This window comes from Gymnoscopelus microlampas, assembly GCF_963454915.1.
Source record: "Gymnoscopelus microlampas genome assembly, chromosome: 16".
Lineage (NCBI taxonomy): Eukaryota > Metazoa > Chordata > Actinopteri > Myctophiformes > Myctophidae > Gymnoscopelus > Gymnoscopelus microlampas.
Window position 1 is genome coordinate 40709008 of NC_139953.1, and position 144179 is coordinate 40853186.

The 144179-nt window shown below is 41.8% G+C and overlaps 1 protein-coding gene across 1 annotated transcript; it reads left to right on the plus strand.

The window, feature by feature from the left end:
* Window positions 1–19482: 19482 nt before the first annotated feature.
* On the plus strand, window positions 19483–121172 carry syndig1l (synapse differentiation inducing 1-like; the record flags this gene model as incomplete). The annotated part of the gene is made up of 3 exons (XM_084083272.1): window positions 19483–19998; window positions 103565–103702; window positions 121014–121172. 3 exons carry the CDS (start codon window positions 19483–19485, stop codon window positions 121170–121172), a joined length of 813 nt encoding a protein of 270 aa, XP_083939398.1.
* Window positions 121173–144179: the final 23007 nt, after the last annotated feature.

Below are 144179 nucleotides of genomic sequence, written 5' to 3' on the forward strand. Positions count from 1 at the left end.
CCTCTCGCCATGACTGGCATGCTCTGGCCTGTGTAGCGTCCCCAACTCGCCACAACTTCCTCCACCGAGGGAGCTAGCTTCTTTGGCGCAGGTGGGTTGTTGGCCGGACTGGTGAGCCGTGGGTCATGGGTTCGACTCCGGCTCAGGGCGTTGCACTTCTCGGCCGTTACACCTGCCTGGACTGGAGGAATGGCCTGCCCCACTGTAAGAGCTGTCTGGAAGCTGCCTCTTGCCATGCTCTGGCCTGCCTGGACTGGAGGAATGTCCAGCACTTGTGAGCTGCCTCTGGCCATGACTGGCCTGCTCTGAACCCATGGCTAGATGAGATGGTCCCTGTAACTAGGGGGAGAAAATAAGATTTATATAAGGCACTGACAGTAGAGTATGAGGCACATGATATAAATCACAATATAGCAATATAGATCCTCAAATGTTGTTCTATCAAATGCAGCATTATAATTAAAAAGTACATGATGTTACACTATTTTGCTCAGCTGCTGATTAGGCTACTTCCCATAAAATACATAAATAAAAAACAGTCTGGTACATCATTAACAGTCTTAAGTAATGTAAAGTATACTTGATGTGAACATGCACGGTACATCATTAACAGACTTAATTTTATCCTTCAACTTCTTGTTTCTGCCCCAAAACGATTAGTTATACAGGTTTTGCAGCAATTTGTAGTAATTGTAGAAATATTAAACCTTAATGTCAAATGTTTAAGCATGTTCTAATCCAGGGGTCTTCAACAGGGGGTCCTCAAAGTAACTACAGGGGGGCCGTCAAATGTTCGTGATTGGATTTATTATCAGTTTTCATTAAGCACTTGAACCCTAGCATCCCTATTCTGAGGAGAACTTTAACCAAATATAGCCAATCTACAGTGAGCTTGTAGATCGGCTATTTTCGGCAGAGAGGTTTGGTGTGAAAAAGGATCAGACCAAGTACAGAGTGAAAGGTCAGGTGTACTAAGTATTGACAGTTTTAAAATACACATTAACATGAATCCAACATGATAGTGCAACATCTATGAAATCTATGAAAAAGTTTAACCTGCAACACAATTTTATGCAATATGTAGTGGGGGTCTCTTACTCCCTTCTTCATCTCTCTCTCTTAACTAGGGGGTCCTTGGCATTGAAAACGTTGAAGACCCCTGTTCTAATCATGTATACTTTAAAAACATTTTCCAAATTTTACACTTTTTTAGATTTTGGACAAAATAGTCCATTTTACATCGAGGTGCCCAGATGTCCCTAGTGCCCACCTATCCTGTTACCTTGCAGACCCTACAGTACAGTTCAGTTTTGAACCTGTCACAAAAAATATATATATATATTAAAATCCGCGGTTTATAAACAAAGACGAGCCCTCATACTGTTTAGGTTTGTCTTCTGTGATTTCAATGACAATAATGAGGTGCGGTGTCACGCTGACACCTGTAACCTGTAGAAATATGCTACCATATGCGTCACTCACAGCCAGGAAACACGCCCTAGTTACATCTTTCTACGGGTCACGTGTTTCAATATAACACCCACCCCACCAGAGGGTTTTTTATATTTCGATAATATAATCCAACTCTTATCTTAATCAACTTACACTTCGCTTGTAAAACAAGTATTTCCCTCATGTGAAGACAAATACCATGAATTTGAGGCTTAAACCCAACGTCGGCATGCCATCATCATCATCATCATCATCATCTGTTACGTGGCTAAGCAGAATGCTTCAACTTATTATAATTCAATAACATTAGATGATTTACAATGAGGGGATAATAACATAAATGTGTTACTTACAGATTCACGTTGTTAACCACTACTTCCAGCAGCATTCTTCATATTGTTTCTCAATCCCTGCCCCAAACTTCTGTCGTGTCCGCCATTACGCCCCCTTTGCTTTCTACTCTGCGCAGCCAGGTGCAGAGAATAGATATATGACTGTTTGATTGCCGGAGAAAATGTAACAGCACTTATGATTGGCTGAAAGGGAACCCGTCTCATTGGCTGATGAACCTGTCAATCAGAATCATGATTTTGATTGACAGATTTATCAGCCAATGACGACGTTTGTCTACGCCCACCGTCAGGTCAGTCTCAAAAAGATTTGTGCGTGCACAGAGGAGATCCACCACAGAGAAGCAGTGTGCAAATGCACACCAACCGATTTGTGTTTGTAAATTGAGTGTTTTGGAGATAAATAGAGAATTATATTTGTGAAGCAGAGCATCTGGAATGTGACTTTAGAATACAAACTGTGAATTTTAAACTGTGGATTTGAAACACAAAATACAAACTGTGAATTTTAAACTGTGGATTTCAAACACAAAACACAAACGTGACTTTAATACACAGACTGTGGATTTAAAGCTGTGGACTTGAAACACAAACACAAACTTGAAACACGAACGCACGAAACACGAAAGCTGTGGACTTGAAACACGAACGTGGACTTGAAACACAAACACAAACACGAAACACATGCAAACCAGAACTTGTTCATTCAAAAATCAAATGTGTGAATACAAACCAAGACTTGTGCATTCACTCATTATGAGACTGTTCTGACTCCATAGGTTTCCCCCCCCCGTCGGAAGTCTACAGGCTACAGGGCACAACAACACAATTTTGTAAACATGGCCGACGGACGACGGATAACACACATTGGTATTCCGTCGCGTGCCGTGACACATATCGCCGAGCCCCCAGTCCCCCCAGTCCCCCCCCCTGCGTACTGTACGATGCCAGCTCTCGGCAGCATGCGAGGTCAAGGGTTCCGCCGGCTGATTGGCAACATGGCTGACACAGGAGAAACGAGAGAGTGTGCTGCTGACTGGAGTCTAATGGGCTTAAGACACACACACACACACACACACACACACACACACACACACACACACACACACACACACACACACACACACACACACACACACACACACACACACACACACACACACTCGCTCGCAGCCCCGTCGTCCCACGGACACATGTCATGTGATGACAACCTCACTCCCACACCTTGGGTTGTTTGCCGATCTGTTCTCCTCGTGTCAGACAGACAGGGGCCTGCGATCTCCGTTACACAACAACAGCCCAGCAGCGATCGAGGTGCACAGGCGTTCACTCACTCACGCTCCCCCCCGCCCCCCCCCCCCTCTCTCTCTCTTTCTCACTCTCTCTCTCTCTCTCTCTTTGACTCTCTCTCTGTGAATTGTTCTGCTGGCCAAAGCATTTCTCTTCTCTTCCTCTCAGCTGCGCCTTCCGGCTTTTTTGTTTGTTTGTTTGTACGGGCTCCATGTCTCCCTGCAAGGCTAGATGCAGAAAAACATTTAAGGATGATGTATCTCTCTCTCTCTCTCTATATACAGTATATATATATATATATATATCGCTCTCTCTATCTATCTATCTCTCTCTCTCTCTCTCTCTCGCCCACATACACATGTTAGCATGTGCCTGCGCAAGCATGCATGCACACACACACACAAAGAGAACCGTGTTTTTCTCCCAGGACACGTGTCGTCCCCAATGACTGTTTAGTGTCCTACATAGCTCATTATGCGTGATATGCTGCAGTTAAGTTATTCACACTGAAACTTTCCCATTTCCCTGCAACAGCGCTGTACAGCCCTATATATTTGTGAGCGTGGCAAACAAAACAAAACAATGGCTTGCGGTGCATCTCTGTGCAACAGGACGGGAACAAATTAGCAGCCGGCGTCCACACAGAGAGAGCGAGGAGAGGTGACTAGTAGCCAATCATTTTTTTTACCTTTTTCTCCCCAATTTAGTCTAAATGTACTAAATGTTTGAAAATAGCAGATCTACAAGCTCTTGTACAGTAGATCTACAATTTTCAAATAGCCTAGGTATAAAATAGGGCTAAAGTGGTTAATTCATGTTTTATAATGTAATCATTTATATCTGCAAAGTAACTTGTTACTAAAGTTTTCAAATAATTGCAGTGGAGTAAAAGTACAATATTTGCCTCTGAGATGTAGTGGAGTAGAAGTAAAAGGATAGACAATTGGAAATACTCCAGTAAAGTAAAAGTACCTGAAAATTGTACTTAAGTACAGTACTTGAGTAAATGTTCTTAGTTACTTTACACCAGTGATTCTCAACCAGTGGTCCGGGGACCACCAGTGGTCCTTGAGGGGGTTCCAGGGGGTCCCCAGGCACATTAATACCAACACATTAATACTAACTCTGAGAGTGTACAAATGGAACCAAATGGACCCGTTAGGGTCCATTTGGTTCCATTTGTACACTCTCAAATGAACACTGATGATGATACAGTGTAGATTGGGACCCCCGAGAAATCAAAATGGTTGAGTCCCTGGCATATCTTTTCAAATGGGGGTCCCTGGGCTAATATGTGTCAATTTGGCGGTCCATGACGCAAAAAAGGTTGAAAACCACTGCTTTACACCACTGTGTTAGTATACAGAACACTGTGGCAGACTAGACGCCACACTGTGCCGTTAACAGGCTGTTAAGACTGTGTCATCGTCGGGCGAAGAATAGCGATGGGTTCATTAGCGTTCATCTATATGTCAAAGCTGATGCTCAGCTCCAAGTGTTGTTTTTGTGCCTTGGGGGATAGAGAGGAAAATTATATTTAATTTGACATTTAGAGGGCAATCTTTCTTTTAGAAAGTGGCTTAATTCTCCAGGACATTGAAAGGTTGTTAAAACCAATTAAGACCGATGTTTTAGAATTTTCAAAACATTTGAAAGGTTTAGATTTTTTATACCCAATTACGGATGCCAAAATTAGGGACAGTGGACATTTGGATGTTTGTGTACACACCCATTTCGGATGCTCTCAATGCACTGAATGGGACACTATCACCTTTAATCAGACTATTTGATTGGTCTAAGTAGGTGAGATACTGGCCTACTGACGGGGCTCAGTAGGTGTTTTGTATAGAGTATAGTTTTGGACCGCGATGGAGGGGCACCGTCTCAACGTTCGCAACGTTCGGCACGTTAACTCGCTCGCTTTAGCTCGCTCGGTGGTGCCTCTTGCAGGGCTCAACGGTGAGCGTTCGCCACAACTTTCATCAACCCACAGAGTAACGACAAAACACCCACTGAGCCGCGTCGGTAGGTCAGTATCTCACCTATACTTAGACCAATCAATAGTCTGATTAAACGTGATCATTTCCCATTCTGTGCATTGACACAATCCAAAGCCGGTGCAAGTCAAATTGTTCCAGGTGTAGGCTAGGCTACACTACAGGCTGTATTAACCTCTTAGTTGTATCTCCATCTCACGAGAAGAGACAGCCTGGGACAAGACCCCCAGATTGATATTTCAATCAGAAACACTCACGTCAAAGTAGATTTAACCATTTATTGCATAGGGATACAATGTCAACATTAAGCAGTACATTGACATATTAGTTTGAATTAGCAGATATACATGATAATCACAAGTATTTGAGCCTATGCCAGACTCTAATCAAAAGGTGGAGGCTGGGGTGGAGGAGGAGCTAGCAGGTCTGCAACCAAGAAAGACCTAGTGAATACAATGCCGTATTTAAAGGAACCCCTTGTAGCGGAGCAGCTAAGTGCTACGATCTTTCAATTTATGATAAAAGCGTGAAAATTGGCGTGAGCAGTCTCCATGGGTCACTTAACAAGAATATTGTCTGAGCCATTTGTAATTTCAAGATGGCGGCCATTTTTCAAGATGGCCGACACCTTAGTGGGCAGTTAAGTGATATGATGGTTTATTTGGTGATACAAGCATGAAAATTGGCATGAGCAGTCTCTGTGGGTCACTTGACAATAGGCCACCCACAGCTATTTGAAATTTCAAGATGGCGGCCATTTTTCAAGATGGCAAACACTTTAGTGGAGCAATTAAGTTATATAATGGTTTATTTGGTGATACAAGCATGAACATTGGCATGAGCAGTCTCTCTGGGTCACTTGACAATAGGCCACCCACAGCTACTTCAAATTTCAAGATGGCGGCCATTTTTCAAGATGGCCAACACTTTAGGGGAGCAATTAAGTTATATAATGGTTTATTTGGTGATACAAGCATTACATTTGGCATGAGCAGTCTCTAAGGGTTGCTTGACGAGAAAACACTCCCAGCCACTTGAAATTTCTATTTTCAAGATGGTCACCCCCTGGATCCTCAAAAGACATTTTCTCATAGAAATGTATGTTTTTTTTTTCATTAAGGACGATTATTATTATTATTATTATGCTAAAACAGTTGTGTTGATTTGTTGATCATAGATAGATTAGATAAGAGTGAATATCTGCACTACCAGGGCACACTGGTGATATATTACTGCTGTTAAACCTCAGAGTGGGGTTCAATGTCAGCTAATTGAAAGTTAGTATCCCAAATGCTGTCTAATTTACCCCAAAACAGTTAGATAGCCGCACCTGAATTGACAGGTTGTGCCAGCGCGGGAGAGCCTAGCCAAGGTTAATGGGGTTTTAATTAACCGGATGGTGTACAGATCGCATGGGATTTAAATGGCATTGGATGAACGATCGGACTAAGTATTGGGTTAAGGCACAAACTTAGTTGTATCCCATACATCAAAGTGCTTGGTAAAAGGTGGTAAAAGGATAAACCCTCTGCCTCTGCCTATGCTGCAGACATGGCAGAAGCCATCATAACAGTTGTGAAAACTAACTGGGACAGATGTTTCATTTGTCAGCAGGTCACCAAGGAAAAACTCATTCAGCCAAGTTTATTCAACAGAGAGCATGATCGTACTGGTCATGATACCATTGCAAGAAATGTTCCATTATTTCATAAGATCAATGCTCTGCCTATCTTACTTAGTCCAACCCGACTAGATGAAGGTGATGGCATAGAAAGCACATTGACAAGAAACAGAGCAACATATCATTCAAGCTGTTCAACAACACAGAGCTGGAAAGGGCCCAAAAGAGAGCATCTACATCTGCTGAAGACACTGAAGATACCATAGATATCCATGTCAAGAGACTAAGAAAATCTATTGTATGACCGGTCCAGTGATGTCACAACTGTGAACGAGGCCAGGCTTGATCTCTTTGCCAGAAAGCAAAGACGATATGACTTGATCCTGCCAACTCAAGCAGCACTCAAAGAGCATGCCAAACGTGCTTCTTATGAGGCTGGATACGTGTGGGGACAGGCATTGAAGCGACCTCCACAAATGCCGAGCCCATCTGACTGGGGATGGGTCGAACATGACGAGAAGTGGAAAGTCTTCTGGACTCCACTTCCACCTATTGCGGAGAGTTGTTGGGAGTTGACCAATTGTGGGTGCACCAAGGCATGTACTGGAAGGTGTAAGTGCTTCAGATATGGACCCAGTTTCACATGCCTATGTAATTGCCCCTGCTAGAACCTATATTTGCATGTTTATTTTGCCAGAGTTATTCCCCGTTGTCCTCTGTGTTTTCAAGGGTAGGCCTATGGCTCGGCTTCCCCTCGCCACATCGGCGCATCATGTTTTACTTTGTATCTAGTCTATTACTGTGTAATTTTCAGTTGTTACTTTGTAACATTGCTTCCACTACCTTCCACTGCCATATCTAACAGTGAAGCACATTTTCAGTTTAGTTCCTTAGTATAGTTTGTCATGGTTCCGTGGCTATTGCCATTCAGTGTTAGCCATTGCTCATAATTTTGGAGCACTGTCCGTTCAGCACCACAACTGTGTTAATTTATTCATCTTATTTTTTGTTTCCCCACCCCTTAGTATCTATTTGACACATGTAATGGCTGTTAGTTTAAAAAAAAAAAGATATATATTATCCTCCCTTGTGACTGTTACCTTGTCGTGGTAAGGGAGCTTGTGTAAGCCTACCTCAGTGAACACTGAGAGCTATGCCGGTGGGAGGCAACTCCTGACAGGTTTTACCAAACTGGACAGCTTGTGGGCGAGGAGTCAGACAAAACACAGTCAAACAACCTCTCTTGACAGAGCTTTTTGAGGAACCCAATACATTTCTATGAGAAAAGGTATCATTTAAGGATCCACATGGCGCACGGCAGACATCTTGAAATTTCAAGTGGCTGTGGGCGGTTTCTTGTCAAATGACCTTTTGAGACGGCTCATGGCAATTTTCATGCTTGTATCACCAACTAAATGATTTCTTAAGCTTAACTGCTCCACTAAGGTGGTGGCCATCTTGAAAAATGGCCGCCATTTTGAAATTTCAAGTAGCTGTGGGTGACTTATTGTCAAATGACCCACAGAGACTGCTCATGCCAATTTTCATACTTGTATCACCAAATGAACCATTATATAACTTAAATGCTCCACTAAAGTGTCGGCCATCTTGAAAAATGGCCACCATCTTGAAATTTCAAGTAGCTGTCGGTGGCTTATTGTCAAGTGACCCACAGAGACTGCTCATGCCAATTTTCATGCTTGTATCACCAAATAAACCATCATATCACTTAACTGCCCACTAAGGTATCGGCCATCTTGAAAAATGGCCGCCATCTTGAAATTACAAATGGCTCAGACAATATTCTTGTCAAGTGACCCATGGAGACTGCTCATGCCAATTTTCACGCTTTTATCATCAACTGAAAGATTCTGCCAGAAAAAAGCATTTAGCCGCTCCACTATTGCTAATGCGTGAGTTGTGATTGGAGTATGAATGTGTGACGTACTGTAACGACCAGCAACGCTGTGAATGGGGAATAGAAAGCTGATGTTCAACATCAGCTGACTGACAGCTTATTACAGCTTTGGCGTGCAAGACATCCGTGTCCTGCATGAACTAACGCTATGCTTCATGTATATGGCCGCGGACCCCCATCTGAAAATGTTTTGTGCCAGGGACCCCAAGAAGAGAAGATTTGTGTTAAATAAAACAGCTAAATGATAAAACAATTTAAAAAATGTTCGAGATTTGTCAACATTTTTGATGATTTGAAATGATTGTGATGTTATTAACTAATTATGCTGGGGACCCCCTGGAACCACCCCAAGGACCCCCCCTGGGGGTCCCCGGACCCCACTTCTCTAACCGTAATGGTACAGGCGTACAAGTTGTCCAGAACTTCCTGTATGCCTGTTCTTCCTATAACCTCCGCTTAGTCACTTTCAGCAGTAGTTCTCCGACTAATTCATGATGCAATATTCATCATCTCAACAAAACAGGCTGTTTTCTTTTCCTTTTTTTCAACCAAAGAGTTTGATAAAGGTGCTTTTAGCTATGCTGCATCATCATTTCAGAATAATCTTCAAAAGCAAATTTTTGGATGATTTCACCACTCTAAGACTGAAAGGAATGTATTGTCCTCGGCAGTGGGGGAAAAAAGTTCTCAAATGTTTTACGTAAGTAAAAGTATCAATACTGCAATGTAGAAATACTCCGTTACCAGTAAAAAGTCCGGAATTCTAAATATACTTGAGTAAAAGTACAAAAGTGTTGGTATCAAAATGTACTTAAAAAGTACTAAAAGCATTATACAGCATGTCCCGTTTCACAAGTTCTCAAATGTATAAACAATCTTTTAAAAATAGCAGATCTACAAGCTCACAATGCATCGCATCGCTACGCATTGTTTAAACACTAATCAATACATTTGGAACTTAGAAACGAGGCCAAATAGATATCAATATATCAACAAATAACTCCAATGCCAAATATCAACAACGTTTTAGAAACAGGGACAAAGCCCAACCATCAGTCTTTACAAGTACCTTCACAGAAAAACAAGGGCAATGTCGCTTATAATTAGAGGACATGGCAACACTGAGAGTGTGGCGAGAGCTCTATAACAAAGAAATCTGTTATTTACTCCTAAATGTATTCAAATATGCTGTATTGGGCCCTAAATACTGTAATTGAGAGGGGGGGGGGGGGGGGGGGGTATTATATCGTTGCTGTCCAGCAGAAACCAGCTAACTCCATTTTGATGCTTTTGCATTTTTTTCCATAAATCAGGGCCATTAAACACCCTTTACGTCTGTGTGTTGCTAAAACAAATATTGAACCAATGAAAAGCATTAAAAAGTGCTTCTGACAAAACCAGCTAACTCCATTGGATCCTCAAACTTTTTGATAAACCAGCTAACTCCACCGGAGTTAGCTGGTTTAGCTGACTCCAGGCTCCACCCCCTTTTGACCTCCAACTTCATTGTGAGCTTGGAGGTCCATTCAGCTGTTCTTATCAATGATGAACAAAACCTCCTAACTACACTTTTTTTCCATTTCATTTCCTTTCCTTTCCTTTCCGTTTCTGCCCCGACAGCAGAGATATGTATTTAGCCCCTCATTTGTAAGGGAAATGTATGCTGTTAGGGACTGTTTTTCCCTATTTTTCTGTGACCCCCCCCTGAGTGACTGGAGGAAAATGCATGACCCCCCCCCCCCTCCCAATAAACCATATGTTGTTATATTCACACCAACAGAAGGAGGCTAACATAAAATTAATGCTGATCATTTCTGACGTTTATTATAGGTGAATTTAGCGCCCTATTTCACGTCGGGGTCCATTTGGTTGATATGTGTCCTCTTGGGGTTACAGAAACAGCATAAACGAAAGAAAGATTGAGCAACTATGTTCTCGTTTACAATCAAGCTGTCAAAAACAGTCGGGCGTGAGTTGTTTTCTCTCTCGCTCTCTTTCTGTCTCTCTTTACCTCCTTCCTCCGATCATAAAGTCAGTTTCCATATGCAACAGAAAACACTGCATACAAAGCTTCATATCTGCATAAAAGCATCAAATAACCAAAGTAGACAAAATAGAGGCTAACTAACCACAGAGTGCAAAGAAAGAGTAGTGTGTCAGACAAACCAACGCACGCTACACGCGCGCACACCCACAACCACACCCACACACACACACACGATAAACAGCTAGGGGAGACATTAATTCACGTGAGGTCAGCAGCGTAGCGCAAAACCCCCGAGCCCCCCTCCACCCCGCGAACTCTCCTCCACTCTCCTAAAAAGTGTGACTGTGCGTGCGTGTCTCGAACACCACTGTGGGCGAGAGAGAGGTCACCAGCAGTCAGCAGACGCATGTGTTATGTGTGTATTGCAGGCATGCATTGATAAGAAAACAACATTGTTTATTAGACATGATTAGTGCTTTGCAATTAGCCTATTATTATTATTAGAGCCGTCATCACGGGTAAAGGTAATCATCATTGTAAGCCCTCTGCCCCACACATCAGCTGTCACATGCTCTCAGAAACCACTGACTGCAGTCGGCGCTGCCGAATGTCCAACCATACATTATATGAAGGCCAAACACAGCATACAGGGCATATATAAATGAACGCTATTTAAGCGCTGCACGTTGTATATTTGACTTACCGATATGATTAGTGCTTTCTTTTAAGCGGAAGTCCTTTTAAGTAAGGGGGGGGGGGGAGTATTTGTTGCGTGTGCTTGCTAGCATGTTGTGGACCCATCTCCAGGAGGATAACAGGAGGATAGATTCTATAGCCTGAAGGGACAGTCATGGGTTTTATTGGTTGTTGTTGGTTGTCAGGGCAATATCACAACCAATCGGTGGACAGCCACCAATGATGACCCGTTCCCGACCCTTTTTTACCAAACTCGCCCCCTTTTTTCCATAGCCACGGCATAATATTTGCCTCTGAGATGTAGTGGAGTAGAAGTAAAAGTACAGACATTTTGAAATACTCCAGTAAAGTAAAAAAAAAAAAACTCAAAATTGTACAATACTTGAGTACATGTACTTAGTTACTTTCCACCACTGGTCCTCGGAATGCACTCGTCTGCCTGCACGTTGCACCTTGCCCAAGAATCCACGTATGAGGATGCTCATGCACATTTTATTACTCATTAGGGAGTCTGTTCCTTTGGCGTTTGCCGAGACGGAGCAGGTTCTTCTGGTAGAACTCGGCTGACCTTTCCGCAAGCCCACGGTGGTCCAGAGTTGAGCCCCGGTGTGTGTTGGAGAGGAGCTGCTGTTTTATGCATGAGGGTGGAGAGAGAGACGATGGATTGAGCAAACAGCGAGACACAGAGCCTAGACCAGAAAAAGCAACAGGGAGGAAAAAAGAACATGTACGGATTGAGGCATCGATGGTGCTGGTTGCTGGTTCTGCCGCAGGCGAGGCAGGCAATGAGATGGAGAGGCACCGAGTGCCGCGCTATGAGCTTGTAGATCTGCTATTTTTTGAAAATCTTGACCATTTTGAATGTATACTTTTTTATATGACTCCAATATTTGCTTCTGGGGGGTTCCTGGAACAACATAGTTTGATATGGGGGTCCGCGACCAAATACATATCGTTTTGGGTGGTCCTTGACACGAAAAAAAGTTTGAAAAGCACGATATTATAGCAACATAAGTTGCTATAATAATACAATTAACTGTTGGCAGATCTACAAGCTCATAGTGCGGCACTCGGTGCCGCGCTATGAGCTTGTATATCTGCAATTTTTTTTTAATAGCCCAGAGACATCTAAAATGACACAGATGCGTTGTTTTGTTTGAGATGATGAATATTGCAAAGAAATATAAAAAATATATGCACGGATTGAGGCTGCCGCAGGCAAGGCAGGCAGAGAGATGGAGAGATGGCCTACTGTATGGAGACTGTAGGACTACAGTACACAGCCTATCAGCATGTAGTGATGTATGCGTGGGAACAAGAGATTAACCCATTGAGACCTGGAACTGTGTCATTTTTCGATTTGAGCTAAAAGCATTATTTTACACTTTGGGCTATTCAAAAATAGCAGATATACAAGCTCATAGCGCGGCACTCGGTGTGCGACGCGTTGTGAGCTTGTAGATCGGGTATTTTCAAATAGCCAAAGTATACGTAGGGCTGAAGTGGTTAATGTAATGTTTTTAATAATCAACAAAGTAAATAGTGGCTTAAGTTTTCAAAATAATTGTAGAGGAGTAAAAAGTACAATATTTGCCTCTCAGATGTACTGGAGTAGAAGTACAAGTAATAAAAAATGGAAATACTCCAGTAATGTAAAAGTACCTCAAAATGGTACTTAAGAACACTATACTTGAGTAAATGTACTCAGTTACTTTCCACCACTGTAAACAAGGAGTGGAGAGAGCAAGGGAGATGATGCTGATCAGGCTGATGATGGTGGTGTTGATGGTGGTGGTGATGGTTATGGTGATTATGGTGATGGTGTTTATGAAACCTTGCAGAAGGGCCGTTGCACGCTCGATCAGTCTCCTCCGCTGAGCACACTCCGCCATGCCCGCCAGGAGATCTTTTTCCAATCTCTCTGTACAGTGGAACGAAATTACATAACCAACAGGCTATGGATCTCAATGAGGTCGATGATGTACGCCACCACCGACATCTGACGGATGAGATTAATATGTGATACCTGCAATATGTACATGACCAGGATACAGAGTAGAAAGAGGTCTCCCCTCTAGTCTTACCCATCCAGCACCGTGAAATGGTAAATGGGTGCATTTATATAGCGCTTTTTATCCAAGGCGATTTACATAGATTGTGCATTACATTCACCCATTCACACACACACAGATGGCGGAGGAAACCATGCAAGGCACCAACCAACCTGCTCATCGGGAGCAATAGGCTCTATGCACAGCAGACATATTGTGAAGACATTCACAGGTGTTACCAATGATACTAATGAAGGCTCTGTTCCATTCTGGTCACACAGAGTCAGGGTGCTGATAGTGTGCATCCTGGAAACACTCTGCTACACCAGTGGGTCTATAATTTGGGCCCAGGGATCCTCATGGTTCCTTAGGGGGTTTCCAAATGTCCCTTTACTGGTGTGTAACTCTCAGAGTTATGGGGGTCGTGGAAATTGAAAAATCTGAGAATCACTGTGCTACACTAAATGGAACAGAGCCTTCATTAGTATCAACATTCGGCTGAAACAGGCAATGATTTGGCAAAAAATATCAGGAAACACTACCCTTCCTCTTTGCCTGGCCTACTTGTTGTTAACTAGTTGTAAGAACTCTTGTTTTATTGTTTTATTGGATCTTGTTTAGTCGATACACTTATTTGTTTTAGCTTGTGCTCATTTGATTTGACTATTTTGTCTCATCTGTTTAAGAAAGTAGGTAGCTGATATTTTGCACTTTTACCTTAGTGCTAGGTATACTCTTGGTTGCTTGTTTTTGCAGGAAATGCACTTAAGACTTCTGGTGATTAGTTTTTTCGTTCCCTACCTATTAGGGGTTCCGCGACTTGCTTATGGATACTTCAACACTAACTCTGGGGGAGCCCGGGATCGAACTGGAAACCTCACGGTTCCCATCCGGCCGCTCTATCGGCCACTCTACCCCTGAGCCACTGCCGCCCGTAACCACATGAACCCGAGCATCCCTTTACTGTGGCATATTATAATAGGCCAACATTAGGCTGAAACAGGCAATGCTTTGGCAAAAAATAGCAGATCTACAAGTTCACCATCTTATGAGCTTGTATATGGGCCATTTATTTTTGGCAAAGAGATTTTATGTTGGGGGGAAAAAAGGATGGGACCCAGTACAGACCCCTGGGGGATACTGGTAAACGACGGATATACTGTTTAAGTGCTTTTACCGTTCCTCAGATCACTGCATTAACCTGGTGACTGTTTTGCTCTTAAAACCCCATCCCCGCTAGATAAAGGCAAAACAAACATTTTTTGTCGTATGATTATGAATCAGCAGCTGACAGAGGTGGAGTTGCAGGGCCGGAAGGGCTTTTTGAAGCAAAAGTTGACAAGTGTCCAACTCTGGTACGGCAAACTTGGCCTCACAAGTTCGTGGCTCCACAAATGAACTCGGCCACCCCATTCAGATGCTATCAATGCATTGAATGGGACATTATCACCCTTTATCGCACCACTGAATGGGCAAAGTAGATGACATACTGACCTACCCGCGATTTATCAGACCATTCATTGGGTGCTATCAGGACATACTGACCTACCGACGGAGATGACTTATATAACGTTGCTGTCCGGCAGAAACCAGCTAATTCCATTTTTCCTCTTTTGCATTTTTTCCCATAAATCAGTGCTATTGAACACCCTTTACGTCTGTGTGTTGTTTAAAAAAATATTGAAGGAATGAAAAGTATTAAAAAGTGCTTCTGACAAAACCAGCTAACTCCATTGGATCCTCAAACTTTCTGCTAAACCAGCCAACTCCACCAAAGGGGGGTGGAGTTAGCTGGTTTTGCTGACTCTAGGCTCCACCCCCTTTTGACCTCCAACCTCATTGTGAGCTTTGAGGTCCATTCAGCTGTTCTTATCAATGCTGAACAAAACCTCCTAACTCCACTTTTTGTTTTGTTTTTGTCATTTCCTGAAAAATGAGATAAGATAAGTTTCGGTTTTGGACCATGACGGAGGCGCATGCAGTCTCAAGCGAACTGGAGCCAGGGTAGGTCAGAATGTCGCCTACTTCGCCCATTCAATGGTGGTCTGATATGGGTGGTCTGAATGGGTTAATGCTCGTTATTGTCCTCCCAGTGAAACGCGTGCGGTGAAAAGAAGCAGCTGGCGGCTCCATGTGTTATCGAAAGGACAAGTGGTTGTCTACACGCTCCCACATGACCAACAGTATAGCCGGCTGGCAGAGACAGGGATTATACACATTCATGTGGGAATTGGCAATGGACTCAATTGGGGAGAAAATGGAAAAATCGACCTAAAAATTGAATTAGATGTTCAGCCTTGAGTTTGTTCGGTTCACGTTGCCAGGAGCTGCTCATCATCTCATCCACATTCGTGGTCACGATGCCAATCTGCGTTATGGATTATACGACAGGTAGTTCCGACCAAGCAATCTGATTGGTTGAAATAGCTATCTAGCCGTGCTTCAAACCAGCATGATAGCACGGGCCTAATCACATTAATAAATCACTCCGCACTGCAGTCCGCACCTGATTAGACCATATACTATGGCACAGCTGTGCTGTGACGTCACGCTGTCCCACGGTAGGAAAACAAACAGACAGTAGCCTGACCCACCGCCGCCACCGGTGAACAAACAGCTATGCAAAATGGACTATGTATGCGAAAATAGCCGATCTACAAGTTCACAACGTGTCGCCATCGCAGCGCGTTGTCAGCTTGTAGATCAGCTATTTTGGCCACGTGACACGGTCGTACAACGGAGCATATAGAATACTGGAATCAGCTGTGTTGATGAGACGGTGCCTCAGAGCGCTGCTACAGGGACTATTTAATGTCTCAGTCAAATAAACTCTTCTCTTTACAGGGAAACGGATAATAGCGAAACATTTTTATTATGAATTGCCCCACAATATGAATACATTTGGATGTGTTTTGTTGGTAACTGTTGTATAAACGCAATATTACACTCGAGGGTGTGCTTTACCTCCGCCTCGTTCCTGACCGAATCACTGGCGTGCCAATAATGACGGTAAAGCACACCCTCTCGTGTAATATTGCTTAATTATCATGTCGCCCTGCCGTCAGCAATAAACTCCCTCTCTCTCCACGCTTCTCAAACTAGAGCCACGCGAGGCACCACCGAGCGAGCTAAAGCGAGCGAGTCGCCGTGCTGAACGTTGCTTGAGCCACGACCGATTGAGCCTACTCAGCGCCGTCTGAGTTTAGTACCACTAGGCACAGAATGGTAAATCATGTTGTGGGGACTGCTCTGCCTCAGGGCAGGTCAGTATCTCCTGATTACGCCCAATGAATGATAAATCGCGGGTAGGTCAGAATGTCGCCTATACTTCGCCCATTCAATGGTCTGATAAAACGTGATAATGTCCCATTCAATGCAGCACCGGCTCTCTCGTGCAGGTAGTTTGTGTAATAGAACACTTAAAGGACACTAATGCACAATGCCATATGGGCCCCCCTTCTGATAGAGAGATACTTCCAGCCAGGGCATTATGCACTCGGTGATCATTTCTCATTGAAATTAGTGGCCAGGGATTCTCTGTGCCCTCTCCAGTTCTTATATAGTTTAATGCTCGTTATTTGTCCTCCCAGTAAAACACGTGCGGTGAAAAGAAGCAGCTGGCGGCTCCATGTGTTATCGAAGGACAAGTGGTTGTCTACACGCTCCCACATGACCAACAGTATAGCCGGCTGGCAGAGACAGGGATTATACACATTCATGTGGGAATTGGCAATGGACTCAATTGGGGAGAAAATGGAAAAATCGACCTAAAAATTGAATTAGATGTTCAGCGTTGAGTTCGTTCGGTTCACATTGCCAGGAGCTCATCATCATCATCCACATCCATGGTCACGCTGCCAATCTGCGTTATGGATTATCATGTCGCCCTGCCGTCAGCAATAAACTCCCTCTCTCTCTCCACGCTTCTCAAACTATTACAGTAAGCCATCCGTAGACAACTGGGTTAGGACCCCCACGAAATAATCTGCTTTAGTTGTTTGTGGCTAATTGCGGGTTTATAAATCTGTTAGTGGGTGGCAACGCATCGCAAGTGGCAGCTGGGGCAACGCAGCGTCGCAATGCAGAGTGGAAAACAGTGCCTGCGTGCGAGTCTCACATGGCCGAGTAGATAAAGTCCCATTGCCGTCATAATGGTAATTGTCACGGTGAAATTGAGTGTAGCCGAGTGAAATTGAGTCGTGTCTTGGGGCCTGTCAGGCAGCGAGAGATACAGCGAGTTCATCTTCCATTATGACACAACAACTTGACATCAACGCCACACCCACCAAACAACAAACACAGCTCTCACTCACCTGCAGGGTTGCCATGTCCGCTTATAATAAGCGACTATACTTTGGGCTTGTTTTTCTGTAAAGTTGCTTATTTTGGGCTTGCCTCCTAATGTTGTTTAAACCAGTGGTTCTCAACCATTTACATGTCAAGAACCCCCCAAATTAACATGTATTTGTCCACGGATCCCCATCTGAAAATATTTTGTGCCAGGGACTCCCGTACCAGATTTGAGTTGTTAAAATGTTTCACAAATGTTCCACATTTTTCACATCTTCTTCAAGATTTTTTGGGGAAAAGCGCAGATCTACAAGCTCAGCTTGTAGATGAGCTATTTTCAAATGGCCGATGTATATAGGTTTAAAGGGCTCATGTAGCCCAGTCGCTTCTTTTGGGCTTATTTGAAAAGACCTGGTCGCTTGTTTCTCTCGCAAAGCCTGGCAACGCTGCTCACCTGTCGCGCACACGAGCACACACGCGCACACACGCACGCACGCACACACACACACACACACACACACACACACACACACACCCACCCACCCACCCCTGTGTGCACATAGTCTTAGCGTAAGTTCAAGGAGAAATACAACTTAGTTCAGTCTCTCTTTACACGTTGGGTATACAGTACGTATAACTTCAGTTTATTGTCCCAACACTCGTTTTTACACCAGGTATAAAGGAAGGAAATACATGAATGTATTTGTCCAAGCTATCAGTTATATGTTAAATAATGAATGAGAGTAAAGTAACAATAAATATCAAATATCAAACAAATATCAAATGTACAGAGCTCCACTTCCCTCAGTCTCTTGTGCAAATACAATCTATGTTATGGATGTTACACTGGATGTTTGACCATGCTGGCTGAAGGTTATCTAGGTCTCTTTTTGTGACACACAACTTTGTCGTCATTTCGGTCGATGCCACTCCAACCTCGCACCTCCCCTTCACCTCCCCTCCACCTCCCCTTCACCTCCCCTTCACCTCCAAGAATCTATGAATATTATAATTTTACCATCTCTTTTGGTGTCTTTCCTGATTGAGCTGCAGAGTTCAGTGTTCAATGGGGCTTTTCAAGTACAAGTATCTGATGTGTCGTGTCACTACCCTGGGTGTGTGTGTGTGTAAGTGTGTGCACACACATGTGTGTGTGTGTGTGTGTGCGTGTGTGTGCGTTGTTGGGCAGAAACCTCTATCTCCATATTTTTAATTTTTATGTTTTGCCCAACTTCAGTGTCCCACAAGAGTGGCAAAAATAGCAGATCTACAAGCTCAAAACGCATGCGACACATTTTGAGCTGGCAGATGTGCAAAATGTTTTGCTGTTTTTGGATTTGAATTCTGATAGGTAACAGTTTTTGGACACATGAGGTTTCCACCCGACAGCCACGATATATTCACGGACAGAATCTGAAGCACCTGCAAAGGTGAATCACTTCATGTGGAACACAGTGAGGAGTTGTTGAAGCTAAACTTGTGATCTGAGATGAGTTTAATTGTTTGGCAAAATGTCAACTCCTGAAGCATCTCAAATCAATGCCCTCTCCCTCTCACCCTCTCTCTCTCTCCCTCTCCCTCTCCCTCTCTCCCTCTCCCTCTCTCTCTCTCCCTCTCTCTCTCTCTCCCTCTCCCTCTCTCTCTCTCTCCCTCTCTCCCTCTCCCTCTCTCTCTCTCTCTGCAGGTGTCGGAGTGACAATCGCCGCTAACACCCCGGCGGAGCTGCCTTTTCATTCCGCGTCACCACCTCGCTCCCTTTCCCTTCATCACCCCCCCACCCCCACCATCCCCCACACCCCCCTCCCCCCCCACCACCACCACTAACCAACCATGGAGAACCTCAGCGAGCTGCAGAACCCCCTGCTGGACAAGAACAGCAAGCACGCGGTCAACGGCTACGGCGGCGACTTCCCCGGCAAGCAGCAGTACCAGCAGAACATCATGAACTACTTCGTGGGGGGCGGCGTAGGGGGCGGGGGCGGCGGCGGGGGAGGAGGAGGGGGCGGAGTCAACGCCAACGCCAACGGCAAGACTAAGTCCCAGCAGGTGCTGGACGCCACCTCGCTGCACCTGGCGGTGGAGGCCTTCTACAAGCCCAACTTCATCCTGTACAAGGAGGACCAGGCCAAGGACGGCGCCAAGGAATACAACAAGAGCGAGTGCTGCGAGACCACCTTCACGGAGAAGGGGAAGGGGGGCGAAAAGGAGGCCACGGAGAAGGAGGAGAGGAGCGCGGAGGAGGGGGCCCCGCCGGCCCCGGACAAGCTGCTGCTGGACGACCTGGATCACGTGAAGATCCAGACGGTCTCCTACGAGGTGGAGGAGGAGGAGTACGTGGAGTATGAGGTAAGATAAGACGGAGGGGAGGGGAGAGAGAGAGAGAGAGAGAGAGAGAGAGAGAGAGAGAGAGAGAGAGAGAGAGAGAGAGAGAGAGAGAGAGAGAGAGAGGGAGCCTGGTTCCAAACCATAGACCCCACCCACTCTCTGAGTGGACTGCCTCTTGGTCTGGTGTTGAAATGTGAGCCTAGGATATCTTCGATACAAAAAGTACCTAACGACAAGCCAATCAGCGAATATCTGCTAAAACAAGCTGTGCGATGACGTCAGATGTAGGCGGATCCGTGGATCTCTTGTGATTGGTTTAGGGAAATTGGAATCCCCTCCCCCTTGCAATCGCCGACACTGCAGCCAATTTCAGACTGAAGCTCCACGCAGCTTCAGGCTGAGAGAGAGAGATTTTTATTTTAAAACCACATCTTTCCCATTCAGCTCATAGCATTAAAAAAATCTACACAAACCAAAAAGACAAAAAATAAATATATCTTTCCATTAGAAGCAAAGAACTAGCTCTCCCCTTCCTGTGGTAAGCACAACACCCTCTCAACAGCTCAGATGGAATTGAACCTTGCAGATCGTTTGTTAACTTAAAGTACGCATGCTGAACTCTTAAGTCGGGCAGCTACCATCCCTATAGCAGATACAAAGAGAGAGAGAGAGAGAGAGAGAGAGAGAGAGAGAGAGAGAGAGAGAGAGAGAGACACACACAGACAGACAGACAGACATATCCGCGTGCGTGCGTGTGTTTCCATGGTCATACTGAGGCATCACACTTCATAATGGGACTGACAGTCCCCCAACTCCAAATCCCATGTAATCGACTGACCTTGACCTGAATCCTGATCTCTGGGTAGGAAACCAGCGGTAGATCAAAGCCAATCAGCCGTGTCTGCATTACCTATGGGGACGCCATCACTCGCTGTGTGACATTTACACTCTCTGTAGAACAGCCAACGGCACAATGAAGCATGTAGGGGGATTGGTGCAAAAGAAGCGTGGCTTGAGCTTGTGCCAACGGCCAGTGTTTTAAAGAAGGACATGTGGACACTCTCTGAGTCCTCTTGAATTAACCTGAACGCCTGTGATATATATATACAGTACTGTTGAAATGGTTCACAGTAAAATATAGCGTTGATTTATCCATTTGTAAGTATGTACAAATTTAACCTGTCCACTTATTTTACAATTTTGATCCCACGATGTTCGTAAGCCATTTTTTGCCAATTGCCTAAGCTGTAATCCTGGGCGCTACTCTCCCTCTGCCAACCTGGGGAGAGCCCCGAACTGAGCTCATGCTTCGTTCAACGCATGAGGAGTGAGCAGGCCGCTTCTTATCACCTGACAGGGGGGGGGGGGTTCCCCGGTAGGACGTAGCGCGTGGAAGGAACACGTTATTCCAACCAGTTCCTTTCCAGGAACCCCCGGCTGGCCATGGGGAGGCAGTATAGAGACCAGGATTACTGCATGTTTTTTTTGTGAGGGTACCTACCCTAGGGGACACGGGGAGAACATGCAAACTCCACACAGAAAGGCCCTTTCGCCAGAATAGGAACACTTCAGTTCGGGTGGTTAAAGACGAGCCAAAATGGTATTTTGAGAGTACCTTTTTTCCGTATTGTGACATTTGTCCTAGTGAAACCGGAGCAGTGCGTGTCTTAGCCATTCACACCTGTGGTTGAGCCAGCTTTGCTATCTCCAGACACAGTGCAGATGCATGTCTTTTACCCGGCTGTGAGCACTTATTCTGGGCATGATAAGTACCGGTGGTGGAAAAAGTACTCAAATGTTCTACTTAAGTAAAAGTATCAATACTGCAATCTAGAAGTACTCTGTTACAAGTAAAAGTCCGGAATTCAAAATTGACTTGAGTAAAAGTACAAAAGTATTGGTATCAAAATGAACTTAAAGTACCAAAAGTCAAAGTACTAACATTTTTGAAAATAGCAGATCTGCAAGCTCACAACGCGTCGCGATGCGACGCGTTGTGAGCTTTTAGATCGGCTATTTTCAAATAGCCTATGTATAAAATAGGGCTGAAGTGGCTAATGTATGTTTTATAATGTAATATATTTATATCTGCAAAGTAAGTAACTAAAGTTTTCAAATAATTGTCGTGGGGTAAAAGTACAGTAGAAGTAAAAGTATAGACAATTGGAAATAAACAAACAAGGCAGTTCTGAATCGAACTGAACGTTTCAACAACGAATGTGTGTGTCTCAGCTTTAAAATAACAAACAATGCTCACAATGTGGCTGCGGTGTTTGTTTACTGCGTACAAAATACAGCACCAGCCTCTAGTGTCTAGCATAATAAATCTTAGCTCTGTGTGGAACATATCATGATTTATTGGTTGTAATTGGATGTTACTGTATACCTGCTTATGGTACCTGAAGATAACTGGAATAATATCTCCAAATATGTCACTTTAAAAACTCATCTTTCTAACTCAAGTGAACGGCAGAGTCCACACCACAACTATAACGATGACACTGACTGCTAGAAACACTGACAGCCAATCAAAATCCATCCGCTTGTACTTCATGCTCAACACGTCACGTTCAACAGGTCACCCACGTTCAGCATGTTTATGGAACGTTATGGTTCATCAGTGTGAACCATAACGTTTTATAGTACAGAATTATAGTACAATATAGTATAAAGATTATAGTACAATCTTTATAGTTAGAACGTTTTTTCGAGGACGGCCCTTAACTCCACTAACTAGGAATAAAAAAATCACACCCAGTGTGAAGTGAGTGGTGCCCTTGATGATGTGTGTGTGCGCTACTTGGCAATCTATACATTTCTGCCACCATAGCGCACAAAGCCAGCGTGTGTCTGTGTGTGTGTGTGTGTGTGTGTGTGTGTGTGTGTGTGTGTGTGTGTGTGTGTGTGTGTGTGTGTGTGTGTGTGTGTGTGTGTGTGTGCATGTCTTTAAGTGGCGCATGTGTTCCACTGTCTCTTGTTGGTGTTGAATTAGTGTAACTGGTTGCATGTTTGTGTTGCAATCAGCTGCAGCTGTTGAGGCCGTGCTCGGACGGACACGCTGTTGAGGCCGTGCTCGGACGGACAAACACACACACGGTCAAATGTAGGAGTGGTTGGCACCACTCAAAAATAATAATTACATCGTTCTCTGGCACAGTGGGCCTGAGACTATATTGCAAGGAAAACAATATTTTACTATTGTACAACCGGCCCTTTAGAATACCAGTGGTGTACAAGTACAAGTACTGTACTTAAGTACCTTTTTTTTAACTTTACTTAAGTATTTCCAATTTTCAGTACTTTTAACTTGTATTCGAAAACTATAGTTACTAGTTGCTTTGTAGATTTTGATACCATTATCAATATTACAAAACATACATTAACACTTCAGCCCTATACACATTTCGGCCCAAGCTCACAACGTATCGCGATGTGTTGTGAGCTTGTAGATCGGCTATTCTTTTGCTTATCCGGCGTATGACGATTCAAGTATATAGGACTTAAGCAGTTAATATAAAGTTAAGAGTTGAACCATGTGCTCTTGCTTTAGAATGTAATACATTTTGGCTGTAAAAGAGCTGTGGCTATGTCTGGCTCTCGTTCAGCTGCTGTGTGAAGCTTGCCAGGGTCGCTTGGAAGCCCTCCACCGCCTGCTGTACGATTGATAAGGCGGCGGCTTGTTCGGAAAAGATGAGATTGTCTGGGCTGTTCATTCAGCTAGAAGCACAGAAGCCCCCTGGAAGCATGGAGACAGGTGCAGGACAGCAATGCCCTGCTGCTTAACCCATTTAGACCGGGAACGCATCTTGTTGATCTGCTATTTTTTTTTTAAACGTGAAAATGTGTGCATTTTTGAATATTTACTTTTTATAGCGAACATTTGTAAATCAAATCTTTGCTTCTGGGTGTCCCTGGAACAAAATATCTTACAAATGTTCGCTTTAGAAAATATATATTCAAAGATTTGCAAAAGTCAAAAAGAGCAGATGTACAAGCTGCCGCGCTATGAGCTTGTAGATCTGCTATTTTTGAATAGCCAAAGAAATCTAAAAAATGACACAGATGCGTTCCCGGTCTAAATGGATTAAATGGAAGGCGACAGATGCAGTCAGTGGGAACGGTCCACTTTCTCTCTCTTCCGATAGGTCGCATGACGGAATTGAAGAGCCCCGCCCCCACGGAGGGGCTGTGTGCAGGACCGTTGCGTCACACAACGTCAGTGGTGGAAAGTAACCAAGTACATTTACTCAAGCACTGAACTTGAGTACAATTTTGAGGTACTTTACTTGAGTAGGCTATTTCCCATTTCCAATACTTTCACTTCTACTACACTACTGTACATCTCGGTTCCAGACATTGTACTTTTACTCCATTACATTTATTTGCAAACTTTAGTAACTAGTTATTTTGCAGATATAAATTATTCTATTGTAAAACATACATTAACCACTTCAGCCCTATTTTATACATAGGCTATTTGAAAATAGCCGAGCTTATTATCAAACATTTTTGTACTTTTACTTTTGATACTTTAAGTTTATCTTGATGCCAATACTTTTGTACTTTTTAGTAACATTTTGAACACACAGGCCTTTTACTTGTAACAGAGTATTTTTATATCGTGGTATTGCTACTTTTACTTAAGTAAAACATCTGAGTACTTCTTCCACCACTGGTCAACGTGCCTGTGGTGTTAGAGCCTATACAGTACTTTATGCAAGGGAGAGCTGACACAGTCTCAAGACTAAAAGTACTTTTTTCCCACGGGCAGTGACTGACGCGTCTAGTAATTCATTTTCAATGAGGAGCGAACGGGCAGGCAGGGAGGCAGGCAGGCAGGCAGGGAGGTGCGGGCTGTCTGACAGGCGTGGCGGCGGCGACCAGCGGGCGCGATCCCTTGAAACTGTTACGTTTTGTGCTCGTCTCACGCACAGGCATCTGCTACCAGAGTTTATTGTGGTGAATTTACAGCGTGGCTCAGCAGGAGTCTGGCCGACTAGAAGATGGTGTGCGTGTGCGTGGGCGTGCGTGTGTGTGTGTGTGTGTGTGTGTGTGTGTGTGTGTGTGTGTGTGTGTGTGTGTGTGTGTGTGTGTGTGTGTGTGTGTGTGTGTGTGTGTGTGTGTGTGTGTGTGTGTGTGTGTGTGTGTGTGTGTGTGTTTGCGTGTGTGCATGTGTGTGCGTGCGTGTGGAGCTAATCTCGCAAACTGCTGGACCGCTAAGTGCCTAACTTTGTATGCATGCTGCCAGCAGGCCACAGAATTACCACCCGGTGTTGATTTTGACAGCAAATTTTGATTTAGTTTTAGTCATAGTCTTTTGAATAAAGTTTTAGTCATATTTTAGTCATCTGAAATGTTTTAGTTTTTGTCTAGTTTTAGTCAACTAAATATCATACAATTATAGTCGACTAAAGGCCTTTACAGACAGGGTGCGATTAGTCAATCAGTTTTTACCGAATGCGGAAAGACACACGAATCGAACTGGGTTCAATTGAAAAAAAAACGCATCGCCGCATCGCATTGACGCACGGCAAATTGGGAGCCGGTGTGCATGAGGTCATAGAGAACCATGTGTTCATTTAAAAACATGATATTGTCCGTTTTTTTCCGTGTGAATAATCGCACCCTGTCTGCAAGGGCCTTAAATCGTATTTTGGCGGTGCCTTGATGGCATCGTAATGGATGATTTTACACTTGGTTGCATGCTGAAAATAGCGATCTACAAGCTCACATCGCGTTGCAGTATGACGGGTTGTGAGCTTGTAAATCTGCTATTTTCAGAACACCTGAGCGCAACCAAACGTAAAATGACTCGTCTTTTAGTTCTACTGGATCTCTTCTCCACTAAACACTCCCTAAAAGTCTAGTTTTTATTTGTTGACAAAATTGTCAAAATATTTAGTCTTAGTCTTAGTCATCATAACTTAGTTTTTATTTCGTTTTTATTTAGTTTTCGTCAGTGAAAAAAGGTACAGTAGTCGACGAACATTTGTTATTACACAGGCATTGTTTCACTCCGTGTCTGAGTCTGAGAACACCTGAACACCTAATGAATGGATGGAGACCCAGACGGATGGTATTCTATACAGAGCTCTATGGGGAAGCTCAAGGAGAATAGATAATGGGGAGAGTTTCAGTTTGCTAACTAGAAAGTTAACCTAAAAAGAAGTTGGAAGCTGGCAGATTGTTACTGAATGTCATTCAGGAAACTGAATCTGTAAGGAATACATTCATTATTCATATGTAAATTGGTAGTAGTGTTGAGCAGTGACGTAAAGTAACCAAGTACTGTACTTAAGTTTAAGAAATTGTTTTTTTTTTTACTTTACTGGAGTATTTCCAATTTTCTGCAGGCTACTTTGACTTCTATTCCACTACATCTCAGAGGCAAATATTATACTTTTACTTAATTATTTGAAAACTTTAGTTACTAGTTACTTTCTAGATTGTATTATTATTATTACAAAACATACATTACCATATACATTTTGGCCTTTTGAAAAAAGACGAAAAAATATTTTTTATACATTTTAGGCCATACATGAACATGGACATTCTGCATAATGATGCTTTCTACTTTTGGTGCATTTTGTAACCAATACTTTGTAATTTTACTCAAGTCAATTTTGAATTCCGGACTTTTACTTGTAACAGAGTATTTCTACATTGCAGTATTGATACTTTTACTTAGTAAAACATGTGTGTTTTGACACGTGTGTTGTGCGTTGGTGTTCCACCTGGTGTTCTGATACGCCACTGTTCAATTCCCAGGCGTTGAAACGTGATTCATGTGTATTCTCAATGGCTGTTCCCCATGCAGCATGCGGCAGCGCCACACTTACAGTTGGTGCTACGGGATGCACTTCACGCGCGTCAATACTATGGACCGCGATGGAAGCAAGCTGTACTGTAGGCTTTATGCGTTATCCTTTTGATTATGCTGGGTCAGATGTATGTTACATGTGACATGTGTTTTATGCACGATCAATAAACATCTCAATCCATTAATCAATCAATCAATCAGTGTCACTGCCCTGGCGGTGTGAAATGGCCTTTGGCATTTATAGAGCTACCAGAGAGAGCTATGAATTCAGCTCTCACTTAAACATAAATCTGTCTGATTCTGTGTTTTCCTTTATAATCAAAGTTTGTTGCATTGAAGACGTGGTGCATTATTGTGAAGACAGTCTACTACTCCTTCAGTCACCTACTTACTAAGAAGGCTAGGCGGTATAGGCTACTATGAATAGCTTTTTTGAACACCTACCCTACATGTAATTACTACCATGTGTCTGGCAATCAGACATTTTACATGATGCATTCATATCCTAAATGTGTCTTTGGCTCAGCCCACTGATTTAGAGCCGACCGTGTCCCCACCCACTGATCATGGTCTAATCTTTTGTACACAATTATAGTATTGTGTATGGAACAGCAAGCAACCGATTGCATTTCACATAACGTTGCGTTTCCAGGCCTCCTTCTGTAAGGCTCCTTGTGCCTAACAGTGGTGGAAAAAGTGTTCCACTTGAGTAAAAGTATCAATACTGCAATGTAGAAATACTCTGCTACAAGTAAAAGCCTGGAATTCAAAATTTACTTGAGTAAAAATACAAAAGTATAGGTATCAAAATGTACTTAAAGTACCAAAAGTAAAAGTACTCATAATGCGGAAATGTCCCATTTCAAGTTTTCAAACTTAATTTGAAAATAGCAGATCTACAAGCACACAACACATCGCGACGTGTTGTGTGCTTGTAGATCTGCTTTGTAGATCGGCTATTTTCAAATCGCCGAAATTAATATAGGGCTGAAGTGGAAAATGTATGTTTTGTAATAACAATCCAAATCAACAAAGTAACTAGTAACTAAAGTTTTCAAATAATTGTAGTGGAGTAAACGTACAATATTTGTCTCTGAGATGTAGTGGAGTAGAAGAAAAAGCATAGAAAATACTCCAGTAAAGTAAAAGTACCAAAATGATTTAAGTACAGTACTTGAGTAAATGTACTTAGTTACTTTCCACCACTGGTGCCTAAAACAACAACACCAACATAGACAGGGAAGGTGTTTACCGCCCCGGCTGATAATAATGGTCATCTCCATCATCCCTATAATCATGTTTATACGTGAGAGAGCTACTGCCTTACCGTCAGAGGATTCCAAAGTGCTTTATGATGCTAGAACTGTGGCTTCAAAACAAGAACCATTATTTGTGTGTGTGTGTGTGTGTGTGTGTGTGTGTGTGTGTGTGTGTAGGCCAATAAGGAGTGGTTGAACACAAACATATTGTATGCATGAATAATATTTCATCTTGTCAGGCATTAGCATACTTTTTCCCACCCAATGTACTCAGTGGTGTACAGTAACGAAGTACATTTACTCAAGTACTGTACTTAGGTGTTGCGGTACTTTTACTTTATTGGAGTATTTCCAATTTTCAATACTTTTACGTCTACTCCACTACATCTCAGAAGCAAATATTGTACTTTTACCCCTCTGCCATTATTTGAAAGCTTTAGTTACTAGTTACTTTGCAGATTATTACGTTATAAAACATACATTAACCACTTCAGCCCTATTTTATTCCTAGGCTATTTGAAAATAGCCGATCTACAAGCATCGCAACCTGTTGTGAGCTTGTAGATCTGCTATTTTCAAACATTTTAGCATTTTTACTTTTGGTACTTTAAGTACATTTTGATACCAATACTTTTGTACTTTTACCCAAGTAAATTTTGAATTACGGACTTTTACTTGTAACAGAATACTTTTACATTGCAGTATTGATACTTTTACGTAAGTAAAACATTTGAGTACTTTTTCTCACCACTGCATTTGCACTGTATGTCGCAACATGCTGTGGCGGGTTTTCTGTCGCTGGTTCACTTATATTCTTACAATGAAAAGTGAACCTTATTTCCAGAGCAATTCATCCCACTTCTTTTGTTGATGCGTCCTCAGAAAACCAGGACAGTAGCATAGCAACAGGTAAACAAACAAACAAACAAACAAGTCCTCTCCTACAGTCCTCGTTCCTCTTTTAGACCCTTTACAGTTTGCTTACCAAGCTGGCAAAGGTGTGGAGGATGCAAAACGTTCTCATTCTCCACAGAGTTATAATAAGCAACTCGAGAGAAAAAGCCAAATCTCATGTCACATTTTTTTATTCGCAGATTAGATGCTGCCTCACACACTATTGATTTATTGTGAGTGGGCTGACTGTGGAAAGGACAAAAATAGCCTAAATGGTATTGTTGAAAGTCTGCTCTAGATAATCAGAGCCCCAGAACCCAGGAGGAGATAATCAGAGCCCAAGAGACTTGTGTTTCTCCTTTGGGAGAAACAGGTGGCCCAGAAAGCATAAAGGATTTATTATTATCCTGCCTGACCATGTTGTGTCCAGTCCATTCCCTGTAACGTTACAACCTGACCATGTTGTGTCCCAACCCGATCTCACACAACACGGTGAAATACGGATTGACATTCCGTACATAGACGACTAGAAAACCCGAAAAGCCATGCATAGGAGCCGCGAACCCCCTCCATTGACTTTGTTACGTTTTGGACCATGTCGGAGGCGCGCAGTCTCAAGCGAACTGGAGCCACAAGAGGGACCACTGAGCGAGCTAAAGCGAGCGAGTTGCCGCGCCGAACGTTGCGACTTTCGCTTGAGCCTACTCAGCGCCGACGAGTTATGCACCGATAGGCACAGAATCGTAAATCATGTTGTGGGGACTGCTCTGCTTCCGGGTTGCAACCCGTGTTATTTCACCGTGGGATTCGCGGCTCCTATGCGCGGCTTTTCAGGTTTTCTAGTCGTCTATTTACGGAATTGTCCATCCGTGCAATTTCACCGTGTTCTGAGATCAGGCTGTGTGTCCAGTCAATTCACTGTAATGTTACAACCTGACCATGTTGTGTCCAGTCAATTCACTGTAATGTCCTCAGGCCAGTGTTATATACTATTCTATGTTATGATGTGTGTAATGTTAGGAAGTATGATTTGACCTGTAATGAGAACAAACCGGTACTAAGTCCTTCATTCCTTTTGCTAATCAGACTCCTCGTCTCTATATGCTTGTTTTCTCATTTCCTCCCACACGCCCTGTTCCCCTGAATTCATCTCAGTTCTCCTGCTGTTTCCAACCGTCACGGTCCAATGGGGGTGTTTGTTTGTCTCTACTGTACCTCGGTCCACGGCCAGGGGGAGACCTCTCCTCGCTGTGTCACAGCCAAAGAAGACAAAGAAAGTATCATCGTTCTACTGCTGCGTTTCCGTTTCTCATTTATTTATTTTATTTCGAATATGAAGTATGTCAAACTAGCTAAGCAGAAACACATTGCAGCAAATGTTTATATCAATGCAGCATCATATGCAATGGATCGCTAACCCTTGCGAGCTATTAATAATCGAGTGCCTGTGCTGATGTAACTACACAGCAGCTTTTCTATACGGGCGGGTTCGGGTGACACACCCACAAGCGTGTAATTAAGTAAGTAAGAAGGTCGGTAGTTGGTATCGGCAGAGAACTAGGATGTCTACCCCCTTTTCAATGCATTAGACTCATGGGAGATGGATTGCTGAGGTGAAGCGCAACACCTACAGTACTGTACCATCAGTTCCCAGTGCTTGCTTAGTCACCCAAGCCGTGCTACTCATAGGTGGCGGTGCCTGGGATCGCATCGCGTTGCAGTATGACGGGTTGTGAGCTTGTAAATCTGCTATTTTCAGAACACCTGAGCGCAACCAAACGTAAAATGACTCGTCTTTTAGTTCTACTGGATCTCTTCTCCACTAAACACTCCCTAAAAGTCTAGTTTTTATTTGTTGACAAAATTGTCAAAATATTTAGTCTTAGTCTTAGTCATCATAACTTAGTTTTTATTTCGTTTTTATTTAGTTTTCGTCAGTGAAAAAAGGTACAGTAGTCGACGAACATTTGTTATTACACAGGCATTGTTTCACTCCGTGTCTGAGTCTGAGAACACCTGAACACCTAATGAATGGATGGAGACCCAGACGGATGGTATTCTATACAGAGCTCTATGGGGAAGCTCAAGGAGAATAGATAATGGGGAGAGTTTCAGTTTGCTAACTAGAAAGTTAACCTAAAAAGAAGTTGGAAGCTGGCAGATTGTTACTGAATGTCATTCAGGAAACTGAATCTGTAAGGAATACATTCATTATTCATATGTAAATTGGTAGTAGTGTTGAGCAGTGACGTAAAGTAACCAAGTACTGTACTTAAGTTTAAGAAATTGTTTTTTTTTTTACTTTACTGGAGTATTTCCAATTTTCTGCAGGCTACTTTGACTTCTATTCCACTACATCTCAGAGGCAAATATTATACTTTTACTTAATTATTTGAAAACTTTAGTTACTAGTTACTTTCTAGATTGTATTATTATTATTACAAAACATACATTACCATATACATTTTGGCCTTTTGAAAAAAGACGAAAAAATATTTTTTATACATTTTAGGCCATACATGAACATGGACATTCTGCATAATGATGCTTTCTACTTTTGGTGCATTTTGTAACCAATACTTTGTAATTTTACTCAAGTCAATTTTGAATTCCGGACTTTTACTTGTAACAGAGTATTTCTACATTGCAGTATTGATACTTTTACTTAGTAAAACATGTGTGTTTTGACACGTGTGTTGTGCGTTGGTGTTCCACCTGGTGTTCTGATACGCCACTGTTCAATTCCCAGGCGTTGAAACGTGATTCATGTGTATTCTCAATGGCTGTTCCCCATGCAGCATGCGGCAGCGCCACACTTACAGTTGGTGCTACGGGATGCACTTCACGCGCGTCAATACTATGGACCGCGATGGAAGCAAGCTGTACTGTAGGCTTTATGCGTTATCCTTTTGATTATGCTGGGTCAGATGTATGTTACATGTGACATGTGTTTTATGCACGATCAATAAACATCTCAATCCATTAATCAATCAATCAATCAGTGTCACTGCCCTGGCGGTGTGAAATGGCCTTTGGCATTTATAGAGCTACCAGAGAGAGCTATGAATTCAGCTCTCACTTAAACATAAATCTGTCTGATTCTGTGTTTTCCTTTATAATCAAAGTTTGTTGCATTGAAGACGTGGTGCATTATTGTGAAGACAGTCTACTACTCCTTCAGTCACCTACTTACTAAGAAGGCTAGGCGGTATAGGCTACTATGAATAGCTTTTTTGAACACCTACCCTACATGTAATTACTACCATGTGTCTGGCAATCAGACATTTTACATGATGCATTCATATCCTAAATGTGTCTTTGGCTCAGCCCACTGATTTAGAGCCGACCGTGTCCCCACCCACTGATCATGGTCTAATCTTTTGTACACAATTATAGTATTGTGTATGGAACAGCAAGCAACCGATTGCATTTCACATAACGTTGCGTTTCCAGGCCTCCTTCTGTAAGGCTCCTTGTGCCTAACAGTGGTGGAAAAAGTGTTCCACTTGAGTAAAAGTATCAATACTGCAATGTAGAAATACTCTGCTACAAGTAAAAGCCTGGAATTCAAAATTTACTTGAGTAAAAATACAAAAGTATAGGTATCAAAATGTACTTAAAGTACCAAAAGTAAAAGTACTCATAATGCGGAAATGTCCCATTTCAAGTTTTCAAACTTAATTTGAAAATAGCAGATCTACAAGCACACAACACATCGCGACGTGTTGTGTGCTTGTAGATCTGCTTTGTAGATCGGCTATTTTCAAATCGCCGAAATTAATATAGGGCTGAAGTGGAAAATGTATGTTTTGTAATAACAATCCAAATCAACAAAGTAACTAGTAACTAAAGTTTTCAAATAATTGTAGTGGAGTAAACGTACAATATTTGTCTCTGAGATGTAGTGGAGTAGAAGAAAAAGCATAGAAAATACTCCAGTAAAGTAAAAGTACCAAAATGATTTAAGTACAGTACTTGAGTAAATGTACTTAGTTACTTTCCACCACTGGTGCCTAAAACAACAACACCAACATAGACAGGGAAGGTGTTTACCGCCCCGGCTGATAATAATGGTCATCTCCATCATCCCTATAATCATGTTTATACGTGAGAGAGCTACTGCCTTACCGTCAGAGGATTCCAAAGTGCTTTATGATGCTAGAACTGTGGCTTCAAAACAAGAACCATTATTTGTGTGTGTGTGTGTGTGTGTGTGTGTGTGTGTGTGTGTGTGTAGGCCAATAAGGAGTGGTTGAACACAAACATATTGTATGCATGAATAATATTTCATCTTGTCAGGCATTAGCATACTTTTTCCCACCCAATGTACTCAGTGGTGTACAGTAACGAAGTACATTTACTCAAGTACTGTACTTAGGTGTTGCGGTACTTTTACTTTATTGGAGTATTTCCAATTTTCAATACTTTTACGTCTACTCCACTACATCTCAGAAGCAAATATTGTACTTTTACCCCTCTGCCATTATTTGAAAGCTTTAGTTACTAGTTACTTTGCAGATTATTACGTTATAAAACATACATTAACCACTTCAGCCCTATTTTATTCCTAGGCTATTTGAAAATAGCCGATCTACAAGCATCGCAACCTGTTGTGAGCTTGTAGATCTGCTATTTTCAAACATTTTAGCATTTTTACTTTTGGTACTTTAAGTACATTTTGATACCAATACTTTTGTACTTTTACCCAAGTAAATTTTGAATTACGGACTTTTACTTGTAACAGAATACTTTTACATTGCAGTATTGATACTTTTACGTAAGTAAAACATTTGAGTACTTTTTCTCACCACTGCATTTGCACTGTATGTCGCAACATGCTGTGGCGGGTTTTCTGTCGCTGGTTCACTTATATTCTTACAATGAAAAGTGAACCTTATTTCCAGAGCAATTCATCCCACTTCTTTTGTTGATGCGTCCTCAGAAAACCAGGACAGTAGCATAGCAACAGGTAAACAAACAAACAAACAAACAAGTCCTCTCCTACAGTCCTCGTTCCTCTTTTAGACCCTTTACAGTTTGCTTACCAAGCTGGCAAAGGTGTGGAGGATGCAAAACGTTCTCATTCTCCACAGAGTTATAATAAGCAACTCGAGAGAAAAAGCCAAATCTCATGTCACATTTTTTTATTCGCAGATTAGATGCTGCCTCACACACTATTGATTTATTGTGAGTGGGCTGACTGTGGAAAGGACAAAAATAGCCTAAATGGTATTGTTGAAAGTCTGCTCTAGATAATCAGAGCCCCAGAACCCAGGAGGAGATAATCAGAGCCCAAGAGACTTGTGTTTCTCCTTTGGGAGAAACAGGTGGCCCAGAAAGCATAAAGGATTTATTATTATCCTGCCTGACCATGTTGTGTCCAGTCCATTCCCTGTAACGTTACAACCTGACCATGTTGTGTCCCAACCCGATCTCACACAACACGGTGAAATACGGATTGACATTCCGTACATAGACGACTAGAAAACCCGAAAAGCCATGCATAGGAGCCGCGAACCCCCTCCATTGACTTTGTTACGTTTTGGACCATGTCGGAGGCGCGCAGTCTCAAGCGAACTGGAGCCACAAGAGGGACCACTGAGCGAGCTAAAGCGAGCGAGTTGCCGCGCCGAACGTTGCGACTTTCGCTTGAGCCTACTCAGCGCCGACGAGTTATGCACCGATAGGCACAGAATCGTAAATCATGTTGTGGGGACTGCTCTGCTTCCGGGTTGCAACCCGTGTTATTTCACCGTGGGATTCGCGGCTCCTATGCGCGGCTTTTCAGGTTTTCTAGTCGTCTATTTACGGAATTGTCCATCCGTGCAATTTCACCGTGTTCTGAGATCAGGCTGTGTGTCCAGTCAATTCACTGTAATGTTACAACCTGACCATGTTGTGTCCAGTCAATTCACTGTAATGTCCTCAGGCCAGTGTTATATACTATTCTATGTTATGATGTGTGTAATGTTAGGAAGTATGATTTGACCTGTAATGAGAACAAACCGGTACTAAGTCCTTCATTCCTTTTGCTAATCAGACTCCTCGTCTCTATATGCTTGTTTTCTCATTTCCTCCCACACGCCCTGTTCCCCTGAATTCATCTCAGTTCTCCTGCTGTTTCCAACCGTCACGGTCCAATGGGGGTGTTTGTTTGTCTCTACTGTACCTCGGTCCACGGCCAGGGGGAGACCTCTCCTCGCTGTGTCACAGCCAAAGAAGACAAAGAAAGTATCATCGTTCTACTGCTGCGTTTCCGTTTCTCATTTATTTATTTTATTTCGAATATGAAGTATGTCAAACTAGCTAAGCAGAAACACATTGCAGCAAATGTTTATATCAATGCAGCATCATATGCAATGGATCGCTAACCCTTGCGAGCTATTAATAATCGAGTGCCTGTGCTGATGTAACTACACAGCAGCTTTTCTATACGGGCGGGTTCGGGTGACACACCCACAAGCGTGTAATTAAGTAAGTAAGAAGGTCGGTAGTTGGTATCGGCAGAGAACTAGGATGTCTACCCCCTTTTCAATGCATTAGACTCATGGGAGATGGATTGCTGAGGTGAAGCGCAACACCTACAGTACTGTACCATCAGTTCCCAGTGCTTGCTTAGTCACCCAAGCCGTGCTACTCATAGGTGGCGGTGCCTGGGATCGAACTCTTGACCTTGCAGTCTAAAGGAGTGCTCTACCGACACAAGTGTGTCACTCAGTGCATTCAGGGGGGGCTGTAGCTTAGTGTGTAAAGAGGCCAGTATTCAGAAGGCCACCGGTTTGACTCCCCCCCCCCCCCCCCCCAGTAATATCTGTCAAAGAAGTGTCCCTGGGCAAGACACTTAACCATTAACTTCTCACCCCCGGGCACTCATCATGTCCATCTGAGCAGCCATCACTTGGCTGAAGCTGAAACTTGATTTCCCTCACGGGATTAATAAGGTCTACAAATCAAATCAAAATGGAATGTGTAGCGCTCTGTCCACGATGACCGAAAGTGCTCCGAAAAGAAGCTTTCTGCGGACACGGTCGGCGTGCTCTGTCCTTGAACCAAGCTCACTGTCCTTCTCTTATAGTATCACACACGTTTTCATTGCCAGTAGCTTTTTTTTCACCACAGTAAAAAAGAAAGGTTGTCTTGCCCTTCATTTGAACAAATAGAGACAGACGCTGTCTCTCAGGTTCCTCTCTGCAGCTTCAAAGGACTCAGCAGTTGAACTTTGATGTCTGGCCACAATAGCCTGGATTAAAACACGTCAAATCACCATGCCTTCATTCCTATAACCTTCTCTGAGCGAACCGCCACTGTCCAAGCCTGTTAAGGCCGATTTATACGTTGTCGTCAGATGGCGTTGCATGCCGAACAAGCACTATAATGCATCGTGGATGCAATGCGTTGTGGGACATGCAGATCAGGCTATGTTTCACTCACAACACCGTTTTACGATGAAGCATAAATTAGGCATTATACTATTAGCTCACTCCCAGAAGATAGACCGTTACAGATTACTGTCTAACCTGGAAGAATGAACAATGAAATGAAAAAAAAAAAAACATATATATAGATAGGGATTTTTTTGTCAAAGAGCTACTATGTCTTACAGTCAAGTTGTGGTCTCCAGTGCAGGTCGACTTAAAAAAAATAAAAATGAATGAATACTGTTTCTGTTCATACATACAGTTGTATATTCTTCATATATTATATCCTATGACATATTGTTCATTATTTCCTTTCCAAACTAGCACAGTGAAAAGCCCTTCTAGCCATTAAGTTGTGAACGTTTAAGTACATTTCCTAGCACATATTGCAGAACTCTTGCTAATGATATCCCACGTGTCCAGCGCTGTGCGAGAAGCTAGCCAGTTGAATCTGAGTAGTATAGTATAAAAACTCTCAACTCTACATAATTTCCCCACACTTCCTTAACATCGGAAGGCAAAATGTAATTACCTTGCAGGATATATAGCCTTTCAACCCCAAACCTCCTCCTAATCACGCACGCACACACACGCACGTGCGCACACACGCACATGTGCGCACACAGACACACACACACACACACACACACACACACACACACACACACACACACACACACACACACACACACGCAACTGCAACTATGTACGAAAGCTTTGAGATTTGCTTAAAAAAACACAACACAGCATCGTAATATATACATAACATAAATCATGATAATGGATGCCTAAGCAGCAATCTTCACGGATACAGACTGAACGCAGCCTTAATGAATATTGATATTTACCTCGCATTGAACTCCCAAAGCAACTGTATATACTCGGGCAAAACAATGCTTCAGAGAAATGAGCAAATCACTGCTGCTTTGTAGAATTGACTTTTTTCCCCACTTTCAACCACCTATTAAACCATTAAGAACTGGAACGCATCTGTGTCATTTTAAAAAAGCATTATTTTACGCTTTGGCTATTCAAAAATAGCAGATATACAAGCTCATAGCGCGGCACCGAGTGCCGCGCTATGAGCTTGTAGATCTGCTATTTTTGAAAAATCGTGAAAATATGTGAAAATCTTTGAATATATATATATTCTTTTAAACATTTGTAACTCAAATCTTTGCTTCTGGGGGGTCCCTGGAACACAATATTTCGGGTTGGGGATGGGGGTCCGTGGCCAAATACATATAATTGTGGGGGTCCTTGACATGAAAATGTTTGAGCACCACTGATATAGAAACATACGTTTTTCAGAATACTGTTGGGATTTAGAACACATTTGTAGAATTGGCTTCAGGTCTTAAAGGATTAAATCAGCAACATTTTCAGCTCCACGCAGGCTCATTATGTTTTGACAATCTGAAGCGCCGCAGGGCCTTTGTGCACATCTCCTCCCCGGATGGAATTACATGTGTGAGAATCTTTGTATGTATGTGTGCAGTACTCAACGTTAATTTATTCGTTTGTAACTCTGAGAGTACCAAACATTTGCACTCACTCTCAGAGTTCAATTAAAAGCTGCACTCACTCTGTAACCTTCATGTCGAAGCTGGGTCTCCTGACATGTTTTTTTTTACCGCTGCGCTACTAGCCTAGTTTTGAGTGAAAGTGGAAGTGATTAAGTCTGTTTGTGGGTTTTTATAAATATTTAACCAGTGAAAAGAACTAACAAGTGCTTGTTGTGACTAGGGATGAGACAATATGAAAATTACATGTCATGATTATTGTGGCAAAAATAGTTGCGATTAACGATATTATCGCGATAATCAAAATATGCTTAAAACTTAAATGCCACTTTTTGTTAAACTACTTGAACCAGTGTCCCTATTCTGGGTGGAACGTTCGCCAAAATTAGCCGATCTACAAGCTCACAACGCGTTGTGAGCTTGTAGATCGGCTATTTTTGGAAGTTGTACTGAATTTGCAGCTCATCAAAAGCGAATTCATCCTGGTCTTTATACTGCCTCCCCCTGGTCAGCCGGGGCGCCTGATGGAGGGGAAAGGAACTGGTTGGAATAACGTGTTCCTTCCACACGCTACAGTACGTCTAACCAGGGAACCTCCCACCTGTCAGGAAGAAGTGGCTTGCTAGCTCTCATGCATTAAAGGAGGCATGAGCTCGGCTCTATAGGCTCTCCCTAGGCTGGCAGAGGGAGTGTAGCGCCCAGCATTACTTAGACAATCGGCACTGGGTGAAAAAATGGGTTACTAAATTGTGTGATAAATTGTTTTAAAAAAAAAAGCTAATTCTTCCTAGTGTATGATAGAGGCAACTTAAAATCTCTGCAATACGGTTATTTTTTATCAATATAAACGATAATAACGATTATCGTCCCATGCCTAGTTGTGACCAAATAATAACTACATTGGATCCATTGGAACACAGATTCTCTTTTTGTACATTTTTTTGTACATTTTTTGTACATAAGGTTCTGCCCGATAGCGACGATAACACTCTACCATACAGATTGGAAAAAACAGCATTTTATTCACCAAAGTGCCATATAGTGCAGCTCTGTAACACCCAGGATTGTTCCGTGCGGTGCCATGCCAGACAGACGTGGTGTTGTGGATGAATCCTGGCTTTTGTTGTGCCATTGGGCTGTGGCTACGGGGCTAGCGGTAATGAGTCCCCCTGTGGAGTTCATCCATTTCTGCCGCTCTCAGACTAGCTGCAGGGGCTTTTTGTCTTCCTTTTCCACGTGTGTGTGTGTGTGTGTGTGTGTGTGTGTGTGTGTGTGTGTGTGTGTGTGTGTGTGTGTGTGTGTGTGTGTGTGTGTGTGTGTGTGTGTGTGTGTGCGTGTGTGAAAAACTAAGAGCTGTATGGTGTATAACCCAGCCACTTAATCTTTTGAACGCCACAACCCTGCATGCGCTTCCGGCAATGATTTGAAAAATACTGGATATCGGCTTACTTTGTCTGTAATAGCAAACAGGTGCTTTGAGGCTGTATGGATTCTAAGAAAGGGCCGTTTGTAGTAAATTATTGTTTTCCTTACGTACGTGTATAGTCTGAGGCCCCAGTGGTGGAAAGAGTATTCAAATGTTTTGCTTACGTAAAAGTATCAATACTGCAATCTAGAAGTACTCTGTTACCCAAATAATGTCCAGAATAAAAAAACGACTCATTATGCAGAATGTCCCATTTCACAACTTTTCAAATGTATAAAAATCTTGTGAAAATAGCAGATGTACAAGCTCACAATGCGTCGCATCGCGACGCATTGTGAGCTTGTAGATCGGCTATTTTCAAATGGCCGAAATGTATGTTGGGCTGAAGTGGGTAATGTATGTTTTGTAATAATAATCAAAATCTACAAAGTAACTAGTAACTAAAGTTTTGAAATAATTGTAGTGGAGTAAAAAGTACAATATTTGCTAAATCTGTTATTTTGTTGGACATGTTTCGAAAACGTAGATTGGTGAAGCAATAGGAAGCGGCGCAGGAATCCAGCGCCTGGGTTTGGATCCGCCCTTCAAGACCATCGATTGTGCTCGCTCTTTCAGTCTAAGTTTTAGAGTGGAGTCAAAAATGGAGGTTCCGTGACATAGCCAGTGGTGGAGAACTAAACCTTGTTGACTTTATAGGCAACCACGAGTGCAGTGACTTCCCCCCTTCCCTCTTCCAGGAAGATGGCAGGATGAGAACAGGTACCAAGGCAAGCCTTGTTAAGGTCCTGAAAGAGGAGACCAAAGTTGCATGCATCCCTGACCTGCCTACAGAAGACATAAAAACAGCAGTAGTTATTGATGCCATGTATGCCATGCGCCATTGGTCGTTCCTGAAAGGTGAAGCATTTGGAACAATCGCTGAACGATACCAACGTCTGCTGTTGAATGATGTGCCTGCTGGCACAGAGATCATTCACTTCTGTTCTGACCGGTACAGTGGACCTAGTCTTAAGACAGCTGAGCAAGAACACAGATATGCTTGACCAAAACCTACCAAAGAATATGAAGTTAGTATGCATTACACAGCTCCAGATCCTCAGGAGTTTTTTGCTGTGTCAGCTAACAAGGCAAACCTATTGAGTTTCCTCTGTGACGAATGGTGTGAAAATGAGAAACTTAAGTCAGCCCTTGGTCCAACACATCTTTACCTGGGTGGGGGGTTTAAAGAAGAGACAAGGAGTGTGGTGATCAAGGAGGGGTCTATTGAATATGTCCCTTCACTAGAATCCACACAACAGGAGGCTGATACAAGAATAATACTCCACACCCTGTACAGTGTCCAGAATGACAAAGTTGACAGAGTTGTCATCCATGCCAATGACACAGACATCATCATCATGTGCCTATGCAGCAACCCATCTCAGATGCCTTCCAGAGCTGTGGGTGAGAACAGAGCAAAATTCATACCTTCCTATCCATCAAATGGTATCAGCACTGGGGCTCGCACAGTTATCCATAGTTTAAGTGGCAGAGATACTGTACCACCAGCTATCCCTTCTTCACTGGGAAGAAGGCATGGTTCAAGGCCATCATGCGTCTGGATCTCTGCACTTGAGGAGTTTGGTGAAAACTCTTATGATTCCCTCTCAGATGACGTCCATCAATAAGGCACGAGACCTCACAATTGCTGTATATACATCCAAAGCGGACCACCAGGAGGATTTTGACCTGAGTAAGCTTAGAGTGTACAAGTTCCTCAATAATAGATCAACCCTCTTAAAGCTGCTGCCCCCGACAGATAATGCCTTTGACCTGCACCTGAGAAGAGCTGTTCTAGCAACCATAATAGATAAATGTGCACATATCGCCAAGCCGGATATTCCTTCTTTCACAGAGTATGGATGGTCTCTCAGTGCTAGCAATGCAGTCCCCCTTGCATCTACCGAGCCAGCCTGACCTGTGTCAATGAACAAGGCAATATCATGCAGCTGTATCAAAGGCTGCCAGAAAAACTGTTCCCGTGCAAAGAAGGCAATTCCATGCTACTTAGGATGCCGTTGCCAGGGACTAGAGACATGATGCATCAAGATCAGTGCAACACATGACAACAGTGACAGTGAATAGCATTGTACCATAGTATCATTGGCTTTAGAAGCAGGCAAGACAGCACCATAGAGGTCAAAATGAACCTTTTGTAGGCAACCTCAACTCCGCCTTTACTCTATTTGTCACTAAGTACTCTATCTTTTGTTATGTTACTTGAATGCATACCACTATGTTAATTTGTATAAGTTGAAGTTTTTGGCAAGTCTTGGAGTGTGCATGTGTCTGTTTATATTGTATTTAGTTTATTAAAATGATACATAAGATACATTGTGGGCCTTTTCTCCGATTTTTCTCTGCAATCATCCCCACAACTATAGATCTATAAATCAATAAATCTGAGGGAAAATGTAATACCATACATTATTTATGACTGCAGCCATATTGACAACATATAAATTAAAGCTCAAACTGACCAAATGTGTTCATATTGCTTAAAAAGCAGACTTTTTGCCATAACAGCCAGCTGTCACTGTAAAAGTCCAGACACACCCAATCATAAAGATAAGTATTCCATTGAGTTTCTCATGCTCTGAAACCATGAAATAAACACCAAGTTTTTATTTCTAGCCCATCTGGTTCAAAAGTTATTGCCAAAGCTATTTTCTGATAATATTGAGGCGGCCATATTGGATTTCCAGCAGCAAGGTGACCTTGTTGTCCATATAGGTTGTGATCCTACTAGGTCATAGATATTATTTCTGGTGGCCAACCTTTTATGGCAGGGCAAATGCAGCATACCCCCCTTTGCCCCCTGGGTATACGTTTTTACTCTACTGGATGTCGGCCATCTTGAATTTTGGAGTCAAAACGAGGTCTTACAATAAAAATTGTGTCAGATTTGGAATCCTCATGGTTGACTTGTATGGAAAAGTGCCTTCATACATGATTCTAGGTTATCCAGATCAAAAGTTAATTTTTAGAGACGTCGCCGGGCGCCATTTTGAATTTGGCTGTCTAGCAAAAAATGCCGGGATTTTTGGGAGGGACCTGGAGGCTAATTTTTTTTTAAAGGGTCCATAGAGGTCAAATCAATCGTCAAACCATCCTTGCCAGAGGATGGTCACGGAACCTCCATTTTTGACTCCACTATAAATATCACAAGATTATATTCGACTAAATCTACTGCAATCTGTGAGCTTGTAGATCTGCTATTTTCAGAGCGCAACACCCGAGCGCAACCAATTAACCAAACATAAAATGACTTGTCTTAGTTCTACTGGAGCTCTTCTTCACTAATTCCTCACTAACATTTTAGTCTAGTTTGTATTTGTTGACAAAATTGTCAATATATTTAGTCTTGGTTTTAGTCATCATAGCTTAGTATTTATTCACTTTTTATTTAGTTTTCGTCAGTGCAAATTTTTCGTCAGCTAAAAGTCATCATACTTTTAGTTGAAGAAATCAACACTGCTTCATTGTACGAAAAAATGCTAAAATAGCCAATTTACAAGCTCACAACGTGTGGCGTGTTGTGAGCTGGTAGATAGGCTATTATGGAAAAATAATTTGCCTATAATGACATGCCCAAAATAGGAACGCCAGGTTGAAGGTGGTTTATGAATGTTAGGTTCCTGATAAATACATAATAATAATGTAATTACTGGCGGGTTTCTGATCCAAAGCAGAGGTCATGACAGCTTTCTATAGGAATACTCTTTCAACATGTTGTAATTCTATACCCAACTGTGTCTCCAAACCAACTCAACACAAAGCACAGAGGGGAGGCGGTGCTCCCTGCATTACCCCTATAATAAACACCATGCATAAAATACATATTAAACTGAACACAACCCAGTGACATTAATGACAACAAATTCCAGAGCAAATAACTTCATAACAGGACATTATTAAAACAGTACACAAAGTGTGTGCCCCCTAAGGCATGCTGGGAAATGCAATGCACACCCCAGGACGCTAGAATAACAATGACTTCATTTACATAGCAGCACTTGTCGAAACCATGGATGAAAAAAATGCTTTACGCAACTGAAATAAAAAGCTTCCTGCATTGCCACGCCGCAATAAAAATACATTGTCAGTACATCAACCATACAGAGAGAACAGTAGGGCAAAACTATAAGACGAAAGAAGAGTTGAAATTTAAAGCAAATTTAAAATAATATGCATTAAAGGGAGCTTGAATTTAAAAAGTTGTCAGAGCTGCAGGAAGCCTTGTCAGAGGATCTGCAACTGGCTTTGTAATGGTTAAAAATCACACCCTGTGTGAAGGTAGCGGCGCCTTTGATACATTTTGTCATCGATATGTGTTTATAATGTGTTTATAGCCATGTGTCACGTGAAGCTTGACCAATCAGAACGTTGACGGGTCTGACCAATCAGAACCTTGGCGGGCCTGACCAATCAGAACGTTGACAGACCTGACCAATCAGAACGTTGACGGAAAAGCCAGGTATAGAGCAGGACCGCTCTATACTATGTATAGAGCGGCGCCAGCGCCGCTAAAAACTATAAAGGTTGTTTCAGACGGGGAGCGGTTAACGCGCCACAGAAATTCATTTTCAACTAGAAAATGTGCTCTTCGGAGCACAGGTCTCCGCCAGGTCAGGAAGTGGGTTTGGGATATATACTTTTTTTTTAAGTGAGCTTCCATCACTGTGATGACCACTGTTGATTTTTTAATTTCATCATGCGTCTCGCTAGCCAATCACAGCACGTCTGCGAAGTTTGAAGTTAATTTCATCATGTGTCTCGCTAGCCAATCACAGGTGTTCACAGACGGACGGACGGACACACGGACTCACACACGGACACACACACACGGACGGACGGAGTGAAAACATACTCTCCACCATGCCTTCGGCCTGGCGGAGACAATGAGAGGCGGCCGATTATTTGGGACGCAGGTTGAAGGGCGGAGAGGCAAACGGGCGCGGTCCCGTGAAATTATCGCGCTCGTGCCCGTGTGTGCACACGCCCGCGGGTAGCAAGAGCTGCATAGTGGTCAGGGTTTTTTTTCTCGCTACGCGCAGGAGGACAAAACAACAATGATCATGGCACGATCCCCGCTGATCAGCTAGGGCTGGGCGATATGACCTCAAATCAATACCACTATCATTTCACATATTAACCTTGATAATGATAATTGTAACACTGCTTCAAAAATACCACCTTTTGTTTTAGTTTTATAATCAATCTTCATTCAATCTCCAATCTCTCCAGCTTTACGTCATCTGATAAAATGTCCCTTTGAAATATTGTATACTAAACTGATACATGACATTTGTCCTAATAAAAGAATATCATTTACATAATTAGTTACTGGAAACAAACAGAATAATGCAATGGATATGAATTGAATATTTTAACCCATTAAGACCTGGAACTGTGTCATTTTTAGATTTGAGCTAAAACACATTATTTTACACTTTGAGCTATTCAAAAATAGCAGATATACAAGCTCATAGGGCGGCACCGAGTGCCGCGCTACGAGCTTGTAGATCTGCTATTTTTGAAAAAACATGAAAATGTGTGCAAATCTTTGAATATATATATATTTTAAAAGCGAACATTTTTAACTCAAATCTTTGCTTCTGGGGGTCCCTGGAACAAAATATTTTGATGGGGGTCCGCGGTCAAATACATATAATTCTGGGGGTTGAGCACCACTGATATAGAAACATACGTTTTTCAGAATGCTGTTGAGATTTAGGAGACATGTAGAATCGGCTTCAGGTCTCAATGGGTTAAAGTATTGCCTGTGGCATTTTGAATTCCGAATTCCGCGTTCCGTTTTCAGACTGTGGTGGAAAATGCAGAGTGAGTCTGCAGTCCTGACTGGCGGGGGGAGGTCGGAGGTCATTCCACAGCTTGGGGAGCCCGGAGGGAGAACAGTGTGGGACGCTTGGAGCGATGTTCAGCTCATGAATACTTATCAGTTGCTTTGTAATATTTTAAAAACTAATAGCAGTATACTGTATGAATTATGGAGCTGGAACGGTGTGTGTGTGTGTGTGCTTTTTTTATCATGGCCAGGGGTTGTAGTGGGCATTCTCTCTAGGTCGCCCGCAGACGAGCCCCTCCATCGTCGCTTCCAGTCATCTCCACACATCTGGTCAGTTCGTTGGTACTTTGCGCTCCTGCATCATTCTTGAGTACATGCACGTGTGTTAGTGTGGGACGTCCTCGTGACCGTTGCCCGTGTGTTGGTTCCCACAGCACCAATTTGCTGTCTGGCAGCTCTTGATGTCTCAATTCTCCTGGCTGCTATTTTCTCGCTCACCCTTGGTATTCCCTCATACAAGATCTTGTTGGTACATGTGCACTCTTGCTGATGTTAACACATTCTTTGCCAGGTATCAATTAATTAATTCATCCCCCACTGCCAGCGGTTTTACCTTATTTTGAGCTTTTTTGACGATCCACCGATCTTTTTTTTCAACCCGGATGTAAACAAACGATGTCTCCGTGGAAGGACGAGTCTCTCTTCTTTCCACCGGAACAAAAACATTGTAACCGCGATTGTTTGTTCTGTTGTTATCGACAGTTGAATATGGCTCGTTTTCACCAAACCTCAGGAGCTCCTGTGCTTGTTCCATGTGGTCGGAGAGCAGGCTGATGTCGTCCGCATATAGTCCAGGTCTGTCAGGACTACTGTGGGGTATCGTCTCGACCTCCTTGGTGTTAGAGTGAAGCCAAGATCCTGCTCTCGTCCACTGATGGCCTTCCTGAGCGCATAATCCAGTACTATGATGAAAAGGAAGCATTACCCCAGCAGGGATGTAAAACTCCTCGCTGTTGCCATCTGGGGTCACCAGCGGAGTAGGTTGGGAGGGACACCGTAGGCCAGGGGTCTTCAATGTTTTCAGGCCAAGGACCACCTAGCTGAGAGGGGTCCTTGGCCTCGCAGCGCGAGGCGTTGTGAGCTTGTAGATCTGCTATTTTTTGGTCAAGTTCTCCTTAGAAAAGGGATGCTAGGGTTCAAGTGGTTAAGGTAAAAAAAAAACTCATATCACACAAAGATTTGGCGGACCCCCTGTAGTAACTCTGAGGAACCCCTAGGGGTCCCGGACCCCCTGTTGAAGACCCCTGCCGTAGGCCTCAAGGATTTTCACCACAATGCCTCTGTGGATCGAGTCAAATGCCTTTTGGAAATCGATGAAGCACAGTACAGCAATCAGGTTATTCGTTTTCACCTACACACATGTCAGGCTGATTCCTCTGTAGTTGTCTGGTTTCCAGCTTTAGGCACCCGGATGATGTTAGAGAGAGAGCCATATTTCAGGCTGCTTGTTGTGCAGTAGAGCAAGGTGGCACAACTCTAGGATGAGGTCATCGAGATCATAGTTCTTTAGAACTATGATCCCCTCTGGGGGTATGCCATCCGGCCCAGCACTTTTCCCCTCTCTCACTGTGGATTTTGCCCTGGCAAAACTCATTGGCTGTCATCGATGTGCACGTTCTGCTCCGTCTGCTGATGTGCCCAGCAGGCTTTGGGAGTGGTTGAATTGGACACTTTTTACAAGCAGTTAAAATGCTGGCGACTGCCCCCGCAAGTGCAGAGTGAGTGTGAATGTGTGTGTGTTCCCTCCTAAGATCACGACCGCATTTCTGTCATTCACTTTACATGTTAATGCTATCTCAGGCCACTGCATGGCTTGAGGCCTTTTATGAAAGATCAATAGCCTAGACCAGAGTCATTGGCCACTGGAGATTGTTGTGGTCAGTCTGTCTGCACTTAATGAGCTTTTTTATTGAATTGCACAGAAGTCATTCCGTGCAGCACTACAGTGTGAAAGGGAATTGAGCCTGTTTCATCAGATTATCACCTTGACCCACACTAAGTAACTGGTCACCTCAAAATCTGACATGTAGATGCAGTAAGTATTGTCTTTTTTCTTTTCTTTCTTTCTTTTTTTTCCAATTAAATTGTCACTTCACTGTCACCTGGATGAGACCCCCCCAAATAATCATGTTGGGACCACTGGAGTAAAGGTTCTTGGTTAGTTTCCACCACTGCATGGGCTAACCCTGTGGGAACTTGGCTGAGATATACCTCAGCTGGGGAGAAGAGAACGAGACCTGCAACCCAAACTCGCAAGGGTATATATATATATATATATATATATATATATATATATATATATATATATATATATATATATATATATATATATATATATATATATATATATATATATATAGGTTTTGAAACCACTGTAGTGATACTGTTGAATAATGATACACATAATACACATACATACATACTGTATATCGTTTGAAAGGTAAATCTGAAATATATTCATCTTGCGTATATGAATTGGAATGCATTTTCTTCATATTTTTTTCATGTTATGAAGACATTTTCGAGCATTTGGCCCAGTTGATGATCCTCTTCACGAACCAAAGTGCCTTTATAGTGGCTGAGAATTCCCTCGCCACAAGGCGACAGTGGCTGAAGCATTCTTTTGTGCTATACACGACTGTAACATTTCTCTCTGCTGTACAGAAAATACACCCGGGAGAGCTCACGGTGACATTTGGTATTTTAGCGGTGGTACTGACAAAATACACTTGTTACAACATGGGGAGAATCTTCCACTTAACCCTCCAGTTTCCCTAGAAATGGCAGCTGAGAGCTGTATGTAAACCCCTGGTGAGGAGTAACACACATTCAGTTGAGTGTTACTCAATAACAAATCTCACAATACGGTATGTCAAATGAACTGCAATTTAGAGTGAACCCTTTCTACATACAGTAGCGTAATTGACCGGGGTCTCCCATTGGTTTGTATTAGGCCCCCTCAGTGGTGTAAAGTAACTAAGTACATTTACTCAAGTACTGTACTTAAGTACTTTTACTTTACTGGAGTATTTCCCATGTTCAATACTCTTACTTCTACTCCACTACATCTCAGATGTTGTACTTTTACTCCACTACAATTATTTGACAACTTTAGTTACTAGTTATTTTATAGATTTTGATTATTGTTACAAAACATACATTACCCACTTCAGCTCTGTGTACATTTATTGAAAATAATTATTGAAAATAGCAGATCTACAAGCTCACAATGCATCGCGATGCGACGCACTGTGAGCTTGTAGATCTGCTATTTTCGAAAGATTTTTTATACATTTTATGCGTTTGAAAACTTGTGAAATGGGACATTCTGCATGATGTGTACTTTCTACTTTTGGTACTTTTAAGTACATTTTGATGCCAATACTTTTGTACTTTTACTCAAGTACATTTTGAATTCCGGACTTTTACTTGTAACAGAGTACTTCTATATCGCAGTATTGATACTTTTACTTAAGTGAAACAATATGAGTACTCTTTCCACCACTGCTAATCATTGAGCTTGCTACACGTTCTCTCCACCACCCAACATCATGCGATTATTTGCACAAGGTTGTTGTGCAGACTGTTTCGTGAATTATGCCTGGTTTTGGGCTATGGTTTCATAATCATATTCATAGAATGATGACATGGTGTTTTTTATTGCGCTCCCCTGTAGAATCTATTACATGCTGCTTGAGTCGAGCATCCTCAGAGCCGAGCCTTCTCTGCTAAGGCTTGTGAACCGTATAACCATTTGTTTCAATAAATGGTCTTAAATCCTTCGACGCGGGCGTCTCGGATTTAATCAAAGGTTAGACAGCGTTACGGGACTTACCTGGCTGTGCAGGGCGCTGGTTTAGACAGAGGATCCACGTTGATGCCGCCTTTTTTGGGGCGGCCATAGCTGAGTGGGTATATGGAGGCCGCCTGGGAAATCTGAAGGTCACCGATTCGCACCCCGGTCTGTCCAGTATAGCAGCCATCAGCTTGGGTGAAGCTGCAACTGAATTTCCCCTGTGGGAATGAATACAGGTCTAAGTTTTACTCCTCTGAGCATGGCCAGTTCAATATTGAGGAAATGACAAGTCAAAACTTCATTTAAGGCTGTGGGTAGTATTGGTATCAAAATGTACTTAAAGTACCAAAATTAAAAGTACTAACATGTTTGAAAATAGCCTAGGTATACAATAAGGCTAAAGTGGTTAATGTATGTTTTATAATGTAATCATTTATGTCCGCGCATAATTGTAGTGGAGTAAAAGTACAATATTTGCCTCTGAGATGTAGTGGAGTAGAAGTAAAAGTATAGACAATTTGAAATATTCCAGTAAAGTAAAAGTACCTCAAAATTGTACTTAAGTACAGTACTTGAGTAAATGTACTTAGTTACTTTACACCACTGGTGCATGGCTATTTTCCAGATATAGTGATGCCCGAAAAATATTTGGACCCATGGGCCATACCCCATTATCCTACTGTAAGAAACACCCCGGTTCTATTAAGAGTTGTTGAAGCCATGGCTTTGAAGCCAGTCATCATTAAATGCCTTCAGATTCACTTTACTCCTCCTGTTGTCCTCCTGTTGTCCTTGCTTACTGTAAATCGCTTTGGATTAAGAGTGTCTGCTAAATGCCTGAATTGTACATTGTAAAGCACATTTTAAACTGAGTGAAATAAAAAATAGAGAACCGTGGACACTATTCACCCAGTATCAGACTCAGCTGAGTTGCTAGTCGGAGCCAAAACATATCAAACTGAATGAAAATGCCATCTGCACATAACCTGACTCCACCAGATGGAAGAAGCTTGCTTCACACTCTTGTTTTACAGCCATCTTTACTTCCATCTGGGACCTCGGTAGCCAAACCACTGCAAGATGGTGGTCCGTTTTTTCAAGCTACTTGGCAGGTGACTGGATGGGACCGTCTGTCTATCACCGTCTGGGCGTGCTAACTAAAACCAATCATAGACACAAAGGGTCTCCTTTGTGTCTCCTACCGGAACCCCTCCCTACCGGTCTGCTGGTCATGAAATTATTGGCTTAGGAATGAGACAAAAACTAACAAATATATCATATTTTGGGTGAACTATCCCTTTAACACTTCACCTGCCAGAGTTATTTCAGATGTTTTGCTGTTGTCTGCCAGAGATTTTCCATTGAAATTTAAAAAGTACTCAGGAGCCGAGATACATAATTAAGTTTTAAGTTACCAAGGAAGTGGATGGGAGTCTTTTCCTTCGAAAAATCATATCTCCTTGGTCTTTGGGTCAAATTGAAAAAAAAAAAAAAAAAAAAAAAATTCAAAATGTTTAAATGTTTTCAATAGAACGCGTTTATGCGTGATTGGCGGCCAAGTTCGCTATTTAATAGATCGCATTTATGCGTGATTGGCAGGAATTGAGTTAATCTGCACACAGATGTGCACAAATGTTTTAGCTTTTGGGATGAAGCATTCTTCAAGGCGTGAACAGGTAGCCAAGTGAATGCAGCAGAATGAAGGCATGAGAGAACATCACTTGATTGGCCTTAACACAGAACACCTGTGTCATGTCAGTTGAAGTTGTGCGGCTAACCCTCAAGGGAATTGTAGTCCTCGATATAATGGACTACGACACAGGTTTTTCAGCGTAGGAGCAACCAGGGGGCGAACACACAGACATGCGCGCGCGTGCGCGCACACACACACACACACACACACACACACACACACACACACACACACACACACACACACACACACACACACACACACACACACACACACACACACACACACACACACACACACACACACACACACACACACACACACACACACACACACAATTAGGAACAGTGGGCGCTATTAATACAGCACTCAGGGCGCAGTTAGGGGTTAAAGTCTTTTGCCATAACCGCTTCATCAAAGTTTTGTGAAATCTAGAACATGCAACTGCTGAGCCAGAAGACTGTGTCTCTGTTCATTTCTACTCTATGGGCCTCATTCACTATGTGTGTATGCAGAAATACGTGCTTAAACCATGCAAGGAGACAATTTATGGCAAAGTTTGGGATTCAATATGTTCTTACTTTAATGTGTTCTTACTATATGAACCAGACCACACAAATGCTAAGATCGCAATCTTGTGTTCAAAATAATTTAGTGTTAGTAGTCTAACACTAGTTAGTAGTTTATTAACAGATTAGTAAAATTATATCAGTGTTACAACATAATTCCTATGTGCATAGAAATTATGTTTTACACTGCACACAGTTGAAACAAGTCATTCACTCAATGTATTTGTGAATGAGTCCCAATATTGGCTGCTTACTATCAGCTAGTTTTCTCCCACACACTACACAGGAATGAGAACTGTTCAAGGTGCTGAAGTCTGCCCAGCAGCCTGCATGAGTCGCTGGTGGTGCTGTCCATGGCAGGCTGTGTGTGGGCGGCTGTCCATGGTGCTGAAGTCTGTTTCAGGCTATAAGGGAGGCCGGTGCTGTCCTTGGTGCTGAAGTCTGTTTCAGGCTGTAAGGGAGGCCGGTGCTGTCCTTGGTGCTGAAGTCTGTTTCAGGCTGTAAGGGAGGCCGGTGCTGTCCTTGGTGCTGAAGTTTGTTTCAGGCTGTAAGGGAGGCCGGTGCTGTCCTTGGTGCTGAAGTCCGTTTCAGGCTGTAAGGGAGGCCGGTGCTGTCCATGGTGCTGAAGTCTGTTTCAGGCTGTAGGGGAGGCCGGTGCTGTCCTTGGTGCTGAAGTCTGTTCATAATAATAATACATACGATTTATATAGCGTTTTTCTGAGTACTCAAAGTCGCTTTACAGAGCAGATAAAAACAACTTTATTAGGACAGACTAGTTAACCCATTAAGACCTGAGACGATTCTTTAAAAAAAAATCTAAATCCTAACAGTTTTTTGAAAAAAATCCAAAACATTTTCTTTAAGATTTTTCAAAAATAGCAGATATACAAGCTCATAGCGCGGCACTCGGTGCCGCGCTATGAGCTTGTATATCTGCTATTTTTGAATAGCCAAAGAAATCTAAAGTGACATAGATGCGTTCCAGGTCTTAATGGGTTAAAAAGGATTAAAACTTTAAAAGAAAGATAAAGGTAAACAAAACAAAAGGGAGGGGGCAGGGGTTGGGGTTTCATGTAGGGAATGCGATTCTGAAAAGGTGGGTTTTGAGTGTGGTTTTAAACATGGTGAGGGTGTGGGGGCAGCCGCCGAGATGGCCCTGTCACCCCCAGGTTTGTTTATTTGTCCAGAGGGTGTCCAGGAGGTTGAATGTAGTGGGGGGGGGGGGCTGGTTGTTGAGGCTGCATGAGTGGATTGTGCTGTGTCCAAGGTGCTGAAGTATAGACCAGGCTGTGTGGGTGGCTGTTGCTGTCCATTGGTGCTGCTGACCTCTATTGCTTCATGTTGAGAGCTTGGGCTTGCCGTTGACATTTATTCTGGCCTTCTTGCGTAGAAGGACGGGTATGTCCTCTTGATCTGTCCTCTATTGCAGCGGTGACATTACCGCCATGGAACATTTAACCCTTTAAGACCGGGAACGCATCTGTGTCATTTTAAGATTTCTTTGGCTATATAAGAAATAGCAGATCTACAAGCTCATAGCGCGGCACCGAGTGCCGCGCTATGAGCTTGTAAATCTGCTATTTCTTTTTTTAAATTGTGAAAATGTGTGCAAATCTTTAGGTTGATTATATATATACTTTTTTAAAGCGAAAGTTTTTAACTCAAATCTTTTTACAAATTCAGGTCATCAGCAGTTCTCGCCCTGATGATCTTAGCCAGTCGAAACATATTGGCATTTTTATTGTATAACATTTGTTTTAACTTTACTTCCTCTCCTCCAAATGTTTTTCCTCTCTTCCTTTTTAAGTCTACATTCCTGCTGATCCTTCAAAACGCTTTTAAGACATGTTTATCTCCTGTGAGCACCCGGTGGGCCTCTGTGTTTTTTACTCTGAATCTTCTCTTCATTGACACTCACATTGTCGGCAAACACAAAGACCGTTTGGACCGTTTGGTAGGACCTGGCTACCGAGGTCCCAGATGGAAGTAAAGATGGCTGTGAAACAGCCCCATAATAGCAATCCTCTGCCATACACTTTTACCTTCCAATATGAGTGTTACATTTTAACCTTGACACAATGTCATTTGACTTAATTGTGCTTTAAGAACATTTGAACCTACTGCTGCGTGTATGTACTGTATGTATTTTCCCTTGGTTCCAGTGGACTAACCATGTCCACTTTAATAGGTTGTCTACAGCAGGAGGCCTTAATGGAATCCATTTAGAACTATGGACTGTTCACGCTTGGTCGAAAAACTTGTATCTCGAAAATTATGTTTTGATTTTTTGTCTCAAGCAAATGTAAAAATGTGACATGCCTGACTGGAAGCCATGAGCAGGACAAACAAAGCTCTACCTGCCAATCAGTCAAAGCAATACACCGAAAATTAGCACTTCATTCTGCCTGCATAAGAAAATCCCACTTGATCCAAAGGACACAGTTTCTGTTTGTCTGCCATCTGTTTCTCCCCCCCAGTGTATACAAATTTGCATTTATCAGTATTTCATATTTAGTTTTTAACCCATCAAGACCTGAGGCCGATTCTACAAATGTCTTTAAATCCGAACAGTTTTCTGAAAAAAAAAACGTATGTTTCTATATCAGTGGTGCTCAAACGTTTTCATGTCAAGGACCCCCAAAATTATGTTTTTGCCCGCCGACCCCCATCTCAAAATACTTTGTTCCAGGGACCCCCCCAGAAGCAAAGAATAGAGTTAAAAAATGTTCGCTTTAAACAATATATATTCAAAGATTTGCACACATTTTCACGATTTTTCAAAAATAGCAGATCTACAAGCTCGTAGCGCGGCACTCGGTGCCGCGCTATGAGCTTGTAGATCTGCTATTTTTGAATAGCCAAAGTGTAAAATAACATATATATTTTTTTGTTTTTGTTTTTTAATAACGCTTTTTAGCTCAAATGAAATAGTGACACAGATATGTTCCAGGTCTGAATGGCTTAATTTGGGCATGTGCTACTTCTGCCAAAGCACAGTGATATTTCAGTGAGCCTGGCCTTCTGGGACCATTCTACTTCCTCTGGAACAGACTGGGTGAAAAATAAAAACCATTGAGGCGAGCGCTGGCCAAATCAATAGAGAGTTCAAGTTTTAACCCATTAAGACCAGGAAAGCATAGCTTTTTAGATGTTAGATTTTTTTTTTTGCTGTAACCATTATTTTATACTTTGGGCTATTCACAAATAGCAGATATACAAGCTCATAGCTACCAGCTTGTAGATCTGCTATTTTTGAGAAATCGTGAACATTTGTGCAAATCTTTGAATATATATATCTATATTTTTTAAAGCGAACATTTTTAACTCAAATATTTTGCTTCTGGAGGTCCCTGGAACAACATGTTTTGAGATGGGGGTCTGTGGGCCAAATACATATCATTTTGGGTGGTCCTTGACATAAATATCTATCATTTTGGGTGGTCCTTGACATAAATATCTATCATTTTGGGTGGTCCTTGACATAAATATCTATCATTTTGGGTGGTCCTTGACATAAATATCTATCATTTTGGGTGGTCCTTGACATAAATATCTATCATTTTGGGTGGTCCTTGACATAAATATCTATCATTTTGGGTGGTCCTTGACATAAATACCTATCATTTTGGGTGGTCCTTGACATAAATATCTATCATTTTGGGTGGTCCTTGACATAAATATCTATCATTTTGGGTGGTCCTTGACATAAATATCTATCATTTTGGGTGGTCCTTGACATAAATATCTATCATTTTGGGTGGTCCTTGACATAAATACCTATCATTTTGGGTGGTCCTTGACATAAATATCTATCATTTTGGGTGGTCCTTGACATAAATATCTATCATTTTGGGTGGTCCTTGACATAAATATCTATCATTTTGGGTGGTCCTTGACATAAATACCTATCATTTTGGGTGGTCCTTGACATGGAAAATTGAGTTTAAAAAAAAAACGGTTAGGATTTAGAAGACATTTGTAGAGAAGCAAAGATTTGAGTAAAAAATGTTCGCTTTAAAATCTATATACAATTTTACACGATTTAAAAAATAAATAGTAGATCTACAAGTTCATAGCGCTGCACTTGCCGCGCTATGAGTTTGTAGATCTACTATTTCTTAATAGCCAAATAAATAAAAACATGACACACAGATGCGTTCCCGGTCTTAAGGGGTTAAAATAAATGTATTGCTAACCTGCCCCCTGCCTCACCTCCGCAGAATGTGTGATCGAAGGTGGTTTGATTGGATGGGTTATCCATTCCCACTAAATCACACCACACGAGCCTTATGCCTTCATTGAAACTAAAAAGGCTCTGCTCCACTGCACACATATTGTACATTCTGCGAGTATGGGTCCTGCAGCAGATATGAGGCCCTGCGCCGTATGGCTGTGAAATCTGTCAGGTGGGGTATTTTTCCCATTTTCTCATTTAGCGGGTAAACGACAAACCAATCTCTCGGATCGTTTCGATTTGGCGTTCGGGGCAAGCACGGCACGCACGTCCCCGGGATTTCAGAAGCATGCTCCGCTCTGTGTTCTCATGGTGGATGTTTATCCCCATTGGTTTGTCTGATCCCTTGGAAGCGAACGCAGCTCAAAAATAACAATAAGAAGAATAGAAAGGAATGAGCAATTGTAGAGAAGTGGGTGGTACAGAAGAAATCTCAAACGGTCCTCAAACTAAGGCGTTTTCAACTTGCCATCCGGCCTGAAATATGCACAAATGACATGGAATTCTTAGATATCCCAATAGATGAACTCGTGTAGATACTTGTAGATGTGTTATTTTTGACTGTAGCTGCTATATTTCTCTCAGAGGAGTGTAATTAGTCACCCAGGGGTAGGCGGATTTCACCCAGACTCTAGCGCACTCTGAGATCTGTCAGCAGCCAATGAGAGCGTGAGTCACATGGGGGCGTGGCTGCACACAGGCAGTGCACACAGACGGACACACAGACACACAACCCGAGCACGGTTTCATAGTAAGCTCCACTTGCGCGGAGGCGCGCCTCCTTCCGCTGCGTTCGCAATCAGTGGTGCTCAAAAAATGTCATGTCAAAGACCACCAACGATATGTATTTTGCCACAGACACCCATCTCAAAAAATATTTTGTTCCTCCCAGACGGCTCTTGGGGCCTGGGGCGCCGCCTTACCCCTTATCCCTAAACTTCTTTGCCATTTTTTACTATTTATAAAAACATTTTCAAATAGTTCAAATAGCCAATCTACAAGCTCACATTGTGTCGATGTAGATCGGCTAGTTGAACTATTTGAAAATGTTTTTAAAAAATAATAAAAAATGGCAAATACGTTTAGGGATAATGGGTAAGGCGGCCCCTAAGATAGGGCCTTAGTCTGTAATGTAATGCCCGGGATCGAACCCATGACCTTGTGGTCCAAAGGCGAGAGCTCTACCGGCTGAGCTACCCGGACAAAAATATTGTAATGGAGTACAAAAGTGCAATATTTAGCTCTGAGATGTGGAGAATAGTGGAGAATAGTGGAGAAGTACAGTACAATATCGAGTAAATGTACAAGTTGCTTTGCACCACTGAGCTCGTCTATCAATATTAGCTCATCATAATGGCCACCATGTAAGTGATGTTCCCCAATTGACTGTGAAAAATCCATGGTATATATAATTACCTACGGTCGTCTGCTCTTTTATCTGAATCTGGAGCACCATCTCAGTCATTTGAGCCAGATTACAGTAATTAGTTGCGGCTTCGTCTAGACAGAACTATTATTTTATCTTCAAAGAATGAAGAAGATGCACAAACTGGTGATGTAAGGCAGACCCAGGGTCAGGTTCTGATTGTCCGATTTGAAGAGGGTCTCGCTAATGGTGCGGCGCTAAAGGGGGATTTATACTAAGCTGCGTGCCCGTATCACACACCAAAAATAGCAGATTTACAAGCTCACAAATTGGAAAATAGCTTTTTCTGGTGTGCCAGATGACCCGCAACTGTGTAAGTGTAAAGTGTAAATCAGGCTTAAGGTCAGCGGTGGAAAAAGTACTCAATTATTTTATGTGAGTAAAAATATAAAAATACTCTGTTACAAGTAGGAAGTCTGGAATTCAAAATGTACTTGAGTAAAAGTACAAAAGTATTGGCATCAAAATGTACTAAAAGTACCAAAAGTAAAAGTAGTCATTATGCAGAATGTCCCATTAACCAGTTTTCAAATGTATAAAAAAAACGTTTGAAAATAACAAATTTACAAGCTACGCATTATGAGTTTGTAGATCGGCTATTTTCAAATGGCCGAAATGTATATAGGGCTGAAGTGGTTAATGTATGTTTTGTAATAATAATCAAAATCTGCAAAGTAACTTGTAACTAAAGTTTTCAAATAATTGTAGTGGAGTAAAACTACGAAATTTGCCTCTGAGATATACTGGAGTAGAAGTAAAATTATTGAAAATTGGAAATGTACTTTACTGGATTTTTTTACTCCAGTAAAGTACAAATACCTAAAAATTGCACTTGTAGCCTACAGTACCTTGAGTAAATATAGTAAATATACTTTACACCACTGTTTACGGTTGGCATGTCTGTTAGGTGTGGAGGCGGGTACGTGGGCAACCGTGTACATTACAATAAATCACCATCCATTTAGGACCGTTCAAACAAAAATAACTCATAAATAATGTAAATTATTTCAATTGTGTCTGTAATCGTTCCTCTGTGCTACACGCTCACAGACTGGTAGTACTTTAACCCATCCAAACCGGGAATGCATCTGTGTAACCACTTTATCCATATTTTATACTGTGGCTATTCAAAAATAGCCGATATACAAGCTCATAGCACGGCACCGAGTGCCGCAATGAGCTTGTAGATCTGCTATTTTTGAAAAATTTGTGCAAGTCTTGAATATGTATTTTTTTTTAAAGCGAACATTTGTAACTCAAATCTTTGTTTCTGGGGGGGTCCTTGATGGGGGTCCGCGGCAAAATGCATATCATTTTGGGGGTCCTTGACATGAAAAAGTTTGGCAACCACTGATATATATAGCAACATAGTTTTTTTTCATTTCAGACACATTTGTAGAATATATATTCATAGATTTGCTAAACATTTCATGATTTTCCAAAACAACAAGCTCACAGCGCGGCACTCGGTGCTGTGAGCTTGTATATCTGCTATTTTTTCGAATAGCCAAAGAAATCTAAAAATTACACAGATGTGTTCCCGGTCTTAACTCTTTGACTGCCAGAGTATTTTCATAAAGTACTCCCCCAGTGCCAGCGATTTTCGTGTTTTCTTTTGTTATTTTGTAATTTAATTTTCAAATAGTTTGTCTTTCTGCGTTTTTAAACACATACAGTACCACAGTTCGACCAGCAGAGAGCAGTAGATTGACACCTCAATCTACTCCTCGCTGACTCGTTCGACCCCCTCCAAACAGGCCAAACAGTGTATACGTCATAAACCGGATGTGACGTTTTCGACAATCGCTGATCGGCCTTAAATACGATGTGATACACGACTACGATGACTATAGAAGACTATAGAAAATAGAAGTGGAGCTCTCCGTTAGTTTTTTATACATACCGTGTGAAAAAACGTGTTTTTCCCTATTCTGGCCGAAAATGACCGGGGAAAAAAAATTAGAACCGGAAACGTAATCTGCGTCATGAACCGGAACCCAGTGAGTCTGAATCAGGAAGTCAAGGAATCAGGAAGCGAAAGTGATGATGAAAAATAAACAGAATAGCGCGATCACAGTAAAAAGTAAAAACTCAGGATTTCTCGTTCTGGCACTGAGGGCATTCAGAAAAAACTCGGGATAACTCGGGGCTTGGCACTGAGAGAGTTAATGGGTTAATTAGTTGTGCCAAGTGTTTATGTTCTCATATGGGACACACGGCGCGTTCTCTACCAAAAGCAATTTAACACAGACGTTGTGCCACGAGCCACGGAACCACCGGTGAGATCAATGCACCGGCCGTTAGTCGTCCGTCTTTCTGGAGACGTTACCCGCTGCCTTGCGGGTTCCTATTCGTCTCTCCATCAGTTACAATCTTAGAGTGAAGTTGTGCTACAAACTGATGCACTTGGTGTGTCCAAGGCTCGTATTGTAATGTTATACAATGTATTAACGTTGCTGCAGTGTACTGTATTACTTCAGTAAAAGTATCAATACTGCAATGTAGAAGTATACTCATTATGAAAAATGTCCCGTTTCACAAGTTTTCAAATGTCCAAACACCTTTCAAATGTATAAAAACGTGTTTTTGTTGCATTCCCAAGCCAATATTTGATGACCGGTGGAGTCTCCGGTAGGGGAGACAAAGGGTCAACTTTGAGTCTCTATACCGGAGACATTACCATATTTTTTTTAATAGAAAATAAGTATTTTTTTTGGGTGAACTATTCCTTTAAATTGTCACTTCACTGTCATCTGGGGACCCCCCAAAATTATGTGGGGACCCCCTGGGGGGACATAGTGCACATGAGTTCACATGAGTGCTCATAATTGTATGACTACAGCTGTATGTTTACCACACGGCTGGAGGGTCATGAATGCATTCCTCACTTTTTTATCACAACAAACACAATTAAACACAGAAAGAAATGAATTATTTCCCTGGGGTGTGGTCATAGTAATCATGTTGACTAGCGTGATTTAATTGGGCGCCGTTATTGAAAGGTTTAATGATGAGCTTCAATAGATGTTTATACGGTTCCCATGAGTTTCATTGATTGTTTGTGGTTGTAATGTGCTTTAATGAAAGGAGACAGGCTTCACAGGCCAATGTGTTCCTCTTGCTACTGCCAAACTTGAAAGCCAGCATCCCTGTTCTGGGGGGAACTTTTGCCAAAAAATCTTCAAGCTCTTTTTTTGTCATTTTAATCCATTAAGACAGGGAACGCATCTGTGTCATTTTAAGATTTCTTTGGCTATACAAAAATAGCAGATATACAAGCTCATAGCGCGGCACCGAGGGCCATGCCTATGAGCTAAGAGGAAATAGAAAAAGCAAAGAGGTATAGAAGAGCAGACCAAGTAAACAAAAAAAAGTATAATCTTAAACACAATTTTATACAATATAGAGGGGTCCCTGCTTCATCTCTCTCTCAGCTAGGGGGTCCTTGGCCTGAAAACGTTGAAGACCCCTGGTTTACAGTATGTAGCCCATGGTGACATCGATCAATTCTGGATTAAAAACTTCTAATATATTAACAATTCCCCAAAATGTGCGTTGCAATTTTCTTCTATAAATCTCACACTACTAAGGCAGCCGGCGGTTCCGTGTGCCGCGAAAGGTGCCCTTTTTTTTTACTTGAGCACCTGCCCCTAAAATGTCTGTGCACGCCACTGCCTGCTGAGATGGAAGTTAAGAAATGATAAATAAAAAAGAACCAAAGCCACAGTAGTGTAGACACTGTTATTCTCTGGTGGCAGAGAGACGTTCCTCAGACCGGCTCTTATAATAAAGTAACTGAAAGAGGAACAAAGCACTGTAGCAAAGAATGGGCTTCCTGCCAGACAGCTTTATTGATCGTCGTCGGCTTGGCAGCGGCTCCTCCGATTATTAAAAGTAAATAATGAGAGAGGCGCTTCGGTAAACGCAAATATTGCCTGGTATCAGACGATCGTATATCACTAACAAGAGAGGCAGCCTTTTCCAATCATCTTCATCTTCCTATAGTTCGCTGTCGGGTTGGAAAACTTGTACGTCCCAAAAACAGTTACTTTTCAGGAAATGGCAAAAAAAAGGACCTGTGTTCTATCCCAGTGGTTCTCAAAGTGTGGTAGCAGCAGATATACAGATATACATAGGGTATAGTATATTTAAGCTATGAGCTTGTAGATCTGCTATTTTTTTTTAATTATTTGAAAAATGTTTGGAAATGTTTTTATATATATTTTTTTTTTAACACAAATCTTCTATTCTGGGGGGCCCTGGCACAACATATCTTGAGATGGGGGGGTCCGCGGCCAAATCCATATCATTTTGGGGGTCCTTGACATGAAAAGGTTTGAGAACCACTGCTCTAACCAATGTAGTTATTATTTACTCACAAGCTCTTGTTGATAGGCTACTTTTCATGGGTCATATCTTTTTTATAAAAAAAACTTTCACACTTTCACTTAACCTGTGCAAAGTGTTGTGAGCTTGTAGATCTGCTATTTTCGGTGTCACGAAGTCGCTTCCATAGAAGACATACTGGCTTCTATATGGAATCCAAATGACTGAAATCAGTGGTGGTGATTGAGAATGCGGAAGTGCCGTTTTCAAACCCACGACATAAAAGGGTGACGGCCCCGCCGGAAAACTGTCAAAACGACAGAGGCGTGCCGTCTACAGCATACTTGAGCCACGAGAGGCACCGCCAAGCGAGCTGTCAGGCAAGCGAGTCGCCGTGCCGAGCATTGCGAAGTGAAGTCCGCTTCAGCCAATAGGCTCTATGCACAGCAGCCATATTGTAAAAGACATTGGGCCTCTTTCATACTTCCTTCACAGATGTTACCAATGACACTAAGGAAGGCTCCGTTCCATTCTGGTCAAACAGAGTCAGGGACCAGCTGCTGTTATTGCACATGTTGGCTCACTGTAAACACTCTGCTACACCAGTGGGTCTCAAAGTGTGGTCCAGGGACCCTCGTGGTTCCTTGAGAGGGTTCCAAATTGCCCCTTACGGGTGTGCAACTCTGAGTGTGTACAAATGGAACCAAATGTGGTTTGGTCCATTTGTACACTCTCAGAGTTATGGGGTTATGGGCTTCCTTGAAATGTTTGAAAACCACTGTGCTATTCACCTGTTTCCTAGGCTGTGTGTTTTCCACTTCCTGTTGGATTTCATTGGATATCATTAGTCATCTGACCAGTTTCATTGGATTTCATTGGATCAAATCGACAGGAAGTGGAACACACACAGGAAGTGAAAAGCCTAGGAAACAGGTGAATACTAAATGGAACAGAGCCTTCATTAGTATGACCGGTAACACCTGTGAAGGAAGTAAGGAAGAGGCCCAATGTCTTTACAATATGGCTGCTTTGCATAGAGCCTATTTCAGCGCCGTTCGAGTTAATGTCCCGATAGGGACAGATTCGTAACTCTAATCCCCCCTATAGTCAACATGTGCTGTATATTCGCCCCCTCTTCCAGTCAAAAGTTTGACTTCTTAGGACGTCCGTACCAAGTATTGTAAAAGACATTGGGCCTCTTTCATACTTCCTTCACAGATGTTACCAATGATACTAACGAAGGCTCTGTTCCATTCTGGTCTAACAGAGTCAGGGACCAGGTGCTGTTATTGCACATGTTGGCTCACTGTAAACACTCTGCTACACCAGTGGGTCTTAAAGTGTGGTCCAGGGACCCTCGTGGTTCCTTGAGAGGGTTCCAAAATGCCCCTTACGGGTGTGTAACTCTGAGAGTGTACAAATGGAACCAAATGGTTCCATTTGTACACTCTCAGAGTTATGGGGTTATGGGCTTCCTTGAAATGTTTGAAAACCACTGTGCTATTCACATGTTTCCTAGGCTGTGTGTTTTTCACTTCCTGTCGGATTTCATTGGATATCATTAGTCATCTGACCAGTTTCATTGGATTTCATTGGATCAAATCGACAGGAAGTGGAACACACACAGGAAGTGAAAAGCCTAGGAAACAGGTGAATACTAAATGGAACAGAGCCTTCATTAGTATGACTGGTAACACCTGTGAAGGAAGTAAGGAAGAGGCCCAATGTCTTTACAATATGGCTGCTTTGCATAGAGCCTATTCAGCGCTGTTCGAGTTAATGTCCCGATAGTGGACACAATCGTAACTCTAATCCCCCCTATAGTCAACATGTGCTGTATATTCGCCCCCTCTTCCAGTCAAAAGTGCGACTTCTTAGGACGTCCGTCCCAAGAAGTCAAACGTTTGCCGTCTTGGGAGTGAGAATGCGCACAGTAATAGTGCGGTGCGTTGTGAGATGGACTCTATTTGCTATACTTTTGTGTGACTCGGTCATCCGAGGAAGTACAAAATAGGACATGAACACATGCCATTGGCGTCTATAGAAGTCATTTCAAATCCAACGCTTGACTGCCATGGACGTCTATTAGACGTCAGTTGGTGTCTTCAGTGATAACGATACCTGTGACTGATGCTGGGACTCCGGAAGAAGAATACACCTGCAGATCACGTGATCTAAACCAGTGGTTCTCAAACTTTTTCATGTCAAGGACCCCTAAATTGACACTTATAAGCCCGCGGACCCCCATTGGAAAGTTACGCCAAGGACCCCCATAAGATAACATTTTTTACGGCTCTAGCAGTGATCCTCAACCATTTTAATTTCAAGGACCCCCAGTTTGGCATGCATTAGGGCTACGGACCCCCATTTAATGGCATTTCTATGCCTGGGACCCCAATTGATAGTATAAAATCAATGTTAGATTTAACTCTGAGAGTGTACAAATGGAACCAAATGGACCCGTTAGGGTCCATTTGGTTCCATTTGTACACTCTCAGAGTTACAGACCCATAAGGGTCCATTTGGTTCCTATCCATCATTTAGCTGGGGACCCCCTGGAACCCCCTCAAGTACCCCTGGGCGTCCCCGGACCCCACTTTGAGAACCAATGATCTCAACTAATTCCAGACCATCCGGTCTAACGTTATCAGATTTATAAAAAATACATTCATCTCTGATTTATTTTCCCAGATAGCGTTTTTGGTGAAAACAAGCTATATTCAACCGCCGATAACTGAAGAACGGAAGATCGCTGTTACAATTTTTCTTTTCCAGATGATAGAAGAGACCCTCGTCCTATCCCCCTCAGACATCTGTTGTTTACATCTTTGAAAAAAAAAAAATCTGTGGGTCTCGGAACAGATTAGTAAAAATGCTGCCGGTGGCGGATGAATGAATAAATTAATTTGTGGCAGTCAATGTTTTAATTCAGGGCTCTTCAACGTTTTCAGCCCAAGGACCCCCTAGCTGAGAGAGAGATGAAGCAGGGACCCCCTCTATATTGTATAAAATTGTGTTTCAGATTCAACTTATTTTGTTGACGTTTACTGTTCTTTTTCCCTCTACACCTATACCTCTTTGCCAAAAATAGCCGATCTACAAGCTCACAACGCCTCGCAGCGCGAGGCGTTGTGAGCTTGTAGATCGGCTATTTTTGGCTAAAGTTCTCCTCAGAAAAGGGATGCTAGGGTTCAAGTGGTTAAGGTAAAAAAAAATCATACAAAGATTTGGCGGACCCCCTGTAGTAACTCTGAGGACCCCCTAGGGGTCCCGGACCCCCTGTTGAAGACCCCTGTTTTAATTTATGAAACATGGATACAAGGTTTTGTGCCCGCCGCCCCGACGGCGACCATATGCAAAGATTAAACCCGGAAGACTTTCCATTTCTTCCATTTGACGGGCAATTCTAATGCACACAGCACACTGCTGTGGTGCTGATACCAGCCATGGCCTCTGGGGTTCCCTCACCACTTCCCTTTCCATGTGAATCACACATGAGGCAGAGGAGTGATTGAGACGTTTAACCCATTAAGACCGGGAACGCATCCATCCGTGTCATTTTTAAGATTTCTTTGGGCGATTTAAAAAAATAGCAGATATACAATACGAGCTTGTAGATCTGCTATTTTTGTGGAAAATGTGTTCAAATCTTTGAATATATATATTTTTAAAGCGTTTTTTTTTTAAACTCAAATATTTGCTTCTGGGGATTCTACAAATGTCTTCTAAAGTTTTTTGAAAAACTTTCTGTTGCTATAATATCAGTGGTTCTTTTTTTCATGCCAAAATGATATATATTTGGCCGTGGACCCCTATCTCAAAATATGTTGTTCTAGGGACCCCCCAGAAGCAAAGATTTGAGTTTAAAATGTTCGCTTTAAAATATATATTATATAAGATTTGCACAAATGTTCAAGATTTTTCAAAAATCTGCTATTTTTGAATAGCAAAATAACTCTTTAAACGACACAGATGCGTTCCCGGACTGAATGGGTTAATGTCATAAAGATCCATGCCTGTGGGCTTGTCAGCGGGCCCCCCCCCCCCCCTCCATCTCCCTGTCCGTCTCTATTAAGGGCCCGGCGGGCCTACGATGGGTGTGAACGTGTAATACTGCCGACGCCGCCTCATCATATTCAGTATTAAACGGCCGCTAGACCGCAGGGTAATCAATTACCCGCTCAATTATTGATGCCAGGCGTTTCAGCCTTAACCCATTAAAACCTGGACACGCATCTGTGTCACTACTTTTTCATTTCAGCTGAAAAGCATTATTTTACACTTTGGGCTATTCAAAAATAGCAGATATACAAGCTCATAGCGCGGCACCGAGTGCCGCGCTACGAGCTTGTAGATCTGCTATTTTTGAAAAATCGTGGAAAATGTGTGCAAATCTTTGAATATATATTGTTTCAAAGCGAATTTTTTTAACTCAAATCTTTGCTTCTGGGGGTCCTTGGAACAAAATATTTTGAGATGGGGGTCCGCGGCCAAATACATATCATTTTGGGGGTCCTTGACATGAAAAAGTTGGAGCACCACCGATACAGATATATGCCTTTCCTTGGGTCAATTTAGGGAAATGGTCTCCAACGCTTTTGTTCCAGAGTGTTAACTGTTTTAATGAATTCCTGGCCTATCTGTCTTAGTTCTTTGAATATGTCTGAGTTTTCTCATGTCCTCTAATTCTCTGTCCCACATCAATTCTTAATAAGGATGTATATAAATGTTTATTCTTGTTGAATATTATGTTGTGTATCCCGACTAAAAAAAATGAGGGCTTGCCCCTCAACTGTACTTCGAGTTTAAATAAAGGTTATGATGATAGAAACATACGTTTTTGGACGGTGTAGCCGCCCCTATAAGTGGGGTTGGGACACCTCATTAGTACACCCCTAGCTGTACTGTGATTGGCTGACTCTATTGGCTGACTCTATTCAGCACTGTGATTGGCTAGCGAGACACATGATGAAATTAATAACCTATAAATAGGACTAGCCTATGCACTTAAAAAAAAAAAAAATGTTTTTTAAGTGAGCTTCCATCCCTAGTACAGCTAGGGATTCTGAAAAATCACACTGGGTGTGATTTTTCAGAATACTGTTGGGATTTAGAAGACATTTAATCGGCTTCAGGTCTTAATGGGTTAATGCTACTGCAATTTCAGTCGGGGGGGGGGGGGGGGGGGGGGGGGAGTCTGGAGGAGACGCACGTCAGCAGACAGGAGCTGCAGTGAGCTGTGGGTATACAGATGAGATCCCAGGTGTCTCGAACGCTGCCACTCAACATGCTTCACGGTGTGAACCGCGTCGCTTGTTCCGCTCGCAACTATACTGTATAGCTAAATGTTTATGGTTGGCTTGTTGGGTTTGATGTGTGCTGTCCTAATAACAGCTTAACCACCTAAAAGGGATAGTTCACCCCCATAATGGTGAACTATCAAAATGTGTAATCGATCTTTTCTATCGATTACACACCTCATGGAGACTTGATATTTTTTTTGTTTGTTTTTTTGTTTCTAAAGACCTAAACCCTATCTGTCTGTGCGTGCGTGCGTGCGAATTATGCCCAAATATGGATATGCAACCGTTTCTACTGCGTCTGGCGTCACATGCCCATATTGTGCAGATCCCGATGTCAGCACAAATATGTGTTGTTTGGCCATGAATGGGTATCCACCACATACAGAGACAGACACAGTGTCACGGTCTGAGTCAGGGCAGATTGTAGGACCCAAGTGCAGGAGAGACAGAGGCAGAACAGGTCAGTTTAACGGGTTTATTAACTCAAAAGGTATTAATACAAGCAAGGGACTGAACTCACGATTTAACTACACGCAACATAATAAAATGAACAAGCAAGGACAGGTTGCAAACACAGGGCTTAAATAGACAGGGAAATAACACAGGTGAACTCAACAGACAATCAACACTGGGATAGGCTGAGGGACTAAGAGGAGACGGGAGGAGAACATGTCTAATCAACAGGGAGGTGAGACAAGACAGGTAACAATAACAAAGCAGAACAGGAAACAAGACTACAAAATTAGGTACAGAACAAAAGCATGGCAACAACAACAGAGTAACAGAATAACAAGACTAGGTACAGAACAGAACAAGGCCTAATAAGTCCAAGACCTTATAAGGGCAGGAAGGTCTAAATAATAAAGTCAGAGTCCGCGGACCGAGGAGCGGACCGTGACAGGCCTAAAGAACAGGCCTAAAGTGCCTTATTTCACCCACGCTCCTATAAACCGGCCGATGCTGGTGACCGAAACCTGAACACGCTGATTGACGCGTCGCGATTAATATATTTCTTTGATAAAGAAATGTATGAAACATTGAATTAACCACTTGAACCCCAGCATGCCCATTTTCGGGGGAACGCTCGCCAAAAATAGCCGATCTACGGACGAGCTCACAACGCATCACAACGCAACGTGTTGCTAGCTTCTACTGTACATTGGCTATATTTGGGAGCGAAGAGATTCGGTGTAATTGGTGGCTGTATAGGAGGTCACAGTTTATATGAATGGCCTGTAATCCCGCTGTTTCACCCCTGCTGGTGTCAGAAATAATTAGGCTCCATTCAAGCAGATGGGTTTTTGCCGAACTTTACACTTGATTTTATTACCTTAATAAACATGGTCATAAATACTATATATATGCTTCCAGTCGCTAGTTTAAACTAAGTCTTCTTTCAATCACCATGATATGCGTTTTGGTAATTTATGGTCCCATTTACTTTAAAGGGTCTACACCATGAATTTAAAAAATAATAATATTTAATATCATATTGTTCATGTCCCTCAAACGTTTTTCAAAAGGTTTGAGCCTAAATCAAGCCTCAGATATACTCATTCCAACTAACTTCTCTCTGGCTTATAAAGCACTTTCACCTGCAATACCACATTGTCCTGTTTGGCACAGGGCGCTATTAAGCCAGTTTGTATGCATGTTATCTCCTGGTTCTGTGTGGAAAGTGAAAAACGGGAGGAATTGTTCCCCCTGCCTACGTAGGCAGGGGGAACAAATCAGTTTGGCCTGTTTTTAGACCAATTTACAGCAAAACCCCAGATTTGTTGTGAAAGCCTGAGTGTTCAAACTGGGGTATTTTTGAGGATAGAAGAGAGGTAGGGGAGACCAAAAACACACAAAAAAGAAGAAAAAGTTAAAATTCATGGTGTACTGTAGACCCTTTAAAATTGATGAGAAAGTAGGGTATGCTGTAGGAGGGGTGTGGCTTGTACCTTGTGATGATTTGATTGACAAGCTACACAACCAATAGCATTCATTCGCCACCCAACCGATTCTGGTCCCAACCGATAGCATTCATTTCCGTGCACATTTTTCGGACACGGATATAGAAAGCTGGCGGATTTGAAATGGCTGAATATTGGCTTCATTAACGGTCTGTAGAGTCAATGGGCGTAACTTTGCACATACTTTTTACTGTCTATGGTATAAACAGAAAAAAACGGTCCAAGTAGCGTTGCAAATCAGGTCTGTTTTACTAAGAATGGAGGGTTTAAGTGGTTATCAAAATGTGATTGAGGTCAGAAGCAGGGCGGCCGGGCAGAGGAAACCAATTCCACTTTTAATGACAGGGTTTACCTGTGACTTACATCTTACATTTGCAGTAAATGGCCAAAAAGATGAGATCATTGGGGGAACGTGATGAGTCGGCATAACACAGTAACACAAATGAAAACCATTTCAGTTTTATGGTGTCCTAATAAAGACGACCCGTCTATAGCTTACAGTACCTTTTCCCATTCCCCCCATGCAGGGCAATTTGGTTTGAATGGCGGTGTGAATGGTAAATGTAGTGTGACATGTTTCCTAATCAAACCATTACAGTATTACACGGTTCCAAAGCCACCTGAGGATAGCTGCACTGCAACAATACTAATTCCTGTATCTTTGTACAAACAAATATGTGGTCCCCAAACATTTTCATGTCAACGACCCCCAAATTGATATGTATTTGGCCACGGGGACCCCCCCCCCCCATCTGAAAAGGTTGTGTGCCAAGGACCCTCAGAGAGAAGGGAAGATTTGTGTAAAAATAAATAAGAATATTCAAAAGTTTCCAAACATTTTCGATTTTTTTCTTCTGAAATTGACAAAAAAATAGCAGATGTACAAGCCACTTCGTGCCACGCTGTGAGCTTGTAGATCTGCATTTTTCTTTTAATAGCCAACAACAGTGGTTCTCAACCTTTTCAGGCTGCGACCCCCCAAAATAATCATATTTGAATTGGGGACCCCTCACCATGATAATACTTGGAATGTACTGTAGGAGTTGGGGCATTCAATTTAGTTTGACTCTGTTCCACAGATAAATATTGTGAAAATAGCCGATCTACAGGCTCATAACGCCTCAAAAAAGTTTTTCGAGGCGTTTCTTTCGTCTTTTTTGATATTATTTGACAATTTGGCTAATGTTTGACCAGTTTTTAGTGCATATTTTTGTTATACATTAATTGTCTTTTTCTTTTCTTTTGAGGTATTAGAAAGGTCTTAAAAGCAGGGACCCCCTCTATATTGTATAAAATTGTGTTTCAGATAAACTTTAGCTTCTCTTTTTTCCCTCTACACACCTATAACTCCAAAAATAGCCGATCTACAAGCTCACAACGCCTCGCGCTGTGAGGCGTTGTGAGCTTGTAGATCTGCTATTTTTGGCTAAAGTTCTCCTCAGAAAAGGGATGCTAGGATTCAAGTTGTTAATGTAAAAAAAAAAATCATATCACACAAATATTTGGGGGACCCCCTGTAGTAACTCTGAGGACCCCCTAGGGGTCCCGGACCCCCTGTTGAAGACCCCTGTCATAGAGCATTGGTTCTCAAAGTGGGGTCCTTGGGGGGGGGTACCAGGGGGTCCCCAGCAAAATGTGTTAATATATCGTCACAATCATTTTATCCAGTTTAACCATATTTTATACTTTCTTGAAGATCTGCTATTCTTTTTTAAATTGTGAAAATCTGTCCAAATCTAAATCCAATCCAAATAATATATTTTAAAGCGAACATTTGTATCTCAAATCTTTGCTTCTGGGGGGGTCCCTGGAACAACATATTTTGAGATGGGGGTCCGCGGCCAAATACATATCATTTTAGGGGGTCCTTGACATGAAAAAAAGAACCGCTGTCATAGACACAACTGTGCAGTTTTGAGGGCTTGTCAAAATGTGATCTGACATGGTCTTGTTGGAGGGTCCCTCGGAGCTTCTTTAAGAGTGCAATGGTTCTCATAAGCTCTGCCCCGCCGCACCGCTCCACTGTATAAATCAAACGGCCTCATTAACGGCTCAATAAACCTTGTGTTTTATGCCCCGCCATTTTCCATTACCGTGCGCTCTGCCACGGCGCTTTGATGAATTACAGACCCTTAAAGATGGAAGACCTGTGACCTTCGGGGGTTCACGGGGCCCCCCGGCCTGGCATAACTTAACACACCCGCCATCTGGAGACTGCCGGGATACGGACGGAGTGAGGCTGCATGAGGCCGTACTGGGGGTTGAATTCTAATGCAGGTGACGCTTCGTTCAGTTCTAATACGTTTTCATGTCAAGGACCCCTAAAATGACACGTATTTGGCCGCGGAACCCCATTTGAAAAGGTTTGTGCCAGGGACCCCCAGAAGAGAAGATTTATGTAAAAACAAATTAAAAATGATTCAAAATCTTCCAAACATTTTCGATTTTTTTCCAAAATGATCAAAATGTTTATTATTTACCCATTTACTCTTTGTGTTTTTGCCAAGTATATGGTTTGTTTATTTCAATACCCTTGGACAGGACATTATTTCCTTCTATTATTTTCAATTATTTTTACATGCCAGTGTCACACAAGCTCACATGTGCTGTGGGGGGAGAACATGCAAACTCTACAAAGAAAGGCCACTAGGAGTGCAACAGTTAATACAAATAATCAATAGCCAATCTACATGCTCACAACATGTGACATTGCTTGTAGATCAGCTATTTTAGCTATATCTGTACAACACTGCTGAGTTAAGTGATTAATCAGACTAATCAAAAGTCAATTCTAAAAATCTGTTTATTGATATATAAAACCAGTGATTGATTATCATACTATAATTCTAGTAACCTCTGTCTGTAGTGGGTCCGTAGTGGGTCCGTAGTGGGAGTAGGTGAAGCTACCCGGTTCTCCTCAGTGGCTGGACCAATTGCTCTGATTTTGCACACAGCCATTGACCATTACCATCTGAACTTAACTGTGAAGCCCGTTTTTCGATTTCAACAAATCTCAGCTTCTTATTAGCGTTTATGTGTAAAACACTGTCGCCATGGTTACGGGGCTGCCCAGCTATGGGACGAACTGCCTCCCGGGTTGCCAGATCATGTGCGCATATCCCCCCACGGATGCGTCGACCGGGTATGGTCTAGTTTGATTAATTCACACAGTATACATTCACAAATCCCCATATATGGAACTCCCTGATGTCATCAACATGAGGTCCTGATGTCATAGACTGGCCTCCAAGAACTATCATCATAATGGGTACTGCACTAAGAACCATGACAGCGGGTACAGATATATATAATGTATAATGTGTGTACAATGGGTACAGCTGGTATTACATTACAGTCATTTAGCAGACTTTTATCCATAACGACTTACAATAAGTGCATTCAACGTAGGTATGGAACGAAACGACTAATCACCAGAAAGAAGTCTTAAGTGCATTCTCTTCTAAAACAAGCAACTAAGAGTATACCTAGCGCTAAGGTAAAATTGCAATATATCAGCTACCTACTTTCTTAAACAGATGAGACAAATAGGAAAATCAAATGAGCAAGAGTAGAGTTAAAACAAATAGGTGTATCAAATAAACAAGATCCAATAAAACAATAAAACAAGAGCTGTGGGGGGGGGGAGTGTCATGGAACTTCCTTCGCCTACGGACGGACGGACGGACGGACGGACGGACGGACGGACGGGTCTAATCCCTTGCCTAAAGTTCAAGTTATGTGTCTTTTAACCACGCTCACACCCCATGTTAATAATGGAGAATCTATGATGTCACACTACTGATGTCATAGTACTGACCTCATGGATGACCGATGGCCCCCAATATAAGTGGTGTCTCATGCATTAAGACTCCATTATTTTAAAAGGATTCTAAATATGAGTATTTATCAAAAGTCAAATGTTCCACTGGACGGTTAAGGTGAGAGAGGCACCGAACAAGCCCCATCATCATGCTGCTGTAGCCGTGGGGTGCAAGGTGTACTCATTTGTAGGTCACTCTTGGTGGAGACCACGACCGATTGACGTGTACGTCTTCAACACAGTGTCTCTCAGATGGAGGAAGTTGCCCCCGGTGACAACTAGCAAGCACAAGAACTTCACGGCTGTGCTGATAGAATATATCGTCTACATCTGGGGAGGGTGTGAGGGCTTTGATTTCTGCGACACACTTTATGCATTTGACGTGGACACCCACACATGGTTTAAGCCCGAGGTTCGCGGTGCTCTTCCAGCGGGGAGTACCTTCCACTCGGCCTGTGTCTTGGAGAAGGTCATGTATATCCATGGAGGAAAGACACGGGCTGGACGCACCGATGACATCTACAAGTTGGACACCACCACAATGGTCTGGTCTTTAATTAACACCAGAGGAACCGTTTCATCAGGTCACTCTGCCACCATCATCGGGACAAAGATGTTTGTATTTGGGGACAACAACATCAGAGTGTTTGACACAGAGACAAACAGCTGGCTGAACACGCCTTCTTCTGCACAGCTTCGTCCAAAAGTACGCCACGGTCATTATGCATTTGCCTACAATGGAGAGCTGTACATATTTGGTGGCAGAAACTTAAAGGACTATCTGTGGAAATTCAATCCAGAGACCTTCTCCTGGAAAGAGGTTAAGCCCAAGGGGAATGGCCCATCTCCATTGTCTTATGGCTGCTGTTGCGTGGTGGGAGATCGTATCATCCTCTTTGGAGGAAACAAACATGATGACCAGTATGTCTTAGACATGAGTCCTAGTCTGAAGACGTTATGCAAACTGGTAGTTATTCAGTACGGCCTGGAGCAGTCAGAACTCCCACACGACATCAGGTGGGAACTGGCAGCCATGACTGATTGAACTCAAAGAATAAAACAAGACCAGGAGACCTGGTTCTGCCAGACCCAGAATAAATTCCTAGTACTTTATAAGATCAGAGCACTACGTCACGGCTAAGCCGGACTTCGCATGACACGTCATGCGGAGGTCCCTTTTATGCCCATGTATGGACGAAAGGGGGACAGACAAAGCCTCATGTAGGCTGTCTGCCCATGTATGGACAAAAGGGGGACAGACGAGGTCTTTTTTGCCCATGTATGGACGAAATGGGGACGGACAAAGCCTCATGTAGGCCGACCCCTTGGGTCTGGCAACAATAAACTAGGACCAGGAGACCTGGTACTGCCAGACCCCTAGTGGTTGAAGGAAAAGAGGGACGAAAGAGGGACAAAAGAGATCTCTGTATGTGTCTGTCTGTGTCCCTTTTATGCCCATATATGGACGAAAGAGGGACAGACAAAGCCTCATGTAGGCCAACCCTCTGGGTCTGGCAATAACTAGAAAGGTGTCATGTGCTCAGTGGAGCACATTATCTCCACCAGGATCATCATCGTCATCATCTCCATATTTGGGCAAGGTTTCTGCCCAATCCAACCTCCAAATACTTCCAATATAGCGTCATTGTCGGGTGGAAACCTTGTATGTCCAAAACCGTTACCTTTACAATATCCTGTTAATACTTTTCTGTGGTTTAATATTCATAAAACCCACAGACACACTTATTTTCCTTTTCCCAAATATTGAAAATAGCTCACAATGTGACATGTTGTTAGCTTGTAGACCAGCTATTTTAGCTAAATGTGTGGGTCACTCTTGTATGACAATCAGGGCATTAATAAAAAATGGATTCATTGAAAAAAATTCAAGTCAAAAACGTAATCTCCTTTGCCATTGGCTTGGTGTAGATAATAAACAAGATGGAGTTTTAATCAGGGAAAATCGTGAACATCTGTCCAAATCTTGGAATATATATTTTTCAAAGTGAACATTTGTAACTGAAATCTTTGCTTCATAGGGGGTCCCTGGAACAAAATATTTCACAAATGTTTAAAAATATATATATTCAAAGATTTGGACAAATGTTCAAGATTTTTATCAAAAATAGCAGATCTACAAGCTGTAGATCTGCTATTTTTGAATAGCCAAAGAAATCAAAAAATTACAGATGCGTTTACCGGATTGAAATGGTTAAGGCATTTGTAGTATCGTCCTCATCAGGGCAGCATACTGCTTCTCGTCTAATACACAGAAGGGCTGGTATAGTGGAGTCCTAGGCGGCGGGTGTGTGTGTGCAGGGGCGTCACGGCCATTCACTGTGTGTACAACGCGACACCCTCACTCTCACAGATCCGTGATTTCATACCCCCCACTTTTTTGAAAAAATATATTTTTTATTTTATTTAAAAATGTTTTGATAATAAATCGGTAAAGTCAGGCAAAAATAAGAATTAAATAACCTAACCCTAACCCTAACCCTAAAACCAAAATAAAGTAACCAAAACACCGGAAAAAAACTAACAAAATCCGCCCCAAAAAAACATTTTTTTTTTAAATTCAAAATTTGTTTACATTTGACAGTTACAAATGTTCGCTTGAAAAAAGTGAAATGCAAAAGATTTGCAAAAAATAGCAGATCTACAAGCTCATAGCGCGGCACTCGGTGCCGCGCTATGAGCTTGTATATCTGCTATTTTTGAATAGCCAAAGTATAAAATAAGGGGTATAGTCCACCGAAAGTCCATCCCCCCCACCTTCTGAGAGCCTGTGACGTCCCTGTGTGTGTGTGTATGTGGCCTCATGTCGTTGAAATGTCATTAGCGGTGGGAGGACCAGCGACAGGGCCACCGACACAGGTCTGTGACCCCGTCCCTCTACTTGTCTGTCCCTGTGGAAACCGGCATGTGGGGACGATACAAGTTGACATATTTATTGCATGATCTCGGGTATTCTCAGGTGAATGCTGTCTAGGGCTGCAAGTGCGGTTAATTCACTGAGACCAGGAACGCATCGGTGTCATTTCTTTGTCTATTAAAAAAAATAGCAGATATACAAGATCATAGAGTGCCGCGCTATGAGCTTGTAGATCTGCTTTTTTTATCGTGGAAAACTGGTTCAAATCTTTGAATATATATATATATGTTTTAAAGCTAACCTTTTGAACTCCGATCTCTGCTTCTGGGGGGTCCCCGGAACAACGTATTTTGAGACGGGGGTCCGCGGGGCCAAATACATATAATTTTGGGTGGTCCTTGACATGGAAAAGTTGGAGCACCACTGGTATAGCAACATACTGTTAGGATTTAGAAAACATTTTTTAGATATGTATTTGGCCGCGGACCCCCATCTCAAAATGTTCTGTTCCAGGGACCCCCCAGCAGTATAGATTTGAGTTTTAATGTTCGCTTTGAAAATACATATATATATATATATATTCAAAGATTTGCACACATTTTCAAGATTTTTCAAAAATAGCAGATCAACAGGCTCATAGCGAGGCACCGAGTGCCGCGCTATGAGCTTGTTCATCTGCTATTTTTGAATAGCCAAAGAAATCTTAAAATGACACAGATGCGTTCCCGGATTGAATGGGTTAAAATGCGTGCGTTCGTTGCTTTGTGATTTCCCTCTACACAGCCTTTGTTGATCAACTCCTCTTACATGTATTCAGGCAACTAAATGCTGTTGGGTTGTGAAGTGGTTTCCGCTTTCCTTTGTCCTGAAACCTCCCACATTTAGCACTCTATACCGACAACTGACGATTTACAATTTAGAACGCACTTACCACAGCGCGACTTACAGAGGATGAGAAGAACAGAATAAATGGCATTATTCCCTTGACAACAGGGTAAACGGTCGTTGTTAAGTTGAGTGCAAGGAAAAACAATTTAAGTGCTACTTTAGTGTAACTATAGGGTGACGCCGGGTAAACATCAAACCTAGCGACATAGCAGTATTGTATTATGTGTCTGTCATTAAATGTTTTGATGAATTGAGTACCAAGGACCCCAATGGAAACAAGCCATAGTGCTTTCTTGGGTAAAATCCTGTACTTCCCTGTGCTTGTCTTTGCAAACTGTTCATAAAGTATTCAATCAATCAATCGATCATCTTTCTCAACAGCATGCTATCTATAGAACATTCGTGGTAGTTGCGTTCAAGCAATCGACTGTAGGTAACATACAGTACGTATGTATGTGTGTACAAGCAATCAACGTACATCGGCATAGTACGGTATTACTAGCATCTATCAAAACATACTGTAGGCAGGGACGTCACAGGCTCTCAGAAGGTGGGGGGATGGACTTTCGGTGGACTATACCCCTTACTTTACACTTTGGCTATTCAAAAATAGCCGCGCTATGAGCTTGTAGATCTGCTATTTTTGAAAGACCGCGAAAAACATTTGTAACAGTCAAATGTAAACACATTCTGTATTTTCAAAAATAAATTGGCCGGATTTTGTTTTGTTTTGTTTTTTTCATGTTTTGGTTACTTTATTTCGGTTTTAGGGTCAGGGTTAGGTTATTTAATTCTTATTTTTGCCTGATTTTACCGATTTATTATACAAAATATATATCTTTTTTTTATTTTTTCAAAAAGTGGGGGATATGAAATCACTGATCTGTGAGAGTGAGGGTGTCGCGTCGTACGCACCGTGGCCGTGACCGTGACGCCGTGACGCCCCTGACTGTAGGCAACAAATGTTGAACAAGGAATGAGGAGAGCTACTGTATACGGGATGATGTGGAGTGAGTCTGCAGTCATGACTGAGGGGGAGGTCATTCCACTAGTGCTGATTTTGACAACACATTTTGATTTAGTTTCAGTCAGTCTTTTGAATACAATTCTGTTTAGTTGTAGTCATATTTTAGTCACCTGAAATGTTTTTCTTTTAGTCTAGTTTTAGTCGACTTACAGTAGTAGTAGTTTGAGAACGACTGCTTTAGGGAATGGAATGGCAGATGGACGGTAGCTCTGTAGTATCAGAAGCGTTATGAAGTAACCAGGCAGATGCTTCTGTAGCATCAATGCTTTTCACCGCATGTCAGCCTCTGGGGACTGACCGGCTCTCTTGGTGTGGGGGATTAAGAAAAAGATGACATAAGGTACAGTCTTGAGGGTATGTTCACCCTAGCTGTCTAGAGCACTTTTTCTGCTGAAAATAAAATGTATTTTTTTTATTTTATGTTTTTAATTTATTTATCATTTATTGATTGACTGGAACAGACTTCCAAGACCTTACTGAATATTGAAAGAAAAAAAGAAAAGCTGTGGATGTGGAAGTAATCAAGATTGAGTAACCGTATAGCATTATATGTATCACCTTATGGCATATTTATCACATAAAATGCAATCGATAATTTAGATAAGCCGCCAGCATAGCTGTCTAACTTTGATCAGAGATGGGGGCAAACGTTTAGGATGAAGGCTATAGGGCTCTCCTTTGCTCTCCTTAAGGGCTATACGGTTTATCTCTGTTCTTCTAAAATGGCGGTGGAAGATGATGATACGATTCCCCATGCTTATACACAAACAGCTCAATCACACGAATTGGGCCTTCGGAATCTCATTTCAGAGGTGACACCTCATTATATGTGTTTAGATTAACAGTCACGGCACAGATATGATGAAACAATAACTTGAGCACATATTATTACATGGCCTCATTTCACATTAGTCTGGAGAAGCACGCATATGAGCTCGGCGTGCTATCAAAGGAACAGTGGTAGTTGAAACCTACAATGTGCACAGTGCATCAATATTAATGTTTAGCCCTTTTTCAACATCAATATCTCTGCTTATTACGCGGCTTGGTTGAATGCTTGATTCTGATTGGTCAATCGCTGAATTCAGCGGTGTGTTATTTCTGGATCATGGCCGAAGAGCTAATCAAAGACTCAGAGCACCTGCTCATATCAACCTGCACTGCTTGATTTTATATGCTGTATTTGTTGCTCTCAAGAATGTTTTTGAAAACATTTAAAAGCGAGAAATAGACGATGCAGTAACCAAAAATGTTTTCTATTTGCTCAACACTTCCTTGTTTTCCGAGGCGACCGTGTCCGCCCAGCGCAACACTTAAGGAATACTTCACTGCCGCAGCAAGGACATACTTTGTTTTGTTGTTAATTTTGGGTCAATTTATTAATTTATGTATTAAGTAGCCATGTAATAAGCTGGATAATTGACGGGTAGGTGGTCATTATTTATAAATAAATCCCTAGGGTGATTCACCCTGTCGGGATTTATTTTTCAATAATGACCAGCTACCCTCAGGGTTAGAGTGGCCGGATGTTCCCAGTTCGATCCCGGGCTCCCCCGTAGTTAGTGTCGAAGTGTCCTTGAGCAAGACACTAAACCCCTAATTGCTCCTGATGTGCAGGTTGGTGCCTTGCATGGTTTCCTCCGCCATCGGTGTATGTATGAATGTGTGTGTGAATGGGTGAATGTAATGCACAATCTATTTAAAGCGCGTTGGATCAAAGCGGTATATAAAATGCACTATTTACCATTTATTTACCATTTTGATTAATGTGCACTGTCCCTGATAAATAAATGAATAAATAAATACATCATTTGCAGCGCACACATGACAAAAAAGCAACAACAACAACATCAATAGTAATACACCAATAAGCGGGGAGAACCTGTAGCCAGAGACTGGCATGGAGGAAAGTCCATCATTCATCATGTTCCATCCCCTCCCTTCAATTTATCTGAACATGATTACCTGCAATACATCAAACAGAAGCAAACCAGAGCGGCCACTGTGTGTGACATAAAATGAAGGACTGAGAATAAAGCGGGAAAAAGGAGAGAAGATCTGAGGCCTGATTTATGCTTAGTCACGCGCTGTGTCGCACATCTAAAATAGCAGAACTACAAGCTGTAGTAACGTGTCACACCGCCAGACACATTGTGAGCTTGCAGGGCTATTTTAGGTGCGTGACACAACGTGCGACAAAGTATAAATCCAGCTTAACTTAAGTACAATTTTGAGGTATTTCTTACTTGAGTTTTTCCAATTTTCTGTACTTTTACTTCTACTCCACAACATCTCAGAGGCAAATATTGTACTTTTACTCCACTACAATTATTTGAAAACGTTAGTTAGCTACTTTGATATAAATTACTTTGATATAAATTACTTTGATATACATTATTATATCATAAAACATGCATTAACCACTTTAGCCCTATTTTATACATAGTCTATTTTAGTACTTTTACTTTTGGTACTTTAAGTACATTTTGATACCAATACTTTAATCACATTTACTCAAGTAACATTTTGAAAAAAGGCCTTTCACTTGTAACAGAGTAATTCTACATTGCAGTATTGATACTTTTACTTAAGTACGAAATGTGAGTACTTTTTCCCACCACTGCATGAGGGTGAGCAGAGATAGAGGCGGTGCTGGTTGAAGATAAGATGGAGGCTAATTTCCTCCCTGCTGTGCGAAGCAATTTGGCGACAAATAAAATGACATATAGGGGCCTCTTTGCTGGTTACACGCTGTCACAGCGGAGTGCTGAAGCCATCCATTAGCATTGCGTTAGCTGTCAGCCGCGGCGCCCCCGTGTTGACAGGACGCACGCCGAGCCGCAAGCGGTATCTGAGCAGTTAGCTCACACCGGAGGCATGGCATATACTCATTAAGCATTAACCCTTTGAGACCGGGAACGCATCAGTGTCATTTTAAGATTTCTTTGGCTATTTTTTAAAAAAATCGTGAAAATGTGTGCAAATCTTTAGTTTGAATATATATATGCTTTTTTTTAAAGCGAAAGTTTTTAACTCAAATCTTTGCTTCTGGGGATTTTACAAATGTCTTCTAAATCCTAAACAGGTTTTTTTCCTAACGTTTTTTTCTTTTTTACTTATGTTGCTATATTATCAATGGTTTTCTAACTTTTTTCTTGTCAAGGACCCCCAAAATAATATGTATTTGTCTAATATATAATAATAATATTTTGTTGCAGGGACGACCAGAAGCAAAGATTTGAGTTAAAAATGTATATAAAAGATTTGCACACATTTTCACGATTTTTCAAAAAAATAGCAGATCTGCAAGCTCGTAGCATGGCACCCGAGCTTGTATATCTGCTATTTTTGAATAGCCAAAGAAATCTTAAAATGACACACATGCGTTCCCTTCCCGGCCTCAAAGGGTTAATGTATGGATGGGAGCGGGGAGGTTGTCTGTGTATGTAAAGGAAGAGACAAATGAGTCATACAAAGCGGGCTGACGCTTTGTAAACAGATTTAAAAGGCAGTGTACTGTGATAGGGATAGTTCACCCCCAAAATGACTTTTTTTTCCTATCGATTAGTCACCCCATGGAGAGTTGAATTCATGGATATTTTGGTTGTCTTTGTCGCATTCCTAATTCCAATAATTTGATGACCGGCAACGGTTCCAATAGGAGACACAAAGAGTCTCCTTTGTGTCTCCTACCGGAACCGCTGCCTACCGGTCAAATTATTGGCTTAGGAAAGCGACAAAAAATATATACATCCATGGGGTGACTAATCGATAGAATTTCTTTTTGAACTATCCCTTTAAAGATCTACAGTATATTATGACAGTAATCATTGCTATAGAGCAGTGGTTTTCAACCCTTTTCATAACAAGGTCCATATTTATTCGGCATTTGAGCCACGGAACCACCATTTGTGACCAAATATGACTGGGAGACAGTCATCTAGCATTTTTTCATTTTCATTTTTTCATGTCATATGAAAGCAGGGAATCATAGCAAAATAATGATATATTGGTTGATAAGATTGAGTGTATAGTTTTGAAACTACAGCTTATAGAACTGTAGTCAAGTTAAAACTCTTCAGTAGAGAAAAGACCAGTTGAATGGATCTCATTCAGAGATAGTAGTACTACTGATGAGATTTTGCCTCTCAGACCCAAAACTTAAGAGTATTGTTTTGTCGTTGGATGAGATTTCGTCCATGCTGTATTGATGTTGGTACCATAGGAGAGACAACAGGCAAACGTTGATCAAAATAACAATTCTTCTACATTTCCTAATTGTGTAGAGTTCTTGTAAATCAAGTAATGCAGATGTTTAACAATAATGTAACTCTTGAGAGCGTAAAATGAAGCCAAATGGACCCATAAGGGTCCATTTGGCTTCATTTTACGCTCTCAAGAGTTATAAGATCTAATAAGGGTCCATTTGGTTACCAACTCTCCATCATTTAGCTGGAGACCACCTGAAACACCCTAAAGGACCACTGGTGGTCCCCGGACCACTAGTTGAGAACCACTGCTATAGAGTGGTGGTTCAGTAAGACTTTTTCTTTCAGTAAGACTCCACGTCTTTTAATAAACAGAAAATCCATTCACCTATTTCATCCGCTCAGAAGAGAAAACCCATTTATTAGCTTTGATAATACATGGGAGTGTTCAAATCCAAATTTTTGGTCTGCACATTTTTCTGTTTCATCACTTCCCAACTTCACTTGTTTATCTTCTATATCCTGTATGAGTTCTCTCTCCTGATTGGATGAAATTGCTATCCCGACCTGAAAAGGTATTTTTGTTTGGTATAATTGTGAAACACTCTTGAAAAACACTCTATAGCAATTCACTATCAGAATAGAGAGCTATTTAAAGGGATAGTTCACCCCAAAAAATACTTTTGTATCTATGGATTAGTCACCCCATGGAGACTTGAATTCATGGATTCTTTTCTTGTTTTTGTCGCATTCCTAAGCCAATAATTTGATGATCAGACCGGAACCGCTGCCGGTCATCAAATTATTGGCTTAATGCGACAAAAAATAAAAATAATCCCTGAATTCAAGTCTAGAAAAAAAGTCATTTTGGGGGTGATTCGTGAACTATCCCTTTAACACTTATTTTAACAAAAACAAAACCTCACTTCGAGTAGACGACCCTTTATAAATCAGCTGTGAATTTGTAATCCCGAAAGAGCCTCTCGATGATCCGCGGAGCTTTAACAAATTGCCACCTTTGGGCTTTGCTTGCTTTTCAACAAGAGTATTGGTTTGGAATCATTTCTGCATCGGATGGATTCTGGTGACAACGGTGTGTAATCATAGCAGAATAAATCACGCCGGGAAAACAGCTTTGCTGAGAGATCAGAAGGTCGAGCGTGGCTTCTCTCTTTTCATCATCTCCACATCTCCTCTAAGCGCGCCGCGAGGTCAACAATAACGACCTCACTGCAGATCCAGTAGACCTCGCGGGCCTCCGGGCCGATTGCAGTGGTGCAAAGTAACTAAGTACATGTACTCAAGTACTGTACTTAAGTACAATTTTGAGGTACTTTTACTTGACCGGAGTATTTCCAATTGTCTATACTTTTACTTCTACTCCACTATACATCTTGGAGGCAAATCTTTTACAATTACTCCACTACAATGTTTTGAAAACTTTAGTTACTTTGCAGATATAAATTATTACATTATAAAACATACATTAACCACTTTAGCCTTATTTTACACATAGGCCATTTAAAAATAGCCGACTTTTACTTTTGGTACTTTAAGTACATTTTGCGACCAATACTTTTGTACTTTCACTCAAGTACATTTTGAATTCCGGACTTTTACATTGCAGTATTGATACTTTTACTTAAGTAAAAAAAATGGAGTGCTTTTTCCACCACTGCCTCTAATCCTGTGGTGAGGTCAACAACAACGGCCTCACCGTAGATCCAGTCGACCCTTGCAGGCCTCCGGCGGCTCGTCCGATTGTCAGTCAGCGCCGTCCGTCCGTCTGCGCCGCGGCGTGAGGTTCTCTGCAGTGCGGTATAGACCCTGTTAAGATAACATGCCATACAAAATAATTATCGTTGCTGTCGGGCGGAAACCTTGTATCTATGTCCACAAACCGTTACTTTTCAGGAAATGGGGAAAAAAAGGACCATGTGTTCCAATGGATCCAATGTAGTTATTATTGTATGTACTGTAACCACACGCTTCTTGTTAACTCATTGAGTGCCAGGATTGCCAGAATTATTTCAGAATTGATTCTGAAAAGTGCCAGTTTTTTTCACAGAAAACAAAAAGTGCTTAGGAAGCGAGATACAGCCTTTTTCAGTTCTAAGTTAAACAAGGAGTGGATGGAGCTGCACATCTTCAGATGATGATATCTTGGGTTCTGAACATGTTTTTCAAAAACATGTTTTTTTTTCATGTTTTTTCTTTTTACTATTTTTTCAAAAACACGTCAAACACGTCATTGGCACCCAGCGCCATAGCGGTAAAAACACGTGAAACACGTTAATGGCACTCAATGCTTGTTTTCATTGGTTAAATATAGGCTTCTACTGTATATAAAACCCACAGACAGACTTAACCATGCACTTTCAACCTGGTGTCCCTATTTTGGGAATGTCCTTATATATAGCAGTAACCCTTTTCATATCAAGGTCCATTATTTAAATCGGCTTTTGAGCCACAGACCACCGTTTGATGAGATTTAGAGTCTCAGACCCAAAACGTAAAAATATTTTGTCATCGATATATACGGTTTTGTCCACAATTCCATGATGTTGGTACCATAGGAGAGATAACAGGCAAACGTTGATCAAAATAACAATTCTTTAATTAAGGAAACGCAGATATTTAACAATAATTTAACTCTTGAGAGCGTAAAATGAAACCAAATGGACCCGTAAGGGTCCATTTGGTTTCATTTTACGCTCTCAAGAGTTACAGATCTATAAGGGTCCATTTGGTTACCAACTCTCCATCATTTAGCTCTCCATCATTTAGCTGGGGACCACCTGGAACCCCCTGAAGGACCACTGGTGGTCCCTGGACCACTGGTTGAGAACCAATTTCGTTTTCAAAAGCGGCGAAGATGGCAGAGCTCAGAGCTCACAGCGCGTCGCATCGTGGCAAATATTTGCCTTTGGCTTCAGAGACGCAGATCCCTATACAGGCATCCTTTATCCTATCCGGTAAATAAACAAACAGCGACACAGCGTTAACTGATCTTGCGGATCACCTTCCAGTCATCCACCTTTACAAACCAAAGGCGGTTCGTCGTGTACAACCACTGTTCTCGCTTGACGACCGTGCGGTCTCGTGCAAAAAGGTTTAAATGTAATTTAGATAGCGTGTTATTTAGACAGACGCCAGATTCATTTGTTGACCCGGCATCCTGTAGTTTGTATAGTTTCAATGTACATATAGCTGATTGTATCATGAAAGCTGTGAGGCACAGCAGAGCCGGCTGTGCAGAGATTGCGGTGTGTGTGTGTGTGTGTGTGTGTGTGTGTGTGTGTGTGTGTGTGTGTGTGTGTGTGTGTGTGTGTGTGTGTGTGTGTGTGTGTGTGTGTGTGTTTGTGTGTGTTTGTGTGTGTTTGTGTGTACAGTAACTAGAGTCTTAAGGCCATGGGAAGTGGAGTCAGACTGACATTATATTATGTGGAGCGTGAGCTGTATTGTGGTGATTGCATGTTGGGTACTATTGTTTTTTTTTTGGTCTCATATCAGTGTGGCGGCAGAGTGGAACAATGTCTGGAGTTGGCCAGCGGCAGCGCGTTCAGGATGTGTTTGCGTTGTTCATTATTAAGCACTTACACACGAAAATAGACAAGATCACAACGTATCTCGTATCTCTGATAGATCTGCTATTTTTGTGATTTTTTTTTTCCATTTCCATTGCATTTTTTATTGTTATTATCTGTACAACATTTTGTAAAGTTTTGAAATAAAAAACAAAACAAATAAAAATATAACAATTAATATAACATTTTGCTTATAATGACATTGGCGACCTGGCGTCCCCAAAAAATAGGGACGCCACGTCGAAAATGATGAATCACTTAAACCCTATACTTACTGTAGTTGAACAAATTCCCAAGAGCTCCACGCTAAATGATCTTCACCGAAAATATCCGATCTACAAGCTGACAACATGTCGCATCTGCTATTTTCGCCGAATGTACAGTATACGCCCCCCAGGAGAGTGATGCTAAGGTTCAAGTGGTGGTACCCATAAGTACTGGGTTTGAGTACTATTAGTCCACCACTGGTTATCATGAAGGAGGGATGGATTACCACATTGGTCAGGTACACCGCTGCAAACGTCCACAAATCCACGCCTCTGGGCTTTACAAAAACCCAGTTTCACAACGCTTGCAAATAATGTGCTTTAAGTGAGGCACTGGCAGCTCGCCAAAATGTAAATGTGGGTACAGCAGGGGGAAGGGGGCGGTAATAGCTCTCTTCCTCAGATTAGCGGCTGGTGGCAGCGCCGAGTATTATGGCTCTTTAGTATGGCTTTAAGTAGCTCAATGTATATCATCACTGTCGGACGGAAAAACCTTGTATGTCCAAAACCTCAATCAATCAGAATCAACGAATAATAAATATATATGTTTAGAACAGGGGTCTTCAACGTTTTCAGGCCAAGGACCCCCTAGCTGAGAGAGAGAGATGAAGCAGGGACCCCCTACTCTATATTGTATAAAATTGTGTTTCAGATTAAAGTCTTTTTTTTAACTTAGTCTGCTCTTTTTTCCCTCTTCACCTATGTAGCCTCTTTGCCAAAAATAGCCGATCTACAAGCTCTCAACGCCTCGCAGCGCGAGGCGTTGAGAGCTTGTAGATCTGCTATTTTCGGCTAATGTTCCCCTCAGAAAAGGAATTCTAGGGTTCAAGTGGTTAATGTAAAAAAAACGAAATCATATCACACAAAGATTTGGCGGACCCCCTATAGTAGCTCTGAGGACCCCCTAGGGGTCCCGGACCCCCTGTTGAAGACCCCTGGTTTAGAAAATAGTGAAAATAGTTTTATGCTGGATCGCGTTTGTGTGTTTATGGAGGAATGGGTGACAGTCAAAGACACGTTAAAGACATTGAGACCTGAAGCCGATTCTACATGTCTCCTAAATCTCAACAGTATTCTGAAAAACGTATGTTTCTATATCAGTGGTGCTCAATCTTTTTCATGTCAAGGACCCCCACAATTATATGTATTTGGCCGCGGACCCCCATCAAAATATTTTGTTCCAGGGACCCCCAGAAGCAAAGATTTGAGTTAAAAATGTTCGCTTTAAAAATATATATATTCAAAGATTTGCACACATTTTCATGATTTTTCAAAAATAGCAGATCTACAAGCTCGTAGCACGGCACTCGGTGCCGCGCTATGAGCTTGTATATCTGCTATTTTTGAATAGCCTAAAGTGTAAAATAATGCTTTTTAGCTCAAATCTAAAAATGAGACAGTTCCAGGTCTCAATGGGTTAAAGACATTGCTTGAGGCCTGGACCGCTGGCGTAGCGGTCCAGGCACCTTGGCTCTAAAGTAGCCTGACAGCACGCCACGGATTCCAGTCCTGATCCCGACGGCCTTGCTGCATGTCACCCCCCCATCTCTCTCCCCATGTCCTGTCAGCCTACTGTCCTATCCTATCAATGAAGGCATACAAGCCACAACAAAAACAAGGGGAAAAAGGCATTACTTGACCCTGGACTTTGGTATTGCTCTTTCAACTTGAACCCCATAGGATCCCTATTCTGAGAAAACCTTCACAGGAAAAAGCAGATCAACAGCTTGTCAATCGGCTATTTTCAGCGAAGATAGCGAAAACAGAATATACACAAGTACAGAGCCCAGAGGGACTCCGCTCAACAAACGTAGATAAAGTAGCAGCTCAAGACTGCATGATGTGGCTGAATGAAACAGCTTATTATTATATCCTCCTTTTACTAAAACTAGCAAGCAATACCATACAGATGTGCCACTTCAAAACTTCACACGTTACTGTTCTTTCCCTGAAATTCCCCTGAAAATGCATTTTTTTCCTCCCTTTTCTGCCCTTAAAATGCACTGTTTTGCCCCTGAAAAGAAGTTGTCACTACACACCCCCGTTTTTCCCTTCAACAGACATCCATATACATGAGAACAAAAGAATGTGTGTTTAAGAAGGTGTCAGACTCATTATGAGGCGAAAGGTGATTTGACCAGTTGCTCAAATTAATTAGCATCATAAAAGCAGTGATCATCAAAATAATTCAGCATTTTAAATGCCCTTCTTTGTCCCTCTTATTGCCCTGGGAATCCCCTGAAAATGTACTGTCTTGGCGATGGCAGGACATGTGAAGTTTTGAAGTGGCACATCTGTACATAATATTGTAATACTCTGTTACAAGTTTAAGTCCCGCATCATTATGCAGAATGGTCACATTACTGGATTGTAATTAGTTATTTATTAATGGTTGATTAAAGGTGGGGCTGGATTTAATTACTTTGTGTGCCGCTGGGTAGGTTAAACTATAATATTACATCATCATTTATCACTTAATAGGTTTTATCTTAATGATCTAAATCTGCAAAGTGACTGAACTCAAATAAGAAGCACAATATTTTCCTTTGAGATGTAGTGGAACCCATTAAAACCGGGAAAGCAACCGTGTCATTTTAGATTTAGCGTTGGCCATTCAAATAGCAGATATTCAAGCTTGTACATCTGCTATTTTTTTTTAAATCTTTAAAGAACTATTGGTTTAGAGGACATTTGTAGAATGTCCAGCTGTGTTTCCGGTAGGAGACACAAAGACTCTCCTTTGAGTCTCCTCTCGGAAGCACAGCTGGACATAAAATTATTGGCTTAGGCGTCAAAAACTAAAAGATCTCCATGAATTCAAGGCTTCATGTGGTGTGTAATTGATAGAAAATAAGTAATTCTTTGGGTGAACTACTCCTTTAATGGCTAGTAGGCCTATATACCTTTTAAAATAAAATTGTACTTAAGTACAGCACTAGAGTAAATGTACTTTCCACCAGTGTAAAACAGCATGGCCAACAGACAGCGCTCCTGTAACCCATGCCTTGCCGCGTGAAGAGCGCTGCGTGAAGCATGAAATGACTCCGCCAGGCTCCGGGGGGGAACACGCGGTGTGGCGGTGGGGATGGTGGGGTGCTGGATTTGCAAGCGGTTCACGTCTGAAATGCAACACTTATTTTTTTCCTTTCCTACCATCTGTTGTTTATTGATATGTGAGAATTTGCATATCTCACAACCAACGGGGTTGTCAACAGCTTCGCTACGCACATGGCCGCTCTGCCTTTTTGTTGTTACAGGATATATATATATATATACAGTCACAAGCCTTTACTTTTCCACTATAATGTTTGAGCCTACGAGGAATGTGACTCAAGATTACAGGCCGAAACTGTATGTTTACACACTTTGTGTACTGAATGTATATTGGTACATTAAAAGTACACTAAAAAAGAATAACTTTTTTATACAGTTATAGGCTATAGTGTTGGTTCAAAGTGGGGTCCGGGGACCCCCAGGGGTACTTGAGGGGGTTCCAGGGGGTCCCCAGCTAAATGATGGATAGGAACCAAATGGACCCTTATGGGTCTGTAACTCTGAGAGTGTACAAATGGAACCAAATGGACCCTGACGGGTCCATTTGGTTCCATTTGTACACAGGGTCCATTTGGTTCCATTTGTACACTCTCAGAGTTAAATCTAACATTGATTTTACAATATAAATTGGGGTCCCAGGCATAGAAATGCCATTAAATGGGGGTCCGTAGCCCTAATGCATGTCAAACTGGGGGTCCTTGAAATTAAAATGGTTGAGAATCACTGCTAGAGCCGTAAAAAAAATCTTCTCTTATGGGGGTCCTTGGCATAACTTTTCAAATGGGGGTCCGCGGGCTTATAAGTGTCAATTTAGGGGTCCTTGTCTTGACATGAAAAAGTTTGAGAACCGCTATAGCATATATTGTCGCTGTCGTTTGTAAATCCAAAACGGTTACTTTTCAGGAAATGGGAAAAAGTGGATCCAATGTAGTTATTATCTAGTCACAAACTATTGTTAATACTTTTAGTAAAATTAGTAAAATATATTTGATAAAACTAAAACAGACTCAACCTGGCATCTCTCTCTCTTTCGGGCGTGTCATTATAGACAAAACGGTTCAAAGTTTTCCCCCCAAAAAGTACTTAAAATAAGCATTAATTTATGAAAAAAAAACACATTAAAAAGATGAAATATGGAGATACAAGGTTACTGTGTGACAGCGCTGAAACACTCATCCTGTCCTCTTCCATCGGTGCTGTATCTGTGCATCTTTTTATATGGGAGGAACTGCTTGGTATTGTTAACAGCATGAGCCACCAAAACTATGTTCACAATGCAACACAATGTTCTGTGAAATAGGCCTCGTTCCTCCAGACACTACGGACAACAATGACCATTTGTTCATGGAGGCATTTCCTTTTACTAGCATTTTCAGAAGCAGGTTTCCACCTACAGTACAGGTTGTTATGCAGTTCTATTGAATACCAAATCATATTTATCTCCTTGAGTAAAAAAAATACGCATCAGTGGCCTTAACCGTCAATATAATATCAGAGTTGCCCTGATGTAAAAAAGCCTCAGAAAAGCATTGGACAATTAGACTACACATTCATGCAATTAGTCTACACATACAGTAAATTAGACCACACTCAGACAATTAGACTTCACATTCATACAATTAGACTACATACACTCAGACAATTAGATTGCACATTCAGACAATTACACTACACATTCATACAATTAGACAGTGGTGTTTTGGTCGCTGGACGGGACACCGCGGCGCGTGGCCAGTTTTTTCTCACGCGCACGCACGGATACGGCACGGTAATGCGTGCGTGCACGTGTGACGTTAAAATACCGTACCCCCGGGAGAAAAAAAATCACCATTATGCGACTGCAATTAAACTACACATTCATGCAATTAGACTACACAATTAAACGTCACATTCAGACAATACAATCCGTATACTCTACACAAATTCAGAGCTGCTCGTGTCCAAGCTGAAACCCCGCTATCGGCCACGGAGGCACCCACACCCGGCTACCACTACCATCCCCCCTCTACCTCTTCTGCCTGACAAACCTATTATTGTCTCCGCCAGGCCGAAAGGCATGGCGAGAGAGTATGTTTTACCCCCTGTCCGTCCGTCCGTCCGTCCGTGTGTGTGTGTGTGTGTGTCCTGTCCGTGTGTTACCAGCTAATCTCCGGCACTGTTGGCCCGGTCGCTGCGAAACTGTGCACACACACACTCCTTCGATGCCAATTCAGAACCTCTGTCCCAAATTTTTCACATGGGCCTGTTATAGCGCCACCAGGAGGCCGATTTGTGCGAAACCCATTTTTTGACATTACTCCTATACAGATTTTATCCAAACGTCATGCAAATCGGTACACAGTATCTCTATAGTCATGTGATCAACCCGGATCTGTCCGATTTCCCATATTCCATCATCATTCCATTGGCTAAGGTTGGCTTCCAAAGTTTGCAGAATTGGTCCGTTTTGAACAAAAAGCCTCAAACTATGCACACAGCTTGGAATGTCCGTGAAATATCACATGCACATTCCCACTAGTCAGAGGAAGAAATGCCACCCTTTTTCACATTGGCCTGTTATAGCGCCACCAGCAGGTCTAATTTAGCAAAACACATTTTTGGAGCAAAATGCCTCAAATCATGAATGCAGTGTCCGATTGCCGTGAACTCATATAATTACATTGCATTGGAGATATTCATGGTGGAGCTGTATTTTCATAATGGCAAAGCAGCAGCCATGCCTGTCAAGAGAGAGATGACCGGCAGGCACTGGTGGAAAGTAACAAAGTACATTTACTTAAGTACTGTACTTAAGTAAAAATGTTTAGCTATTTGTACTTTACTTGAGTATTTCCAATGTCCAATACTTTTACTACTCCACTACATCTCGGATCCAAATATTGTACTTTTTACTCCACTACATTTATCTGAAAACTTTTAGTTACTAGTTACTTTGTAGATTTGTATTATTATTACAAAACATACCAGCTTCAGCCCTATATACATTTCGGCCATTTGAAGATAGCCGATCTGCAAGCTCACAATGCGTCACGATGCGACGCATTGTGAGCTTGTAGATCTGCTATTTTCAAAAGATGTGTATACATTTGAAAACTTGTGAAATGGGACATTCTGCATAATGATTACTTTTACTTTTGGTACTTAAGTATATTTTGATACCAATGCTTTTGTAATTTTACTCAAGTAAATCGTGAATTCCGGACTTTTTATTTGTAACAGAGTATTTCTACAGTGCAGTATTGATACTTTTACTTAAGCAAAATATTTGAGTACATTTTCCACCACTGCCGGCAGGAGTACAAACACACACAAGTTGGTGTTTGCCTGACAGCTTGTCTATAGCAGATCCGATATATTTTAGGTGAGAAATATGCGGCGCAGTTGCTCAATCCTCATTCATTTCACATCTACGAGTTTAAAACTTTAAGACCGGGAACGCATCTGTGTCACTTTTAGATTTCTTTGGGCAATTTAAAAATAGCAGATATACAAGCTCATAGCGCGGCACCGAGTGCCGTGCTATGAGCTTGTAGATCTGCTATTTTTTGAAAAATCGTAAAAATGGTGCAAATCTTTTGATATATATATATTAAAAAAAAAAAAATTTGTAAAACATTTTGTTCCAGGGACCCCGAGAGGCAAAGATTTGAATTACAAATGTTCACTTTAAAAAATATATATATTAAAATATTTTCACAATTCTTTTTAAAAAAATAGCCGCGCTATGAGCTTGTAGATCTGCTATTTTTGAATGGCCAAAGAAATCTAAAGTGCCACAGATGCGTTCCCGGTCTTAAAGGGTTAAAACTTTGTTGTCAATATTCAGTACTTTCCAGAGAGTTGTATTAAATTCAGTGGACACAACATGGTCAGGGTTGTTACATTGAACCAGTGATTCTGAGCCTTTTTCATATCAAGGACCCTCCTCCGTTTGGTATAAATTAGGCTACGGACTGACTGTATATTAAGGTTGGATCTATAATGCATTATAAGCACATTTATAAAGCATTATAATGTGCTTTAAGGCATTATAACACTTGTTATACATGTTTATAGTCATGTATGACAACCTATATCAATGTTTATGACGTATTATAAACGTGCTGGTCATTATTAGCCCAGTGGAACAGCACATTATAACTATACCATAGCTTAGTCAGTTATAAAGTGTGTTTGTTATAAGTTGTTATGCATAATCATAACCATTTATAACATTTGTTATGAAGCCTTATAAGGGCATTAAAATGCATTATAAATGCGATTATAATGCATTATAGACCCGACCTGTAGGTAAAGTGTTACCTGGTAGTTATACTGTAATGTGCTGTTCCGCTGAGCTTATAATGCTGCGTTCACACGGGCAGATACAAAGATACACAGACACACAGCATAATTGTCGCTCCGTCGCTTTGTATCCGTGCTGCTCAACGCGGTTGTTGGCGTTATCGAGCGCTGCGTCATCAGAGCTACAGTTGTAGTTTTGTATCTTTGTATCTGGAAGCTGAACCCTGCTCAACTTCAATTTGTAGCTTTGTATCTTTTGTAGCAGCTACACACGTTGCTGCTTTGTATCGTCATGTTGCTGGCTTCCATTGAAAAATGAATGGTAGACTGTATCTTTGTATCTGCCTGTGAACGCAGCATAATGGTGCGTTCACACGGGCAGATTAAAAGATACAAAGAAAAAATAATAATAATACACCGCATCTTTGTCGCTGTGTAAAATGAATAAGAATTGTCAAAGTCTTCCAAATGAATGTTTGATAAAGAATGACATAAAATATGAAAAAGCTAAGCTTCCGCATTAAGTGATTTCTTTGTTGTCCATGTTTGACAGTTGACTGTTCACATCAAACCTCAATTGAGAGACGAAAACTGTTTCTTGTTACTTGGTACGTGTCGACAGTTTGATCATCCTCGCCATGCATAATGCAGGCTTTTGATTTATTGCTATTCTGTCTGAAATCAATAATTAATTCCTTATAGTTTTGAATACGTCAAAGTCAAGAGAGTTATCACTTGAGACTTTCATAAAGTAACTGTCCTCTTGAGCAGTGGTTCTCAAAGTGGGGTCCGGGGACCCCCAGGGGTCCTTGTGGGAGTTCCAGGGGGTCCCCAGCTAAATGATAGATGGTTAGGAAACAAATGGACCCTTATGTGTCTCTAACTCAGATTGTGTACAAATGGAACCAAATGGACCCGAATATAAATTGGGGTCCCAGAGATAGAAATGCCATTAAATGGGGGTCCGTAGCCTAACGCACGTCAAACTGGGGGTCCTTGAAATTAAAATGGCTGAGAATCACTATAGAGCCGTAAAAATCTTCTCTTATGGGGGTACCTGGCATATGTTTTCAAATGGGGGGCTAATAAGGGTCAATTTGGGGGTCCTTGACATGAAAAAAGTTTGAGAACCACTGCTCTTGAGAAGTCCTGCAGCTCTCTCTCTCTGTGTGTAAATAATACAGAGCAGAGGAGACAACAGGTCAGAGATGGGGGGTGCCTGGGTTTGGACGAAGGCCAAGTTTAACTACACATCCAGACAACAGCAGCCAGGGCCAGACTCTCCCATCCAGCCCGGTCACCTTGCCAGTAACACAGCAGGATTTGTGTGACATTTTGACGTGCCACGGCACAGAGACAAGGAGAATTGTTTTCGTCTCCTCACAAACATGCTGCCATGACTAATATACCGTGGTGTAAGGTAACTAGTAAGTACATTTACTCAAGTACTGTACTTGAGTGCAATTTTGAGGTATTTTGTTTTACTTTACTGGAGTATTTCCACATTTCTGTACTTTTACTTCTACTCCACTACATCTCAGAGATTATCATCTCAGTTACTTGAAAACTTAAGTTACTAGTTACTTTGTAGATTTAGATTATTACTACAAAACATTGATTGACCACTTCAGCCCTATATATATTTCGGCCTTTTGAAAATCCGATCTACAAGCAAACAATACTTCGAATCGCAACGCATTGTGAGGTTGTAGATCTGTTATTTTCAAAAGATTTTATACATAATTTTGAAAACTTGTGAAATTTTACATTCTGCATAATGAGTACTTTATAGTATTTTGATACCAATACTTTTGTACTTTTACGCAAGTAAATTTGGAATTCAGGACTTTTACTTGTAACAGAGTATTTCTACATTGCAGTATTGATACTTTCACTTAAGTCAAAAAAAAAGTGAAAAAGGCAGGGCAAAGGTTTTTCCTTGGCCTCTAGGGAGTGCGCATACAAAGTTTTACACCGATCGGTGCAGTTATGTAAAAACGCGTCATGATTTTGACAAACCTATCGAGGTAACATGCTCACAATATGAACACATTATACTGCCTTTTGTAGAGAAATGATGATTCCTTGTAAGCAATTTATGCAAATGTACCCAAACAAACAAACCATGGGTGCAAATGTACCCACAGAAACAAACCATGGGTGCAAATGTACCCTAACAACAAACCATGGGTGAGCAGAACAAGAAACTCATTTTAAACTCTGATTTGCATATAGCAGCTATCAAGGAGATGAATGCAGATCTTTTAGAAAGAAAAACAGAACTATAAAATCTGAACTAGATAACAAACCACCTTGACAGCATGCCAACTACAGCAGTCCTCCAGAATCCTAACAATAGAAGTCATCCAAAGTCACTCAGTCACTTTGGATGGCTTCAATTCAGATACTGACAGTGGTGGAAAAAGTACTCAAATGTTTTACTTAAGTAAAAGTATCATACTGCAATGTAGAAATACTCTGTTACAAGTAAAAGTCAGGAATTCAAAATGTACTTAAGTAAAAGTATCAAAATATACTTAAAGTACCAAAAGTAAAAGTACGAAAATATTTGAAAATAGCAGATCTACAAGCTCACAACGCGTTGCGTTCGGCTATTTTCAAATAGCCTAGGTATAAAATAGGGCTAAAGTGGTTAATGTATGTTTTATAATATAAACATTTATATCTGAAAAGTAACTAAAGTTTTCAAATAATTGTAGTGGAGTAAAAGTACAATATTTGCCTCTGAGATGTAGTGGAGTAGAAGTAAATGTATTGGAAATAGGAATCTTCTTCCTAATTCAACGAGTAAAATCAACAAAAAGTTCACGTTCGTATTTAAAAAAAACACTGAGTCTGATTTTGCAGTATCATACTGTAAGTTGGCAGAGTCTGCTTTGTTCACGTTTGTTTGTGTGGCTAAAAGAGTGACTTTGAGACATGTCTCACCGTGCAATGTAAGTCACGCCTCATCAATTTTTAATTTACCGAGCAACTATTGAAGATGCCTCGCCAATATATTGGAGTTACATCATAGCAAGTGTGCCAAGGTAACTGCACAACCCAAAACTCTATCAAAGTTTAATTGCACTCTTGTGCAGAGAAATGTACTGCATTAAAGTAAATGTTTTATAAGTCTTTACAAGCACAACATGTATACGTATACTCAACAGTGTGGAACGATGCTGCGGCAGACTCTGTTCAAAACTTTTAACCACTTGAACCACTAGCATCCCTATAATGGAGGGAACATTCACCGATAACAGCCGATCTACAAGCTCACAATGCATAGTGGCGCGTTGTGACCGTGTGTATAGGCTATTTTTAAGAGAGATTTATTAGAGGGGGGGGGGGGGGGGGGCGGGGGGTTGGCCGAGCCGACAGACAGACAGACAGACAGACAGACAGACAGACAGACAGACAGACAGACAGACAGACAGACAGACAGACAGACAGACAGTCAGACAGACAAACAGACATGGGTGAATGCAAGGTCTCCCGACAGAGACAAATATCTTGAGAAAATTATTGAACTGTACTTTGCAGACACATTGTGAAGCCATGTGCCAAAAAGAGGCCCCAGCGTTTGTTTTGTCTGAGGAAAAGTGTCCTATTTCCACACTCACCAAACCATGATGACCTTATTCTATCATGCTTTTGTTGAGTCGATTTAATCTTTTTTTGTGTGTGTGTGTGTGTGTGTGTGTCATAGTTTGGAAACCTATCGACAAAAAAAATTAAACTCTCTGAACCGAATGGTTAAACGGTCTAGTAGCTTGGCTGGTGAGTCACAGCTTAACCCATTTAGACCGGGAACTCATCTATGTCATTTTAGATTTGAGCTATAAGCATTATTTTTATACTTTGGCTAGGCAAAAATAGCAGATTTACAAGCTCATTGTAGAGCAGCTATTTATGAAAAATCTCGAACATTTGTGCAAATCTTTGAATACATTTCCTGGGGGGTCCTGCTCCCTGGAACATATTCTGATGGGGATCGGCGGCCAAAAACATCATTTTGGGGGTCCTTGACTTGAAAAAGAAAGACATTTGTTGAGACATTTGGCGTTTACAAATGTTCCCTTTAAAATATATATATATTCAAATATTTGCATTTTTTTTACGATTTCTAAAAAATAGCTTGTATATCTGCTATTTTTGAATAGCCAAACAAATCTAAAATGACACGAGATGTGTTCCCAGATTGAATGGCTTAACCCATCCTCCCCATACACATCACAGTCACAGGGTTGCACTCACCCTCCTCTTCACAGTGAATTTCAACTCACTTCCTTTTAGTCCCAAGATGCAGTACAACATTAGCTTTGTTCCAGCAGTGTGAGCCATCACTCACACCACATGACATGAACAAGACTTGAGCAACATTGCACAGATGGTATAGAACAGCGGTTCTCAAACAGTGGTCCAGGGACCACCAGTGGTCCTTGAGGGGGTTCCAGGTGGTCCCCAGCTAAATGATGATTCTAAGTTGGTAACCAAATGGACCTTTATAGATCTTCAACTCTTGAGAGCGTAAAATGAAACCAAATGGGGTCCATTGGTTTCATTTTACACTCTCAAAAGTTAAATTATTGTTAAACATCTGCAATTAAATATAGCTATTTTGATCAACGTTTGCCTTTTATCTCTCCTATGGTACCAACATCAATACAGCATGGAACTGTGTACAAAATCGCATCCAACGACAACAAAATATTCTAAGTTTTGGGTCTGAGGGTCTGAATCTCAAATGGTGGTTCCGTGGCTCAAATGCCGAATAAATAATGGACCTTGATATGAAAAGGGTTGAAAACCACTGGTATAGAAGCAATGATTGTCATTCATTCATTCAGTTTTTAACCACACAAACCCTAGTGTCCCTATTCGGGATAGTCGAAGCGTTTTGTGAACTTGTAGATCGGCTATTTTCGGCAAATACATTTGGTGCAGACGGAAAATATAGGAAGGGGGGCCCATAGACAAACCCCTGCATTGGGGACTCAAGTCAAAGTATATGTAGGGTTTAAGTGCTTACTGTAAGTCTTGATTATTTGATCACTTTATAATAGTATTTGTTTTATTGTCTGTGTTGTTTAACAGCTGTGTTTAACCATTAACCAAAGTTGGTTGACCGTCCCTCGAGGGCTCTATCTAGCTGATCTACTGTGAGCTTGTAGATTTGCTATTTTCTGCAAAAGTTTTCCCCAGAATAATTGTTGGAATAATACGGAGGCTGGCGGGTTTCTCTCTTAAAGAGGTGGTGCCATGGTTTTGCACTTTTTCATGTGTCTATGAAGTTGATAGAACTTTATTAAGCCCCCTGGTGGTGTTTTTATGGTGTTTTATGTCTTCTCTGACTACTTTGAGTTTCTACCTGGAGGCTGAAACCTTGAGGGTCAAACGTGCCAATAGAAAAACAGCGCTTTAGTGACATAGTGAAAACATGCCCTCCCCCTCATTATCATAACACAGCAGGTTTGGGCATGAGGAGGAGGAGGGACTAGGACAGGTGGGTGGTACTAAGGTGGTGGAGGAGGTGCTAAGGTGAGAACCAGGTATACTTAATGAACTGGAGGTGTGTCCACATAAAAACATCATTTTAACAATTTCTATACACTTTTTTGAAAAAAAAATCTTCCTCCTAGGATAACCATAATACCTGATGATTATGTTTTAGGGGGGGAAGAAATCACTGAAAATAACGGCACCCCGTCTTTAAATATTGGTTCAAAGTCCACACTAAACGATGTTGAAATTAGCTAGTTAGATGCTGAAGCCGTGTCAATATTTGGTTTTGCACCACAGAGACGTATGAGATTAATCTTAGTTTACACTGGGCGTAGTAAAGTCCACACAAAAGAAAATACTGTCACGGAAAAATGATGTGTTCACTTATCTGAGTCCAATCAGTGAAAAGCTCTGTTCTCCGTGCCGTGTTCATTAACCGTGCCGTCAAATTACATAAAACAGAATGAAAACAGTCAAGCTGATCAACGTGGGACATGGTTGTTTGCCTATACGGCAAATTAGGGCTTTCGTATTGCATTAACCCGTTCAATCCGGGAACGCGTCTGTGTCATTTCTTGAAGATTTCTTTGGCTATTCAAAAATAGCAGATCTACTAGCTCATAGCGCGGCACTCGGTGCCGCGCTATGAGCTTGTATATCTGCTATTTTTGAATAGCCAAAGAAATCTTACAATGACACGGATGCGTTCCCGGTCTTAATGGATTAACACTAACAAAAATGATAACACTGTTATTTGGTCATGGACTAAAACTTAGTTTTATGAAGCTGTTGAAGGTTGATGAAGAGTGCTCATCTGTGATGAGCACTCTTCATCATAATTGCGGCGTAAATTTAACCACGTTGTGATTCCTCTCCGAAAATAAAGTGCTTTTGTTGTCAAGCAACGCTATATTTTGGCGGTTACAGCCTTGTCATGCTCCATAAAAGTATGCTAAAACAAGTCTCTCATGCCCAATTATCTTTGAGCTCTTTTGCTACGCGATAGCCATGAGATCAAACGACCGAATGGCTAAAATACTATAGCTAACGTAATGGGGTCATTAGCTTTTCTCCTGGGGATACTTTCAGCTTCCCAGGAGCCTCTCGGGGTATCTGCCTGCATGCCACAAAGTCTCTTCACACGCAGTAGGTCCGGGGACCCCCAGGAGTCCTTGATGGGGTTCCAGGGGGGCCCCAAGCAAAATTGGTTAATATAGCATCAACATCATACATCGGATATTGTGTCTAAAATTGCAGATCTACAAGCTTGCAGATCGACTATTAAAAAAAGAAATGTTTTTGAAATATTTTAACAACACAAATCTTGTATGGGGGGGAGGGGGGGGGTCCCTGCCACAAAACATTTTCCGATGGGGGTCCGTTGGCATGAAAATGTTTGAGAATCACTGCTTTAATCAAGTTTTTAAAGCGCTGACATAATGAAAGTGCGAGCGCTCTTGTAGCTCAACATGCACATATAGATTTATGCACTCCAATCACCACCAACCGAAGTTTGGAAATGATCCTGCAGCAAAATGTAGTGCCAGACACACTTTGTAGGGAAGGACTGAGAGCCTCCCTCGACTCATGTTTCAAGTTTCAAAGTCTGCTGCCAGCAGGCCGGTAATCCTCTGTAGTATCTCCGCCCGTGGAAAAAACGAAAGCACACGTATAAATCTTAAGTGCTCATAAATGTCTAAGGGGGTGTAATCTATCACGGAAAGCGCGTTGCCGACACAAAACAGCTTGTCATAATTCGCTCCTCCAAGTTATCCCACCTTTCAAAGTGATGTGCCGTGCGACAGCTATCGTATGGAGGACTTTCCGCCTAATAACAGCAACAGGAGGTGTATGGATTTAAGTTGTATCTCATCACGACTATGTTGGAAGTGTTTCAGCTGGTGCTGCCCTTAATCCATTAAAGGACGACTTCACCGATTTTCAACCTATCTTCATATAATTGGTCCTCACTAATACTCATGATAAAATGGTACCTTTTTTTCTACTTGGTCTGTGTCTCATAGGAGGGCTGTGGACAGATTTCAAAATTTGTATTTAGATTTTTATTAACTCGAGAACAATGGCTTCTTTTATTGCATTGCAACTTTCCAGGAATAGAAAGCCTGCAGTTTCTATTAGCTTGGATTCCCCATTGATGATGTCACTGGTAGACGGGACTCTGAACTGTCCACAGCTCTCCTCTGAGACACAGACCGAGTAGAAAACAATGGTACCATTTTATCATGAGTATTAGTGAGGACCAATTATATGAAGATAGGTTGAAAATCGGCAAAGTCGTCCTTTAAGACTGGGAACGCATCTGTGTCATTTTAAGATTTCTTTGGCTATTAAAAAATAGCAGATCTACAAGCTCATAGTGCGGCACTCGGTGCCGCGCTATGAGCTTGTAGATCTACTATTTTCTTTTTTGCGTGAAGATTTTTGCAAATCTTTACGAATGTCTTCTAAATCCTGACAAGTTTTCTGAAGAAAAAAACGTATGTTGCTGTATCAGTGGTTCTCAAACATTTTCATGTCAAGGACCCCCAAAATGATATGTATTTGGCCGCCGATCCCCATCAAAATATGTTGTTCCAGGGACCACCCCAGAAGCAACGATTTGAGTAAAAAAATGTTTCAAAAAAAGATTTGCACAAATGTTGAAGACTTTTCAAAAATAGCAGATCTACAAGCTCATAGCGTGGCACTTGGTGCCGCACTACCAGCTTGTATATCTGCTATTTTTTGAATAGCCAAAGAAATCTTAAAATGACACATACACGTTCCCGGTTTGAATGGTTAAATGAAAGTAGGCCTAGAGCATATTAAACTCTTAGACAAGACATTCAAACAAGACTATATCTAAACATCTAAAGACTGTATCTAAAACTCATCTGTCTCGTCTCTTTTATCCTCTTTCACTTATGTAATAACTTGTTTTCCCTGCAGTCGTTGTATAATTCTATCAACATCTCTAAGTTCTGTTTTAGAACGAGTAGCCTAGAGCTTATGATTTTAGTCTGTATGACTTTTAATCATTTATATATTTTTTCTTCTAAATAAGTTGGCACAGTGTGGTGTTTATCCACTAGACTGAAAGATGAGCAGCAAAGAAGCCAAGCGAGGTGAATGGATTTTTAACGTTGGGATCAATTGTTCAAATCAACCACAGGCAAAGCGCTGAACCAAAACACCCCCACCCACACACACGTACATTAACAGTCAACTGCTAATAGCCGCCAGTCTATGAGTAGTCTAATGTTGTCAGACCCACCATCTTAACCCATTGAATCCGGAAACGCATCTGTGTCATTTTAGATTTCAGCTATAACCATTATTCTATCCTTTGGCTATTCAAAAATAGCAGATATACAAGCTCATAGCACGGCACCGAGTGCCGTGCTATGAGCTTGTAGATCTGCTATTTTTTGGAAAATCGTGAAAAAAAATTGTGCGAATCTTTGAATATATATATTTTTAAAGCGAACATTTGTAACTCAAATCTTTGCTTCTGGGGGTCCCTGGAACTAAATATTTTGAGATGGGGGTCTGTGGCCAAATACATATCATTCTGGGGGTCCTTGATATTAAAAAGCACCACTGATATAACATACGTTTTTCAGAAACCATTTTTAGTAGACATTTGTTGTTCCCGGATTGAATGTGTTAACATCACTTTTATACTGTAGTGACGGTGGGTCTGAATCAGTCCAGGTTTTGCCAGAGAAAAACATCAAGTAAGCCTGTGATTAGTGGTGTAAAGTGACTATAAGTACATTTAATCAAAAGCTGTGCTGGAAAAAGTTTTGATGTACTTTTACTTTACTTATTTAATACAATGTCAATGCGTCATACTTATACTCCACCTCATCTCCGGGGCAAATAATGAACTTTTTACCCCAATTATTTAAAAACTTTCGTCTCAAAGTTAGTCTGCAGATTTAGATATTCATGCCATAACATAAAATAACCAATTAAGCCCCATTTTATAGGCTATTCGAAAACAGCAGATTTTTTGTATTATCTGTGAAAGTATGAAATAGGGCTCCTGGTTAAACTTTTTATTTGGCATTATATTAAATAGAATATAAATGAAAGAGTGATAAGAGTGAGAATATGGATGTGAATGTGAACACAGGTGTGATCGTGACTTGGCCCATTGGTGTGCCTCGGGCAGAAAACGTTGAGAAAAGCACTGGCCTAGATAGAAGAGCATCATTTCACCTTGCATCGACTCACCAGAGGCTGCAGGACAAATCGCCCAGCAGGCAGAACAGGCCATCAGAAGTCATTCAGTACACTGTATGTTATATCGTTGTTGTCAGGCAGAAACCTCCTATCTCCATATTCTAACTTTTTTAGTTTTTTCGTAAATCATTCTAATGCCCTACTTCTGTCAGGACAACTCATGAAGGATAAAATATTGAACATAAAATGAGCAATATTGCATAGTGCGTGAAAAATGTTGTGGAAATGGCATGCTGCGTTCATGATTTGAGGCATCTTAGCCAATCAGGATGGAATATGGAAAATCAGACAGATCTGTGTTGATCACATGACTATAGAGATACTGTGTACTGATTTGCGTGATGTTTGGACATAATCTGCAGGAGTAATATCAAAAAATGTGTTTTGCAAAAATCGGCCTCCTAGTGGCGCTGAAAAATTTGGGGCAGAAGTTCGGCTTTGGCATCCAGGGAGTGTGTGTGCACAGTTTCTTAGCGACCGGGCCAACAGTGCCGGAGATTAGCTGTTCACAGACAGACGTACACACACACAAACGGACGGACGGAGGGACCGTGTGCAAAACATATATAGTCTCGGCCATGCCTTTCGGCCTGGCGGAGACATGATTGGATGTGAACGTGGAGCTGAGGCGGCACAATGGTCGGCCGCCAACAACTGCACTGATAGTTCCCTGACAGAACTTGCTCTGCGCATGTCTGTGCCAAGCGCGACGTTCATTTGATCATACTAGAGCATTGGTTGTCAAAGTGGGGTACGGGTGTACACAAATGGAACCAAATGGACCCGTTAGGGTCCATTTGGTTCCATTTGTACACTCTCAGAGTTAACATTGATTTTATAATATAAATTCGGGTCCCAGAGGTATAAATGCCATCAAATGGGGGTCCGTAGCCTAATGCATGTCAATCTGGGGGTCCTTGAAATTAAAATGGTTGAGAATCACTGCTAGAGAGCCGTAAAAACCTTCTCTTATTGGGGTCCCTGGCTTATCTTTTCAAATGGGGGTCCGCGGGGTAATACGTGTCAATTAGGGGGTCCTTGACATGAAAAAGTTTGAGAACCACTGTACTAGAGCATCACACAAAAGTAGCAAAAGTAGCAGATCCGCAAGCTCGAAACGAGGCGCTTGCGGATCTGTTGCTGTTTTTGAATATGAATCCTAAAAAGTAACAGTTTTTTGACATAATGAGGTTTCCACCCGACATAGACATATATATGGGTCGGGGTCTACCCTGAACTCTACTGTTGTTTGTTGTTGCGTTGCAGACGGACTGCTCCAGTGACAGTGAGAGTGAAGATAACTTCATAGTGGTCCCACCCAGGGACCACCTGGGGCTGGCTATCTTCTCCATGCTGTGCTGCTTCTGGCCTCTAGGAATAGCAGCCTTCTACTTCTCACAGGGGGTAAGCACGCACACGCACACACACATACACACACACACACGCACACACACACACACACACACGCATGCATGCGCGCGCACACACACACCACAGCATCAAAACAACTATATACACACAACATCATCAAAACAACAGAGATCTGGCCTTACACCAAAGGACATTCCCGACTGTCTCAACACTCACACACAAGCAGTGGTGGAAGAAGTGCTCAGATTTTGTACTTAAGTAAACGTAGCAATACCACAATATAAAAATACTCTGTTACAAGTAAAAGGCCTGTGTTCGGTAGGAGACACAAAGAGTCTCCTTTGTGTCTCCTACCGGATACATAAGCCGGTAGGAGACGTAATCAAATTATTGGCTTTGGAATGCGACGCAAACAAAAACAATTCCATAAATTCAAGGCTTCATGGGGTGTGTAATTGATAGAAAATAAGTAATGTTTTGGTTGAACTACTCCTTTAAAGTATCAAAAGTAAAGTACAAAAAAAATAGCAGATCTACAAGCTCACAACGCGTCGCGATGCGACGCGTTGTGAGCTTGTAGATCGGCTATTTTCAAATAGCCTATGTATAAAATAAGGCTGAAGTGTAAAAGTAATCTGCAAAGTAACTAAAGCTACACAGATCTGGCCTTACTGCAAAGGACACACACACACACACACACACACACACACACACACACACGACGCCCACAGCGGACGCCCACATCAGCCAGCACCACACACCATCTATAAGCGCATAAAAAAGCATCAGGCGCATCATATATAAAAAGCACTTAGCTTTGACTCTTTTAACATCCACTCAAGGCCACTTATTTACTGTGCAAACCGTCAGTAACTCAAGGCCACTTTCTAATAGCAGCTTGACACTCTGCCAGCAGCGTGAAAGCCTCCTTTAAGGAGCGCTTGTAAATCACAGTCCAGGCTTTATCTTCATGCCACCCCATCTTCAGAGAGGTGGTTGGAGAACTGGCTGCTCACTAACAGCCATGGGAGGTAGAAAGTGAACAACGGTTACAGGTGTTGGGGGGGAGGGGGGGGGGGGGGGGGGGTTCCAGGGGGTCTCCAGCTATAAGTGTTAACCCATTAAGACCGGGAAAGCATATCTGTCATTTTAGATTGTAACCACTTTAACCATTATCTTATACTTTGGCTATTCAAAAACAGCAGATCTACAAGCTCATAGCGTGAGCTCGCGCTATGAGCTTGTAGATCTGCTATTTTATTTTTTATCATGAACGTTTTTGTCGAAACGTATATTCAGGCTTTGAGCTTGCACTCTAGGTCGGTTAAGTTTGAATCTCCAAGATCGCAAGCTCAATGCATCACAATGTTGTGAGCTTGTAGATCTGCTATTTTCGATGCAGCAGTAACAACATCGTATGGCTGAACTAAGCCTGAACCCGAGTGGGGGCGGGGCGATATCATCAGCTGGGAAGATCCGCGCAATCGGTGACGCGCGATTCCATCGCCCATCGGCACGACCCTAATCAACAGCATCTAAATTGCCAATGCGAGGAGGACACACACACAGAGAGAGAGAGAGAGAGAGAGAGAGAGAGAGAGAGAGAGAGAGAGAGAGAGAGAGAGAGAGAGAGAGAGAGAGAGAGAGAGAGAGAGAGAGAGAGAGAGAGAGAGAGAGAGAGAGAGAGAGAGAGAGAGAGAGAGAGAGAGAGAGAGAGAGAGAGAGAGAGAGAGAGAGAGAGAGAGAGAGAGAGAGAAACCTCCAGACGGTTTGCAAGAGGGAGACTGGGGCAGGTGGAGTCTGAAGCTTACAGAATTGACTGACATCAAGAAGGGAAAGTATATTTCATGTGGTTATGCTTGAAGAATTCAACTGAAACCTCCTGGCCCCGGATGTTAAGACCTCATCACATTTTGCACTGACAGACAGTGCGAGGGCTCGGTAGCTCCGGACTGGGAATAGGCTTCAACACAGCGTGGTAATGGTACTCAATAGCACTCAGTGTCACAACAAAGCTAAAGTCCCTGTTCACATGTCCCATCATGGTGTGGGGGTTTAAATCCTCAGAAGAATGTTCTCGGTTCTATAAATGCACACGTCAATTATTCTTTATCCCCCCAAACAAGTCCGTAATGGAGCTTTCCTTCCTTTTCTTTGCTCTATTTTTGCCCTCATTTTGTATTCCATCCTATGAATACTGTACGTTTTATCCTCCAGAATTTGGGTTATTCCACAGAGAATATCCACCAATCCGCCGTGACGAAAACAACAAGCCAGTTACTATACCTTGTTGACAGTATGGCCACGGTGGAGTGCTTGTTTTGTATCACAGACTGTCCCTGCATAATTCCTCGTTCATTTCTGCTCTGATTGATGTTCGGTGTGTGTCAACACACCTTATCCGAGTTGCGCGGCCCGCTTCAAACCTGTTTTCAGAGAGTGCTAATAGTCTCCAGATTTTACTTATACAACTCTAATGCTTTGGTATATATACAGAGCGCCAAAACTACTAGGATTTGAATGGGAAAGCTTCAAAAAGACATCAACCAGAGATGATTTTTTAACCACATTACTTTTAATTAATTTTCTTTCTTTTTTTCCAATGTTTTTAGATTGTAGATATGGTATTTTTGCTATTTGTCTTCCTTCCTAGGAAGAAAATATATAGGGCTTAAGTACCTAAGGCGATACGGCCAAAATTGTACAGTTACTTACTCTTCACTGAGTGCTGTCGACACGAAGGAAAAAAAGAACGGTGTCCGAATTCTTTAGATCACAGTTCAGTCAATGCCCTGCTATATAAAACTGCCATAAAACTCATTTGCAGCCCATCATACAGCATACGTTGTGTTGTGGAAGTCCCCCCTGGGTGCTTCACCTGTCTGACAGACGCAGCAGCAGCGCTAGCCCATATACTATAGATTGTCCCTGGACACTCCACAAGCTCCTCAAAGACCAGTCATACATACTGGAAGTGCAATATGAAAAACTATTGAACCGTTGCGGCGCTGCTGAGCTCCTCTCACACACGGTGACAGCGTGCGTTCCTCGGCCGTTGAAAAGTGGCCACGTGAACCCTGCTGCTGCTTTCAATCAATGTACAACATGCACCACCGTATCGTATTGTGTGAAGCCTGCCGATCGATGGGGGTTCTGAGGCCGGTAACGCATGAGGCAGCCATGCATAATGGACACACACTGAATCGCGTCTGTACCTGTACTGTACCTGAAAGTGAATGTCAATCAATCAGTGGTGGAAAAAGAACTAAAATGTTTTTTTCTTAAGTAAAAGTACCATACTGCAATGTAGAAATGTATAAAATGCATGCAAATCCTTTGAAAATAGCAGATCTACAAGCTCACAACGCGGCGCAAAGCGAAGCGTTGTGAGCTTGTAGATCGGCTATTTTCAAATTGCCAAAGTGTAAATACGGCTGAAGTGGTTTTGTAATAATATTCAAAATCTACTAAATAACTAGTAACTAGTTTTCAAATAATTGTATTGGAGTAAAGTACAATATTTGCCTCTGGGATGCAGTGGAGTAGAAGTAAAGAACATTTTAAATACTCCAGTAAAGTAAAAGTACCTCAAAATTTTACTTAAGTACAGTACTTGAGTAAAGGTACTTAGTTACTTTACACCACTGCAATCAATCAGCGATGGAAGAAGTACTTTTTTTTACTGCACTAAAAGTAGTAATACCACAATGTAGAAACACTGTGTTACAAGTCAAAGTACACATTATGCAGGATGTCCCTATATAGTCTTCACAAGTTTCCGTTTCAAAAGTTTTCAAAATGTGTCAACCTCTTTCTAAAGGAGCAGATCTATAGGCGTCGCATCTAGTAACCAAAGCTGTCAGATACAGTATATATATGTTAAAAAATGGAAATACTAAAGTGTCACGGTTCGAGACAGGGAGGTGTGTAGGACCCAAGCGCAGGACAAAGGCAGAAGACGGGGCAGACACAGGGCAGATGGAATGCAAGGGGGGTTGTTAACCCAAAAAAAACACAGCAGGGAGACAGAACATGTCATGGATCGTGACACTAAAGTAAAGTAGAAGTGCCTCAAAGTTGTATTTAAGTACAATACTTGAGTAAATGTACTTACTGTAGTTCTTTTCCCTGCCCCCCCACCACTGCAATCAGGCACACAGCCCTCAGCATCTCTCTCCATATCTTCCCACCAATCAATTCATGTTCCACCTTACAGTACAATGAAATGTATCGTGCACACGTATAGGCAATGCTACCACTGCTGTACATATAAATATAGTACAGATAGAAGAACGGCACACACAAAAAGGCCCTCAATAGGCTCTATGCACAGCAGCCATTTTGGAGAGAAATTGGACCTTCACATGTGTTACCAATGATACTAATGAAGGCTCTGTTCCATTCTGGTCAAACGGAGTCAGGGTGCTGATATTGTGCATGTTGGCTAACTGGAAACACTCTGCTACACCAGTGGGTCTCAGAGTGGGGTCCAGGGACCCTCATGGATCCTTGAGGGGGTTCCAAATGGCCCCTTAAAAGGTGTGTAACTCTGAGTGTACAAATGGAACCAAATGGACCCGTAAGGGTCCATTTGGTTCCATTTGTACACTCTCAGAGTTATGGGTGTTCTTGAAATGAAAAGGTTTGAGAACCATTGTGCTACATGAAATGGAACAAAGCCTTAATTAGTATCATTGGTAAAACCCGTGAAGGAAGTAAGGAAGAGGCCCAATTTCTTTCCAAAATGGCTGCTGTGCATAGAGCCTATAAGTAAGATTGTTCAAAAAATTCAAGAATATTGTAGCAGCATTAACAACAATAACAAAGAAATAATGAATAAATACAGAATAGCGACAACAGCAAAAACAAATAGCAAGGTATACACTAATCAAAGAAAGTGCACTTTGAGGTTCTATGTATAGTATGTATTGCAGAAGAATTATTCCTTATACTATATTATTATGGTTGCATATATATATATATATATATATATATATATAGCCTTTATATTTTACCATCACTTATAATAATTATATAATACATTATATCTGGTTTAGGCATATATGTCATGTATATTTTTCGTGCACGCACGCGCGCACAAAAGACAGACAGCTGTTGAGCTTTATAATACTATCTTGGAGGATAAAGTCCATCAACTGGCTGAAGCGTTTAGCCCTATAGCTCTTATCAGCGGGCTAGCTCGCAGTCTGAGGAGAGATGAAGGCAGTCAGTGAATTATCTTGTCAGGAGCCTAATTTGATTCTTCCTGGGTAATTATGTGGAAGTGATGCTTTAGTGTAGGGCTGGATGGCTGGCTGGCTGGCTCTCCCGCCTGTCTCACCTCTCAGAGAGAAGGGAACAGTCCAGAGCTGTCAGGTTAAGATATAGCCACCGTGGTAATTTCATAGTCCAATAACCTGGTCCGCTCGGCTTCATTTCACTGTCACTTGAGAAGTCTTATAGACTAAATTCACCAAAGCAGTGACCGAGAAGAGGTTAACACGCAATAATCCTGACTTTTAAGATGAATACGGGCTTATTCTTTTAACCTGCCACTCACATTATTGACCATCTTGCGTGTCTCAGTAGTGCAGGGTTCGATTTGTAAAGAAAACACAGTGGAATGGAAACAAGACCGCAGGACCTTTTTGGACGTATCTTTTAGACAAAGTATTATAAATGTAATTGTGCTGTTTACATTTTTTGCCTAATAAAATATTCAATCGAGGAGGGGTGCATTTTCTTAACTAATTAAGCCCTATATACTTTGTTGTACAACAGATAAGCGAATATAGTCAATCTACAAGCTTAAGCTCTTGAAAAATCATGAACATTTGCCAAAAATGTTAATGTGTATATACAGTATATGTATATTCTTTTTTATTGTTATGTTATCAAATGTAAATATAAAACATGGCAGACAGTCTACATTTCCCAGAAGGATATTTAATTCAGTCTGACCAGAGGCAGGGATAAAACATATTCCCACCGGCCATAAATATAATAAAAGAGGCACCGATTTCCACCAAGCAAAGCAAACACTGCTCTGAATGACTCCTGAACCGAGATGGAAATATGAGACTATATTATTCAACTGGCAGAATCACTGCAACTGTTGCAGTGCGGCAAGGACAACGTGGATATAATGGCGGATCAGCTTTGACGTTTTGATGGCCCTGGACACTTTTACAAACAAACAGCTTAGTGCAGGTAATGGAGTCTGTGGCTAATAGATCAATAGAGCTGTCCTTCTATTGGACAGTGACGAGGAAGCCCAGAGAGAGATACAGAGAATGAGGAATATAGACCCGAAAGAGACAGACAGAGAGAAAGAGAGAAACAGAAAGGAAGGAAAGAAACAGAGATGAGAAATATTGACAGAAAGAGAGAGAGAAACAGAAAGAGAGAGAAAGAGTGTAATTGACAGACAGAAAGAAAGAAAGAGACATAGACAGATGGAGAAAGTCAGACAGAGAGAGAGAGAGAGAGAGAGAGAGAGAGAACACTTGACTTTGAGAAAATAGTGAAATGTAGGTGTCACCTTGGAAGTAGACAAAAATATATAGTAGGCCTACACAGGCAGACACACATTTGCACGCACCCCCCCCCCCCCCCCCCCCACACACACACACACACACACGCTTGCTTGCTCATGGCAGTCCATCGTTTCAGCACTTGGTGCGCTCATGCCACCTCGTGTGGCTGTGTAGACCAATTGCTGATCCACACCCTTTTCCACACGTGGGGCAAGTGTGTGTTGAACCTGGTTGGACAGTCCTTGCAGTGCGCTCATGCCGCCGCGTCTGCGCTTCTCTGCACGTCTCAGGGATGTCTTCTCCTCCAGGTGGGAGACACCTGTCCGATTCTTCATATTCCATCCTGATCGGCTAACATTGGCACCCAAAGTTTGCAGATATAATGTGGTCCGTTTCTAACAAAATGTCTCAAATCATAAACGCAGCGTCCGATTGCCATGAAACTTTCCCACTAGGCCGAGGGAGAAAGACACTCACTCACTCACTCACTCACTCACTCACTCACTCACTCACTCACTCACTCACTCACTCACTCACTCACTCACTCACACACACACACACACACACACACACACACACACACACACACACACACACACACACACACACACACACACACACACACACACACACACACACACACACACACACACACACACACACACACTTAACTTATGTCTTAACTTATGGGCTTCCATCTTCCATTCTGCCAAGCTCTTTGAAGTCAATTTTCAAACACAAAGGCTTCTGTGAAGACTTTTCTGCTACAGTTTAAAGATTCACCACGCGGCCGCCCTCAAACGCAACTGATAACGACTTGAATACCATCGACGTCTGAGGCAGAAAATGAGCTGTGAGCCTTAGATTGCCTTCGAATATTGAAATGGGATTTCAATATTCGGAAATGCACCGGTTTCCTCTTTGCCCCGGAACTACCGCGCTAGTAACAAAAAATAATTTCACGCTGTTTTTATGGTATTATAGGATTTGAAGATGGAAAAACAATAGCAAAAGAAAACACAGCTCACGGTAACTAAAGCTCCACTGGCTAAGAGAAATGATCCGCAGATGTTATAAAACAACAAAAAGAATGTTTTTTTTCGCCTTCCGGTGAAAACACATGGAATTCTGGGTAATGCAGGAATCCGCACGATCTGATAGTTTTACTGAGGTTAAGTTTAGGATTAAGGTTAGGTTTAGGCATACAGTAGTTTTACTGAGGTTAAGTTTAGGATTAAGGTTAGGTTTAGGCATACAGTAGTTTTACTGAGGTTACGTTTATCAATAAGGTTAGGTTTAGGCATAGTTTTACTGAGGTTACATCTAGGAATACCTGGTGGCGACGGATTTGACCTGGGGCGAGCGTGTCTTGGGGCGAGCGTAATTGTATTCGGTTCCAGGGCCCCCCCCAGCTAAATGATTGATAGTATAGAAACCAAATGGGCCCTTGTGGGACAGTAACTCCGACAGTGCACAAATGGAGCGCATAGAGCATTGGTTCGCAAAGTGCAGTCGGGGGACCGCCAAGGGGCCCTTGAGGAGCTAAATGATTGATATATAGGAACGGAATGGACCCTTAAGGGTCTGGAACTGAAGAGCATAGAGCACTGGTTCTCAAAGTGCGGTCCGGGGACCCGCACTTGAGGGGGTTCCAGAGGGTCCCCAGCTAAATCATTGATAGTTAGGAACCCTTGAGGGTCTGTAACTCCGACACTGTCAGATTGAATTAACACTGAGGATTTTACAGTTTAGATTGGGCTCCCAGAGATAAAACATTATATCAAATGGGGGGGGGGGGGGGTCCGGGGCCTGATGCATGTCAAACTGGGGGTCCGTGAAATGAAACGGTTTGAGAGACACTGGTGTGTATGTGAGAGATGCTGTGGTGCTTCATCCCCACAGTTATGCTAATGAAGTCTCCCCTGTATGGTTGTCTTAGCAGGATGTGAGTCATCACAGAGAATGGAGCTGAACGGACACACTGCGCTCCTCTCCTCTGTGTGTGTGTGTGTGTGTGTGTGTGTGTGTGTGTGTGTGTGTGTGTGTGTGTGTGTGTGTGTGTGTGTGTGTGTGTGTGTGTGTGTGTGTGTGTGTGGATTTGAGTGGGGGGGGGGCAGAAGTGTGTGGGAGTGTGAGTGGGTGGATGAATGCATGTCCATGTGTGCCTGCGTGCGTGCGCACATTCTATTTATGAATTTCTTGGGGCATTCATTCATTCTGCATATGAATGAATGAAATAATTAAATAATGAATCAATTAATGGGATTGAGAGAGAGAGACAAAGAGAGAACTATTTAGGGTTTGTTTCGTTCAGTTGAATGAATGAATGAGAGAGTGAGAGAGTGAGTGAGAGAGTGAGAGAGAGAGAGAGAGAGGGGGGGAGAGAAATGAATTGAGAGAGACAGAGAGAGAACTATTTAGGGTTCGTTTTGTTCAGTTGAATGAATGAATGAGAGAGTGAGAGAGAGAGAACTATTTAGGGTTTGTTTCGTTCAGTTGAATGAATGAATGAGAGAGTGAGAGAGTGAGTGAGAGAGTGAGAGAGAGAGAGAGAGAGAGAGAGAGAGGGAGAGAAATGAATTGAGAGAGACAGAGAGAGAACTATTTAGGGTTCGTTTTGTTCAGTTGAACGAATGAATGAATGAATGAGAGAGGGAGAAAGAAAGAGAAAATGGATTGAGTGAGAGAGAAAGAGAGAGCTCTATTTTGGCTTTGTTTGGTTGTGTTTTGTCAGTCTGTTTAGCACGTGGAATTTAGTTGAAATGAGCCTCCGTCCTGCTGAGGCGGAAGTCTCTTATCTGCTACCAGGACGACACATTTCAATCATTTTGTCAAGGTTGGCAAGATACAGTAAAGCCTTAATGCCTCGAGCCATTTCTCGCCTTTCAGGGGCACTCAAAGAGGAAACACACACACACACACACACACACACACACACGCATGCACAAAAGTACGCACGAACGACGAGCATGTGACACGTCTATCTATTCTGTCCTTAACATCAACAGTAATTGCATTCAGTCCTTGCAATTACCAGTCCGCAGGAGGCCGGTGACAGGCTTTGACTTAATTACCACGTGCAAGCGTGGCAATAGAACGATTAATCAATTAATTGCAGGGTGCTTAACAAAGAAGTTAAATAACACCGTTTGAGGCCGAAGAGCTTTCAACTCGACTCCTTGTGTCATGCATGTGATACCAGAGACCAATTAAAGCCCATTGTCACATTTAAGGTGTTCTTTAGATGATTCTTAGACGGTTCTCTTCACCAGAAGTCCTTGCCGGAGGGCCGTAATGTAAATTTAAAATAAATATGTGTTCTCCCTCTGAGCTCTCCTGGAACTCCATAACAGGGTTTGTTTAATAATTACTTTATTGATGCGTCGGCTAGCGGTCCCACCTGGGGAGGAAAAATACACTGAATAATATACCGGCTGTGTTTACTTATTCACTCGATCCTTCAATGTAATTTATAATACACCGTCTGTGTTCACTTATTCACTGCATCTTTCTTTACTGTCTGTGTGTACTTATTCACTCCATCCTTCTTTACTGTCTGTGTGTACTTATTCACTGCATCCTTCTTTACTGTCTGTGTGTACTTATTCATTCACTGCATCCTTCTTTTACTGTCTGTGTGTACTTATTCACTCCATCCTTCTTTACTGTCTGTGTGTACTTATTCACTGCATCCTTCTTTACTGTCTGTGTGTACTTATTCACTCCATCCTTCTTTACTGTCTGTGTGTACTTATTCATTCACTGCATCCTTCTTTTACTGTCTGTGTGTACTTATTCATTCACTGCATCCTTCTTTTACTGTCTGTGTGTACTTATTCACTCCATCCTTCTTTACTGTCTGTGTGTACTTATTCACTGCATCCTTCTTTACTGTCTGTGTGTACTTATTCATTCACTGCATCCTTCTTTTACTGTCTGTGTGTACTTATTCACTCCATCCTTCTTTACTGTCTGTGTGTACTTATTCACTGCATCCTTCTTTACTGTCTGTGTGTACTTATTCATTCACTGCATCCTTCTTTTACTGTCTGTGTGTACGTATTCACTCCATCCTTCTTTACTGTCTGTGTGTACTTATTCACTGCATCCTTCTTTACTGTCTGTGTGTACTTATTCACTGCATCCTTCTTTACTGTCTGTGTGTACTTATTCTCTCCATCCTTCTTTACTGTCTGTGTGTACTTATTCACTGCATCCTTCTTTACTGTCTGTGTGTACTTATTCTCTCCATCCTTCTTTACTGTCTGTGTGTACTTATTCACTCCATCTTTCTTTACTGTCTGTGTGTGTACTTATTCACTCCATCCTTCTTTACTGTCTGTGTGTACTTATTCACTCCATCCTTCTTTACTGTCTGTGTGTGTACTTATTCTCTCCATCCTTCTTTACTGTCTGTGTGTACTTATTCACTCCATCTTTCTTTACTGTCTGTGTGTGTACTTATTCACTCCATCCTTCTTTACTGTCTGTGTGTACTTATTCATTCACTGCATCCTTCTTTTACTGTCTGTGTGTACTTATTCACTCCATCCTTCTTTACTGTCTGTGTGTACTTATTCACTCCATCCTTCTTTACTGTCTGTGTGTACTTATTCACTGCATCCTTCTTTACTGTCTGTGTGTACTTATTCATTCACTGCATCCTTCTTTACTGTCTGTGTGTACTTATTCATTCACTGCATCCTTCTTTACTGTCTGTGTGTACTTATTCTCTCCATCCTTCTTTACTGTCTGTGTGTACTTATTCACTCCATCTTTCTTTACTGTCTGTGTGTGTACTTATTCACTCCATCCTTCTTTACTGTCTGTGTGTACTTATTCACTCCATCCTTCTTTACTGTCTGTGTGTACTTATTCACTCCATCTTTCTTTACTGTCTGTGTGTGTACTTATTCACTCCATCCTTCTTTACTGTCTGTGTGTACTTATTCACTCCATCCTTCTTTTACTGTCTGTGTGTACTTATTCACTGCATCCTTCTTTACTGTCTGTGTGTACTTATTCACTCCATCCTTCTTTACTGTCTGTGTGTACTTATTCACTCCATCCTTCTTTTACTGTCTGTGTGTACTTATTCACTCCATCCTTCTTTACTGTCTGTGTGTACTTATTCACTCCATCCTTCTTTACTGTCTGTGTGTACTTATTCATTCACTGCATCCTTCTTTACTGTCTGTGTGTACTTATTCATTCACTGCATCCTTCTTTACTGTCTGTGTGTACTTATTCTCTCCATCCTTCTTTACTGTCTGTGTGTACTTATTCATTCACTGCATCCTTCTTTTACTGTCTGTGTGTACTTATTCACTCCATCCTTCTTTACTGTCTGTGTGTACTTATTCACTCCATCTTTCTTTACTGTCTGTGTGTACTTATTCTCTCCATCCTTCTTTACTGTCTGTGTGTACTTATTCACTCCATCTTTCTTTACTGTCTGTGTGTACTTATTCACTCCAACCTTCTTTACTGTCTGTGTGTACTTATTCTCTCCATCCTTCTTTACTGTCTGTGTGTACTTATTCACTCCATCTTTCTTTACTGTCTGTGTGTACTTATTCACTGCATCTTTCTTTACTGTCTGTGTGTACTTATTCACTGCATCTTTCTTTACTGTCTGTGTGTACTTATTCACTCAATCCTTCTTTACTGTCTGTGTGTACTTATTCACTCCATCTTTCTTTACTGTCTGTGTGTACTTATTCACTCCAACCTTCTTTACTGTCTGTGTGTACTTATTCACTCCATCCTTCAATGCATTTTCCAACCCTTAGGGGGCGTGTAATTGGAAGGCGTACAGATGTGCAACTTTGTTATGTGGCTTTTAATTTGTTCATTTTTATTTAATGTTTGATTATATTATTTGTTGCCATGTGTGTGCTTTGCTGATCAGAGCAGCTGTGATTTGTAATTCCCCCCTGGGGACTAATAAAGTATTTCTCTCTCTCTCTCTCTTCTTCCAAACTTGAAGATCTTTTCTTTCTTTCTTTTTGATTTATTTATTCGGGGAAGCCCATTGAGAGCAAGCTCTCTTTTTCAAGGACGCCCTGATAACAACATACATACATAATGAGAAACAACAACAAACAAAAGATAACAATAAGATAAACGAACTAAAACGTATTATTGAGGCAATTAAAAAGCAGAGATGCCGGCAGATGTTTTCAGCCGTGAATGAATCTTAACACAGACATCAGTGACTGACCCCATGACCCCATGCCATGGAAGACAGGCAAACGCGGTCGTGTTCAGCCACCGAATCCCACCAATCCCAAGAGAGCGCTTGTTTCTCAGAGTGGGGGGGTCCACAGGGACCCCCTGGGTTAATTGAGGGGGTCCAAAGGGAGCCTTATACAGCTATAGGTCTGTAACTCTTATGGGGTTCATTGAAATAAAAACGTTTGAAGAATCTTAGTGGTTCCCAAACTGGGAGTCTCCAAATATTTTTTGGAGGTCCCCAAATTATTAGCTTAATATGCAACATTGTTTTCTCACTCAACAGTAAACAAACCAACATATAGTATAAGTGTATACAGGGAATCTGCACATTTCTAAAGTGACAATTTAATGACTTTTCAGACCTTTATAATACCAAATTGGCCAAATTGTCAAATATTACATAAGAATGAGGCAAACATTGTGAAATTAGCCAATCTACAAGCTCACAACGCCTCGCAGTGCGAGGCGTTGTGAGCTTGTAGTTCGGCTATTTTCACAATATTTATCTGTGGAACCGAGTCAAACTAAATGTAATGCCTACAATTCCAAGTGCTTGTCAGGGTGGTGGGTCCCCAGTTCAAATAATATAGATTATTTTGGGGGGCCGGGGACTGAAAAGTTTGGGAACCCTTCGTATAGAGAAGGTGGCGTACATGTCCTAAAGATATAGATGCCACAAAGATGTCTTTATAAAAAACATTCTGACCTATTTTGAACACTTACACCCAAGGACATTTCGTTGTGGTCAACGAAATAACAGATCTGCATGCTCACAACACATTGCGACGTGTTGTGAGCTTGTATCTGTTATTTCCAGTTGAATGTTTGCCTATTAGTCTGTGAGATGAGCAGAATAGGGACGCTAGGGGTTTATTTTTACCAGGGGAAATCAAAGAACGGATTCCCTAATTCTTTGAGGAGCATGTGAGCCGCGTACTGTCCTGCTTTTACTTAAGTGGAAATTATGAATATGAATTTCATAAAGTACATCAAGGTCTCTGGTGTTCTCTGAAGGTTCCATAGATGTTCCGAGATGCGTCGTAAACACACTCAGATATGCAGACGGTGGAGTGGCTGCTAATTGCTATTTGACACAGACGCTAATAGCTGTTGATGCCGTTATTAGGTGCTGACAAAACTAGATGTGAAAGTCATACAGAACACATGGCCACGTAAATGAATAATAAATAAAATATGAACACATCTCCTGCCAAGGTATTAAACATCGTTTGTATACCCCCTTGCCAGCGTAATTACCTTAATCTGACGATCTTTGAAACGCTGTGGAAGCCACAATGCGTAAAAATAAAGCAAACAAAAAAGTCCCTGTTAGGAGGCGGAGGCATCTGTGTGTAACACGGAATAATAACATTCCACCCGCGATCGGCCATTTTGGGGCTACGGCGCATTGAAAATGGGTGGTTTTCAATGCAAAAAAAGGAAACTGAGTGTTTTTCTAAAAATCCCATAGTCAGGGTGGATGGATGGATGTGACGTTTTTTGGAATGACGTCACATCCACATACTTCTTCTCTGAGTGACGATGGATCATCCCAAAGCTGTGTTAGGGATGCCCCTTGTGGAATTTTCAAAAAAACAAAAAAAATTACTTTATGCGTCTTGGCGGGCAAGTGGACTATTTAATAGAACGACTTTATACGTCCATGGCGGGTAATGTGTAAATGATAGTGATTCGTGCTGTCAGATTTTGGTTAATCTTTTAAAACTTGACTCACTTATCAGTGTACAGCGCAGGATCGCCAGCAGGATTATAACAGCTGGAGTTTTCATTATTCAGTACACATGTCCTCAAGAAATAGAAAGTCTGTGAAATTCACAAAGGTAAGCATATTATGGAACCCGTACTGGAGTTCTAAAGATAATGTATTTTTTATGACTAGACCTGTCAAAGTGTACTCTATGTATTGCTAGTTTGCTGAGGAACTGAGGAGCTGTGAAACACTGTGTAATCTGAGCAGGGCGATGCTGAGTGGGATAAAAATGTTCCCTTTGTAGAACCTGACCGAGACTCATCGGTTACTGAATGTTTTGACCATTATTTTGTCAAAAAGTGCAACATTTTCGAATCAATTTGAAACAACTTCGGAGAACATTTAAAGATGGTGTTTTTATAGCCGATCTACAAGCTCACAACGTGTCGCTTTGCGACGTGTTGTGAGCTTGCAGATCTGCTATTTTCAAAGGATTTTTATACATTTCGAATCTTGTGAAATGGGATATGGCGTAATGAGGCCAATACTTTAGTTATTTCACTAAGTCAATTTTGAATACCGGACTGTTACTTGTAACAGAGAGTATTTCTACAAGAGTATTTCTACATGGTGGTATTGATATTTTTACTGAAGTAAAACATTTGAGTACTTCCACCACTACCACCACTGGAAAAGACAGTAGTCTAGAGCCCTGAGCGCCTCCGGTCAACCATAATAGGGTTTAAGTGGTTGAAAGTGCCAGTCCATACCCGGGGATTGTGGGCACTAGCTCATACAACGACAGCAGACTCCTGGGACACAGCTTTTACTACACACATGTAAGATACAGTACATGAACAACAACACAGGATTATATTGGTGCTTTAACCCATTAAGACCGGGAAAACATCTGTCATTTTAGATTTACCCACTTTAACCATTATCTTATACTTTGGCTATTCAAAAATAGCAGATATACAAGCTCATAGCGTGGCACTGAGCTTGTAGATCTGCATTTTTTTGGGGAAAAATCTAAATAAATTGTGCAAATCTTTGAATATATATATATTTTCAAAGCAAACATTTGTAACTTGTAATCTTTGCTGCTGGGGTTTCTACAAATGTCTGTTTTTTGAAAAAAAATGTTGCTATATCAGTGGTGCTTTAACCTTTCCATGTCAAGGGCCCCCAAAATGATATGTATTTAGCCGCGGACCCCCACCTCAAAATACGTTGTTCCAGGGACCCCCAGAAGCAAATATTTGAGTTAAAAATGTTCACCTTAAGAATTATATATATTCAAAGACTAAGTCTTTGAATAAGATTTGTAAAAAAAAAAATCTAGATTTTTCAAATGTTTCAAATATAGCAGATCTACAAGCTCATAGCGCGGCACTCGGTGCCGCGCTATGAGCTTGTATATCTGCTATTTTTGAATAGCCAAAGTATAAAATAATTGGTTGAAGTGGTTACACAGATGCGTTCCGGGTTTTAACGGGTTAAGTCTAATTTATATGTAGCCCAGCCTTGCTGGGTCTGCAGCTTGCTGTGCGCTTTAAATCAAAGTCCTTTACAACTTTGCAACATTGAGACAGCTCTATCTCTCTGGCGAGTATGCTGTAGCCTTGGGGCCCAGATAAACAGCACGCTGCTATAAATAGAGAGAGAGCACAATTAGACAATTGGAAAAACCTGGCAATCAATGGCCCTGCTCTCTGAGTCACTTCCCTCGGCTCCACCCCCAGCTGAGTGAGTGCACGAAAAATGCTAATAAACAGCTTTTGCTGTATCTGAGGACGGTCAGACAGACAGACAGACAGGCAGGCAGGCAGAGGTTTTGACAATGAATAGCAGAATGTAGGAACAGTAGGGTAGGGTAGGATAGGATAGGATAGGATAGGATAGGATAGGATAGGATAGGATAGGATAGGATAGGAGATGTTATCAGCTTGCCCGGCATCACCAGGGTTAACTTATAAGCACACAGCGAAAGCCTTCCCCGCAATAACAGAAAAGACACTAGTATAGAGCCCTGAGGGACTCGGGTCAACCATATGGGGTTTAAAGGAGTAGTTCACACCCCAAAAAAATGCTTATTTTCCATCAATTACACACCCCTGAAGCGTTGAATTCATGGAGATTTTTTGTTTTCTGACGCATTCCCGGGCTTAGGAATGCGACAAAAAAATAAATCTCCATGAATTCAAGGCTTCATGGGGTGTGCAATTGATAGAAAATACGTCATTTTTTGGGTGCAATACTCCTTTAAGTGGTTAAGTGGTTAAAAATCAGGACAACCACCGCTAGTTTGCCGAGTGAGCTGTGAAGCACTCTGTTCTATAACCTAGTGCAGACTCCAGAGTGATGCTGAGTAGGATAGAACGTCCTCTTATGTGGCTGTGGATTCTTCCCATAACGCTGAGAGGACATCTCAGCCTCCCTGTCTCCGTGTCGTCTCAAAGGGCCGACACTTATCACATCCAAACAGCTCCCGCCGGTAATTGATGACACGTCATGAATGTATCTTTCCGCCGCGTGGTGTGGCGCGTCATACCCGTCTTAAAACAGCTACCGGTACGGGGCCTGACCTCACTCCTATCGCTGACATTTGCGCGGCGACTGCCATTTTTCACTCCGACAATACGCGATGAGCCCCCGTCTCTCGATTCCATTGTGGTCCCTCAGCAAGTGGTCCCTTCCTCCCAGTCCAATCCCCTTTCTGCACACCACAGGGGGAAATAATAAATAGCTTCTGTAATTATCTTTCCTCCCGGAAAATGGGTCGCTTTTTTTTCCCTCCGTAACCCACTCACTCACTTTGTTTCCCTCTCCCTCCCTCCCTCCCTCTTCTCTTTTCCAGACGAGTAAGGCAGTGAGCAAGGGTGACTTCCCGCTGGCTAACATCGCGTCCCGACGGGCTCTCTTCCTCGCCGCTCTCTCCATCACCATAGGAACGGGGGTATACGTGGGGGTGGTGGTAGCCCTCATCGCCTACCTCTCAAAACCAGGACACATATAGCAGCGGCAAGCCAGGCTCCCACCTGCCTCCCAGTACCGCCCGGGATCGAGAGACAAAACAAGTCCTCTGGGGACCGCAGCTCTCCTTTCTATACTGCTACTCTACGACTACACCACTCCATGCTGCTGTAGGGCAACTGGATGTTTTTTTAGGGATGTACATTCCTCCTCCACCCCCCCCTCCGCCCAATCTCCCTCTCTCTCTCTCTCTCTCTCTCTCTCCCTCTCTCCTTCCATCCCCTTGTCAACCGAGATTAGCTGCAGTGACTGGAGAAAGGTCAAGTAAGAAGGAGGAGGAGAGGGAGGGAGGGGGGCTCGGGGGAGGGGGGGTATAGGATGAGGGGGGGTGGTGCAACTTTTTCCCTTTTTAAGATGGCGGGTGGGGGACGGTTCGGGTACCTGAGCGACGGAGCCATTTCAGTTTGGCTGCCAGTTTGGCATCTGGCTGCTCACAACACAGCCGGGTCCGGAAAATAAAGAGCCGTTTTGTCTGAATCTTCCCCCCCGTTGCATCTCGGGGGTGTTTTTAGCATCCGACGTGACGGCGGAGACTTTTTTTTTTTGTGTCGGGAAGGCAGAGAATAGAATGTGGCAGCCAATTAGTGGAACTTAAACAAAAAAACTAACTTCAAGGGACGACGACAGCAATATAGAGGACGGTCTCGAAGGATTTAGCGCTTTCAAGCTCTCCCGCCCTAGTCGGTTGGCACCGCAGACTCTCTTAAAAACTGGGAAGCCTTCCCTAAGTCACAATCCCTCATGTCAGTTTGCCATTGTATGCTTTTCTTTTGAATGTCGAGAGAGTTTACAAAGCCCCCTCTGTCCCTCTATGAACTCCAAAAAAACACACAGAGAGAACAGATAAACCTTACATGTGACACGACATGGCCAGTTCTCTCTCTCTCCATCAGAACATTTTGCTTTCTCCTTTGAGGAAACTAATGGAACGTGGAATTCCCACGACGACACTCCCTGTCGAGGGAGTGCTTTCATGTCCGGGAGCATCTCGGTCAACAAACTATTGACAATGAACGCATCATTAGATAGAAGGATTCAAGGGGAAATAAAGGTTGTCAAAAGAAATCAGCGGGTATCGGGTCTTGTCGAGCGTGGTAAGACTGCAGGCCTAACCGCCTTTGCCGTGGGTCGAGAGAACAACGGAGAACCCTGTATTTTAGAGGGTGCCACTATGTCGAAAACATGGTCCTGAACTCTTAACAATGTCTATTCCTCCGCCCATGTGAGCAAGTCTTTGTTTTCATGTTTCATGTGTGTTCTAGTCTCTCGAGACGTGTGGTCTCACACAATTTTCAAATGCTTTCCGTCCAAAAAAAAGTCTGTCATTTGGATGTGCTGAAAAAAATGCGACACCACTTCAACTTTGCAGTCGCCTAGGGTTAAGATTAGATTTGGTGCAGAGAGGGAAAAAGAGGAGGGGGCCTAATATAGACCCCTGGTCATTGAAGTACAGTATAGTGTTTAAGAGGTTAATTTAAAATATATTTTTGTGAATGGAAATGACAAACAGATGGCAGCTTCCTGTTGCAACTTTTTGCAAGGAGCAGCTACTTTCTATGTAGCATTTGAAGATTGTGGCAGAGCTGCCTGGCTTGAGAGACTACAGTATGTCTGTTCTGTTCCCTGCTGTCTATAGACCTCTCTAACCTTGCTTAAAGGGGTGTATAATTGGTACTGGAATCAGGACCACAGATGCCCGGGGGACAGAAGATTCTCAGAAAGTTCACAATGACAATTATTGCCGCCAAAAAAAAAAAAAAGAGACCTGCACTCATTTTGATCCCACTCAAATGTCTCCAAAACAAAGTTTCTGCATCGTCTGGCAGCTCAGTGTGACACTGTTTAGTTTTGACCGGAACAGATGGACAGGGTCACTTCCAGTTTGCAGCGAGACAAAAGGAGCTGTGACAGAAAAATGAAAGAATCACAAATCTGTTGTAATGATAAGAGTGTCCCTGCTGCGGGGACGCCGTCTAGGAATCAGAGAGAGGATCAGAGAGATGGAGGCACTCCTGCACAGCAACACAGCTGGAGCGATCATTCAACGCTTAAAGGGATAGTTCTCCCCGAATTGGCTAGCGACACCGTCTTACAACAGAATTATCGGTTTTAGAGCTCTAGTTTGAGGGGCGGTAATGTTTATCAGCAGTGCAATCGGCAAGCAGCAGCGTTGGGACAAGCGACACTAACGGACTACTAATAGGTGGATCTAATCAAAAGGAATGACCCACCACCACAATAACACCGGCTTGTATTGAATTTCCTTTTAACCCATTAAGACCGCAGGCCGATTCTGCAAATCTCATGGCAAGGACCTCCAAAATGATACGTATTTGGCCACGGACGCCCATCTCAAAATATTTTGGTCCAGGGTTCTTTGGAACATTTTTAACTAAAATATTTGCTTTAAAATAATGTATATATTCAAGATTTTCACACATTTTCACAATTTTTCAAAAATAGCAGATCTACAAGCTCATAGCGTGGCACTCGGTGCCGCACTATGAACTTGTATATCTGCTATTTTTGAATAGCCAAATTGTAAAATAATGCTTCTTAGCTCAAATCTAAAAATGACACAGATGCGTTCCCGGTCTTAATGGGATAAACCATTTTATTATCGGTTTGTGTGTCCGATCCAGTAAGTGGCTCTCCAAATTAACGTTTACCGCCATCAAACCAGATGCCAAGAGAGTGTAGAAATTGACCTGTTTTTTTGCCGTGTGGTGCTTCCTCCAGCCCTCCAGGGGGGGCAACACAGGGCCGGAGTGGGACTCCAAATCTGGCCGGGAGATACACACCCACCCAGGCCACTGCGCGCGCGCGCAGCGCGCGCCGATTTTTTTGGGGGGCCCTTTTTTTGGGGGGCCTTATTTTTGGGGGGCCTTACAAAAGGGGGGCCTTTTTGGGGGTTAAAGGTAGGGGGGAGGCCCGCAGCTGCACTGAGCTGCAAGCAACACTGACTGCATTGAATTGAAATTGACTGTGGTTGGCCTGGCCTGTGCTTAGGAGAGATTTTTTTTTTTGCTGCATCACTTAAGCGCCGCGCTGGCTGTGGATGGCTGGCCTGACCTGATATTTTTTTTTGATCAAAAAAAAAAAAAAAAATTTTTTTTTTTTTTTTTTTTTTTTCAGGCAGGCCACTAGAGGGCAGGCCACCGGGAATAGTCCCGGTCCTCCCGACGGCCAATCCGGGCCTGGGGCAACAAGTTACAGTTTGGCGGTAAGCAGTTTGTCTTTGCATGCCAGTAGCTATTCCAACAGTACTAAGCATGATTGGCATCATCCTTTCAGAGCTATAATTTGTCTTGTCAGATCATTAAATTACGGAATCAATTATAAATGAACAAACTGTCCAAAGCCTTTTACCCTCATTCCTCAATTCAACTTCCAGCAGAGAGCATCTACAAATTGTTAAGCATCGACACACTGCATTTATGTTTCTCCCTTCTCACCACTTGAACTATTTCCTCCAGTTTAGGGAGTAAAACGGTGTGCCAGACTCACTGTCTTGAAGGGCTTGTTTATCTAATGCAGGGGTCTTCAACAGGGGGGCCGGGACCCCTAGGGGGTCCTCAGAGTTACTATAGGGGGGCCCCCAAATCTTTGTGTGATATGATATGTTTTACATTAACGATAGCGTCCCATGATTTCTGAGGAGAACTTTTGCCAAAAATAGCAGCTATTTTTGGCGAAGAGGTGTAGAGGGGGGAAAAAAATAGCAGACCAAGTCAAAAACAAATTGAAGACCCTTAAAACGTTGAAGACCCCTGATCTAATGTACTATTCCAGAGGTTTTGTGTTACTTTGTACTGCAGGAGGGGTTGTGTGTGTGTATTCCTTTCTCCTGCCAAACACTCACCAGCGTATGCAGCAAAGCCCTCATAAGAGGCAATATTCCACACTTAGTTGCCCCCCGAAAAAGGTCCACACCTTAGTCATACCTGACATTTATGGTGCTCAATTAGCTCTCCCCGTAATGACTTCCTTTCTCTGACAGAATCACAAGCTGCTCTGTGGAACGCAAAGTCCTTAAAATAGCACAAACCGGATGAATTTCCACCCAGTATGCCACTCGGTATGTATGCTGTCAAACCCCTGAGAATAAACAACCCATTTGCACACCCCTTTTAGTGCTGTGAAACCATTTAGAACAAACACACGAACGGCAGTTCTGCCGTGATGATGAAGAAGAGTGATAATGAAGAGTTGCCCACATTCTCCAGAAGGGAGGGGGGGGGGGGGGATCATCAGAGCACTTTGTTTCGAATGATAAACATTGCGGCTACAGACACTCAACAGCAGCTGTGGGATGGGTAAACACCCTGCGCTGTTATGACTACAGATGGCATCACAAAAACTCATGCGTCGTGGGCTGATTCCTCTCCACGTGCTTCGTGTGACCGCTCCTTCTTCCCTGCAGTGTTTAGTTCCGTTGGTACGATGACCATGATGACCATCTACACCTGGTCAACATGACACAACTGGCAGACAGAGGTGGACAAAGTAACAGTAACACATTGACTGCCATGGACGTAATATTACGTCATCTATATTCAACTGCCAATAACTACAGAATGGACGATCGCGGTTACAATGTTTGTTTGTTTTTCGGTGGAAACAAGAGAGACTCGTCTTTCCGCCGAGACATCGTTTGTTTACACCGCATTGAATTATTTTTTTAATAATCTGTGGATCGTCAAAATAAGGTAAAACCGCTGGCAGTGGCGGATGGATTAATTCATTAATACCTGCCAATGAATGTGTTAAGTCAAAGAATAGATACTCCTGGTCAATACTATTGCTCAACTACAAGTGAAAGTTGCACTTTGTACTCGAGTTGAAGTACTGGAGCACTTACTTTTAAAGTACATGCTCTAAAAAAAAATACAGCAGTATTCAAAAGTACAAAATTTTGAAAATAACTGTCCACCACTGCTGGTAAACATGACACCTGGTGGTAAACCCTAAGGCATTTATTAGGTGTATATTACACCTAGATATCTGGCATAGAGGGGCAGGTTCAAAACCTCCGGAGAAACATTCCGTGAGATCCCATTGGTTCACCGACCTGTCCGTCAGCCCCCGCCCCATGCCCCTCCTCCTCCCCAATGTGCAGCATTGAGAGCCCTGACGTCACAACATTTGGAGCGACGCCCACTGCACTCTGGTTGGTTGGGGAAATGAAACACTTCCTATTCCAGGAATGTCAACAGGCTGGTCCAGGCTCTTATTTTTTAGCAAAAATAAAAAAATAAAAGCCTGGAGATTGAGGCTAGGTGTATATTAACATATTTACCAGGTGTAGATTTACCAGCTGGTAGATTCCTTATCAACACGGACTCTCTGCGAACCGTATCCAATGTTTTACAGTGGCAACTCCCATCACAGCATCACTGACACAGTACTGAAGGACAGTGAATGTTTGTTTGTTTTTCTTCCACAGGGTGTAAAATCGGTTTTCATTGCTGCTGCTGATGATGATAAAAAAAAATGCTTTGTGTTACATAGCGTGCCATTCCGATGATGTTTTTATCTGCCGTTTTTGGGGAACCTGGTATTGTGAAACATATTGCAAGTCATGTGGTTTTCAATGCAGTTATAGGCTACGTTGTACCGTAACATCAGTGTCACAGAGGAAGTCCCCCAATACCTGGGTGATAGTGGTATCTTTGTGACGTGCTCTCCAGCCAAATTTGAAAAGAAAAAAAAAACTTTAATTTGGTTCCATGTATATGGTTTTTTGGACTTTCCCTAACTCGTGTGAAGCCAATATGTACATAGTGCAAATAATGACATGGTCAAGATGTAATGAAAAATAAAGGAATAACTTTCTTTCTTTAAAGCAAAGGACTTCTCTCTCTGTGATTTACATATGGTCGGTCGCCGTGGCAGGGGTTCCCAAACCTTTCCGGGACAAGGAAGTGAGTCACTTTTTTCTATCGATCAGTCACCCCATAGAGACTTGAGAATTCATGGACATTTCTTTGTTTTTTGTCACATTCCTAAGCTAATAATTTGATGACCGGCAGCGGTTTCCGGTAGGAGACACAAAGAGTCTCCTTTGTGTCTCCTACCGGAACCGCTGCATACCGGTCCGCTGGACATCATATTAGTGGCTTAGGAATACGACAAAGACAAAAAAATATCCATGAATTCAAGTCTAATCCATATAAAAAAAGATCTATCCCTTTAATCTTTCCCCATATTGTGAAATGCTTTATTTTTAGAGAGAGAGAGAGAGCAGATAGTCTACATCGCAGTGTTTTGTGAGCTTCTAGATCTGCTGTTCTTGCTCTGTTTTCTATCAAAAAAACTAAATGGATAGGCAACAAGAAGAAGAAGTGATACAATAACGGGGAGCGCTCCAGGGGCTGGAGTCTGAGGAGTTGAGGCTTCAGACTGCAGTCTCTTGCAGCAGGCGCTGCTCAACAACGCTAGACACAGCAGTAGATTGAATTAATAAGCGTGTAAGATCAAAGGACTGCTGTTCTCCAGTGTTCTGTGGGTTTACTTGAACAAACAAGACAGCAGGAAAATATTTAAACATATCCTTGCGTAGCCTCTCTGATCTGAATGCTGTGGGAGCAACAGTTCCCTGTGAGCTTGTAGTTTGGCCGTTTTTTGCCAAATGTTCTTCTAATTTCACCTGATATTCTTTTTTTGCAGAATGTTCTATTATAATGCTCTTTTATTTTTGCCTAATGTTCTTCTATTTTCATCGTATGTTCTTTTGTTCTTCTATTTTTGCTGAATGTTCGCCTATTAGGACATGCACAGAATAGGGATGTTTCCCATTGTAGCCGAACCGGGAGCAGTACTGGCACCGGACACAGGGGGGTTTTCCGGATTGGAAACGCTTTGGAATCTACCATTAGTTTTTGGATACGATGTGGCGAAAAGGGTAAACAGCGGACCCTTTGCGGCCGTTCAACCGATTCTGGGAGACCTCGGCGTAGGACCTCATCTCGGAGCTGTATAGCAGAGTGAGAGGTTCTTAATGGGGCTACTACTTTTGCTGCTTTTGGGTGACGCTGTAGTGTGCTCAAGTAGCTAGGGCTTTAATTTACAAAAAAAAAGAAAAAAAAAAGTTTTGAGGTTTTGAGCCCAACAGCAACGATATATATCAACCCTGTCAAGAGTCAGATTTGTGGAGCTGTGCATGACCACATGAGCGGACAGAAGCCAAAGATTGCCAAAGATTTCCTGAGGAAAAAAAGAATGAAATGAGCTCTTGCTTGCCTTGCATTTCTAAAAGTGGTGGCTCTATGGCAGAATGACAGTGTTTTTCCTCTCAGGGACAACTTTAAGCTGTATTGCACATTTCACTCTTGGGTTTGCACAATGCTCACAAAAACTCCCATTTAGAGAAAAGACATTTGCTTTACAACACAGACTGCCACTGGAGCCGCACACAAGCCTCCATTTAGAATGTTCACAGGCAGATTATCCCATCCAATCCGGGAACACATCCCTGTTATTTTAGATTTCTTTGGCTATTCAAAAATAGCAGATCTACAAGCTCATAGTGCGGCACCAAGTGCCGCGCTATGAGCTTGTATATCTGCTATTTTTTGAAAAATCGTAAAAATGTGTGCAAATATTTGAATATATATATTTTTAAAGCAAACATTTGTAAAAAAAAAAATGATCCAGGGAACTCCAGAAGCCAAATATGTGAGTTACAAATGGTTGCTTTAAAAATATATATATTCAAAGATTTGCACAAAATGTTCAAGATATATTAAAAAAATATATATAAAAAATATCAGATCTACAAGCTTGTAGATCTGATGTTTTTTGAATAGCCAAAGACATCTAGAAATGACACAGACGTGTTCCCGGATTGAATGGGTTAACCAGACACAAGCTTTTGCAAACAATTCTCCTGTTGTGAGACAATTAGTTAATTATAGCACGGATGCCACATGTCCCTCTTTGATAGTACATTGGGGCTGCAGTCTTTTGTTCTTTTCATTTAGCCAAACATTCCGTCTGTTTGTCTGTTTGTTTGTTTGTTTGCTTGCTTGCTGTTCTCTACTTTAAATGAAGACTAACGCAACATGTTATTGCAGAAGGAGGACGAGAGACTCACATTTTTCTCCCCAAGCTGGCAGATGGAATATGGAGCAAAAAATAATTAGAACCACTGACTGCCTTTGTTTTGTGTGTTTTGACCGACATTTAGCAAAAAAGTGCAAAAACGTTATAATAATACAATGAACAAGCAAACAAGTAAATATTAAAATACGAACACAAAGTTCATTTCATGTTATATTACCACTTAAAAATCATAATTTTATAGCTGATCTACAAGCTCACAACGTGAATGTTGTTAAAAGGGTAAAACACAGGACACGGTAGCGCTGTCGCCTCACAGCTAGAAGGTCCTGGGTTCGATTCCCGCCAGGGCCCACAGCGTTGTGGGCGCTGCAGGGGGCGTGTTCTCTCCTCCGCATCATCAGTGCCCATACCAGGTGGGGTTGGCGAAAGGGCCTTTCTGTGTGGAGTTTGTATGTTCTCCCTGCGTCCCCTAGGGTATACAGTAGGTACCCTCACAAAAAACATGCAGTAATCCCGGTCTCTATACTGCCTCCCACTGGTCAGGGGCGCCTGATGGAGGGGAAAGGAACTGGTTGGAATAACGTGTTCATTCCACGCTCTACGTCCAACCGGGGAAACTCCCCCCCTGTCAGGTGATAAGAAGCGGCTTGCTAGCTCCTCATGCATTGAAGGAAGCATGAGCTCAGTTTGGGGCTCTCCCCAGGCTGGCAGAGGGAGAGTAGCGCCCACAATTACAGCTTTGGCAATGGGTTACAAAATAATGGTCAAATAATGGCCAGTACATCGGCCAAACCGATATAACCGGCTATAACAGTGGGGCTCTAAAAATAATGAATATCGCCCCTGATGATTCAAACTCCCCCAAAGAGACGGTTTCTTTTGGCCTTCAGGGCACGCTGTCAGAATCTCGTATACTGGCAGTGAAGCAGGGCTGGAAAGGCAAAAAGAAAATGAAAAGCAGGGAGAAAAAAAACACAAGCGAGCCCCCCGCTCCCACGGAGGTCATCATCAGTGATGAATCATTACAGCTCCAAAAATAAGAAACAATTCAAAGCAGTGTTAAAATATGAAATGTACGCCTTCTCTCGCCGTCCCACAGCACAGTGACTGGTGCATGACTTAGTTTTGGCTCCAACGTCGGCCCTCATAAAAAGGGCAATTATGTTAATGCGCAGACTAGGGTATTTATGAAATAGCCCGGGGCACTGAATTAGGTTTTGGACACATAGTCAGCTCAGATAAAGAGTCTCATTAGCTTTCGGGACTTGAACATTTTTTTTTGCCAAAATATAATACAGCACAGTGAAAAGGTTCTGTTTTTCAAGCAGAGACCTCATGAATTGATAAAACCGCGCCGTGAGCAGAGAGAGCTGTATACTTTATGCCAGTAGTTCTCCAGGGGTCCTTGTGTGGGTTCCAGGGGGTCCCCAGCTAAATTATTGATAGTTAAGCAAATGGACCCTTGTGGGTCTGTAACTCTATGCGTGTACAAATGGAACCAAATGGGTCCATTTGGTTCCATTTGTACACTCTCAGTGTTAAAGTAACACTGAGAATTTTGGGGGTCCCCAGGATTTGAAATGGCATCAAATATGGGGGTCCGTGGTCTAATGCATATCAAAGTGGGGGTCCTTGAAATTAAAAAGGTTAGAATCACTGCTTATAGAACCACACCGTAAAAATCTTCTCTTACTGTACATGGGATCCCTGTCATTATCTTTTCCAAAGGGGGTCTGCGGGATAATGTGTATCAATTTGGGGGTCCTTGACATGGAACAGTTTGAGAGAGAAGCAGTATTTATGCTGAGTGGGAATTGAATGTGTCACCTGATCAAAACCCATAACATAAACCACTGCTTCTCAACCAGTGTGGTCCCCACTCCCAGGGAATAACTGGGAATGGGAAAATGTTTGAAAATGTTAACAAGTTAAAATAAACAAATACATAAAGTACCTTTGTCAAATGCATCAAAACATATGTTGAAATAATATGTCATAAATCCCTCAAATGTAAATATTGACTGTGATATACTGAGTCACGATGCGTTGTGAGGTTGTAGATCGGTTAAGTTAGGTGTGTGACACCACAAGCAACTAAAAATATATGCCTCATGTCTTCCTATATACACGCACAATGGTGTGGTGGTCCTTGAGTATTGTTCGAAATATGCCAGTGATCCAGAGCACAAAACAGGTTGAGAACGTGTGAAATAAGCTAGTGAGCCTTGCAGATAATGCATTTTGTAAATAAGTGGTTCTCAACCAGTGGTCCGGGGACCACCAGTGGTCCTTGAGGAGGTTCCAGGTGGTCCCCAGCTAAATGATGGATGATGGACCCTTATAGCTCTTTACCTCTTGAGAGTGTAAAATGAAACCAAATGGACCCTTATAGATCTTTAACTCTCGAGAGCGTAAAATGAAATCATCTTACGCTCTCGAGAGTTGCATTATTGTTTAGCATGTGCATTACTTAATTGTAATGCATTACTGCATCTGCATTACTTAATTTACGTCTACACCATTAGAAAATGAAAAAGAATTGTTATTTTGATCAACGTTTGCCTGTTATCTCTCCTATTGGTACGACATCAATACAGCATGGAATTGTGGAAAAAAAGTTTTGGGTCTGAGAGTCTAAATCTCATCAAATGGTGGTTCCGTGGCTCAAATGCCGAATAAATAATGGACCTTGATGATATGAAAAGGGTTGAAAACCACTTTTGTAAATGGTGTTAATTTATCTGACTGGGGCAGCCAGTCCTCCAGGCTGGATCAGAACAGACACGCTGGACATCACAGTCTATTGGCTTTCATTTCCAACTCCAACCGTAATCTGCTGCAGACACATTTTGGCGTTTCTACTTTAACTCTGCTGCTTTGTATGCAGACTCTTTTTAAAGCCCACATACTTTGTTGAACGGAATCCCCCAGGGCTCTTTACTTGGTTCGGTCCTATTTTCTCCTCTAAACCAAATCCCAAAAAAACGAAAATAGCCAATCTGCAGTACAAGCTGCACAACGTGTTGCATCGCGATGAGTTTGGGGCTTTTAAATCTGCTGGATATTTTAGAAATGATAAATTTGCTGAAAATAGGGATGGCAGTGTTAATGTGGTTAACATATACAGTATGTTTAATTAAATTGTGATCTATCGTACGTAAATATCAAATAGACACATGGAATTGCACGTATTCAATTCAGTTTCACCAGAAGCAGGGATAAAACATATCCCCATCGGCCGTACAAATTAATGACCAGGGCTCAGTTCGGGGCTCTGCCCAGGCTGGCAGAGGGAGAGTAGCTCCCAGGATTACAGCTTACGCATCGACACTGGGTGAAAAAATTGGTTACAAAAATCGTGGGATAAAAAAAAATAATAATTTAAAAAAAATGAATGACCAAACAAATGGTCATGAATGACCCAACAAATCCAACCTTGGTTGTTTGGGAAATTCAGACCATTTCCGTAAAGAGGTTAAGGACTCACATTACTGTAAACAGGATATTGCAGAGCATACGTAATCTGCATACAAAAAGTTCACTGCTTTCGACAACGGATAACTTGTGAAGGCTGTTGCCGTTCTGGTATAGAAGACAGATGCAGAGGGAGTGAATGGTGAAGGTTTTTCTGTGTGATGGACATTAGAATGTAAATTGCCCAAGCTTTTCCTATACGGTTCCTAGCCTTCACATCGCTATCTCGCAGCCTGCAGTTTCCTCATGCAGTGAGTATACACTGATATACTACCGTTACTGTATAAGCCTGTCTCTGGTCTTAAAGAGAGAGTGAATTATGCATATCTGGCTTTAAAAAAAGAAAAACATACAACCAATGGTGGAAAGTAAGTGCTAAGTACCTTACTCAAGTACTGCACTTGAGTAAAATTTTGAGGTACTTTTACTTTACCTGAATATTTCCATTTTTCAATACCTCAATACCGTCATTTTTCAGCCATTACACTTATTTCAAAGCTTTAGCTACAAGTTAATTTGTAGATTTAGATTATTACTACAAAACATACTGTATATTAACAGTAAAGGCATAAAAAGCACCCCAAAAACGCACCGTCTGTGACGCGTTGCAACGTAGTGCGCAGTGGCGTCGTTAGGGGTGGGCTTCGGTGGCTATAGCCACCAATGTTTTGTCCAAAGCCACCAATAAAAAAAAATGAAAAATTAAAAAATTAAAAGTTTTTTTTTTTTTTTGGAATTATATATCTATCACCCTAACCTAACCCTACCCCTAACCCTAAAACCGAAATAAAGTAACAAAAAACGGGGAAAAAAGCACCCTAGGAGGGGCACATGCACGCGCGCTGCGCGCGCGTGCATGTGCCCGTTGCCTGCGGGGCTAAGCCCCCGACCTAGTAGAGACCTAGCGACGCGTCTGGTAGTGCGTTGTGAGCTTGTACTGTAGTTCTGCTATTTTTTAACTCTAAGAATATTTACACTAATACTTTTACTCTAGTAAAATGTTTTAGTATTTCTACATTTTAATCGTGCTATACTGCCTACTGAGTACTTCTTCCACCACTGGTGCACTCACTGATACGTAGCCCTACTATAAGCCTGTCTTCTGGTCTTAAAGAGAGTGAATTATGCATGTCTGGCTGAAGAAAACACTCCAGAAAATCCAGTATGGATGAAGCTTAACTTCTGTAGGTGCCGAGTCTGGAAGCTTATACCATGCCGAGCTTCCATGCGTGACCCACACGACACACACACTGCTCCCTGAGTGCGTATTTACAGGGAAACACACTTTCAAAAGGGGCTTTCACGGGCTTTCACACAAACTCACTCCCATTCCATCTGTGCACTTGTTGGTTCCGTGGGAGTAGGGGGGAGAGGGAGCAAGCTAGAGAGGCATGTTATGTAGTTTAACCCATTCAAACTGGGAATCCGCATCTCTAGCTGTCATTTTACATTTCTTTGGCTATTCAAAAATAGCAGATCTACAAGCTCATAGCGCGGCACCGAGTGCCACGCTATGAGCTTGTAGATCTGCTATTTTTGAAAAGAAAATGAAAATGTGTGCAAATCTTTGAATGTGTATTTTTTAAACCAAACATTTGTAAAATATTTTGTTCCAGGGAACAGAAGCAAAGATTTGAGTTACAAATGTTCACTTAAAAAATAATATAATATATATATATGTGTGTTTTTTTTTTTTTTAAAGCTGAAAATTGAGTTAGCTGGTTCTTGCTGGACAGCGACGATATTCAAAGATTTGCAAAAATGTTCAATATTTGTCAAAAATAGCAGATCTACAAGCTCATAGCGCGGCACTCGGTGCTGCGCAGTGAGCTTGTATATCTGCTATTTTTGAATAACTCAAAGTATAAAATAATGGTTATAATAGCTCAAATCTAAAATGACACAGACGCGTTCCCGGATTCAATTGGTTAAAGCCAACCGCCACCTCTTTAAAAAATGTATTTATCAATTGAAGAAGAAAAAAAAAAGGCGTAACGAGAGAAAGCGTGAGGAGTAGAAGAGAGAGAAGGCGGCGGAGGGGGCGGGGGCGGGGGGTTGGGGGTTGGGGGGATGGATGGATGCCATAACGAGATAGAAATGCATTCCGTATTCACAAGCGTTCGTGTTCCTCCTCTCCACACAGCTATTCAGCAGTCAAGTGTCAGTCAGCTGCTTGTCGGCTGCTGGGGGAACTTGAAAAGAAAGAAGCCAGAAGTCGCAAGTTTTTTTTTATTATTATAGATAAGAAATAGTAAAAAAAAAAGAAGAAAAAAGCGGAGCAGTTATCTGTGTTGATAATGGGATAATGCTACAGCCACGGTTATTCCCTTTTTTTCCCACTGAATATTCAGCTGGTGTTTCTAGTGATTCCAACCCTAGGGATGTTTTTTTCTTTTGGTTGCCATATTTGTACATTGTGAATCTGTTTGAATTCTCTATTTAAAAGCCCACTCTGGGATAGTTTTGTACATACAAATGAGGCTTGTTATATTCACAAACATTTGTTGGTTTGTAAATGGAAAATGTGCTATTTGGTCTTTCATATTCAGCATGTGACTTTGCAGAACTACTGTGTATATAGTCTGTTATCTGTATTGACTTTGACTGTTGTGGTCATTATTGTTAGTGATGTTAACATCCATGTTGACAACCCACGGGACAAAAGGACTAAATAACTGGTGCCGTGTTCTTGATACTATGGACTGACTCAGCGTGTGAAGGAGCACAGCCCACACACAACCACGGGGAACACTCCAGACTTCATTATCTCCAAGGGCCTGAGCATTGCTAAGGTAGTGTGGGTGACTGAAGTTGCCTCTCTGTGATCATTCATGTGTTTTCTTTGAGAGTACTATCCGTGCACATAAATACGTATAATCACATAACAGTGTATATCGCTGAGAACACTGGTGAAATATTTATTCGGGCTTTCTCTTCCACACCTGCCCTTCTCTTGGGTCTACAGTCAATGAGCTTGTAGATTATTTTTCAATGCACGCTGGTCTAAGAAGAGACTGACCACTAGTGTCACGTGTTCGACATATTCTCGACATGTTTTAGATCAATGGCTGTCCTTTAAGCCAATGGGGATACTTTCCCATACTCTGAACGGGCGGTCTCGTCCTACCAAGCTATGGCTACAATGGCTACTAGACACGCCTCTCGCCTCTATGGCTACTATACACGCCTGCCGTCGGTTCAAATCACCGTGACACAGAGTAATATATAGGACTGAAGTGAAAAAATCCCTCAAAATGTAAGTAAAGTACTTGAGTAAATGTACTTGGTTACTTTACACCTCTGCATACGAGCTGTGTAGCGTGCGTTCTGGCCTAGCAGTGTTGCCACATTCTGCGAGAGAAATAAGCAACCAGGTCTTAGCCAATGGGGAGCCACTAGCAGTGTTGCCAGATTATGCAAGACAAATCAGAAACCAGGTCTGTGAAAACAAGCCACACACACACACACACACACACACACACACACACACACACACACACACACACACACACACACACACACACACACACACACACACACACACACACACACACACACGATAAAGCAAGCTGGTATACATGACTGCGTGTCATGTCTTGTTTGAATGTTATTGATGCCATTGCACCCACTAAGATGAAGGTGGTCTCCATGCCATGCTGGTAAAAATAGGAGAAAGATATATATAGTGCAGGCAGAAACAAATCTCCATGTTCATAATGACACCTTTAAAGGGTGAGGACGGCAAGCAGGTCTTTCTTCTCAGACATCTTTGCTAAGAACTAGAATAATGCACTTAGGCCTACCTTGTTTGCTGTATGTCAACAGCAAACTACTATATTGGGTGCAGGATATACTGTACACGTGTCCACTTAAAAGTAATTCAAATATCATGACACCATTTTACCCGATCAACCAAAACGTGAAGGAAATTATACAACAGATGACATCCTGCTCCTGCTACCTTGATATTCTGCCAAGAGACTTTTTCAAACAATGTTTTGAATTGCATGGCCTCAGATTTTCTGTAAATTGTCAACACATCTCTTCTCTAGGGTTGCTTCCCACAGACCCTGAAAACTGCAGTCATCAAGCCACTATTAAACATTATCGCCTCCTGTTTTTAAGTAAAATAATTGAAAAAGCTTTCAACGTTGGCCCAAAGAAATGGCCTTGATATCTTCCAGGCAGGATTTCGACCACACCGCAACATTGAGACTACGTATTATCAGTATCTCAATGCTTTATTTGACACATGCAACCACAACATATTACTAGACTAACTGGAAAACTGTGTGGGACTTACTGGCACAGTAGTACGGAACTAGTTTGAATCATATGAGTTTGTGTCTATCGTTAATTACACATTTGACAGTACAAAAATGACATGCAGAGTTCTGCACGGCTCCATTCTGGGACCTTCAACATGCATGAAGTGGCAATCTTCTTTCTTCCCTGTTAGATTGCACACTTCGGTGTAATAGTCCTTGGCAACCAGCTTGACACACAAAAGAAGTCCTCAGAGACAGTAAAAAATTATTAACAAAGGTGCTTTACTTAAAATTAAACAGTATAACTTATTTCCTGTGAGTGTGGTCAAAAAAATGTTTAACCACACACAGTGTTGCTCCCAACACTGCTTCACTTTAATGAACCAATAGAGGATATGCGTGTGACATCATCATCAAACCCGGAAGTTATGCAGGAATGCCTACTGAGTGTCCAAAAAATACTTTCTGGCCTTGACAGCCCATGCATCCAAACAGAAAAGTCATATCTGATTGCATTAAACAATATTAAACAATGTTAAACTCACTTTGCATGTTGCTTTGCCACTCGCTTTGCCACTCGATGTGCCATTCACTTTAAGCATGTGCATATCCTCTATAGACGGATTTCCGCGCGACGTCATCACAGAGCAGAATGCGCAATCTGCGCATGCTCGGGGGAAACGAATTGTTGCGCCGTTCACTCTGTTGTTGTGTTCGGGAGTTAGATAGCCATAATTCTGCTATTATAGGCATAATAGGCATAATGCTGCTATTATATACAAACAGATCCAACTTCCGACAAATCATTTTTATTGAGTAAACAAGGTATTACAAACTGCATAATTTAATCTACTTTCATTAAACCCGGTGAAGATCATTTCTTTTATGAATGGACATTTGACCAGAGCTGCTGCGGGTAATGGCGCCCTCTATAGGCTTCCCCCTCCTCTGCGCGGTCATATCCTCTCAATGTTTACAAACATGAAACCCGTCTATATAGCAAACCTCACCAGACGAAGTGAGTTACTAATCAAATAACAAGGGAGCAACTCATAGGCTGAGGCTTAATTACCCAGTGCAATCAAAGAGCCTACTTACAGGCTGAGAGCCAGTACAGGTCATACCAATATCAATTCAGGTCATACCAATATGGCTCTTACAATGCATGCTCCCACAGGCTAAGATAATGTGTTACCATAGTTACTGTATGCAGACAACACTCACATTTACAAAAACAAAACAAAAAAAACAGGGTACAATGTTTCATTACAAACACAAACACTGAGTAAATGAATTGAACAAACCAACGATTGAATGAGACAGAATTTCCTTCAGTTAAACAAAACTCTCAGGCGGTCTGTGTTTTTGGAGCCATATGGAAGGCCAATTAAAAGTCAGCGCTCAGCTTCAATTGGTGATGTTAAAAAGCACAACCCAAGCCAGAAATCTTGCTGTAGTCATCATGGACCCAAACCTGAATTTCATCAGCCACATTTACAACACAATTACAAAGTCAGCCTAATATCACTTTACGAATTTATCAAGCTTTAAAGGACTTATGTCTCCGCAAGATTTGGAAGATAGTCCATGCATTCAACTTAATCCATTAAAACCGGGAACGCATCTGTGTAACCACTTTAACCATTATTTTACACTTTGGGAATTAAAAAATAGCAGATATACAAGCTCATAGGGCGGCACTTTTTGAAAAATCGTGAAAACTTGTGCAAATCTTTGAAAATACATACATACATACATACATACATGCATACATGCATACATGCATACATGCATACATATATATATATATATATATATATATATATATATATATATATATATATATATATATATTATTTTTTAAAGCAAACGTTTTTAACTCAAATCTTTGCTTCTGGGGGTCCCTAGAACAGAATATATTGAGATGGGGGTCCGCGGCCAAATACATATAATTTTGGCTGGTCCTTGACATGAAAAAGTTTGAGATTATAGCAACATTTAGGATTTAGAAGACATTTGTAGAATCCCCAGAAGCAAAGATTTGAGTTACAAATGTTCGCTTTAAAAATATATATATTCAATGATTTGCACACATTTTCACGACTTTTCCAAAAAAGCAAGCACTCGATGCCGCGCTATGAGCTTGTAGATCTGCTATTTTTGAATAGCCCAAAGAAATCTAAAACATGACACAGATGCGTTCCCGGTCTAAATGGATTAAGTAGACTGGAATACACTGTAATGGTGCCTTTACTGTTCTCCCTAAAGAAATTAATCAGACAGCTGCAGTCCATTCACAAGGCTGCTCGTCAAATCCTTACCAATACCAAGAAAGTGGATTATATCACTCTTTTTATATCTTTACACTGGCCGCCTGTCTGTCAAATAAATTCATTTCAGCATATTGCTGCTGGTGTATAAAAAGCATTGAATGGCTTAGAGTTTCTGATCTCGTGCGATATGGTGAACCATCCAGAGTCCAGACCTCTGGGGTCATCTGGGACGTGTCTGCATTCTGTCTCCAGAATAAGAACTAAACATGGATGAAGCAACATTCAGTTTTCATCAGTGGTGGAAAAAGTACTCACATTTTTCACATGAGTAAATGTATCAATACCGCAATGTAGAAATAGTCTGTTATAAGTAAAGGGCCTGCGCTCAATATGTTACTTGAGTAAAAGTACAAAAGCATTGGCATCAAAATATACTTAAAGTAACAAAAGTAAAAGTACTGAAATGTTTGAAAATAGCCGACCTACAAGCTGAAGATGCGACGCGTTGTGAGCTTGTAGATCGGCTATTTTCAAACAGCTTATACTGTATATAAAATAGGGCTAAAGTGGTTAATGCATGTTTTATAATGTAATAATTTATATCTGCAAAGTAACTACTGTAGTAACTCAAGTTTTCAAATAATTGTAGTGGAGTACAAGTACAGTATTTGCCCCTGAGATGTAGTGGAGTAGAAACAAAAAACATTGGAAATACTCCAGTACAGTAAAAGTACCTCAAAATTGTACTCAAGTGCAGTACTTGAGTAAATGTACTTGGTTACTTTAAACCACTGCATGTCTGGAACAAACTGCAAGTCTGCTACAACTCTGTTCTTTTTAATCAAAGCTAAATACCTTTCCGTTTGCCAGTGCCTTAATACTTTCTTCTGCACTGTAATTCTTTTATTTTATCGTTCCGTTTTATGTTTTTATTACTGATCACTTTTTATTTTTATTGTCTTTAAATGTCCTCTCATAATGTGTTCATTTAGCACTTTCTTAATGCTCTGCGTGTTAATGTCTTAATGCTTAATGTTTAATGTAAAGCACTTTGAATTGCCTTGTTGTTCAAATCTGCTGCACAAGTATTGCCTGATATGTTAATAATGTCCTTAAACCTTTAAGACGGGAACGCATCTGTGTCAACTCATTTTAAGATTTCTTTGGCTATTTTTGGGGGAAAATCTTGAAAATTGGTGCAAATCTTTGAATGTATATGTTTTTTAAAGTGAACATTTTAAACTCAAATCTTTGCTTCTTGGGATTCCAGAAATGTCTTCTAAATCCAGTTTCTTGAAAAAAAGTATGTCCCCCAAAATTATATGTATTTGGCTGCCGACCCCCATCTCAAAATATGTTGTTCCAGGGACGCCCAGAAGCAAAGATTTGAGTTTAAAATGTTGGGGAAAAAAAAAACATATATTCTAAGATTTGCACACATTCTCAAGAAGAGCTTGTAGATCTGCAATTTTTTTGAATAGCCCAAAGAAATCTAAAATCACACAGATGTGTTCCCGGTCTTAATGGGTTAATGTCCTTAAGACAATGTCTTGCAAACAATTTCATTCAAACATGGAAGCAATCACGCATTGCCAGGGTTACTGTCCGTTTTATCACCATCTAACTACATCTGGAGGGATTTTCATTAATTGTTTGTCATAATGAATCCATTAAATGTGATAACTAACTCAGTTGAGCCATGTATTTAGCCGTTGCTCCCCTGTGAACTAATCCGATGTAACAATGTTGCATGTATTTCGCAGTCTATTGATAGATTAAGTTGTTTTTTTTCCCAGTAATGACCACCACAGCGCTAATGAGAGTTATCTTCATTACAGCTGTGGTGACGCTGCGAGGGAAACTTGCATTAGCAAGAACATGAGAACAAAACGTAATCATCTTAACATAATAGGTTTGGAGTCTCTGATGCAGCTAATTAACTGAATATGTGCCTGTATGTAAACACTGCCAGTGGATGTCTGAACACAACAACGTATACACGTGACATGCACACAATCGCACCATACAAGCACGTGTGCGCGCGCCACACACACACACACACACACACACACACACACACACACACACACACACACACACACACACACACACACACACACACACACACACACACACACACACACACACACACACACACACACACACACACACACACACACACACACAGTACTGCCTGTGGGGAAAAAAAGCATTAGTTCACAGTTGAAGTGAAGGCCTAATCTCTTTCACACTGACTGTGTGTGTGTTGTTGTTGTATCTTTGTGATGAATGTTTTCGCTCTGAGCTCAGTCACGTCCTCCTATGAGATCCCAAAGCTCCAGCAGTTTCATGAAAAACAATAGAATAACCATGTGATGGAAAGTATCTAAGGACATGTACTTAAGTACTGTACTTAAGTACAATTTTGAGGTATTTGTATCATGATGTATTATCTTGGATCCTAGCTTATTGTAAGTCTGCTAGCGTCTGCTAAATGCCTAAACTGTAAACTGTAAACTGTACTTGAGTATTTCCAATTTCCAACACTTTTACTTCTACTCTCCTCTACATCTCAAAGGCAACTATTGTACTTTAACTCCACTACAATGATTTGAAACCTTTAGTTATAGTTACTTTGTAGATTTAGATTATTATTACAAAACATACATTAACCACTTTAGGCCTATATAGCCCTACTACATGCCTCGCGAAGACTCGCGATGCAACGCATTTTGAGCTTGTAGATCTCCTATTTTCAAATGATTTTATCCATTTGTAAACTTGTGAAATGGGACATTTTGCATAATGAGTCATTTCTACTTTTGGTTCTTTTAGTACATTTTTATAGCAATAGTTTTGTACTTTTCCTCAAGTAATTTTTTAATTCCGGACTTGTAATTGCAACAGAGTATTTCTACATTGCAGTATTGATACTTTTACTTAAGTAAAACATTTTAGTACCTTTTCCACCACTGAACACAAGTACTTTTCTTGTAAGACTTTTGGACATACAAGGTTTCTGCCCGGCGACAGCGAGGATATATATTTATATAGCGCTGAACAATGAGAGGGACCCGTTTATAGTGGAGCTGCTGTGGGCGTCCCACAGACAGATGACAGTCCGAGGAGTCTGCCTTCCGAGGCCTCCGGCGGAGACGGAAGAACGTTCCGTCTCTCCACCCACCATGACTGTCAGCCTCTGACACACACACACACACACACACACACACACACACACACACACACACACACACACACACACACACACACACACACACACACACACACACACACACACACACACACACACACACACACACACACACACACACACACACACACACACTTTGAGGGGCAGGTGCTCAAGTAAATTATACTTTTTTTTGTTTACTTGGTCTGCTCTTTTTTCCCTCTACACCTATACCTCTTTGCCAAAAATAGCAGATCTACAAGCCCACAACGCCTCGCGCTGCGAGGCGTTGTGGGCTTGTAGATCTGCTATTTTTGGCTAAAGTTCTCCTCAGAAAAGGGATGCTAGGTTTCGAGTGGTTATGGTAAAAAAGAAAAATCATATCAAATAAAGATTTGGCGGACCCCCTTGTAGTAACTCTGAGGACCCCCTAGGGGTCCTGGACCCCCTGTTGAAGACCCCTGCTGTAAACTGACTTTTTTCAAAAGGGCACTTCTGATCAAGAGGGCAAAGGGCAGGTGCTCTAGCCCACCTAGAGTCTATCTGTGCACGTCCCTGCACGTGCACGCACACACACACACACACACACACACACACACACACACACACACACACACACACACACACACACACACACACACACACACACACACACACACACACACACACACACACACACACACACACACACACACACACACACACACACACACACACACACCTCAAGCATTTGCATGTGGTCGTTATGTAAAGCCCCATTTAGCTCACGTATAAGGAGTATACCTGAAGCCTGACATCACACTATAGTCCAGTGATTCTATATTTTCAAGGACCCCCAGTTTGATCATGTATTAGCCCCCTACACTGTAAAAAATCTGTGTTCATTTCACACCCCCGTAAGGGTCCATTTGGTTCTATTTGTTACACTCTCAGAGTTACAGACCCTTACGGGTCCAAATGGACACCTGGTGGTCCAAGGACCTGACTTTGACTCTTAAAAAGCATCTGTCAGAAAAAATACAAGTGGACATACTGTAGATATTAAATCCCCTTGAAATGAGAGGTCTTAAGGTCGTTTCAGACGGGGAGCGGCTGACGTGCCTGTGTAATTTATTTTCAACTAGAAAAAGTGCTCCTCGGAGCACAGGTCTCCGCCAGGTCAGGTAGGTTATTGTGGCCTCCTGGTGGCGCTATAATAGGCCAATGTGAAAAGGGTGGCATTTCTTCTTAGGCCTTTCAATGGGACACTGCATTCATGAGTTGAGGCATTTTGTTCCAAAAATGTGTTTTGCTAAATTAGACCTGCTGGTGGCGCTATAAAGGCCAATGTGAATGTGAAAAGGGGGGCATTTCTTCCTCGGCCTAGTGGGAATCTGCATACAAACTTTCACGGAAATTGCACATTGCATTCATGTTTTGAGGCATTTTGTTTAAAACTGACCAATCCTGCAAACTTTGGAAGCCACTGTAAGCCAAATAGGATGGAATATGAAATATCGGACAGATCCATCAGAATCACATGACTATGGAGATACTGTGTACCAATATGCGTGATTTTTGGACAGAATCTGAATGAATAATATCCAAAAATGTATTGTACATAAGTCGGCCTCCTGGTGGCGCTGTAAATGGCAGATGTGAAAAATGCAGTGCAGATGTTTTTCCTTGGTCTCTAGGGAGTGTGCGTGCAAAGTTTCACGCAGATCGGTGCAGTTATAGTT